Here is a 114,600-nt window from a genome sequence, read left to right as displayed (position 1 = left end):
AGGCAGAGAGACAGACAGAGAGACAGGCAGAGAGACAGGCAGAGAGACAGACAGAGATAGTTACACACACACTGGTTCATACATTTTTCTTATTTACTTTCTACCCTGATTTCTTGCTATAGCTGCTAACTATGTGTTTTAGCCAATTGGGACTTGAGCTACTTGTTGCCCAAAGGACGCTAGAACGAAAACAGAACTGTGACTTTGTCCCCAAACCCCATTCACAATGCAACAGGGCTTTGACACAGCAAGCGTAGGATTTGAGGCGACAGTCTCTATTTCTTCTTTTAGAGCCATCTTGATGTTCCTGCTTCGGCTCCTCCTCACTGCCATCTCCCCTGAACTGTTGCCACTGTTTGCGTCTTAAATGGCACCATATTCCTTAGAATGTGCACTACTTATGACCAGAGGCTTTGAGTCCTATTGGTCCTGGTCGAAAGTAGTGCACTATAAAGGGAATAGGATGCCATTTGGGACGAACCCACTGTCTTTCAGCTCTCTGAGCTAGAGCACTGAACAGACAATCTATTGAATTAATGGGACAATAGCATTAATTGATCTCCCACGCGTTATTACAGTGTGTTGTGTGTATTTTCCGAGGCTGTTGTCTTCGCTGATAAATTATGTTGTCAACCAGATAATTAAAAAGTGCTCAGAGGATGACATATAGGAGATTAAATGGCCTTTGACACAATGGGAGCTCTCTCAATTCTGAACAGCTCACATTGTCTTCAATGTCACCTCTGTGATGACCTCTGTGATGACTGTAGGTCTACATAGACTTTAGGGGATATGATGAGTTTCCTTTTTTAGACAGGCACGTGCAGAGGACTCCTATTTTACCAACCACTTTGACCTGGGCTGTATCTCGATACTCTAGCAATCAAATTTGATTGGTCACAAACACATATTTAGAAGATGTTATTAAGGGTGTAGCGAAATGCTTGTTAAAAGAAATGGCTAAGAAGCAGAACTGCTATCTTACAATAAAAAATAATAAAAAATATTTTTAAATTTTTTAAAAATAAATAAATAAAGCAATACGTTAAAAAAATAAAAATAAAACATGGCTCATAGCGTGGTGCCTCTCTTGTTTCCTTCATGCCACTGATAGGTGAAAGGACTGGACAGATGGATTTCCACCATGGGGCTTTCACCTGTCATGTCCCGTCAGATCACTGGAGGAAAAGAAAAGTGATGTTAGACTATTGAGACACGTCCCAGGCCTTGTGGAAGGGAAATGGCTTGAGCTATTGAGAGGGTGCGTCCTGATAACATCTCCTTTGTCCTGAAGTGTATACTCATTCACTGCTTCTTACAAATCTGAAACAAGTGCACACTTTGGGAGGAAGGGGAGATAATTGGGACAGCCATGCAGATAGAAGGTGCCTCTAGAATGTTCTGTGTACCTAGAACGTTCTGTGTATCTATAATGTTATGTGCTTCAAGAATGCTCTGTGTATCTACAATGTTATGTGCTTCTAGACGTTCTGTGCTTCTAGACGTTCTGTGTATCTAGAATGTTATGTTCTTCTAGAACGTTGTGTGCTTCTAGAATGTTGTGTGCTTCTAGAATGTTGTGTGTATCTACAATGTTATGTTCTTCTAGATGTTCTGTGTATCTAGAATGTTATGTTCTTCTAGAAAGTTCTATGCTTCTAGAATGTCATGTACTTCTAGAATGTCATGTGTTTGGGGGAAGAAAGAGCTGTACTAACTTCTATATTGCTCAGGCAGAGCAGGTAAGTGAGGGCTCAGTGGAGAGACAGAGACCGGGAGAGACACGGAGGCCAAGAATGTGCGGCGTGGCTCCTGAATACTAAACGCGGATGAGAAGGTAATTACCATTTCCCTAGCTTTAGCGGCTGAAGCTAAGGGCTAGCAGTGGAGGTCCACAGGGATTGCTCTCAAAGTTCTAATGAAGTCCGTGGCTGCATCCCGAATGGCACCCAGGTCAAAAGTAGTGCACTAAATCGTGACTCGGGTGCCATTTGGGATGCAGACCAAACACTTCAATGCCCAGATAACGGAAAAGACGAGAACAGCAGCGGGCCATGTAGTGATTAGCTTCTTCATTGGTACGTGGCTAACAATGTCTCAAGATTCTGTACAGATATAGTCTAAGAATGCTGCCGTAAGGTGAGTACATGGCAGTCATTGTCACGTTTGGTATATATATCCTTATGTAATACATGTATCACTAGCCACTTTAACTATGCCACTTTGTTTACATACTCACCTCATGTATATACTGTACTCGATAACATCTACTGTATCCTGCCTATGCTGCTCTGTACCATCACTCATTCATATATCCTTATGTACATATTCTTTATCCCCTTACACTGTGTATAAGACAGTAGTTTTGGTATTGTTAGTTAGATTACTTGTTGGTTATTACTGCATTGTCGGAACTAGAAGCACAAGCATTTCGCTATACTCGCATTAACATCTGCTAACCATGTGTATGTGACAAATAAAATTTGATTTGATTTGATTTATATGACCACAGAATTAGCACGCACAAACTGATCTGGGACCAGGGTAATGGCAAGTTTTAAGTGTGAGTCAGTCAGTTGATAATTCTTCACCTCAACACCAAAGTGATTTGGAACTGAATCATACTTTACACATGGACACCCAGCTCCATGAGCATCAGTGATGTCATTAGATAAGGCGAGGTAAAAAGGACCAGATCAGTTGTTCTGACTGGGTGCTCTGCTCGTCTCCCCTTCTCCCTTTTCCAGGGCTTGAAGCCACACCCCTGTGGAAGAAGATAACATTGCCGTAGAGTTAGAACAGTGTATTTAAGTGTTACTCCACCATGATACAGTAATATAAAATATCTATATTGTGGACCACTCACATTGAGTTTTGAGAAAACAATCATGGCCAAACATGGTACAGGCGTCAGCTATAATACATAACATCATCTATACTCCAGTGGAGGCTGCTGAGGGGAAGATGGCTCATAGTAATGGCTGGAATGGAGTCAATGGAATGGGATCAACCACATGGAAACCAGGTTTGATACCATTCCATTGACTCCATTCCAGCCATTATTATGAGCCGTCCTGCCCGCAACAGCCTCCACTGGTATACACACACGTATGCATAAATCAAAAAGTATTTATGTAATATGTATAATATGTATAATATATGCACAATAACAAAGACAGGCACATGACATCATAGCTCATCTCATACTTTACCATAGTTATGTCACAAATGGCGCCCTATTCCCTACATAGTGCCCTAATTTTGATCAGAAGCCTATGACCCCTGGTCAAAAGTAGTGCACTACATAGGCAAAAAGGGTGCCATTTGGGACGTATCCTGACAGTCTCCGTTCAATCCGTCGTCAGCCGCTGTTGCTGGTGAGCCGTGCTTGAGACGAGAGGGTTTGCTCATTCTCTCTCCCTCCACCCAGGGGACCTGCTCAAGTGTATTTCAAGTTTTTATTTTACACTAGACTTATTTCTCTTGACAAAATCTTCTATTATCCATGGTGATCAACTATTTAGGAGAGTTGTTGTTTTTACTCATGATGAAGATGACCTCACACAGTATGTCATGATAGGCTGACTGTCAATCATTACACCAGTTCCGGGGATTATTGTTTTACTGTCATTGTCATGACAACAGTTTTAGCCACTTACTTTCTTTCTCCCTCCCTCCCTCCCTCCCTCCCTCCCTCCCTCCCTCCCTCCCTCCCTCCCTCCCTCCCTCCCTCCCTCCCTCCCTCCCTCCCTCCCTCCCTCCCTATCATTTTTGTTTCATAATCAGCTCCAAAGTGGCCTTGTAATACCATGTCAGCTATAAAACCCTTAAGGGTTCCCCTTGTCAGACCATGCAAAAGCAACATGCTATAATGTAGCACCAACAGCTGCTGTATGTATGTCCTTCCCAATGTCTGTCCTGCTACCTGTCCCTAGCTTATCTGTCCTCTTGCCTCTTCATCCAGAAATCCAAAATGGCAGATAGCTTGTAAACAGCGACAGAGGAGAAATGAATGGGCGACTCATCGAAGGCTTTATCCCTGCACGCACCAAACGGACGATGCATGATGAGAATCGTACGAGAGCTTTGGGAGGTGGAAGGAGTGCACTGTATGAGGTGTTTGTTAATGGCTGCCTCATACAGTGCACTCCATCCACCTCCCAAAGCTCTCGTAGGATTCTCATGCATCGTCCGTTTGGTGCGTGCAGGGATAAAGCCTTCGATGAGTCACCCAATCATTTCTCCTCTGTCGCTGTTTACAAGCTATCTCCTTCACACCTAGTCCTAACAGGCCTGGGGTTTAGAGGACTGTCAGTTTCCCGCTGAGGTGTGTGTGTGTGTGTAGTGTGTATTATACAGTATATGTGTGTGTGTATAGAGTGTAGTGTGTCTGTGCGTACCCTCAGATGAAGCCTGAGAGTGAGTTGTATGAGGGTGTGTGTTTTTATATTTGATTGTGAGTTTGGGACTGGGGCTGACTCTTTAGGGGGTGTGTCTGTGTGTGTGTGCGCATGTTTGTATCTGTTTAGCGGGGGAAGAAAGGCGAGGAAGGAATCCATTTGGATGGGATCAGCATATTGATTGTGGATACAGGTTCTGGAGCACCGGACTGCCTCCACAGCACTCTGATCAACATGGAAATCCCTCCAACATCCCATGCATACCAATGACCTCCCCCTCACTGTGCTCTACCAGTGGGCTCCAGGAGATTGATGGACAACACTGTGGATACAGCAGATGACTCTGCAAAGAATTTGTTTAATGCTTTGTTAAATCCTTTAGATTTGATGTTGTTGATGGTTGTTGTTGGGTGGGCATTTGAGCAGAGATGTAATGTTGAGGGTCCACACTCATTTACACTGCGGTGTAAGGTCGAGGGTCCACACTCATTTACACAGAGGTGTAAGGTCGAGGGTCCACACTCATTTACACAGCGGTGTAAGGTCGAGGGTCCACACTCATTTACACAGAGGTGTAAGGTCGAGGGTCCACACTCATTTACACAGCGGTGTAAGGTCGAGGGTCCACACTCATTTACACAGCGGTGTAAGGTCGAGGGTCCACACTCATTTACACAGCGGTGTAAGGTCGAGGGTCCACACTCATTTACACAGCGGTGTAAGGTCGAGGGTCCACACTCATTTACACAGCGGTGTAAGGTCGAGGGTCCACACTCATTTACACAGCGGTGTAAGGTCGAGGGTCCACACTCATTTACCCAGCAGTGTAAGGTCGAGGGTCCACACTCATTTACACAGCGGTGTAAGGTCGAGGGTCCACACTCATTTACACAGCGGTGTAAGGTCGAGGGTCCACACTCATTTACACAGCGGTGTAAGGTCGAGGGTCCACACTCATTTACACAGCGGTGTAATGTTGAGGGTCCACACTCATTTACACAGCGGTGTAAGGTCGAGGGTCCACACTCATTTACACAGCGGTGTAAGGTCGAGGGTCCACACTCATTTACACAGCGGTGTAAGGTCGAGGGTCCACACTCATTTACACAGAGGTGTAAGGTCGAGGGTCCACACTCATTTACCCAGCAGTGTAAGGTCGAGGGTCCACACTCATTTACACTGCGGTGTAAGGTCGAGGGTCCACACTCATTTACACAGCGGTGTAAGGTCGAGGGTCCACACTCATTTACACAGAGATGTAAGGTCGAGGGTTCACACTCATTTACACAGCGGTGTAAGGTCGAGGGTCCACACTCATTTACACAGCGGTGTAATGTTGAGGGTCCACACTCATTTACACAGCGGTGTAAGGTCGAGGGTCCACACTCATTTACACAGCGGTGTAAGGTCGAGGGTCCACACTCATTTACACAGCGGTGTAAGGTCGAGGGTCCACACTCATTTACACAGAGGTGTAAGGTCGAGGGTCCACACTCATTTACCCAGCAGTGTAAGGTCGAGGGTCCACACTCATTTACACTGCGGTGTAAGGTCGAGGGTCCACACTCATTTACACAGCGGTGTAAGGTCGAGGGTCCACACTCATTTACACAGAGATGTAAGGTCGAGGGTTCACACTCATTTACACAAAGTCCAAACTGACAAAGTCATCTGATCATTTGACTCATGTCAGAATCTGTGAGGTCATCCATTTCTTGCATAATTTATCGTCTGCCCACTTTAATATTTTAGCTGGATTCAATTATTTCATTGCTGGGCAATTAAGAATGCTCTGACTGGTATGGGCTGCCTCCCAAATGGAACCCTTTTCCGTATATAGTGCACTTCTTTTGACTCAGCCAATGGGCTCTAAACAAAAGTAGTGCACTATGTAGGGAATAGGGTGTCGTTTGGGATGCCGACATGGCAAGGTGAGTTACGAATATAAAAACTGCTCCAGTTCATGATTTCCTGTTGATGCCCCAGAGATTACATTTTCAAATGAGGAATGTCAATATATGTCCCAGACGATTAGTGAAAAAGTGAGGATTGACGCTTGCTGTTCACCGTAGTGATGTTGGTACACAGGGCTGTAGCCTTGAAGATTCTTACTGTGTATGTGACAGATGGAGTCACAGATGTAGAATGTGTGTGTGTCTGTACGCTCACTTGTTCTCACATGCTAGTGTGTGTGTGCGCGTGAATGATCACCTCTACATACCCCCAACTGCATGGCTGGTTATATCCCTTCACACCCCCCCCACCCCCCACCCCAACACACACACACAACCTAATCCACCGGTTTCTCTTGTCGCTGCACATTTTTACATTAGCATTTTTAATCCACATCCACACGGCACCAGCTGCATCTGCAAACACAAATTCTCTGAACGGGTATCTTTTCAATCTTTTTTTCTCCACAGAGAGTTACATGCATCCAATCTGTTGTTTGTGTTGATAACTTCACTGCTGTTCCCAATTAGGCAGTGTTAGCTTGTGGCTAATGAATTAGCATTTCAACACCAAACAGGATCTTTCAGTTGTAATTGTTCGGGGTCCGCAGGATCCTCAGTTGCCTCAGATTGAGATCTGCAGCGTTTAACGGCGATAAATAATTGAGCTGGTGTGAACTGGGTTGTTTACATAGTCCCCAGACACCACAATTAATTGTTTTCCTTCTGTTTGTGTTTGGAATAACCTTCCAAACCTGCAGTATATTCAGCAGGAAATGCTGCTGGAGACAGAAATAGAATGAATAGTGTCGACATGATTCCCTATCTATTCCACACCATACATTTCTATTCTATATAAATGTTCTGTAATGTAATAGACCCCCGATTCATTTGCGTTTCATTTGGCAAGCAGGAAGCACTAAACTACAAAGGGGCCAAAACTGTCTGTATAGTGGTCATACTGCAGTCAGCAGCAAGGTCAAGCCCATTGCTGCTCTCCATAGGTGTGTGATACAGGGCCATTATTCCTGAGGTAGGGAACAAAGGGTACAGAGTCACATATTCCCTCTCAAATGTCCATGATTTAGTGGTTGTCCTCAGGCAGGCTAGTAATCATTTGAACAGATGGCTGCTGCTGGTCTCGCTACCTTTCCAGAGCCTGCTAGAGTACGACGACACCGCACTCCATCCAGCCACCAAGCCTCCATTTGCCACCACAGCTGCCACAGCCGGGCGTTCAACGGCAATAAGAGGCTCTTTGTACGGCAGTTTGTATCCAAGCTGCTCTGACACAGATATAATTCTCTTTCAGGGGTGGAAGTGGCTGCTTTTATGAGCAACTGGTTGCGGATGTCAGTTTTATGGTTCCAGTGTATAGGGTGGCGCGTCTTATGAAATCTTGCCGGTGCCGGCCTGAAAACCGGAAGGTTTGGCGTTAAGCTGGAAAGCGATCCATCAGATTCACTGAACGATGTACAATAGGTCCCCCCTTCGCTGAGCACAGAGGTCATACTGTAGCCCTGGGGGGGTGTTGTGGGTGTCACAGCGATGGTGATCCTGTGTGGACACGAGGGTGCTCTGTCCCCTTTCAGCAACATAGTTTTTCAAATGACTAGTTTGATCTCTTATACCTCTAGGTGCTATAATCGGGCACTATGCCGGTTTTGACGTCAGACTCTGGCATTTGTGACCCCAAGGACTGTGTGAGTTCAACACTACTGGATAATAACACTGCACGCCCTCAATAGGCCCTTGTTGAAAATGGCCTCGAGGTACCGAGAGCTTAGCAATCTACAGAACAGATTTAAGGCCTCTGTTGGCATATAAACAAGAGAACGTGTGCTACAGACGTGATCTACAGTAAATGTTAACAAGTCTAAGATTCACTTTTTTCCTGCATAGGGAACAAATGCTATATTAATAACTGAAAAGGAACATAATTAACTAATAATTCACTTGAAAGTCACTAGTTTTTTCCCTTCTTTTTGTTTCGCCCTTTGGATATCACAGATCTGTTTGATAATCTGAGCCAAAGTCGTGTGTTTTCTTGGAGAAATGGCAATAATCATAAGCACATCATGGGTAAGACTATTTAGCCCCGGGTGATAATTAAACAGAGCCAATGAAATACAGTTTGGCTCAGTCAGAGACACTACAGTATTTTGGAAAATATGACCCAATGAATTGACATTTTCTTACCACACTTGGTGAACAGAGCAGCCAATCACAGCAGAAATACGGTAACTCAATGATGAACCGAAATATTACAATAAACACATTTTTGTCCTCACATTTTGTGATTTATGATATGCAACTTCTCTTTGCTCATGCAGAGCAAGTAGACTGACTGAATCCCATGATGCTGGAGGAGTGTTGAGTGCCTTTATATAACAGAATGGGGGCCCGTGTACAGTATATGCAGTGCTCTTGATTCACTATAATTTCAGTGATCTCCATGCATCAGTATCTCAGGCATCATTATTTATTTACCATATACAATAAATACATTGGAAATCTTTGTATTGTCTAGTCATTTGCTATGAGGATAATGATGATAATTATAATAGTCATTTGTACAGTTATTTTCACACATTTCAACCCGCTTCACAACAAAAAATGTACAACAGACAGACCAGAGGTGAAGATATTATATAGTGAAAATGAAATCAATTAAAATCGACTAGATTACCAGCCATTCATATCTCTGTACTGTCTTTATCGAACTCTGTGCCAATTAATATGCTCGGGCTCTTCCTACAGATTGAAAGTCGGTTCATCGGCCCCTTTCCCCAGACATCCCGCCACTCTCGGTTTAATTATAACCTCTTTTGATGTCCACACAATAAAGTCAGGTAAAGCCTAGATCTCATTCATGCCTCTCTCAGGGGGAAAGCTTATCTTCTTTATTCCCTTCTCCTGATGCTCTGACATCCCTTTCAATTTGCATTTCTGCTGGGGATGGGAGGCGCGTTGCAGAGAGGTGTTACACTGGGGCTGTTCCCCGGACCCACAGTCCCTTTATGCAGGTGACGGCAGTTCCTTCACGGACCCCTGATCTCACCCACCCTCTGTTCACCGCCAGGCTTCCATACACGTGTCGCCTGCATCGGCGCGTGAAATTGTGAAATTTCTAATGACTTTTTTTATTTTGTATAATGGTTTCCCCTGGAAGAGAGCTTATAGCCGGAGCGTGTTTGATTGAGAGCTGGGGGAAAGGGAAGTGCAAAGAGCTGTGGCGGCCATTTTTCAATTTCCAAAACCCACACGTCCAAATTCGCTGAGCAAAGACTGTAAATCATGTTGGATATCCAGCAATACCTCTCCTGCGCTACCTAGTGTAGCAGGTCTTTGGGGATGGCTATGTTGACTTCCAACTAGAGAAGCTAGAGATTTTCATCAGTACAGTAATGTGAACCGTTAAAATAATTGTTTGGGATACTGGTTCATGCAGCACTTGTGAATTCACCGTCCCTATGAGAAGAATTCTAACCTATTTAGCCTTAGTATTCAGTATAAGCAGTGTCGTTTTAGTCTGGAACAACCCTTGCCCTGCAAATACAACATGTTGATGAAAGCAAAGACAGACAGGCATGCAACCTAGCACAGTATATTCATGCAACCTAGCACAGTATATTCATGCAACCTAGCACAGTATATTCATGCAACCTAGCACAGTATATTCATGCAACCTAGCACAGTATATTCATGCAACCTAGCACAGTATATTCATGCAACCTAGCACAGTATATTCATGCAACCTAGCACAGTATATTCATGCAACCTAGCACAGTATATTCATGCAACCTAGCACAGTATATTCATTGTATACAGAAAGCTATATAGTGCCGTCAAAAAGGGACTTGTTCCACATTTTGGTACGGTACAGCCTTATTCTGAAATGGATTTCTTTTTTAAAGTCCTCAGCAATCTACACACAATATCCCATAATTACAAATCGAAAACAGGTTTTTAGAAATGTTTGCAAATGTATTAAAGATAAAGAACAGTAATACCTTATTGACATAACTATTCAGACCCTTCACTATGAGACTCGAGCTCAGGTTCATCCTGTTTCCATTGATCATCCTTGAGATGTTTCTACAACTTGATTGGAGTCCACCTGTGGTGAATTCAGTTGATTGGACATGATTTGGAAAGGCACATAAATCAAATCAAATCAAATATTATTTGTCACATACACATGGTTAGCAGATGTTAATGCGAGTGTAGCAAAATGCTTGTGCTTCTAGTTCCGACCACTCAGTAATATCTAACAAGTAATCTAACAATTTCACAACAACTACCTTATACACACAAGTGTAAAGGAATGAATAAGAATATATACATCAAAATATATATGGATGAGCGATGGCCGAACGGCATAGGCAAGATGCAGTAGATGGTATAGAGTACAGTATATACATATGAGATGAGTAAACATTATATAAAGTGGCATAGTTTAAAGTGACTAGTGATACATTTATTACATACATTTTTCCATTATTAAAGTGGCCAGAGTTGGGTCAGTATGTTGGCAGCAGCCACTCAATGTTAGTGGTGGCTGTTTAACAGTCTGATGGCCTTGAGATAGAAGCTGTTTTTCAGTCTCTCGGCCCCTGCTTTGATGCACCTGTACTGACCTCGCCTTCTGGATGATAGCGGGGTGAACAGGCAGTGGCTCGGGTGGTTACTGTCCTTGATGATCTTTTTGGCCTTCCTGTGACATCGGGTGGTGTAGGTGTCCTGGAGGGCAGGTAGTTTGCCCCCGGTGATGCATTGTGCAGACCTCACTACCCTCTGGAGAGCCTTACGGTTGTGAGCGGAGCAGTTGCCTTACCTTACCAGGCGGTGATATAACAGGATGCTCTCGATTGTGCATCTGTAAAAGTTTGTGAGTGATTTTGGTGACAAGCTGAATTTCTTCAGCCTCCTGAGGTTGAAGAGGCGCTGTTGCGCCTTCTTCACCACGCTGTCTGTGTGGGTGGACCAATTCAGTTTGTCCGTGATGTGTACGCCGAGGAACTTAAAACTTTCCACCTTCTCCACTACTGTCCCGTCGATGTGGATAGGGGGGTGCTCCCTCTGCTGTTTCCTGAAGTCCACGATCATCTCCTTTGTTTTGTTGACGTTGAGTGTGAGGTTATTTTCCTGACAGCACACTCCAAGGGCCCTCACCTCCTCCCTGTAGGCCATCTCATCGTTCTTGGTAATCAAGCTGTAGTATCGTCTGCAAACTTGATGATTGAGTTGGAGGTGTGCATGGCCACGCAGTCATGGGTGAACAGGGAGTACAGGAGAGGGCTGAGAACACACCCTTGTGGGGCCCCAGTGTTGAGGATCAGCGGGGTAGGGATGTTGTGAAGTCCAGGACCCAGTTGCACAGGGCGGGGTCAGGACCCAGTGTTTCGAGCTTAATGACGAGTTTGGAGGGTACTATGGTGTTAAATGCTGAGCTGTAGTCGATGAACAGCATTCTTACTTAGGTATTCCTCTTGTCCAGATGGGTTAGGGCAGTGTGATTGCGTTGTCTGTGGACCTATTGGGGCGGTAAGCAAATTGGAGTCTATACCTGTCTATATAAGGTCCCATAGTTGACAGTGCATGTCAGCGCAAAACCCAAGCCATGAGGTCGAAGGAATTGTCCATAGAGGTCCGAGACAGGATTGTGTCGAGGCACAGATTGGGGAAGAGTACTAAAACATTTATGCAGCATTCAAGGTCCCCAAGAACACAGTGGCCTCCATCAATCTTAAATGGAAAAAGTTTGGAACCTCCAAGACTTTTCGTAGAGCTGGCCGCCCAGCCAAACTGAGCAATCTGGGGAGAAGGGCCTTCGGCAGGGAGGTTACCAAGAACCTGATAGTCACTCTGACAGAGCTCTGGAGTTCCTCTGTGGAGATGGGAGAACCTTCCAGAAGGACAACCATCTCTGCAGCACTCCACTAATCAGGCCTTTATGGTAGAGTGGCCAAACACAAAACAATATCTCACAAACACAGGTGGGAAAAATGGCTACCTAAATATGATCCCCAATTAGAGGCAACGATTACCAGCTGCCTCTAATTGGGAACCATACAAAACCACCAACATAGAAATACAATGACTAGAACACCCCACTAGTCACGCTCTGACCTAAACACCATAGAGAACCGAGGGCTCTCTATGGTCAGGCCGTGACAGAGATATACCTGCTGGAGCATGTGCTATGGGTGGGTGTTGCTATAGTGACCAGTGCGTTGAGATAAGGTGGAGTTTTACCTAGCAAATACTTATTTATAGATGACCTGGAACCAGTGGGTTTGGCAATGAATATGTAGCAAGGACCAGCCGACGAGAGCATACAGGTCGCAGTGGTGGATGGTATATGGGGCTTTGGTGACAAAACAGATGGCACTGTGATAGAGTGTTGGAGGCTATTTTGTAAATGACTTCGCCGAAGTTGAGGACCGGTAGGATAGTCAGTTTTACGAGGGTACGTTTGGCAACGTGAGTGAAGGAGGCTTTGTTGCGAAATAGGAAGCCGATTCTAGATTTAATTTTGGATTGAAGATGCTTAATTTGAGTCTGTAAGCAGAGTTAACAGTCTAGCCAGACACCTAGGTATTTGTAGTTGTCCACATATTCTAAGTCAGAACCGTCCAGAGTAGTGATGCTAGTCGGGCGGGTGCTGGCAGCGATCGGTTGAAGAGCATGCATTTAGTTTTGCTAGCATTTAAGAGCAGTTGGAGGCCACGGAAGGAGTGTTGTATGGCATTGAAGCGCGTTTGGAGGTTTGTTAACACAGTGTCCAAGAAGGGCCAGATGTATACAGAATGGTGTCGTCTGCGTAGAGGTGGATCAGGGAATCACCCGCAGCAAGAGCGACATCATTGACATATACAGAGAAAAGAGTCGGCCCGAGATTTGAACCCTGTGGTACCCCCATAGAGACTGCCATAGGACAACAGGCCCTCCGATTTGACACACTGAACTCTATCTGAGAAGTAGTTGGTGAACCAGGCGAGGCAGTCATTTGAGAAACCAAGGCTGTTTGAGTCTGCCGATAAGAATGCGGTGATTGACAGAGTCGAAAGCCTTGGCCAGGTTGATGAAGACAGCTGCACAGTACTGTCTTTTATCAATGGCGGTTATGATATCGTTTAGTACCTTGAGCGTGGCGGAGGTGCACCTGTGACCAGCTCGGAAACCGGATTGCACAGCAGAGAAGGTACGGTGGGATTCGAAATGGTCAGTGATGGTCAGTAACATGGCTTTTTTGTGTGTGTGTGTGGACTAAGAGGCATGGAGAGGCAGTCTTTAGTTATTATGCCCCCAGCCTCTGGAAAAGCCTGCCAGAGAGCCTGAGGAGGGCCGAAACTGTGGACATGGTATTTAAAAGAGATCTTAAATCACTTGCTTTTCCTTCGGGTGCCTTATAGTCTTTCAGTTTTTATTGTTATTCTATAGTTTTTTATCCTCTTATGTTTGTTGTATAGTAAATATTTATTTTTATTTTTAATCCTGTGAAGTGCTTTGCATTTCATCCATGTCTGAAATGTACTACATACATAAAGATTGATTTGATTTGTGTGTGTGGGGCAGGGGGGCTTGTGTGTGTGTGTGTTTGTGTGTGTGTGTGTGTGCATGCGTGTGTGTACGTGTTTGGGCCCCTTTGTGCTCAATGTCTCCATGTTGCTGTGTTGGACATGGCATAGTGTGGCCTTGCCTCAGGCTATGTCAGCCACAGAGATGTATTCAAAGACGAGTCTCTCTCCATATGCATAATAATTAGAATACTGACTGCCAGTTGACAGAGAGTTAGACCATCTGGTCAATGTCTGTACGATTTCATACAACCCCTACTGCCTCTGCTAGCGTACTAAATGTCACCCTATTCCCTATATAGTCCACTACTTTTGACCAAAGCCCTATAGGCCCTGGTCAAAAGTAGTGCATCACATAAGGAATAGACTGGCATTTTGGACTCCGCTTCCATGTATCTGATGTTATAGTCAACTGTGCAGAGAGCTCCATGAAGGCTTTTTATAGACAGTCACCCCAACTTTCCAGACTACAGTATATAGTATTCAGTTCTAGGCCTGGTAACTGATGCCCATTCTGTGTTTATAGAAAAGAGGACTTGGTAACAAAGCGATTCATTGTCCTAGCTATACACATTGGAGTTATAATTAGAATTCATTAGACTTCATGTGATTGTGAAGTCCATGTTTTGTGTTCCAGACCACCAATGCCTAGCCTGGTCCCAGATAAGTTTGTGCTATCATATCATGCCAAACATTCCTGCCATTTGGCAAACATTCTGTCATTAATGAGCTTGAGGAGAATGGAGGACTTTCGGCATGAGTGGCATGATGGCACAAACAGACTGGTACCCAGGCTAACCAATGGCTAGCAGACTAGATGGAAAGAGAAACCAGTTATTACATGAAAGGATTTCCAAATCAATACCCGCAGGGGGATCGAGATGCAATTACAGAGGTGACACATAGTGACACAACCCTCCCGTGTCTCCACTGGCTGACCTCATCAGGGATGCACTTCAAATTTGTGCCAGCGAGCGCCATCTAACCGCTATGCTGCCGTGTCTGCCTCATGTGCGTGGTCAAGTAATGGTAAAAGCAGGAGTGTTTTCTCTTAAAATATTTGATCGTCTGAAAATGGCGTTAAGTAGCACCATTACCCGGTGCCAGACAGGGCACATTATGATATCTTTGTAGGGTTTTGAGTTAAATACTTCTCAAATTAAGCCAGACCTCCCTTCCCTAGCAGTCTTAACATTCTCTGCCTGATATTATACTTTGCCATAAAGCCTGACTTTAAGCCCATCTCCATAAAGCCTGACTTTAAGCCCATCTCTATAAAGCCTGACTTTAAGCCCATCTCCATAACGTCTGACTTTAAGCTGATCTCCATAAAGCCTGACTTTAAGCCCATCTCCATAACGCCTGACTTTAAGCTCATCTCCATAAAGCTTGACTTTAAGCCCATCTCTATAAAGCCTGATTTTAAGCCCATCTCCATAACGCCTGACTTTAAGCTTATCTCCATAAAGCCTGACTTTAAGCCCATCTCTATAAAGCCTGACTTTAAGCCCATCTCCATAACGCCTGACTTTAAGCTCATCTCCATAAAGCCTGACTTTAAGCTCATCTCCATAAAGCCTGACTTTAAGCTGATCTCCATAAAGCCTGACTTTAAGCTCATCTCCATAAAGCCTGACTTTAAGCTTATCTCCATAAAGCCTGACTTGGAGCCCATATTCATAAAGCCTGACTTTAAGCTCATCTCCATAAAGCCTGACTTTAAGCCCATCTCTATAAAGCCTGACTTTAAGCCCACCTCCATAACGCCTGACTTTAATCCCATCTCCATAACGCCTGACTTTAAGCTTATCTCTATAAAGCCTGACTTGGAGCCCATATTCATAAAGCCTGACTTTAAGCTCATCTCCATAAAACCTGACTTGGAGCCTATATTCATAAAGCCTGACTTTAAGCCCATCTCCATAAAGCCTGACTTTAAGCCCATCTCCATAACGCCTAACTTTAAGCTCATCTCCATAAAGCCTGACTTGGAGCCCATCTCTATAAAGCCTGACTTTAAACCCATCTCCATAACGCCTGACTTTAAGCTCATCTCCATAAAGCCTGACTTGAAGCTCATCTCCATAAAGCCTGACTTTAAGCTTATCTCCATAAAGCCTGACTTGGAGCCCATATTCATAAAGCCTGACTTTAAGCTCATCTCCATAAAGCCTGACTTGGAGCCCATATTCATAAAGCCTGACTTTAAGCCCATCTCTATAAAGCCTGACTTTAAGCCCATCTCCATAACGCCTGACTTTAAGCTGATCTCCATAAAGCCTGACTTTAAGCCCATCTCCATAACGCCTGACTTTAAGCTCATCTCCATAAAGCCTGACTTTAAGCCCATCTCTATAAAGCCTGATTTTAAGCCCATCTCTATAAAGCCTGACTTTAAGCCCATCTCCATAACGCCTGACTTTAAGCTCATCTCCATAAAGCCTGACTTTAAGCTCATCTCCATAAAGCCTGACTTTAAGCTGATCTCCATAAAGACTGACTTTAAGCTCATCTCCATAAAGCCTGACTTTAAGCTTATCTCCATAAAGCCTGACTTGGAGCCCATATTCATAAAGCCTGACTTTAAGCCCATCTCTATAAAGCCTGACTTTAAGCCCATCTCCATAACGCCTGACTTTAAGCTGATCTCCATAAAGCCTGACTTTAAGCCCATCTCCATAACGCCTGACTTTAAGCTCTTCTCCATAAAGCCTGACTTTAAGCCCATCTCTATAAAGCCTGATTTTAAGCCCATCTCCATAAAGCCTGACTTTAAGCTTATCTCCATAAAGCCTGACTTGGAGCCCATATTCATAAAGCCTGACTTTAAGCTCATCTCCATAAAGCCTGACTTGGAGCCCATATTCATAAAGCCTGACTTTAAGCTGATCTCCACAAAGCCTGACTTTAAGCCCATCTCCATAACGCCTAACTTTAAGCTCATCTCCATAAAGCCTGACTTGGAGCCCATATTCATAAAGCCTGACTTTAAGCTGATCTCCATAAAGCCTGACTTTAAGCTTATCTCCATAAAGCCTGACTAAGCTCATCTCCATAAAGCCTGACTTGGAGCCCATATTCATAAAGCCTGACTTTAAGCTCATCTCCATAAAGCCTGACTTGGAGCCCATATTCATAAAGCCTGACTTTAAGCTTATCTCCATAAAGCCTGACTTGGAGCCCATATTCATAAAGCCTGACTTTAAGCTCATCTCCATAAAGACTGACTTTAAGCTTATCTCCATAACGCCTGACTTTAAGCTCATCTCCATAAAGCCTGACTTGGAGCCCATATTCATAAAGCCTGACTTTAAGCTCATCTCCATAAAGCTTGACTTTAAGCTCATCTCCATAAGGCCTGACTTTAAGCTGATCTCCATAAAGACGGACTTGGAGCCCATATTCATAAAGCCTGACTAAGTCCATTTTACATATTCACATTGAGTGCCAGTGACGGTAGCTAAGTACTCCTACTTTCCCTAGAACATTCCCTGCTGGAAATCCCACACTAAGAACAACTTCCAAAATGAACGACCATTACCAGAGGGTCTTGTCTAATTAACTCCTGCCAAATAAAAGGTTTTAATAAGACTTAAATTTCACTGAATTGTGATTCATTACGCCACACCAAACATTTAATCGCAAAGACATAAAAACATGTATTTTTTGACAGATGGCAACTCAGAAGCAACTAAAGTTGGAAACTCAAGGAGTCATTTTAACAGTGTGCAATGGGTGTTGGCAACTCAAGGAGTCATTTTAACAGTGTGCAGTGGGCGTTGGATGTGATTATCCCCCAAAGCTATAGTATCTAATTGGCTGGGGCTGCTGGCTGGCACAAAGGCACCTGGCAGTGGATAAAACACATCAAACGGACACTGCTACTGTTTATATTGCCAAGAAGCTGCTCCTCAAATGGCCTCTCCTCTCCCTGCTGTAAACTCCAAGGCTCAGTAATTGACATTGTGCTGCTTGTGAAGTGAGGCAGGCTGCCATTGGAATGAGGATGATATTAAGCTCCCGTTCACGTTTATGTCAGAAAGGTGTGGTGGAGGTGACATACTGTGAAGTTGCTGTGTGAAGTCTCATATTTTGAGTCCAAGTCTGTCCAATTCTGCTCCATTAGTCTCATTCTAGTGTTTGATTATGAGATAAATAATGGATTGCATTTAGATAGCATTTCTTCCTAGAAGATACCATCGCAGCTGTGTGTGTGTGTGTGCTTACATATGTGCATGTATATGAATTTGAGGGCTTGTACTCCAGCAAGAATCCGAAAACAAGCTTAGGATAACTCTCTGGTCTGGTCTCCTTCCCTCTGGCCACTTGTTTGTGAAAGGAGTCATTGAGCCCCACATGCACACCAGCCAAACATTAGCCCTCCAATAACATCCATTACGCTGCTGTGATGTCAAACACAGTGGGTACGTCCCAAACGGCACCCTAGTCCCTATATAGTGCACTACTCTTGACTTCGAGCCCTATGAGCCCTGGTCAAAAGTAGGGAATAGGGAATAGGGTGCCAGTATGGAACACATTCAGAGTGGACAGCCCTGTCTCCCTGTAGCACTCCAGTGTAAAAGGCAACCTGCCACACAAGACAAATGGCCCCCTGTAGACTCCTAATGAACCCTAGCGTTGAGGAAGTTGCTGTGGCGACGAGTCAGTGTAGAATAAGACATGTCTCTCTGTCATGGAGACTGTGGAGTTTTCCTTATTTCAAAAAATCACCTACAGAAAGAAAAAACATAAAGGGGCAATTTGGCATTCGGAAAACAACAAAACAGTCACCCCACCACTTGTTTTGGGAAAGAGCTGAGGGAGGGGAATTGGGATTAGGCTACTTGCCTAATCTTAACCAATCACATTTCTAGCCTAAACGTAACCAATCACATATGTTTCTGCCCTCGAGGTAGAGCTCGGAACAAGAAGGAAGAAAAACTCCAATCTGCATGAAGTAGTAGGAGCTTGTTTTCTTCCTCTCTGGTGCTTGAGGTTTTTCTTTCTTTAGATGTTTGAGTAGATCGTGTTGAGTTGTAACTACGATGTGCAGTGTCTGCTCAGCAACAATATTTTTCATTCATTCCTTTTGAAACACCAAAGTCTTGCTCCTCCAAAGGAATGGGCTGTCTCCCCACAGGCAACATGAAGTGTTGGGGAATCAGATATTCTCTTTACATGAAGGCTATGGCGTTAATAGTTTATAGCTTTATTGCACAGTGTGCTGTATATTACAGCATCTGTCTGTTCTCTCATCAACTTTTGATTAAGGCTGTCACACACACACACACGCACACACACACACACACACACACTCCACTGAGACACCAGTATGGCCACAACCCTTTCTTTAGATCAGTAGAGCATGTGCAATACATGTCATGAGGATGTAGTGATTTCAAAAGACACATCAATCACAGAGTGTCATCATTGCTCAAGAGAACCCTGGTTTGGCCTCAGAATACAATGTGTCCATTGTACCAGGAGACTACTAACACACAACGTAAACAGTTCTAGCATTCATTCAAATAAGCTCTGTGACACTGTCACGATCGTCGTATGAAGCGGACCAAAGCGCAGCGTGGTATGTGTTCATGATGATTTTTTAATAAAAGAAAGCACTGAACACTGAATACAAACTATACAAAACAATAAACGAAATAACGACCGTGAAGCTATAATGAGAACTGTGCTGACACAAGCAACTAACATAGACAATCACCCACAAACAAACAGTGAAACCCAGGCTACTTAAGTATGATTCTCAATCAGAGACAACTAATGACACCTGCCTCTGATTGAGAAACATACTAGGCGGAAACATAGAAATCCCAAAATCATAGAAAAACAAACATAGACTGCCCACCCCAACTCACGCCCTGACCATACTAAATAACGACAAAACAAAGGAAATAAAGGTCAGAACGTGACAGACACTGGCAAATTGGAAATACAGTACCAGTCAAAAATCTGGACACACCTACTCATTCAAGTGTTTTTCTTTATGTTTACTATAGAATAATAGCGAAGACATCAAAACTATGAAATAACACATATGGAATCATGTAGTAACCAAACAAGTGTTATATTTGAGATTCTTCAAAATAACCACCCTTTGCCTTGATGACAGCTTTGCACACTCTTGGCATTCTCTCAACCAGCTTCACCTGGAAATGCTTTTCCAACTGTCTTGAAGGAGTTCCCACATATGCTGAGCACTTGTTGGCTGCTTTTCCTTCACTCTGTGGTCCAACTCATCACAAACCATCTCGATTGGGTTGAGGTCGGGTGATTGTGAAGGCCAGGTCATCTGATGCAGATCTCCATCACTGTCCTTCTTGGTCAAATAGCCCTTACACAACCTGGAGGTGTGTTGGGTCATTGTCCTGTTAAAAGCTGTTATGATGACACCAAAAATGGGTTTGATGGATCGCGGGAAAAGAGCAGGAATAGGCTTTTGTAGGCTACAGTCCAAGCTATGTCTTCCAATGGTGCGACTGCTGTCGGCATTAAAGATTATCCAACTTGAATAAACATTTGGAGGTAAGGATGACAGCAGTGGTGTAGTCTACGGTGATACGGATATCACTCATTATTTGTATCTATATAGCGCATTGATGTGAATCACACTGCTGATATCTCATTTAGCTATTTGCACCATACGGATTGTGGTTGTTGTGGACGGCTGAGTGTGCATTTGAACCCAATAATGGTTGAATTCAAGATGTTTAAGCTGACTATCAATCATTTGTGAACAGCCATTGTTTTTGAAACCAGTGGACAGCCAGTCAAAATGCCCTCTTGCAACAGCTGCATAGTGCGGATCCCAGTCAAGGGGAAAGTCATCTAAAAGTAACGGAATGTAATCAGATTACGTTACTGAGTTTGGGTTATGCAAAAGTTACATTACTGATTACAATTTTGGACAGGTAACTAACTAGTAACTGAGACGGATTACATTTAGAAAGTAACCTACCCAACCCTGCCCCCACACCATCACACCCCCTCCTCCATGCTTCACGGTGGGAACCACACATGCAGAGATCATTCGTTCACCTACTCTGCGTCTCACAAAGACACACAGCAGTTGGAACCAAAAATCTCAAATTTGGACTCATCAGACCAAATTACAGATTTCCACCAGTTTAATGTCGATTGCTCATGTTTCTTGGCCGAAGCAAGTCTCTTCTTATTATTGGTGTCTTTTAGTAGTGGTTTCTTTGCAGCAATTTGACCATGAAGGCCTGATTCACGCAGTCTCCGCTGAACAGTTGATGTTGAGATGTGTCTGTTACTTGAACTATGTGAAGCATTTATTTGGGCTGCAATTTCTGAGGCTGGTAACTGTAATGAACTTATTCTCTGCAGCAGAGGTAACTGTAATGAACTTATCCTCTACAGCAGAAGTAACTCTAATGAACTTATCCTCTGTAGCAGAGGTAACTCTAATGAACTTATCCTCTGTAGCAGAGGTAACTCTAATGAACTTATCCTCTGTAGCAGAGGGAACTGTAATGAACTTATTCTCTGCAGCAGAGGTAACTCTAATGAACTTATTCTCTGCAGCAGAGGGAACTGTAATGAACTTATCCTCTGCAGCAGAGGTAACTCTAATGAACTTATTCTCTGCAGCAGAGGGAACTGTAATGAAATGATCCTCTGCAGCATAGGTAACTCTAATGAACTTATCCTCTGCAGCAGAGGGAACTGTAATGAAATGATCCTCTGCAGCATAGGTAACTCTAATGAACTTATCCTCTGTAGCAGAGGTAACTCTAATGAACTTATCCTCTGCAGCAGAGGTAACTGTAATGAACTTATCCTCTACAGCAGAGGTAACTCTAATGAACTTATCTTCTGCAGCAGAGGTAACTCTAATGAACTTATCCCCTGCCACAGAGGTAACTAATGAACTTATCCTCTGCAGCAGAAGTAACTGTAATGAACTTATCCTCTGCAGCAGAGGTAACTCTAATGAACTTATCCTCTGCAGCAGAGGTAACTCTAATGAACTTATCCTCTACAGCAGAGGTAACTCTAATGAACTTATCCTCTACAGCAGAGGTAACTATAATGAACTTATCCTCTACAGCAGAGGTAACTCTAATGAACTTATTCTCTGCAGCAGAGGTAACTGTAATGAACTTATCATCTGCAGCAGAGGTAACTCTAATGAACTTATCCTCTACAGCAGAGGTAACTCTAATGAACTTATCCTCTACAGCAGAGGTAACTCTAATGAACTTATCCCCTGCCACAGAGGTAACTAATTAACTTATCCTCTGCAGCAGAGGTAACTGTAATGAACTTATCCTCTGCAGCAGAGGTAACTCTAATGAACTTATCCTCTACAGCAGAGGTAACTCTAATGAACTTATTCTCTGCAGCAGAGGTAACTGTAATGAACTTATCCTCTGCAGCAGAGGTAACTCTAATTAACTTATCTTCTGCAGCAGAGGTAACTGTAATGAACTTATCCTCTGCAGCAGAGGTAACTCTAATGAACTTATCCTCTACAGCAGAGGTAACTCTAATGAACTTATTCTCTGCAGCATAGGGAACTGTAATGAAATGATCCTCTGCAGCAGAGGTAACTCTAATGAACTTATCTTCTGCAGCAGAGGTACCTCTGTGTCTTCCTTTTCTCTGGTGGTCCTCATGAGAGACAGTTTCATCATAGCGCCTGATGGTTTTTGCATCTGCACTTGAATAAACTTTAAAAATGTTCTGACCTTCATGTCTTAAAGTAATGATGGTCTGTCGTTTCTGTTTGCTTATTTAGGGTGGCAGGTAGCCTAGTGGTTAAAACATTGGGCCAGTAACCGAAAGGTTGCTGGATTGAATCCCCGAGCTGACAAGGTAAAAATCTGTTGTTCTGCCACTGAATAAGGCAGTAAACCTACCGTTCCCCAGTAGGCCATCATTGTAAATAAGAATTTGTTCTTAACTGGCATAGCCTAGCATAGCATTTTGTCCAGCTAGCAGCAGGTAACTTGGTCACAGAAATCAGAAAAGCAATCAAATTCAATTGTTTACCTATGATGAGCTTCGGATGTTTTCACTCACGAGACTCCCAGTTAGATAGCCAATGTTCCTTTTTTCCAAAAATATTATTTTTGTAGGCGAAATAGCTCCGTTTGTTCTTCACGTTTGGCTGAGAAATCGCCCGGAAATTGCAGTCACGAAAACGGCAAAAAATATTCCAAATTAGCTCAATAATATCGACAGAAACATGGCAAACGTTGTTTATAATCAATCCTCAAGGTGTTTTTCAAATATCTATTCGATAATATATCCACCGGGACAATTGGTTTTTCAGTAGGACCGATTGGAATAATGGCTACCTCTGTATTTTACGCGAGAATCACTCTGGGAGCATCAGGTGACCAGTTGCGCCAGTTTTTCAACATGAATGCGTAAACTACGTCACAATGCTGTAGACACCTTGGGGAATACGGAGAAAAGGTAATCTGGTTGATAGCTCATTCACTGCTCAATAGGGACTCATTGGAACGCAGCGCTTTCAAAACATGAGGCACTTCCGGAATGGATTTTTCTCAGGCTTTCGCCTGCAATATCAGTTCTGTTATACTCACAGACAATATCTTTACAGTTTTTGAAACTTTAGAGTGTTTTCTATCTTAAGCTGTCAATTATATGCATATTCTAGCATCTTGTCCTGACAAAATATCCCGTTTACTACGGGAACGTTATTTTTCCAAAAATTAAAATACTGCCCCCTAGTCAAAAGAATCTCAAATATAAGATATATTTTGATTTGTTTAACACTGTTTTGGTTACTACAGGATTCCATATGTGTTATTTCATAGTTTTGATGTCTTCACTATTATTCTACAATGTAGAAAATAGTAAAAATAAAGAAACCTTGAATGAGTAGGTGTGTCCAAACGTTTGACTGGTACTGTATGTCCACTGCGTCGAGCATGATCCTAACAATAATCCCCACTTTGTATTTCTGATCATTTGTTTTCAACCTACTGGTGGGAGTGTGTGTGTGTGTGTGTGTGTGTGTGTGTGTGTGTGTGTGTGTGTGTGTATGTGTGTGTGTGTGTGTGTGTGTGTGTGTGTGTGTGTGTGTGAGATAGAGGGTTTGTGTGTGTTACATACTGTACCCTCATTCAACCTTTCAAATGTAGCTATGACAACAGGGACACATGATATGGAGCTGCTAGTGTGCAAATATGTGTGATATTCTAGTGTGTGTGTGTGTGTGTGCGTGTATATGTGCGTGTGTGTGTTTTGATTCTGTTCAAATATATTCGGAGTGTGTGTACAAGTCTTTAGTCGCCAGATGATGACTCAACTGCCAGAGAAACCACTGGACCATTCATCTGCAGCTGGCTGCATTCATCACAGCCCTTCATGATCAGTGAGGATTACCACTCACTCTACTGGCAGAAGTCCTCTGTGTGTGTGTGTGTGTGTGTGTGTGTGTGTGTGTGTGTGTGTGTGCAGGCGCGTGTCCATTCTCCCATTCTGTGTCCTAGAAGGGAAGTGTAATCTCTCTTGGGGAAAGTGGATGGTGTCAGCACCATGCTCGGCTGTGCCTGTAACATAGTATTTATAGAGGATGAGGAACCAACACTCCTGCTGTACCTAATGGCTATATCCTATGGTGCCACACAGTAAGGTGCCACACCAAATGGCACCCTACTCTCTATATAGTGCACTACCTTTGACCAGGGCCCTATGGGCTCAAGGGCATGGTCATAAATTGTGCACTTTCTAGGGAATAGGGGCCATTTGGGAGGCAGCCCAGGAAGCAAGTGCTCCAATGGTAGGGGGGGGGGGGGTGTGAGATTCCCTGTGCCCCAGTGACTCAGATGCTGTTACTATAATTCTTGGGACCGAGGAAGAGAAAGTTGCAAAATAGTAGGGTACAGTTTAGACTTGTGGGTCTCTCTTCCTCCTTTGGCATGCGTTAGGTCAGTGTCTAAAATAAGTTCTGGACGTCAAAGTCTGCCAGAGACAGCAAGCAGGCCAAGGCAACTCGGTGGCTGTTTTCAGCTTGAGCAAATGAAGTTGATCTGCCCATGAGAACGAACCTGGGTTGACTATGTAATAGAATTATTGTTGTGGTCAAATTTTCATGGAATCGGAAATGTCTCCACTCTTTGTGCAACATGAGCCAATGCTAAGGATATAGGAGGACAGTCTTAGACCTGGGACAAAACAAATATAACATACTTTCAAATACTTGAGGTGTGCTTGATTTACTTTGCCCAGTACAATAGACCCAATGGAGTAGCCTCTAAAACAGTGCAAAGCTATATCAAGCACGTCCATTTGACTGATGTAGTTGAAGCATGCATGTCTGTTGTACAGCTACAACTGTTATTGTTGTGGTCAGATGTTTATGCCAGTGGATATGGCTCTAATCCATGCCAATGCTGAAGAGATATAATGAATTGTCAGGAGATGGAATGTATGGACAGACACATCAACTGACAATGTCCTAATATAGATGCCGTACCCATCAGAACAGGTCCGGGTGTTGTTATTCCCCTGTAATTATGGCTGCATACAGTTTCCTTTAGGCACTATTCTTTGTGTTCGGTTATAGAGCTGCATTGATTGCAAAGTCTGCTCCCTCAGGACATTTGATTCTGCTGCCCTTCAGAATATACCGTAGAAGGTTCCTTCGAGTTCAAAGAGGCCCTCTGCCATGCCAAATTACACACTATTATTTCTTCAAAGAGATTTCAGAAACAGATCCCACATCTTATTAACGTGGTAGAGTTATCTATGTTATGTGGAGCTTTCACTTTTACGTCTAATTTAGCTGTGAAGTGTCTTGGTCGATTCCCTCTAATTGTGGCTTTAGGTTTTTTTTCTAATACCCTGGGCAGTAAAAAATATACTTGGTTATGATGTTATTATTTGATGTTAGGAGACAGCTTTTTCACATGAGCAATGGAGATATTGACGATAAAAGAGTTTCACTGCTGGCACATAGAAGAGATGTTTTTAAGAATGTACAAGTCACATTGGAATATATATATATATATTGACCCTTTGCTAGACCACATGCCAGAGACGGACTGGCCATAGAGCAACTCTGGCAAATGTCAGATAGGCTGGTTGAAATTGTTTGTTTGTTTGGCTATTAATAGGGTCCTCAAGGGGAAAATGGTCTGGTGTGGGGACCTTAAGGGAAAAATGGTCTGGTGTGGGGACATCAAGGGGAAAAGTGGTCTGGTGTGGGGACCTCAAGGGGAAAAATGGTCTGGTGTGGGGACCTCCAGGGAACAAATGGTCTGGTGTGGGGACCTCAAGGGAACAAACGATCTGGTGTGGGGACCTCCAGGGAACAAATGGTCTGGTGTGGGGACCTCAAGGGAACAAACGATCTGGTGTGGGGACCTCCAGGGAACAAATGGTCTGGTGTGGGGACCTCAAGGGGAAAATGGTCTGGTGTGGGGACCTTAAGGGAAAAATGGTCTGGTGTGGGGACATCAAGGGAACACATGGTCTGGTGTGGGGACCTCAATGGAACAAATGGTCTGGTGTGGGGACCTCAAGGGGAAAATGGTCTGGTGTGTTAGACAGGCCACGGTTGTTTTCTGCTCCCAGTCCACCCCTGGAACATGAGTAATGATTCAACACTTTAAATGGCAGAATGCTTTTAGAATGTAGAGTCACGTGGCAAAACTGTCTCATGGACACATTACAAGAGAAAATAGGCCGAACCATGTAGAAAATACAGCAGTGCTGCCAGTCTAAACCCCTTCTGACCTTAATCTTCCATGTTCAATACTTCTCATCTCTAATAAAAATGAAATCGGATGACTTCACACAGCACTGATTGGCAGGTAATCCTGTTTGAAGGGGGAAATCAGAGTTTGGATACCGAACCATACTGTAATCCGTTTAGATACACAGCCCAGATATGGATTTCCGATTTCTTTTATTTTTTTTACATGTTATCTAGAGATTTAATTATGGAACAGAAGTGAAAGTGCTTCAGTTGGTGCTTCTGGTGCTTCTGGTGCTTCTGGTGCTGCTGGTGCTGCTGGTGCTTCTGGTGCTTCTGGTGCTTCTGGTGCTGCTGGTGCTGCTGGTGCTGCTGGTGCTTCTGGTGCTTCTGGTGCTTCTGGTGCTGCTGGTGCTTCTGGTGCTTCTGGTGCTTCTGGTGCTTCTGGTGCTTCTGGTGCTGCTGGTGCTGCTGGTACTGCTGGTGCTTCTGGTGCTTCTGGTGCTTCTGGTGCTGCTGGTGCTGCTGGTGCTTCTGGTGCTGCTGGTGCTTCTGGTGCGTCTGGTGCTTCTGGTGCTGCTGGTGCTTCTGGTGCTTCTGGTGCTGCTGGTGCTGCTGGTGCTGCTGGTGCTGCTGGTGCTTCTGGTGCTTCTGGTGCTGCTGGTGCTGCTGGTGCTGCTGGTGCTTCTGGCGCTGCTGGTGCTGCTGGTGCTTCTGGTGCTGCTGGTGCTTCTGGTGCTGCTGGTGCTTCTGGTGCTGCTGGTGCTGCTGGTGCTTCTGGTGCTGCTGGTGCTTCTGGCGCTGCTGGTGCTGCTGGTGCTTCTGGTGCTGCTGGTGCTTCTGGTGCTGCTGGTGCTTCTGGTGCATTGTAGAACTTTTGTGACACTGCATACGGGGAATTTTAGGCCTAGATGGTGAACGTCCTGCCTCAATTAATGTGTTGTGTGTTCACTGTGTTCTTGGGCTGAGCTCATAGTAGGCCTTCTTCATTTCTAACAAGCTCCTGAGATACAGGCATGCCTCGTAATAGAATGGTTGATGATACTGTACATCATCATACCTAATGGATTCTAGAAACATCCTCACTCTTTTGAGACAGCGGTTGATCTCTGCCAGGTATCCATGGTGACGGATTTTATCTTTTAATTGCTGGATTGCCTCCTTACCCGTTTGGTTGAGTTCCAAATGGTACCCTTTTCCCTTGGCATGTATAGTGCTTCACTTTGGACCAGGGTCCATAGGAGTCAAAAGTAGTAGACTACAATATGTAGTGAATAGAATGCCATTTGACATGCACCATTTGGAAACCACTCTCTGATGTAGAATGTAATATGCTAAGGGACCCTATTCATCAACTGAGATTCAAGGATAAATCAAATCCATCATTTCAAAAATGTACTTGACACAACAATGAATGCAGTGTTAAACGCAATTACATAATAACTCATATGTTTGGACTTAACCTGGTAACCAGTTATTGAATATAAGAATGTCTTGTTTTTATTTTGGACAAGAAAAATTCAATACAAAAAATTGAATTTTGTCCAAAAGACTAGTACCCACTGAAGCGGTCCTGGGCCCCCCCTTGGTGCACGTTTTAGTTGTGCCCTACTGTAGCACTACACAGCTGATTCAAATGATCAAAGCTTGATGATGAGTTGGTTATTTGAATCAGCTGTGGAGTGCTAAGGGGAAAACATAAAGTGTGCAACCTGGGGGGGGGGGGGGGGGGGGTTGTTTGACAGCTGTGAATGGCACCTAAAGTAGTGTCATTAATCAGGTCCTGTAATTCCTTTAGGTTTAAGTTCTACATAGAGATGCCAACAGACTGTAAAGCAGGGTCATTTTCCTTTCCTTCATCGACTAAACAGATCGCCTGGGCATAGAGTTGACTGTTAAAACCAGTCATTACTTGGCTCTTTAAATCATCCTCCAGCTAGACTTGAAATGTAAAAGCAATAGACCGATGGTCGGCAGCCTTGTCACGAGGCAAACCAACGTTTTGCTGAGCTACACTACTCATTGACTCAAACCCAATAAGGGTTATTTGTATCAACTTTCTATAGTGCTTATGGATATGAAATACTCCCATCTCGCTGCCTTTGCTTTTTAAATGACTACAATTTGAATAGTGGAAGTGCACAAAGATGGCCGGTCTACAGTTTGACCGTCATCTAGCACTCTGAACGCTGCCATTATTCTACCACACACCTTCACTCAATGCTTTGTTTGCTAACATCAGCAGTTGAATTTAATCCATGTATCTTAGCTTGGGATTTTGTGCCACAGAAAAAAACCGATAAAATGCACATTGTACAGATGTAGGATCTGAATTTGATCTATATTGTCACAGCAAAAATAATCCTGCAGCAACAGGATTTGAACATTTATTCCATAAGGTTGTTTGATCGGTGGTTATGCTATTAGCTGGCCAAAAGTAGGATACATGAAAGCGCAATACTGTTAACATAACCGTGTGTTAAACAGGTTTTCAGTAAATTTATGTAAATCACAAAGCTCATCTGCATTTCCTGCGAGGCAGAAAACTTCTCAGCAACAAAAGAGTGATCAAATTAAGACCCTACACCTGTATGTACATGATACATTGTGCTCCTCCCATTGTGCAAGACTTAGTATTCTTCAAGGCCAACTAAGCTTTGCCCCTCTTCATTAGGAAATATGGAATTCAGCGGTGCCACAATCCATGCAGTTGCCATGGAAATTGCAACACTCAAAGGTTGCTGAGAATCCTTTGTTTTATTAAATGTCTAGTAAAAAATGACAAAGAAACAAGTGGGCGTCTGGCAGGAAGGATGCTGGATTGGATTTAGATTTATTCACAGCGCATGTGTCAAGGCATTTAGTAATGAAAACAAATGGCTCCGAGTTGATGTTTGGTTAGAAGTTGTGGTTAAACACATTGGGTATGGTAGCTAGACGGGTAAAACATATTACTACTTTACCCACAAATCAGTGCTCTGTTTTCTATGGACAAAATCAACTCCATTCACAAGTTGACTTACATTGGCTGTGGTCAATTATCACTAGAAAATCTGTAGCAGTGCAAGTATGTAATTACAGATCCCAATTACCATGGAGTATTGTTTTACAAGTATTGTTGTTACAACACGTAATCACACTGTAAGGACAAAGTCATGTAAATTGTTACCTAAATGACCGTTTCTGAATTAGGCCAGTATGTTCACTGTACATTTGTTTGTGTATGATGTGTATGATGTCATCTATATGATGGATATGATGTCATCTATACTGTATGATGGATATGATGTCATCTATATAATGGATATAATGTCATCTATATGATGGATATGATGTCATTAACAGTGCATTCTGACGAGGAGGAGTAGTAGGAAGGATCGGAGGACCAATGTGCAGCGTGGTAAGTGTTCATGATATTTATTATAACTCAGAACACTAAAGAATAAAACAACAAAGAGAACGAAATGAAACCGAAACAGTTCTGTCTGGTGCAGACACAAAACAGAAAATAATCACCCACGAAACACAGGTGGGAAAAGGCTACCTAAGTATGATTCTCAATCAGAGACAAAGAACTACACCTGCCTCTGATTGAGAACCATACCAGGCCAAACACAGAAATACCAAATCATAGAAAACGCACACAGACTGCCCACCCCAACTCACGCCCTGACCATACTAAAACAAATACAAAACAAAGGAACTAAGGTCAGAACATGACACCCTCATAAATCTACACACAATACCCCATAATGACAAAGTGAATTTTTTTTTTTTTTAAATGGTAACAAATTTATTACAAATAAAAAACAGAAAATCCTTATTTACAAAAGTATTCAGACCCTTTGCTATGAGACTCGAAATTGAGCTCAGGTGCATCCTGTTCACATTGATCATCCTTGAGATGTTTCTACAACTTGGACAATCATCTCTGCAGCACTACACCAATCAGGCCTTTATGGTAGAGTGGCCAAACGGAAGCCACTCCTCAGGAAAAGGCACATGACAGCCCCCTTGGAGTTTGCCATCTAGGGAAAGGTACCAAAACATTTCTGCAGCATTGGAGGTCCCCAAGAACACAGTGGCCTCCATCATTCTTAAATGGAAGAAGTTTGGAACCACCAAGACTCCTAGATATGGCCGCCTGCCTTACTGTGCAATCTGGGGAGAAGGGCCCTCGTCAGGGAGATGACCAAGAACCCGATGTTCACTCTGACAGAGCTCCAGATTTCCTCTGTGGGGATGGGAGAACCTTCCAGAATGACAATAATCTTTGCAGTACTCCACCAATCAGGCGTTTATGGTAGAGTGGCCAGACCGAAGCTACTCCTCAGGAAAAGGCACATGACAGCCCACTTGGAGTTTGCCAAAAGGCACCTAAAGGACTCTCAAGCCATTAAAAACAAGATTCTCTGGTCTGATGAAACCAAGATTGAACTCTTTGGCTTGAATGACATCATGTCTGGAGGAAACCTGGCATGAACGGTGCAAAGTACAGAGAGATCCTTAATTAAAACCTGCTCCAGAGCACTCAGGATCTCAGACTGGGGCGAAGGTTAACCTTCCAACCGGACAACGACCCTAAGCACACAGCCAAGACAATGCAGGTGTGGCTTCGGGACAAGTCTCTGAATGTCCTTGAGTGGCCCAGCCAGAGCCCGGACTTGAAGCCCAATCGAACATCTCTGGAGAGACCTGAAAATATCTGTGCAGGGATGCTCCCCATCCAACCTGACAGAGCTTGAAAGGATCTGCAGAGAAGAATGGGAATAACTCCCCAAATACAGGTGTGCCAACCTTATAGCGTCATACCCAAGAAGACTTGAGGCTGTAATCCCTGCCAAAAGTGCTAAGTACTGAGTAAAGGGTCTGAATAGTTATCTGATGTGATATTTCCGTTTTTTATTTTGTAATTATGGGGTATTGTGTGTAGATTGATGTGGGGAAAAAATTATTTAATCAATTTTAGAAAAAGTCTGTAAAGTAACAAAATGTGGAAAAAGTCAAGGGGTCTGAATACTTTCCGAATGCACTGTATAGGATGTGTATGATGTCATCTATGTGTATGATGTCATCTATGTAATGTGTATGATGCCTTCTACAGTATATAATTTGTATGATGTCATCGGTGATGTGTATGATGTCATCTATGTAATGTGTATGATGTCATCTATGTGATGTGTATGATGCCTTCTATGTAATTTGTATGATGTCATCTATGCAGAGTTTGGGTATGAAGATCAAAACCACTCCTTATGGCGTAGAGTTACCGCCAACCAATCCAAATCAATATGAATTATTAAACATCCTATCATTCAAGCACATTTCTAAATATACATGCATGAATCTCTCACATAAATCATGAATGAATCTGATGTGCTCATTGGTGTAATAATAAAAACAATCCTGAGCCAAGAATGGCTGAGAACTGAATCCATGAAACTGTTTACGCCTCAGTCGGAGGATCATGCTAACGGAGAAAAGTTTATGAAAAAGGAGGTCCATATCTGTGGATATGTCCCAAATGGCACCTTATTCCCTTTATAGAGCACTACCCATAGGACTCTGTTCAAAAGCAGTGCACTATATAGGGTGTCATTTGGGACGCAGTCCCTGTCTCAGAGTCACCCATTAATAAAACATGCGAGGCAAGCTTGAGAATGAGAGTTCAGAGCTTCGCTGCGTGGGGCAAAGGAGGGACACCAGCTAACTCATTAGGCCTGCCCGACTCTCTGCATATCCTGAAAAGAAATGGAAAACACCAACTTGATACATTTAATATATATCCTAAATATACTGTATCTATAAATGGCTCACCCTGTATGGTCAATGACTAGAAATGCATTTATTTATATGCAGGCAAAATATAAATTTCAGTGGTTTACGTGGGATATAGACTCATTGATGTATAACTGGCTAACCCTGCATGCTTGGTAAATGACTAGTCATTGATGTATAACTGGCTAACCCTGCATGCTTGGTAAATGACTAGTCATTGATGTATAACTGGCTAACCCTGCATGCATGGTAAATGACTAGTCATTGATGTATAACTGGCTAACCCTGCATGCATGGTAAATGACTAGTCATTGATGTATAACTGGCTAACCCTGCATGCATGGTAAATGACTAGTCATTGATGTATAACTGGCTAACCCTGCATGCTTGGTAAATGACTAGTCATTGATGTATAACTGGCTAACCCTGCATGCATGGTAAATGACTAGTCATTGATGTATAACTGGCTAACCCTGCATGCATGGTAAATGACTAGTCATTGATGTATAACTGGCTAACCCTGCATGCATGGTAAATGACTAGTCATTGATTCATGTATAACTGGCTAACCCTGCATGCATGGTAAATGACTAGTCATTGATGTATAACTGGCTAACCCTGCATGCATGGTAAATGACTAGTCATTGATGTATAACTGGCTAACCCAGCATGCATGGTAAATGACTAGTCATTGATGTATAACTGGCTAACCCTGCATGCATGGTAAATGACTAGTCATTGATTCATGTATTTTTGTTGAAGAAAAACAAGGTTTTAGTAAAAGACATGTATGCTTTGTTTTGGATGGGTATCATTTGATAATCCACATAGTACCGCAATGAGCAGTAACAATACATCCTTATTGGTTGAAGTACGGTGAATTTGCCCCAAGGCGCTGATCCCCACTAATGATTAAGGTTAGGATTGGGGAAGGGGAAGCTGATCTTAGAGCTTTACAGTACGTACGGGAAGCTTCCTTCCGGAGAGTACTGATTGGATAAATATGACCATAATAATCAATGTCGTCCACTCCATGCCTGCTTGTTTTCAATGGTCCTGTGTGGTGTGGAATATATTTCCTTAGTCAGTTGAAATCCATCCTGCAGAGATGACTCCACTGTTGAACAAGTAAAGAAACACATTTACAGAAATGGTTCATTCTATTTTAGCTTTCCCTCTTCAAATAATCCTCAGAGTAAACCACCATAAACTTCGGGTGTGTCCACCTTATTTAAACAGATGAGAGCGTTGGTGATTAATGAGGTCTCACCAAGTGGGCGGGAGAGTAAGCATCCGTATCAAAACACCAAGCCTACGTTCTCAATGGTACCACATTCCCTAGGTAGTGCAGTACTTTCGACCAGGCCTGAAATCCTCCCTGCTCTCTCCTCTCTCGCCTGTGTCCAGTAGGGTTGATGCATCACAATGCCCTGTTGATTTTTAATTAACTCAGCCTGCAATGGAACGAGCCGCACATCCAAACCCGGAGCACAATGCATCTCTCCCCGCCTCATCATAGCAAGGATGATGCAATTCATGCAATTTTATGATCCACTGAATGCAATTACTGGGCTGTCCCCGTTACATGCTATATGTCTCTACTTGTGATGAATGCACTCTGCTGACTTTGATCTGGTATATTCCTCACAGGAAAACACATTATACAGGATGCCTGTGATGAATATGGAAATATACAGTATATTATGGCAGGGTTCCCCAACTGGCAGCTGAGGGTGTTTTTATTTGGCCTCCCCAAGTTTTCTGAGCCAAAAATACCAGGAAGTTAGGTTTGCCAGCCAATGCTCCCTAGCATTAGCACAGTTACTGGAAGTCTATGGGTATTTGCTAGCATGCTAGTAGATACCCATAGACTTCCAGTCATTGCGCTAACACTAGTTAACATCGGCTCAAGAAACTACCTCTAACTTCCTTCATACTGGACACAGAGACATGAAAATGGTATCCACATATTTATCTGACTGTGGGGAAGTAAATAAAGGGCCTCATTGCCAAAATCCCAAAGTATCCCTTTAATAATGCATTTGTAATGAAAAATGATCCATAGTATACAGCATTGGGGAAATCCATACTCCCTGCCATACAAATACACTGTGGCCATGCAGTCAGTATCCCTACTGTAAGGGTGTTGGCTGCTCATCAGTCCTGAGTTGTTGCCCCAGAAACACAGTTTGACAGTTAGGAGGTTGCCACCGCATTTATCTAGTCCTCCTACATTATCTAGTCCTCTAACATTATTTAGTCGTTCTACATGACCTAGTCCTCCTTCATTATCTAGTCCTCCTACATTATCTAGTCCTCTAACATTATTTAGTCGTTCTACATGACCTAGTCCTCCTTCATTATCTAGTCCTCCTACATTATCTAGTCCTCCTACATTATTTAGTCGTTCTACATGACCTAGTCCTCCTTCATTATCTAGTCCTCCTACATTATCTAGTCCCCCTACATTATCTAGTGTTCTACATGATCTAGTCCTCCTTCATGATCTAGTCCTCCTACATTATTTAGTCGTTCTACATGACCTAGTCCTCCTTCATTATCTAGTCCTCCTACATTATCTAGTCCTCCTACATTATCTAGTCCCCCTACATTATCTAGTCCTCCTTCATTATCTAGTCCTCCTGCATTATCTAGTCCTCTTACATTTTAGTCCTCCTACATTTTATAGTCCTCCTACATTATCCAGTCCTCCTAGGAGGAGGAGGAGGAGGAGGTACTTGGGTGTTTTTCTTTTCACTCTCTTTCACACAATTTGAGGTGTGACCCAATTTTAAATAGCAGGGTGAGGGAGGGAGGGCCACCTCCTCCCACTGTGTCCTTCCCCAACCTCCTCACTCTGGATAAATAAACACTGGAACTGAGCTACTGGCTGGGACCACGAAGAAGGGGGAGGAGGAATGAAGGGAGGGGGAGGAGGAGTGAAGGGAGGGAGAGGAGGAGGAGTGAGGAGAGGGGGAGGAGGAGTGAGAAGCGGGGAAGGAGGAGTAAAGGGAGGACAGGGATGAGGAGAGAGGAGAGGGGGAGGAGGAGTGAAGGGAGGTGGGGGAGGAGGAGTAAGGAGAGGAGGAGTGAGGAGAGGGGGAGGAGGAGTGAGAAGCGGGGAAGGAGGAGTAAGGGGAGGATAGGGATGAGGAGAGAGGAGAGGGGGAGGAGTGAAGGGAGGTGGGGGAGGAGGAGTAAGGAGAGAGGGAGGAGAGTGAGGAGAGGGGGAGGAGGAGTGAAGGGAGGAGGAGTGAGGGGGAGGAGTGAAGGGAGGAGGGGGAGGAGGAGTGAAGGGAGGAGGAGGAGTAAAGGGAGGAGGAGTGAGGGGAGGAGGGGGAGGAGGAGTGAAGGGAGGAGGAGTGAGGGGAGGAGTGAGGAGAGGAGGGGGAGGAGGAGTGAAGGGAGGAGTATAAGGAGGAGAGTGAAGAGAGGGTGGAGAGTGAGGAGCGGGAGGAGAGGAAGGTAGTAGTGAAGGAGTAATAGAGGAAGCTGACCCGTCCACCTGGGAAGCAGCAGGGTTCGAGAGAGGGGGAGGAAGAGAGGGGGGAGAGGACGGAGAAGGTGGAGAGGGGGGAGAGGATGGAGAGGGGGGAGGAAGAGAGGGGGGAGAGGACGGAGAGGGGGGAGGAAGAGAGGGGGGAGAGGGGGGAGAGGGGGGAGGAAGAGAGGGGGAGAGGACGGAGAAGGTGGAGAGGGGGGAGCGGAAGAGGAAAGGTAGAGTGAAAGACTTAAAGGAGTGGAAAGGTGAAAGAGCAGGATGCTACGGTGCAGTGGGGCAGCTGTCTCTACAGAAGCTGTCTCTACAGAAGCACTCTCTTGTTCCCACCCGTATAAGGTCTCAGTTCCTGGCAAGGCTGTTTGGTTGGCGTGGGTGGAGGGATCAGGTAACCAGGTGAGGTGAGTGGGTGCTGGTTTGTGTGTAGGGGCTCACAGTTGTTATCTACAGCCATTAGATTAGACCGCTTCCGAGTGGTGCAGTGGTCGAAGGCAATGCATGTCAGTGCAAGAGGCGTCACTCAAGCCTTGGTTCGAATCTGAATCACATCCGGCCGTGATTGGGAGTCAGATAGTGCGGCGCACAATTGGCCCATCGTCGCCGGGGTAGGCCATCATTTTAAATAAGAATTTGTTCTTAAATGACTTTCCTAGTTAAATAAAGGTTAAATATAAAAATACACCTGTGAGTATCTGTGGGTCAGGAGAGGGGAAAGAAGAGTCAGAGCATCAGGTTACAGCGGAGGCTGTATTCTTTACTTTAAGTCAGCTTTAAGAGGTTGGCGTGGGGGGCGTACTCGGGTTACCAGGTGAGGGGCTGTTAAAGGAGGTAGTGTGTGTCCGCAGGTGCTATCTCTCCCTAAGCAGCCCTACTGTGAGTCAGGGGAGGAAGGTAGGACACAGGAGTGTGCATCTCAAATGGCACGCTATGAGCACTGGTCAAAAGCAGTGCACTGTCGGGAATAGGATGCCATTTGGGACGTGCCCACAGAGAGGGGTAAAAGGAGGGCATTGAGTGAGAAGAGATTATGTTCATAAAAACAGAAGGGAAACTAGATAGCCAAAATGCCATTAAAGGGACATTGAGAGATTCCTGTAAACTGGAATTGGGTGACAGGGAAGGAAGTAGGTGACAGACATTAAGCTGAAGTCAGTTTATATTTGCCTCTTAAAGCTGTAATATGTAACTTTTTGGGTGACCCAACCAAATGTATAGATCTGTCATTCTCATTGAAAGCAAGTCTACGGAGATATGTTCTATGTGTGCTATTTCTATGCTTCCCATTCTTTTACTTTCAGTTTTGTAAACCAGCTTCAAACAGCTGAAAATACTATATTGTTGCTTACGAAAAATATATTTCACAGCGGTTTAGATGGTACAATGATTCTCTATGTTCCAAATGGCACCCTATTCCCCTCATTAGGGCTCTAGTAAAAAAAGTAGTGCACCGTATAGGGAATATGTTGGTGCCATGTCAGACACAGGCACTGTCTGAGCTGCAGCTCTCTGCTTCTTGTGTTTACACAGCAGCTGAACAGGAGACCACAGCAGCTGAACAGGAGACCACAGCAGATCAACAGGAGACCACAGCAGATCAACAGGAGACCACGGCAGATCAACAGGAGACCACAGCAGATCAACAGGAGACCACAGCAGATCAACAGGAGACCACAGCAGATCAACAGGAGACCACAGCAGATCAACAGGAGACCACAGCAGATCAACAGGAGACCACAGCAGCTGAACAGACCACAGCAGATCAACAGGAGACCACAGCAGCTGAACAGACCACAGCAGATCAGCAGGAGACCACAGCAGATCAACAGGAGACCACAGCAGCTGAACAGACCACAGCAGATCAACAGGAGAACACAGCAGATCAACAGGAGACCATAGCAGCTCAACAGGAGACCACAGCAGCTCAACAGGACACCACAGCAGCTGAACAGGAGACCACAGCAGCTGAACAGGAGACCACAGCAGCTCAACAGGAGACCACGGCAGCTCAACAGGAGACCACAGAATCTCAACAGGAGACCACAGCAGAACCAGGGGGTTCTGGCGATCAACATGGCTCCACCAAATACTCCACCAGCGTGTCTAAATGTGTGTGCGTGTGCCTGTGTGTGTCTGAGTCAGTCTGTGTGTGTGCCTGTGTGTGCCTGTGCCTGTGTGCCTGTCTATGTCTGTGCTGGGGGAGTAGGATAATGTGTTGTGTCAACACACACACACACACACACACACACACACACACACACACACACACACACACACACACACACACACACACACACACACACACACACACACACACACCAACCAGACAGCCGGGGTAGAAGAATAAACACAGACACACCCTCAGGAAAACCGCCCCCTCACATCCTCATCCTCCTCCCAGATCGTGTGTCACGCTCCCCGTTCGTTGCCCTGGGTGAGGACAGAATAACTAACAGACCAAGGGTTTTGTTGTAGCTAAGACTAGCTACTGTGAAATGTGTTTTGATAGGGCCTGTGGGCAATCTGGGCATCTACAGTTAAACGTAGCCGTGGGTGGGGGAGGCATTGGAATAACGTTGTTACCGCTGTCCGGTAACACTGGGAGTGCATCCCAAATGGCACTCTATTCCCATTTATACTGCATTATTTCGGGCGTTGGTCAAAAGTAGTGCACTTGATAGGAAGTAGGGTGCTATTTGGGGCGTAACACTGGATTAGGATACCGTTAAGAAGTAGGAAAGGTTATGCTGCTGCTACTGTTTATTTTGGTGAAAGGAGAAGTCTGAGGGGAATATGAGAAAGCAGGCAGAAAGGGTGTATTCTGTAGTACATGTGAAAACTACTATAAATCTTTCCTGCACCACTATATCAAAACATGCCATCAAATCTACTTGTCTCTTTAGTTTTTCCACTGCGTCTCTTTCATTTCGTTGTAGACAGACATCATGAAGTCACATGCTCTTTAACATCCTCAAGTAGAAGTGCGGAGGGGGAATGGGGGCCATGTATGAGACAGGGTCCCCCTGCACCCCCCCCGGGAGTGTAGACAGGACCTCCCCCCTCCATCCATTATGGACCTCCCCCACACCTTCATTGTGGCCTGGCAGACACCTGTCTCTCTCACACACACATAAAATGTTGCTGTCCAGAACTAATCTTAATCTGGGAAACTGTCTGTTGATGTTTGCTTTCCATTTGGTCTCTTTGAGGAGAAGCAGTCTGATGGGTTGAAGAATTTGGTCACTGTCTACAGGACGTTTAAATATTACACGTGAGCTGTAGCTCAGAGCATCAGAGGTTAATCTAACTCTGTAACTGCGGAGAGTAAGAGAAAGATTCAACACTCTTTTTAGCTGGTCATGCCAGAAAATGGACAGTATGTTGACAGTATGAGCTATGTCAAGAATCAAACCTTTGTACCTGAATACAGCAGCAACAAGCTACAAGTCTAACATGTAGTGCAGGCAAATTCAATCTGGACCTCGAAGCCAGTTCCACTGCTGATTTTCATTGTTCCCTTCTAATCAAGGACTCATTTAGACCTGGGACACCAGGTGGGTGCAATTCATTATCAGGTAGAACAGGTAAAACAACCAGGCTGGAAAACCAGCAGTACTCCAGACCTCCAGGCTCAGATTGGAATACGCCTGCTGAAGTGTATCGAGTTAATGCTAGAAATAGTTAGCATTAGTAATAGTTCCTGAGGGAAATAGCTAGCATTAGGAATAGTTCCTGAGGGAAATAGTTAGCATTAGGAATAGTTCCTGAGGGAAATAGTTAGCATTAGTAGTAGTTCCTGAGGGAAATAGTTAGTATTAGTAGTGGTACTGAGGGAAATATTTAGCATTAGTAGTGGTACCTGAGGGAAAAAGTTGGCATTAGTAGTAGTTCCTGAGGGAAATAGTTAGCATTAGTAGTGGTACCTGAGGGAAATAGTTGGCATTAGTAGTGGTACCTGAGGGAAATAGTTGGTATTAGTAGTGGTACTGAGGGAAATAGTTGGCAGACAAGCTGTGGGCTTTTTATGGTAGCTTCAACGCTTCAAAGCCAGACTATAAAGAATGGAAGGTGGCTGCAGTTCGGTCCAAAGTACAACGTGACTGGTATGTCTCTCAGGGTGTTCTCTCAGGGTGTTCGACATGAAGGCAAGGCGCTCATTCAGGATACATTGGCTGAGTCAGAGCTCATTTACTCACTGTATCCACACAGTTTGTAATTAACAACCTTGGTTACATCAATGTGACTGATAATTACTTAATTGAACCTGAACTGGCCGTTTAGGGTATGTCTAATTGCGTTTTGGGAAATGTAATGTGTGTTAGGGTCCACTACGCCTTACGGTAAGTGGCCCTGATGGGTTAAGATTATTTGCGTTTGGCTCGGTTACCAGTCTAAATAGGTGTTTTGTGTGGATGTAGATAGGAGAATAAAAAGAGGTTGCTCTCAGGCAGAGTGAAGGGAAATGAACACATTACAACAGTAATGTTAATGTTGATAGCAATAGTGTTGATAGTTAGTGTTATTGATGTTGATGATTTTCTTGTTCATAATGACTAGTCACTGATATTCTTAATCTCGTCTCTCCCATCATCCTATGTGTTCCTGAGGTTGATAATAGTCTGAACAGGCACACTATTCCCTAACTGGCACACTATTCCACACTATTCCCCTATAGGAAATAGGGTGCCACTTTGAATACAATTATAGTGTGTAAACCATTCTGTAGCTTGTCCTAGGGGCAAGGGTGGTCCCAACTAGCATGGTACAAACCATCCTGATCTCCTGAGCTTACATTCTGTAGCTTGTCCTAGGGGCAAGGGTGATCCCAACTAGCATGGTACAAACCATCCTGATCTCCTGAGTTTACATTCTGTAGCTTGTCCTAGGGGCAAGGGTGGTCCCAACTAGCATGGTACAAACCATCCTGATCTCCTGAGTTTACATTCTGTAGTTTGTCCTAGGGGCAAGGGTGGTCCCAACTAGCATGGTACAAACCATCCTGATCTCCTGAGTTTACATTCTGTAGCTTGTCCTAGGGGCAAGGGTGGTCCCAACTAGCATGGTACAAACCATCCTGATCTCCTGAGTTTACATTCTGTAGTTTGTCCTAGGGGCAAGGGTGGTCCCAACTAGCATGGTACAAACCATCCTGATCTCCTGAGCTTACATTCTGTAGCTTGTCCTAGGTGCAAGGGTGGTCCCAACTAGCATGGTACAAACCATCCTGATCTCCTGAGCTTACATTCTGTAGCTTGTCCTAGGGGCAAGGGTGGTCCCAACTAGCATGGTACAAACCATCCTGATCTCCTGAGCTTACATTCTGTAGCTTGTCCTAGGGGCAAGGGTGGTCCCAACTAGCATGGTACAAACCATCCTGATCTCCTGAGCTTACATTCTGTAGCGAAATAGAATGTAAGATCGAGAGATCAGGATGGTTCGTACGAGGCAAACAAATTCAAATTCACCTATGGATTTCATATAGGATTTGTTATTGGTCTCCTAATCTCAATTCTCAGCCACTAGTTAAGCAAATACATTCATGTTTGAGTCTGACCCCAAGTGCAAAACTTTACATTTTAGTCGACCCTTTCATCCAGAGCAATTTGGGCACATTGACAGATTTTTCACCCAGTCGGATTGAGGATTCGAACCAGCCAACTTTAGTTTACTGGCGCAACACTCTTAACTGCTAGGCTACCTGCCACCCTGTGTTTATGTAGGGTTTATGTTTCACTGATACACTCTCCTTTTGGGAGAATAACATGACTGTGGAGATGGAGCGCCGGAGGCTAATAATATGTGTTGACAGATTGTGCTGTCTATCGCTCCTGTGTCATTTTCATATCATCTGGAGGAAGATGCCTTAGTGGTTCGGAAGAGGGTGACCGGATTAGAATTCCATGCAGCTCCGAGAGTGTCTTCACATAATTATTCCACATAAAGGGAGAACAGCACTTTATTTGAAGGCCCATAAAAGCGACAGCCTGTGGGGCTGAGTCTGATAAGATACACAGTTAACTCAAGGAAGAGAGTAATGCCCCCCTGTGCCCTCTCTCTGTCAACGGCACGCAGGGCCTGACCACTGTTTCCCCCTCCAGGCCCATTAATATTCCCAACACAGCTGAACCTGTCCCCTATGTCCTGCCTTCCGCCCAGCGTGCCGGGCCGCTGGCCGTTAGCCTCTCTGCACTCTAGTTTAATTAGTCGCTAATGGCAGTTGACAGAACATCACTAATCAACGGTGATGGTAAAGCCCTGACAAAGAGATCTTTGTCCCGCCCCCCTCCCACACACACACACACACACACACACACACACACACACACACACACACACACACACACACACACACACTTCCTCCCCCCACCACCCTCCATTCTACCAGCGGTGTGACACGAGGGAAACTGTCATTAGCGTTAGCGCATGTCTCCCACGCGCTGGTGAAGAGGACCTTTGGGCCTCCCCTCTGGCTGAGAGCTTGTGCAGCGCATGCTAGCATCACAACATCAACACAAATCAATTACAGGGCCTAACAAATAATTGATCCACCCCCCCCTCTCCTCCAGGACGAGTATGCATAGCTACACTTTTATTTCCATGCTATGAAATCAATATGCCTGTACACAGAGTTATATGTTTGGGTTCATCTCTTTCACTATTCACATTACATTACTGCATTAGTGTAGCATTAGCATGGCGGACATTTTGTGGGCAGAGACCAGGGAGCTGTCAGCGCAGAGTCTAACAAACCCCAGCTTTGTTTCCAATGGCCACTGAGAAATCCCGCAAGCAAAACTTAAGAGTCATCGGATATATGTGTGTAATTCTGTATGTTTGCGCACAGCAAAAGAAAAGGTAGCTTCCCTCTTACAATACGGAAGGATCAGTGGCTTGGGATGAGGTTTAACTGACCTTGCTGAAATCCTGGTTGGGCAACAGATGTTTCTGTGTGTTTGTTTGCCGGTTGTATTTCACACACACAAACAAACTGAATGAACTGTGGTTTACAATGTCACAATAGCCCTGACATGATGCTATGTCACTGGAAGAGTTGACTGTACACAAAGCAATGTTAAACCATTTGAATCTACTGTTTTCCACATGTTCTATTTCCCTCCTAAATCTGCTGGATAGACAGAATTATGTGTTCTACAAATTGCTAATTGCACAATCACTATTGAAGTTGCACTCTGGAGCTCTGGAGACCAATGCAATTCTAGCACAAATCTCTCAACGCTTCTCTATTACATGGCAAAACCTTTGGAGAATAGGGTACAACTATGCGACTCAGCGGAACCTGGTCCTAGGGCCTTCCGAAAATAGCAATTCACGTTGTTTCCGTATTACAAAGTAATAAAAGCTGATCAACTGAATTTCTCAATTTTAATTGCCACTTGAATGGGAATTTATGCCTGCAGGACCTCTGAGCCAGTGTCCCTGTGGAGAGGGTGACATTGAGGGAGGCTGGAATAAGGACTACAGTATCCACTACAGTACCCACTACAGTACCCAATAGAGTACCCGCTACAGTATCAACCACAGTACCCAATAGAGTACATGCTACAGTACTCGCTAGAGTACCCACTACAGTACCCGCTACAGTACCCATTACAGTACCCGCTAGAGTACCCACTATAGTACCCGCTACAGTACCCAATAGAGTACCCACTACAATACCCAATAGAGTACCCACTACAGTACCCAATAGAGCACCCACTACAGTGCCCACTACAGTACCCAATAGAGTACCTGCTACAGTACTCAATAGAGTACCCGCTACAGTACCCACTACAGTACCCAATAGGTTACCCGCTACAGTACCCAATAGAGTGCCCGCTACAGTACCCAATAGAGTACCCGCTACAGCACCCACTACAGTACCCGCTACAGTACCCAACAGAGTACCCGCTACAGTACCCAATAGAGTACCCACTACAGTGCCTGCTACAGTATCCAATAGAGCACCCGCTACAGTACCCACCGCAGTACCTGCTACAGTACTCAATAGAGTACCCGCTGCAGTACCCACTACAGTGTCCACTACAGTGCCTACTACAGTACCCAATAGAGTACCCGCTACAGTACTCAATAGAGTACCCGCTACAGTACCCGCTACAGTACCCACTACAGTACCCAATAGGTTACCCGCTACAGTACCCAATAGAGTGCCCGCTACAGTACCCAATAGAGTACCCGCTACAGCACCCACTACAGTACCCGCTACAGTACCCGCTACAGTACCCAACAGAGTACCCGCTACAGTACCCAATAGAGTACCCGCTACAGTACCTGCTACAGTACCCGCTACAGTACCCACTACAGTACCCAATAGGTTACCCGCTACAGTACCCAATAGAGTACCCGCTACAGTACCCAATAGAGTACCCGCTACAGTACCCGCTACAGTACCCAACAGAGTACCCGCTATAGTACCCAATAGAGTACCCGCTACAGTACCCACTACAGTACCCGCTACAGTACCCAACAGAGTACCCGCTACAGTACCCGCTTCAGTACCCGCTACAGTACCCAATAGAGTACCCGCTATAGTACCCAATAGATTACCCGCTACAGTACCCGCTACAGTACCCACTACAGTACCCGCTACAGTACCCAACAGAGTACCCGCTATAGTACCCAATAGAGTACCTGCTACAGTACCCGCTTCAGTACCCGCTACAGTACCCAATAGATTACCCGCTACAGTACCCAATAGATTACCCGCTACCGTACCCACTACAGTACCCAATAGAGTACCTGCTACAGTACCCACTACAGTACCCACTACAGTACCCGCTGGCAGAATCATGTTGTGTGGGTGCTTTGCTGCAGTAGGGACTGCTGCACTTCACAAAATAGATGGTATCATGAGGATGGAAAATTATGTGGATATATTGAAGCAACATCTCAAGACATCAGTCAGGAAGTTAAAGCTTGGTTGCAAATGGGTCTTCCAAATGGACAATGACCCCAAGCATACTTCCAAAGTTGTGGCAAACTGGCTTAAGGACAACAAAGTCAAGGTATTGGAGTGGCCATCACAAAGCCATGACCTCAATCCTATAGAAAATGTATGGTCAGAACTGAAAAAGCTTGTGTGAGCAAGGAGGGCCTACAAACCTGACTCAGTTACACCAGCTCTGTCAGGAGGAATGGGCCTACAAACCTGACTCAGTTACACCAGCTCTGTCAGGAGGAATGGGCCAAAATTCACCCAACTTATTGTGGGAAGCTTGTGGAAGGCTACCTGAAACGTTTGACCCAAGTGAAACAATTTAAAGGCAATGCTACCAAATACTAATTGAGTGTATGTAAACTTCTGACCCACTGGGAATGTGATGAAAGAAATAAAAGCTGAAATAAATAATTCTCTCTACTATTATTCTGACATTTCACATTCTTAAAATAAAGTGGTTATCCTAACTGACCTAAGACAGGGAATTTTTACTAGGATTAAATGTCAGGAATTGTGAAAAACTGAGTTTAAATGTATTTGGCTGAGGTGTATGTAATCTTCCGACTTCAACTGTGCATGCAGACTCCATGGTGTTGTTGCAGTACCCCTCAATTCAACTCATAATAACACACATCTCTTACGTACTTATCTTATCTGCGTTCACAATGACCCATTGGTAGCTATTTTGTGTCCAAACGTCTTCAGAAATGAAATGTATCAAACTGTTATTTGAGTACCAAAGAGAGGAATAATATCTGCTCGTTTTCAGACAAGACAGGACTTTGTACTCCCTGGTACATGCCCCCAGCACACAAGACAAAACAATGTTCTCTTATTGAGATGTAAGACAACAGCTGGACATTAGCCAGAACACGAAAACAGCAACTCAAAGGATTACGTCCCAAATGGCACCCTATTCTCTATATAGTGCACTACTTTTGACCAGGACCCATAGGGCTTTGATCAAAAGTTGTGCACTATGTAGGGAATAGGGTGCCATTTGGAAAACAAGTAAACTTTTACACAGAGCTCTAGAGACAACTGCTAGGAGCTTTTCTGAGTCATTTTGAATTCACAACGACAAGAGGACTAATTTCATCTCCACTCACAGTTGCCCTTGAGACTTCAACACGTTGAGGCAATTTCAGAGGATGAATACTGGTTGGGTTGAGGCCTCTTATTCCATCAGTTGCCTCTGATGCCAAAGGAGTCAATCAGTCAAAATGTAATCTTCAAAAAAAATGTGATCCTCTGTATCCTTTTCCTCCCTATCTAATTGTAATAGCTTGTCTAATTGTCACACAGCCTGATGTAATCAGAAAAACTTTAAAATCACAGTATGTGTTTGTGGGATTTTACTTACAAGGGTTTTTCACGGCCAGAATGTTTAAAACTAATTTAGTCTCTCTTCCATGTGAAGGCTTCATTCAAAGTCTCCACCGTCAACAACAACAGCACTTCCCACTTCTGCATCCTGGCTGGCTGCATGGCCGATGTGCCGAGCGGAGCTGTCATCTGATTTTTAATTGCCGCCATCGTGGCCATAATCAGATATTTTTGGAATGCATCCATGCAAAGCCTCTGCTCGCAAAGAGTGCCAGAGATAATTTAGATCCTAGTGACAATCAGCCATTGACTCAGGCCATTCCCTCATTATAAGTGGATGAGGTGGATAGTCTCTCTGAGTTTTCTCGTGCTCGCTGATGATCATAAGATTTGGAAAGAGAGAGAGAGAGAACCCCAGTCAGGAACTAGCCATTAGTGTGGTGCTATGATTAGCTGCCATTGATTGTACATCCAGCCATCTTTGATCACTCAATCGATGGCATTGTAATGCAGTTCATGTTGGTATTGGACAACTGTGTAAGGGCAGGGGAACATCCAGTAGAGCTCAGTGTTAAAGAGGTTGATATGCAGTTCATGTTGGTATTGGACAACTGTGTAAGGGCAGGGGAACATCCAGTAGAGCTCAGTGTTAATGAGGTTGAGTTGGCACTCTCTTTTGGTGTCAGCACATCTCATAATCAGTGTGGGACTGTACAGGCAGTGTGTGTATGTGTATGTCTGTGCTTATGTGTGTGTGTGTCCTGGCGTGTGTGTGTTTACATGCACACATGCAAGTGGGTGTGTATGTGTGTGTGTGTTTGTGTGGCATGGGCTGGCACTGTAGAGGGAAAAGGTCAGAGACTGCAGTGAGTTTGGCATCTAGAAGAGAGGACACCATAAGAGAGAGGAAAATAGGGACACATCACAGTGGCCTCCGTTGACATTGAGAGCCATGTACTCCAGGACTTGATTCCCAAATGGCACCTGATTCCCTACATAGTGCACTACTTTTAACCAGGGCCCATGCACCGTAAAGGGAATAGGGCTCCATTTGGGACAGAACCATGTGCTCCAGATATGCAGTGTAAATACACTGAATCAATGTAGTGGCTGAATGCTAGCAACGCAGGGGGTAAACTCCACAACAGGGGGAAAGTGACATGTTGAAATACAGAACCACAACATCAGGCCTGAAAAAATGTATTGCATTTCCCCTCTGCTTATTTCCATATATATTACAATTCAATGATAGAATACCATATGTCCTCAGAGCTTTATACCCACCATCCGGGTGGTGGTGAATACAGGTCAAGATGACATATATTACAGGTGAATTAATCATTTTATGCCTGCTATCTGATAGTGGATTATGGTTAGGATAACATGAGTAGTCTGAGGCTCTGTGAAGTTTCCCCAAGGAACAGATCTAGGACCAGCTTCCCCTCCCTCAATCCTAACTTTAATTTGGGGTGGCAGGGTAGCCTAGTGGTTAGAGCGTTGGACTAGTAACTACTTGCAACTAAGGTTGCAAGTTCAAATCCCCAAGCTGACAAGGTACAAATCTGTCGTTCTGTCCCTGAACAGGCAGTTAAGAAAATAAGAATTTGTTCTTAACAGACTTGCCTAGTTAAATAAAGATTTAAAAAACAAAATCATTAGTGGGTGAAATGCAAAACTGACCCATGATCAGCATCTAGGGGCAAATTCACCCTACACCACTATTGCAAATGCATTTAGATCTGCCCTGCTGTTTAACAAGGAAGTAGAGGGCCCCTGAGGTCATGTTCCATTTTGAGATTCTAGATAACCTTTTCTATTGATCTGGACTTACTGCTGTGAAATCGATACTTTATGTTATGCCTCTGAGCATGTGGGTTGGTAGGAAGAGAAAGAGCTAGAGAGAAGAGGGGGGGTGGGGGGTGGAAAGAGAGAGCCAGAGAGAAGATGGGGGGTGGAAAGAGAGCCAGAGAGAAGAGGGGGGGATGGAAAGAGAGAGCTAGAGAGAGAAGAGGGGGGATGGAAAGAGAGCTAGAGAGAGAAGAGGGGGGATGGAAAGAGAGCTAGAGAGAGAAGAGGGGGGATGGAAAGAGAGAGCTAGAGGGGGATGGAAAGAGAGAGCTAGAGAGAGAAGAGGGGGGATGGAAAGAGAGCTAGAGAGAAGAGGGGGATGGAAAGAGAGCTAGAGAGGGGGGATGGAAAGAGAGCTAGAGAGGGGGGATGGAAAGAGAGCTAGAGAGGGGGGATGGAAAGAGAGCTAGAGAGAAGAGGGGGGAACGAGTAAGCTAGGGAGACCTACTAGATGTCAATCATCAGTATGTATGTTTTCAGGTCGTTCTGACCCAGCATGCATCTCAATGACCAATCTACCACTCTCTCTCTCCCCCAATGGCCATGCTTTTTTACGAAGATAACAGAGTATTTCTCACTGTGATTTATCATAGAAAAAACATTATCCAAACTGATTCACATGTACAGCGACAGTGGGGTATTCATGTAGGAGTTCTCAAGTACGTAGCCAACAAGTCACTGCACAAATCACATCAAATGAAGCAGCTGGGGATGAGAAATGGTTAGAAAACTAAAAACATGCAATCCTTCCAAAGTAGATACACAGATATGTTTCATACGTCAGGGGAGAGAAGGATGACTGCATCTTTTCATCCCCTCCTTCCCATCATCTTCTTCTCTTCCCCTCGTCTTCTTCTCTTCCCCTCCTTCCCCCACTCTATGTATGCATACATAACCAATACCAACACCATTGCCCGCCCCATGCCCACCCCTATGCCCTAATAGATGCCCAGCTTGTCCCAGAAGTCACAGATATGGTCCCTGGTGCCCACCTGGGCATGGGAGCGGACAGTGAAGTTCATGACCAACCAGGAGCTGGTGTCCGAGTAGCGGGGCCAGGCCGGCAGGCGCTGCTGTCTACAGAAGCCGCTCTGTTGCATCCGTAAGGCCGGGTCCCCGGTGTGGGCGAATGTCCCCCAGTAACACAACATCCGATTGGACAGCAGCCTCTCGGGTGGGGCCAGCGTGAAGTTAGCCATGGAGGCAGTGTTGAAGAGGAAGGGCAGCTCAGCGCCGTGACACACGTGCTCGTAGCAGAAGGACAGACCGGACCACACACTGTGGTCCGATATCACATGGTCGAAGACGTACATCCACACGGCGCTGCCCACTTTGGTGCCTGCCCGGGCTGCCTTGCGGGAGGGGCAAAGGAAGACGTAGTCTGTCACAATCTGGAGGGAAGTAGAGAGGTCATTGAGTTCAATACAATCTGGGCTAAAACAGAGAGATCATTGAGGTCAATAGAATCTGGGCTTAAACAGAGGTCAATACAATTTGTGGGCAAACAAAGAGGTCATTGAGTTCAATAGAATCTGGGAGTAAACAGAGAGGTCATTGAGTTCAACAAAGAGAAAAGAGTCCCTAGTGGCTAGTGTGTGTGCTACAGAACTGCCGCTCAAAGCATTTTGTCTCGCTTGTTACCTGGAAACTATACTCAGGAAAACACTCAGTGCAGCCGCCTACGCGGCACAGAATCATCTAGAACACCTGTAACCCTCAGTGTCCTCAAAGGATGTACACTGAACAAAAATATAAAACGCAACAATTTCAGAGATTTTACTGAGTAACAGTTCATATTAGGAAATCAGTCAATTGAAATAGATTCGTTAGGCCCTAATCTATGGATTTCACAGGAATGGGAATACAGATATGCATCTGTTGGTCACAGATACCTCCCCTTCGCTTGCTCAACAGCTCACTTCATCTCCCCCTCTCCTTCTCCCCAGTTCACTTTCTCTACCACTCTCTCTCTCCCCCCCGCTCTCTTCCCCTTTACCTCTCCTTCGCACCTCCCAGGCTGAGCCATGTGGCCTCAGTGCAATAGCTGACATTTGTCATGACCCTCCCCTCCCCTGGGACCTGTCCTTTAGGAAGGGGGGGGGGGGGGGGGTCCTTCCTCCTATTCTGCTCCTCTTCACTGGGCACACACAGACAGTGAACTGTATATGAATACTAAACAGGTATGGGAGTGTCACCTTCTGCCCCCTGCCTCTCTCAGCACACTCATCTCTCACTTTAGATTCAAAACCTCCAGAGAAAGTACCTGAGGCTATTTACCATCCGAGCTCTCTGTTTCACATTTTGGATGTGGACTTGGAAATGAGAGCGTTTCCCTCACTACAGTGAATGCATGTATTCTACTGATGCAGTTTATGTATTCATTGTCTGTTGTTGTCTCTAGTGTGGTTGGAGTCAGTTTATCCTGTAATCCACACTGAACATCATCTAGCCTGAGCTGGTAGTGAAATAGCCTGGGCTGCATACTGAATATGGCTCTATCTGATGTCAACTCTCTGGCTGAAGTTGCCCCTAGACACTGATCTTTGGTCAGTTTTGCATTTCCCCCAATACTGGTTAAGGTTAGGATGGGGGGAGGGGAAGCTGATCCTAGATCTGTAGCTTGGGGAAACTGTGATTGGGTAGTCTTCCTCTGTGTCTCTTATTTAATAAAGATCTGCTTCCACTGTGTGGTATACATCTCAAAGAGACAATGGCACTCTGCTCCAGACAGCACCACTAATGATTCTTTGAGGAGGATGGCCATGGGAGGAGCCTAAACAGAAATTAGTATTTTAGCACCCTCTGTTGGTAATCATGCGGAGTTGCACTATGAAGAACCAAACAATCAGAAGTAACCCATCTCTACACAGATTAAAATCAGAAAATATAAAGCGTTTACCTCTAAAATAATTCAGGCAGTTAGAAACCCAGCTCTCTGGGTTATTGTGATAGTTTGGTTAATCAAAAAAAGAATCGGAACCTAATACAAATTTGGTAGCCTGTAATTATAATGATTAAGTCCGTCCTGATTTTTTTGATGACTTGGACAGATCATTCCCACAGAGAATTGAGTAAGAGATTTTCAGCATGGGGAGTAGGGTGAAGGTACCGCTAGAGTAGACGCTTATCTTGGATCAGTTTATTATTTTTTGTAGGTTAGGATTGGGAGGAGGGGAAGCTGATCCTAGGTCTGTACCTACTGAAACCTTCTCCCCAGAGCTCAACAAGGCTCATCTAGATGCGGTGAGACGAAGCGAGGAGATGGGCAGATGTGTCCTCATCACGCTCCGAGGTCTCTCTCTACAGTCCACTGGCTGCAGACGTGACAGTCTAGCCCTACAACCACTGATCTGGAGCCTGACAATGAACATTGCCAAAACTTTTGTTGACTTTAATGTAAAACATTGCTTTTTGGATGATTAATCAATGTCCTTTTTACATTCGATTAGTCTTTTATCTAACATGTTTGCATGGACAACACCGAGTTTCTCCCTGGCTACGTCCCAATGATCTCATCTTCCTGATGTCTGGACCCGTTCACTACTCATTTAAAAGCATTGGATTGGTGTAGGCATAGGCTGGAGTTTCCATACCAGTCATTTCCTGCCAAATCCATTAAGGGAAGTGAACAAGTGCACACTTTGGGTGAAAGGAGAGAGTATTGGGACGCACCCTCTGTGAAAGTAATATTTTACCTGAGCCAGCATGTCCCGTCGGTCAATGTCCTTGTACAGGGGCAGGTACTTGTGTAGAATCCTGAGGGCGTGCTGTTTGAAGATGGCCGCGGTGTAGACGGTGCACTCCACCGCAGACACAGGCTTGGTGAAGACCCCGTACACAAATATCACCCCCTCCTCTGAAGTGGTTCCTGCAAGGTTGTTGTACGTCAACAGCATGCCTTCAAAATGTTGGTCCAAACGTTCTGGTATAATCTTGGTTGTGTTCATTAGGCACCAAACAGAAGAAATCGGGATGAAACAGGGAGAGAGGGACTATCTGGAATTATTTACATTTTCTATAGAATGTTTTAAACATTTGCGAGCCCTAATGAACACAACCCTGGTATGAATATAACCATGGATCCTGTAGAAGGGAAGGACACAGAACACATCAGGGATGAAGAATCTCTGTTATGTCGAGTGGCCAGCTGAGAGGGAACCAAATGCACTTCACCATCTAACATTCAACTACTCAATCTAATTAAGTCACACCCTTAGCCAGCTTAGCCAAAGCCCAGGCATTGACTTGGGGAGCCAATGCAACTCTTCAGGTCTCTGGCAATGGTTACTCGTCATCACACATGCACCGAACCATCTCTGTAACCTTAAGTGTGTAACAGATGTCTTCACTAGTACAGAGTACCTACTTTTAATATACTGTAAGTTGTTCTTAGAGTGTCCTGAAAGACATTTGCCAAATTAAATGTATTATTAAGTGTTATGGGGCCAGCCGTTAAAAGCTGTTCTGGTTAAATGTGAGTGTATTTCCTGTTTCAAATATTTTTTATTAAACACACACAGGAATGGTGTATAAGGTATACAAGACAGGTATAATGTGAGTGTATTTCAAGTGGTCCATACCAAGGAGGACTGGTTTCTCCTTCTGCCAGTGGCCCTTCTGGAAGGCAGTCACAGCCTGCTCCTTGATCAGCTCTCCATCCACGTAGGGCCCCCAGGTTTCAAAGATCTCCAGGAACCTGAAGGGATTCACCACTTTGGAACCTGAGACAGAGACAGAGACAGAGACAGAGAGAGAGAGAGAGAGATGAGGAAGGGTAAGAAAGAGAGAGTCAGAGAGAACAACAATTAGTTACTTACCAAAATACATCCTGCAAATATACATAAAATGACTCCACTCAAAATGCTAAACAACTAGCTCTGTAATGAAACACACTTAAGCAACTCTAAGATGTTGATTTTGTCATGAATAAGGGCCAACTGAGATAGGTCAACAGTAGATAGGTAGAGGGTCAACATTTGTTGTGTCCCAAATTGTTCCTTACTTTGACCCGAGCCCTATGGGGATAGGGGGCCATTTGGGTCACAACTCGGTCTAAAAACGGTCAGTCAGAGACAGACAGACAGAGACACAGAAGAAGACTGGTCTCCTACTTGACTTAATCTGGGCAGCGAGGACAGCCTGAGGACTGAGGGACAGCAGGCACACGATGTCGCTCACAGAGCAGTTGGCCTGTCTGGCAAAGTCCCTCCCCAGCTTCAGGGCATCATGTCTGGAACAAAGAAAACAGACCACAGGTAGTCTCTCTCTGCTCAATGGGAACATTAGGTAGTGCCACATCTCTTCCAGGAGAGTAACGACAGCTGGAGACGGAATGACTGTTTTACTAGGACATGGACTGGAACTTAAAGGTACCTCGTCTTCTTGGATGCATTAGCATGTCTAAACTGTAACCCCGAGGGGAGAAATAACATTGAATTTAATTGATTTAATTAAATGTTATTGAATTAATCCCATTTATTCCTTGTAGCTTGGCAGGCGTATAACAAAACACTTATCAGGAAGGTCGGCGATTCACTTTTGTAGTCAATTTCACATATGGCAAGGATTACTCATTCAAAATGTGGGAAGGATAAGTTGATCGATATAGATGAAGCAAAGTGAGGGTCTCCTTCTTAAACCTGAAATCCTGAATGGTGAAACCGCCACGTCTGTTTGGGATATTATAACAACGAAGAAGTTACTGGAAACAATGAAACACTATTTTTCCCTTTGCTATCATCGCACGCGCGATAGAACAGTAGAATACGTACTGACATTTATTTTGTTGCGTTGCACGACGCTCAGCTTCGTCAACAAAACAACAACAACAACAACAACAACAACGGCGGTGGGGCGGACAGTGGGACCGTTTCCACTACGGCGGATTTCATATTTTAAAGGAGTTAGCGATCAAGACCTCCAGCTGAGTCATGTGTACATTCGGCCAACGGAAGGAAACGGACTGAAACAGGAAGATAAATGTGGATCTGTCCAATGAGAAATGCTTGTTTTTGCTGCAGTGTGCCCTAATGAACACTACCCAGATGTTAGGAGTTAGAGGTCACCGACCTGGTCTTGAGAGGGATGGAGAAGGGTAGGCTCTGGAACACAGCCTGTTTGAACAGGGGCTTACTGCTCTGGACCATCAGATGGAGGCTCACTGACTGGGCTCCTGCACTCTCCCCAAACATGGTCACCTGTTTTGGATGTTAATGAGCCATAATCAGGGTTGTGTTGTATATCCACAGACAGAGAAAATAACAACGTACACAAACACATAATCCTGATGGTTTTATGCCTCATTTAGATATAACGCAGGATGATAAAGCTGTTTATCTTTGATTGATGGAGTTGGGATACAGAACTGAAAGGCTTTCAACATCACTTTTACTGAACCAACCAGCGTGTGGTACTAGCTGTTTGTATGAGATGCCAGCAATTTCTCTTTCTGCATGATCCAACGAATGTGTTTGTGTTGGGTCTGCAGTAGGGCACAACTAGGGCTTCTGGAAAACCAGAGAATTTATTGAAAGTTCCTGGGATTTTGCAACCCTACTCTGCAGCATCGCCCCATCTCTGGACAGCATCTTTCCCCACTCAATAACCACTCAGAGAAATGTCATTAGGGCTGGAGGAGCGCGTCGCTGTGCCTCACAGAGGCTGTTATTCTCCCAGTGGTGTGGCCTCACTACAAATCAGTCACGACAGCACCACGGGATATATAGAGGTCATTCAACAACAACCACTGCTGAAATAAAACCAACAAGGTATTTCTATACATGGTCAGAATGTGAATTTCTAGGTCAGTGTATCTGGAGTTTTTCCTGACCAGAGTTGGAATCAATTCCATTTCACTTCAGTCCATTCAGGAAGTAGACAGAAATTCCAATTCACTGTTCAATGACAACAATTGGAATATAAATGTATATTTACTTCCCGAATTGACTGAATTTAAATGGAATTGACCCCAACCCTTTCCCTGACCACCAACCTGGTACTTGATGCCCAACCCTGCACCTAACGCCCAACCCTGCACCTGAGCCCCAACCCTGCACCTGATCCCCAACCCTGCACCTGATCCCCAACCCTGCACCTGAGCCCCAACCCTGCACCTGAGCCCCAACCCTGCACCTGATCCCCAACCCTGCACCTGATCCCCAACCCTGCACAAAAAGAAGTGACCCCCAACTCTGCAACAAAACAAAAAGATCAGTTTGAGTCCATTGAGATCATCAAGGACTTGAGGTGGTGGAAGAAAATCAGATGTTGTCATTTTGTATGACTGTGTGACTGTGGATCATTAGGCGTTAAATAGATAAAAAAACAGACAAACAGGCAGGGACTACGTGGGCTAGTCTAAGAAACACTCATATTTGTTTTCCATTGCGAAACATTTGTAAATATTTTCCCTTGCCTGCTCTAATGAACACAACCCAGGATAATGTGTACGTGCTTGCCTTGCTGGGGTCGCCTCCGAACAGAGCAATGTTTTGTTGAACCCAGAGAAGAGCAACCTGCTGATCCAGGATCCCATAATTCCCGGTTGCTGAGGTTTTGGGGTCTTTTCCCGAGACGAGGAAACCAAACGCCCCTGCAATGATACAGCAAGTTCCTTGGACCATGAAAAACTATACACAAAACAATACACCTCTCAGAGGAGACTGGTGGGCAGAGATATAGGAGGACTGGCTAATCATAATGTCTGAAATGGAATTGATGGAACGGATTCAAACACATGGCGTTTTGGTATGGTTCTATTTATGCCATTCCAGCCATTACAATTAACCCATCCTCCCATCTCTGCCCACCAGCCTCTTCTGACACCCACACAGATAATGGCCTTTTCTCAATGGTCTCACATACCCATATTGATCAGGCCACCACAGGGTCGCAACTCGCTACACCCACCAAATGGTATTTATTGAGGAGAAGATGGTAGAAGTCTAAGTCCACTTGAGAAAAGTATATTATATATACAGCAAGTTGATATACCCAGGGTCTTCTGATAAATCAGACTCTCTGTTCAGAAATGTTTGAAATCACCATCCTAGTTTTGGGCTGTGTAAGATAATGTAATCAGCAAACACACTAATGAATCACACAAGGTCTCTGGACTGTCTCTGCCCTGTTCCAGGTCTCTTATGAAAGAAACCATTTGATCTCATGGAAACTAGCCTGGATAACTAGATAAAGGTTGTATAGTGAAGAGGTGTAGGGTGACGTTCCCTTGAAATATGGACCCTGGTCAGTTTGGCATTTCCCCCACTAATGGTTAAGGTTAGGTTTAGGGAAATGGATCCTAGATATGTACCTAGAGAAACTCCACCCCGGAGCTAAAGAACACCTGTCTTACCTAGCCGATACGCCATGCTCACCACCACAGTGTGAGTGAAGTTACTGATGAACCTCCCATCGTACAGGGGCTTGGAGGCTGAGCCAGCAATGAAATCTCCCCCGTGGATCCACACCATCACTGGCAGGGTTGTCAGTAAAGGGGAACTGAAGTTCACATCCAGAGGTACAAATATGTTGAGGTAGAGGCAGTTCTCACTCACCTATGGGAAGACACATTTCATTTCAGAAACCAAATATTCACATTTCACACGCCATTTCACACGCCAAATAAAATACTCACATTATTGATGAATCAAAGACATTCCTGGATGTTATCGGGAGATTATTCAGGACTTTGTTAATTTCATGTTTCACTGTCAACACGCTGCACATGACACACTGGTAGAACATTGTGCTAAATCATAACAACATAATTATCGAGCCCATCTGTGTTAGTCCCCTACCTTCTGAGGGCACCTGTCAGATATAGGGCCACTGCAGCCTTGCATACACGCGTCCCTCGGGTACGTGGCGTCGTGGACCCCCGGCCACGGGGTCACCGGTCTGGGGGGCTTCCAGCGGTACGTGGCCACAGGTGGGTCCGCGTACGGGATCCCATAAAATATGTGGGACTTTTCCACTGTGAGTCCCTTGATCAACCCATTGTTGGTCAACACTATGGGGCCATAGTCAGGAATATCAGGGATGGTAGTCCTGGGGTTGAGTGTATTCTGGATGACTGGTTCCTCATCAGTCCAGATGGGAATGGAATCCTCTGGATCTCCAAGCTCCTCCAGTGAGTTTGTTTCAAAGCGAAGGTCTCTGTTGATAGCCAGAGGCTGATCCCTGACCAGTAGTCCAGAGGAAGAAATCCTTCTAATAAACTCTGTAAGGTCGATCTCATTCTCAAACGTTGCCTCCTCTGCAAAAGACATCGCAAAGACCAGTGAGCAAAGCAGCAAGAAACAGTGACAGCTCTCCATCTTTCCTGAATGAATTATTAGAAAGTATTAGCCAGGGTCTCTCAGTCAGGTCAGATCAGATCATTCTCCAGTTGCGTCCTAGCTGGGGCAGAAAATTGAAGCCTAAACTCCTACACAGATGAGTAAGGGGGAAATGCTTCTTCCTTTTCAGGCTTTCCTTTTCATACCATATTTGGTAAGGACAGGAAGTCCAGCGGCAAGTCAGAGGGACTATATCAATCAAGACAAAGAGAGTAGGCGTTCCCTAACAGAAATATGCAAATTAACATTAATATGCACCAATAATATATTTATAGTTCGCGCTTGGCTCTGCCCACCTCCTTGATTGAGTCTTCACAGTGTGAAAATGATTCCCATGTAAAAGCCCCATGTGAACGATCTTGAGTTTAACAACAAGAATCTTTGGTTCTTACAGAGGCCTGTGTGGATACTCGTGACACTAATTTGGCCAATTGGACAGTTCTCAGACAGAACTTCCCTTGTCAGACAACTGTGGATTAGGACTCATGACTGATATACTTGGGATAGCCAGGACCCTGTGTTGCACTTCCAGTAATGGGAGGCAGGTGGTCTTTCGTTTACCTAACGAGATAATAGGTTCCCATGATGTGAAGCTCAGCTCATTCTTGGGTGGTCACAATATTGCTCTGTGTGACGTTTCCCCTAGATACAGATATAGGATCAGATTCCCCTCCCCCCAATCCATATCTGTAACATTAGTTAAACATCATAATATATGATATTGTGCAAATAATTTGTGATCAAACCTGCACCAAGACAGTGGGCCCTATCAGATTGACCTGCACCTGTTGGTCATTATTAGTCGATGACGTCAGGTCAGTCGTTTGTTTTCGTCAACTCAATCACGCTTACCCATACCTGAGCGCAAAATAACAGCCGCAAGAAACATGTAGGCTAAACATATACTTAATTTCGTTCTTGTTTTATTCATTTAATGGTGAATTAAGGTGGCCATGATTATTGATAAAGAACACCGACTTTGCTTTTGCAGGACCTGTTTCGCGTTTCCATTTATATTGTTCATTCTTGTACCTCACACGATATCTCTCGGTAAGTAGCCTGTGCGTGCTAAGTGTGTTATTGTCGTGTTTGTAATTGATACTGAGTGGCTATGCTGTTTCCACATCAATTATGAGTTACACACAAACATATATTTAGTTTAATTTCTTCCCGGGACGCGGGGTTTGGTTGATTTTCATGAGTTAATTGTGACATGTAACGTTAGCTTCTTACAATCTGCAGGAAGCTGCAGTAGTTTTACTTTCTCCATATGTTGGAAAATCAGCAACAACTCCTTGTTTGGGAGGTAAACAAGTCCAGTATTTCATAAACACATAATCATGCCAAACTTCTGAACCATGCACTTGGCACTAACTTACACCTATGTGTCTTGTTCACTTTGATTCTCTACAGTTGGCCAGAAGGACATTTATGGTTGAACACCACCAAATTGAAATCCATTTGGAGAGAGGACACATTTTCATCTTTGACAGTTGCCACTACTGTGGAACACAAATTGACACTTCATTATGGTGTCACGGTTCGGAAGTGGATATTCTCCATCTTCCCAGGTAAGTATAGGTCTTCCACCCTTCCACTCATTGACTTTATTTAAGTACAAACACTGTCCTGTATCCATTGATCTAAACAAATTACGCAATATTTTAGTTCTGTGATTCTGAGATTACCATTGGTGTTCATTAGATCAGGCTACAGTATAATATTTTTTTTATTCACTTGAAGGTTCACATTCCATTGAGTTCAGAAGTATACATAAACCTGACCAACAGCCCATCAATAGCACTCTGGTGGGTAGACCTGTAATATAAGTGATGACATTCTCCTCTTATCTGGTGTCACCATAATGTCCCTTTTGAATGAAAGATTAATGTTTGTCCATTCTCATGTTATCGCTCTTAGGAAGCCCTGGAGTTGTTCTCCACCAATGAGGTGTTTGCGTGTGAAAACAGCACTCTGTACCTCTATCAGGACCCAAACTTCATCCTCATGCTCGGTAACGTTGTTACGTCTTTGTCTTTGTTTGAGAGAGTGAGGGGGACCGAGAGAGCCACAAAGGGAGAGGGATAAATAAATGGAGGGAGGGAGATGGAAGGAGAGAGATGAAGGTAGTTAGATGGAAACATGGATCGACAGACATGAGACTCAAAAGGGAGTGAGAGCAAAAGTGAAATCAAGATGGAGACAGAATTCAGGTGATGATCTGGGAATATGCCCACTATACCACTGGTGTGCAGGTCATAAATGTAGTCATCACTCCCATCATCTCCTCTCCTAGGTCACACCGTGCGCTACCCTTTGAAGCTGGAGTCCAGGAGTACCTCCATGTTACTGGTGTCCTGGAAAGAGAAGATGCAGCCCCCGGCTGCCCCTGTCCCCGTCCACTCTGTGTCCCTATACCACTCTGAGATGAAGGCCTACGCTGCCCTTAGTGTGGACAGTACCCACTCCAACCACTACCGCTTCACAGCCCTGGAATCCTGCAGTTCCTATGCTGCCTGTGTGGGGGTGGCAGGCAGCCACTCGCTTACCTGTCTCTCCACTATCACAGGTACAGTTGGGGTGTATTCATTAGTGCATACTGTAGCAAAATTAATACACTAGTTCCTAGTGAATACACTCTTGGTAGCTCTAGTCGTTGTCACCCTGTGTAATCGCACCGATCTTTCTTAGAGGTTCAAACTGTTATTTACAGGCCTTTTTGATGATATAAAATAATAAAGTATAGATTTTTGAGGAATATAACTTATGTCCTGTCCCATGAGCTCGCTACTGATGAGTAGCACTGTGTTGTATTGATATTTATGGAGTAATTACTTTGTTACATATTGCTGCATAATTGCTATTCATATCCAGACCCAGAAGTCCCCAGACATTTCCAGGTGACGACGTGGAACAGCAGCAGTGTCACAGTGTCCTGGGACTGTCCTGACAACCGCAAGTTCTCCTTCTTCCTTGTCACGGTCCTCTACCTCAATGGCACCAACCATGTATTGGAGGAGAGGTCATTCAGGCACACACTGGACACCTTTGTGTTCTCTCAATCTGACCTGCCGCCCTGTAGCAGGGTGAAGTTTGGCCTGCAGACGGTGTGCCAGGCAGGCACGGAGGCTCGCCACAGCAGAATGGTCCTCATCAAAGGGAATACTGGTAAGATCCACCTAGTTGATGCTATGCTAGGCTGAGTGTCAATAGCCTTAAGTTTCATCCCCTCGTCTCCTTCCCTTTTATATGCGCAAATCTGAGGAGGGTAGGACCGGTGTTCTGAGGAGGGTAGGACCGGTGTTCTGAGGAGGGTAGGACGGGTGTTTTCACCTATTCTAACAGAGTTCTCTGATCACTGCAAATGAGGGGAAGGAGAAAAGAGGAAATTGCTTCTATTGACATGCAGCCAAAGTAAACCCATAACATCTGTTCATCCAAGGCACTGGTTTCACACAGTCTTGAATTGCCTTTCTCCTACTTTGCTTACGGTGAACACTTTTGGAAATGACTATCGGCCTTCTCTTTAGTCCACTCAGAAATTGAGAACCTGTGGCAGACCTCCTCGGGGCCGGACAACTACACCCTGAGCTGGGTGGTGAGGAACACTTCTTCTATCTCCATGTTCAGGATCTACCACCAGGGGGTGCTCCACTACACCACCCTGCTCACCAGCCACACGGTGGCCAGCCTTCTGCCGTGCAGCCAGTACTTGGCTAGAGTAGAGGCGCTGTGTGGAGACAGCGTGGTCATGAGCTCCAAGACCGTACTCGCTCGCACAGGTAAACTGGAGCCAAACTGGGCTCATGTTGAGCGGTTGCGTGATTGATGTTTGGGCAGCTCATGTCTATTTTTGACTAGGTTAGAGATTCATTTAGGGGGGATTGAATGGATAAAATGAATAACGATAACCTAATCATTTAATCAGCTTGATTGGTGATTAAATAAAGTGCGATCACATGCTTTTATGTACATGCTTTTGTTCCAATCCAACACCTGATTCAACTATTCGTGATTGATTGATTAGTTCAGTAGACAGTATGTATGGCAGCAGTACTGGGCTGGAACACAAACCTGCCCACCCTGTAGAGACTATAGGGCCAGTATTGAAGACCACTACAGTATTGCAGACCTGTATCTGCTATGTTGGGTGGGTATTTGCTTTCTCCTCTCTCTTTTCAGGGGTGATGTTTCCCCTAGGTACAGATCTAGGATCACATTCCCTTCCCCCAATCCTATTTTTATTTTTTTTGTGTGTGTGAATTTTTCTCCCCAATTTCGTGGTATCCAATTGTTTTTTAGTAGCTACTATCTTGGGTCAACTGCACCCTACTCCGTTCTTCTCTCTCCTAGGACCCAGAGGTGTTTCAGAACTGCGCTACCGTCCTGAGGACTCTACAGCGCTGTGGATTGGTGGGACCGGACAGGGCCTGGCCTTTCAGTACCAGCTGTCTTATGACAATGGCTCGACCATCCAGCAAGGCCGGCTGATGGAGCCTTTGCTCCCCCTCCTGGGGCTCATTGAGGGTGCGCGCTATGCCCTGGACGTGTGGGAAGAGTGTGACGGCGAGTGGAGCGCTGACCCGGCCCTGGTGTGTTTCGATGGAGTCAACGTTTCCGTCAACGCCCTCGTGCTGCCGGTGGCGTCCACCCTGAGGCCGAATGAAGACAAAGGTTGGTGTCATCTGGGCTGTGTTCAGTAGGGCACAATGTTGTGGAATTATCATATATACAGTACCAGTCAAAGGTTTGGACACACCTACTCATTCAAGGGTTTTTTTTTATTTTTACTATTTTCTACGTTGTAGAATAATAGTAAAGACATCAAAACTATGAAATAACACGCATGGAATCATGTATTAACCAAAAAGTGTTAAACAAAATATATTTTAGATTCTTCAATGTAGCCACCCTTTGCCTTAATGACAGCTTTGCGCACTCTTCGCATTCTCTCAACCAACTTCATGAGGTAGTCACATTGGAATACTTTTCCAACAGTCTTCATACATATGCTGAGCACTTGTTGGCTGCTTTTCCTTCACTCTGCGGTCCAACTCATCCCAAACCACCTAATTTGGGTTATGGTCAGTGATTGTGGACCCAGGTCATCTGATGCAGCACTCCACCACTCTCCTTCTTGGTCAAATAGCCCTTATGTAGGTGTTTTGGGTCATTGCCCTGTTGAAAAACAAATGATAGTCCCACTAAGCGCAAACCAGATGGGAAGGTGTATCACGGCAGAATGCTGTGGTAGCCATGCTGGTTAAGTGTGCCTTGAATTCTAAATAAATAGTGTCACCAGCAAAGCATCATCACACCACCTACATGCTTCACCTAGTCTGCCTCTCACAAAGACACGGCGGTTGGAACCAAAAATCTCGAATTTGGACTCATCAGAACCAAGGACAGATTTGCACCAGTTTAATGTCCATTGCTCTTGTTTCTTGGCCCAAGCAAGTCTCTTCTTATTTATGGTGTCCTTTAGTAGTGGTTTCTTTGTAGCAATTCAACCATGAAGGCCTGATTCACGCAATCTCCTCTGAACAGTTGATGTCTGTTACTTGAACTCTGAAGCATTTATTTGGGATGCAATTTCTGAGGCTGGTAACTATAATGAACTTATCCTCTGCAGCAGAGAACTCTAGGTATTCCTCTCCTGTGGCGGTCCTCGTGAGAGCTAGTTTCATCATAGCACTTGAAGGTTTTTGCGACTGCACTTGAAGAAACTTTCAAAGTTCTTGACATTTTCTGAAATGATTGACCTTCATGTCTTAAAGTAATGATATACTGTCATTTCTCTTTGCTTATTTGAGCTGTTCTTGCCATAATATGGACTTGGTCTTTTACCAAATAGGGCTGTCTATACCAACCCTACATTGTCACAACACAAATGATTGGCTCAAACGCATTAAGAAATTCCACTTAAGGCACACCTGTTAATTGATATGCATTCCAGGTGACAACCTCATGAAGCTGGTTAAGAGAATGCCAATAGTGTGTAATGCTGTCATCAAGGCAAAGGGTGGCTACTTTGAAGAATCTAAAATATATTTTGACATGTTTAACACTTGTTTGGTTACTACATGATTCCAGATGTGCTATTTCATAGTGTTGATGTCGTCACTATTATTCTACAATGTAGAAAATAGTAAAAATAAAGAAAAACCCTTGAATGAGTAGGTGTGTCCAAACCTTTGACTGGTATTGTATAGGCATGTGCAAATGTGCCTCTGATGCGTAGAGTAAGGAAGCACGTAATCTCTATTCACGTCATTTCGATCCCGTGTTCCATGACGTTTGTCTACTGAACCTACGCCAGATGTTTATATTGTTGGGTGGGTTTAGGAGGGGAATAAATTGATGTTTATATTGTTGGGTGGGTTTAGTAGAGGAAGAAATGGATGTTTATATTGTTGGGTGGGTTTAGGAGAGGAATAAATTGATGTTTATATTGTTGGGTGGGTTTAGGAGGGGAATAAATTGATGTTTATATTGTTGGGTGGGTTTAGGAGGGGAATAAATGGATGTTTATATTGTTGGGTGGGTTTAGTAGAGGAAGAAATGGATGTTTATATTGTTGGGTGGGTTTAGGAGAGGAATAAATTGATGTTTATATTGTTGGGTGGGTTTAGGAGAGGAATAAATTGATGTTTATATTGTTGGGTGGGTTTAGGAGAGGAAGACATGGATGTTTATATTGTTGGGTGGGTTTAGGAGAGGAAGAAATGGATGTTTATATTGGGTGGGTTTAGGAGAGGAAGACATGGATGTTTATATTGTTGGGTGGGTTTAGGAGGGGAATAAATGGATGTTTATATTGTTGGGTGGGTTTAGTAGAGGAAGAAATGGATGTTTATATTGTTGGGTGGGTTTAGGAGAGGAAGAAATGGATGTTTATATTGGGTGGGTTTAGGAGAGGAAGAAATGGATGTTTATATTGTTGGGTGGGTTTAGGAGAGGAAGAAATGGATGTTTATATTGGGTGGGTTTAGGAGAGGAATAAATGGATGTTTATATTGGGTGGGTTTAGGAGAGGAAGAAATGGATGTTCCAGGAACAGATGTTATTCTACATGCACTTGATATGATCAGTTAAAGCGTTTTCTTTAAACGAGTGCTTTGTTAATTGTCTTCTCGTGCATTTTTATGCTATTACTATAAATTAAACTGCTTTGGCTTATATACTCAGACTTTCCATGTACACAATGTTTATGGCTTTGTTTTGCTGTAGGGTTGATGTTTTGTTTTCTCAGTTCTAGCCTTTATTGTGCCTTGGTTAATGGTGTTGGACCCAAAGACTGAGCCCTGGGCTGAGCTGAAGCGCATCTACGAAAAACTAGTGAGTGTCTTTGGGCACCAAATGGAATAAAACTGACTGAAACCGAGAGGGACTACTTGGACTTGACAAGAAACGTTAACTTAAACATATTACAAAAAATAAAACATTTCTGTCATGTGGTCTTATGAACACAACCCTGGCCTCCCTCTCACTGACATTTATTCATGCCCATAGCTGGAGGAGCTTTTGAAAGAGTACCCAATTAAGACCCGGGTGGAGTTGGTTGCGTTCAAGGAGCTGGAAGGCGAATCCAAAACTAAGATTACCTTTCAAGGCTTTGACGCTTCCATAACCGACGTAGACTTACCGCTACCACCTGGCGAGCAGCTGGACCATATCCAGTCCCTCCAGCCGCCCAATATCACAGTCAAGGACGGGATCATCTACTGGGATGGTAAGAGAACCACTAACAGCATCGCATGGAGTATTGTCAGATTTCTTTTAACATTTCATGTCTTTTAAACTTGTGTGATGCGCTCAAACTATAATTCTTGCCTACCTAGGCGGTTACCTGTCCCAAATGTGGGGTTTGTATGTTGCTTGGCACACTATCACTGAAATAATGGAACTCTGTGCATTACACAGAATGCTGCTGCTGTTTTTTTATGCTCCATTGTAAAGTCAGCTTCCCCTCTCCCAATTCTAACCTTAACCATTAGTGGGGGAAATGAGAAACTGACCCAAAAGCAGCGCCTAGGGGTAACTTTACCCTCCCTTTTGGACAGACCCAGATGAGTGTGCGACGCCTGACCTGAACAGGTGTGATGCCAACTCTTTGTGCGTCAACACTCTGAACTCCTATACCTGTGTGTGTCAACATGGCTTCTATGACGTCGGGCCCGCCTTCGTTCCCCCTCCTACCCCTGCCTCACATCCTGTCTGTTATGGTCAGTTAGCTTCTTGTTATCGTGCAATATGTCTGTTGGTGTACCTTTTTTTTTTTTTTTTTTGTATTCAATACTTCACCACCCCTGTTTACTGATGGGTCATGTTCAATAGGGCACACAACGGAAAATGTTTTGTTTTAAACGTGTTGCAATGGAAAACAAGCATTTTTATTGGAGAAGTTCAGGCAGTCCCTCCTTGTTTCAGTCTGGTTTCTTCCGTTCTGTGCCTAATGAATACGACGCTGAATCCTTTTGAGGGTAAAGAAAGTTAATTAATTCCAACAGAAAAAGGGATGTTCACCCAGTGCCTGACGAGATCGATGGCCGGAGGTATCGCCAAAGCCTTCCTGATTGGCTACTTTGGTGGTGACGTGACGGTTGTCTTGAATGAAGGCCGTTGTACCATGGAGGAGAGCGAGACACTCTACCACTTCCACGTGTTGCGTAAACCCTCGCAGTGTGGAACGATACGGCTGGTGAGTGACCATGCATTCAGATATGCAAAGGGATTATAATGGAATCTATATAACCGGTCACACTGGATACCTGCCAAGCACTACTGTAATGTAATTATGCCATTGTGCACAGCACTGCGGATTAAATGGGATTGTATGTTTGTGCATGCTTGTGCGAATGTGTGTGTGTTTACATGCTTGTGTGTGTCCAGGTGAACAGAACACACATCGAGTTCCGGAATACTCTGACAGTGACCTTGAGCAGAGAGAGGACCATCACACGAAGAGATCTCAAGGTTATCTGGAAGTGCATCTACCCCCGGAACTATGTCCGCAACACCCAGATAAACGTAGATCTGGAGTGGTAAGAAAAGATAGATCGGAGTAATTCTGGGGCCAGGAGATGTTTCTGATTAGGTGACCTACAAGGGAAAAACTGGTCCTGTAGCCTGGCAAGGCTTGCAAATGGAGGGAATATTACCGGTACCTTTTGTATTGTACAAGTAATCTTTTGATTCATACAATGGATCAGAATCCCCTCTCTACCCCCTCCAGGATCACCTCCCACTCTGTGGTGGAGTACAACTCCTCCCATCAGCTGGGGCTGGCCATGACCATGTACAGCGACAACTCCTTCTCCTACGGCTACAGAGACTCCATCGCCCTCCACCTCAGCGACGTACTCTTCTTCGAGGTGGCCCTCCTGACAAACAACACGTTCGCCTCGGAGGTCCTGCTAGAAGTGATTTCCTGCTGGGCCACAGAGAGCCCGGATCCACAAGACGAAACCAAGGGCTTCTTTCTCCTAGATGGGTGGGTTACTGTACTGGGTAATATTAATTTGTGCACACAAAAAACAAGAGTTTGTTATTGGAGAAGTTCAGGTAGCCTCGCCTGTTTTAGTCCATTTTCTTCTGTTTTGATTTCTAGTGAATATGACCCTGGTGTGAAATATGGTATTCTAAACTCTGGGCTGCGTTCAATCGAGCAATATAAAATGTCATGTAGAGGCATTATGTGATGGGGGGATAGGTTATTAGAGTATAGGGTTCTTTTGTTGAGGTATAAAATATTATTTGTTTTTGGACAAGATGGTACCTCCATGTTTTCAAACATTATCTTCTGTTTCAAACCTACTGGGCATGACCCTGGATTTTCAAGACTTAAAAAAAAAGCAGTTTGGGATCATTCCCTATTCTCTTGTCCTCAGCTGCCCTGTTGACAGCACCTTTCATTGGCTGTCTGTGAACGGTGTGTCACAGAGGAGCAGATTCTCCATTCACATGTTCACTATGCCCAAGGAGTTACCCATCTACATGCACTGCCTGGCCCGGATATGCAGTCACGATGAGGACTGTACTACGGTAAATTTCTAACAAGTTCAAGTCTATTTGCCATTATAAATATATTGAAAATCTTAGTAGATAGTTGTTCAGTTTAAAAATGGTAAGAATGATTAGACCTTACAAATACACATAGAAATGTGTTAGAGCAGTCATTTTAATTGAAAGTAAGTCTAAGAAGCGGTAGATCTTTCTATATGAGCTATTTCTATGCTTTCTATTTCTAAGTTTAGTTTTTGTACACCAGCTTCCAACGGCTGAAAATATTTCACAGCGGTTTAGATGGTATAATGATTCTTACGCTATACTTGTTTTGTCACAAACTGAAATTAGGCAAACTATTAGCATTTTAGCAACCAGGTAATGGTTGAGATTTCTGCATAGTGCATCTTTTTAAAGCTGATATTCACCTTTGCTCAACAAACATCTGTATTGATCGGACAAACAGTTATGCACATTTATTAGTAATGACTTGGTCATTATTTTTTTTATACCTATTTTCCTATGATTCTCTGTAGAACTGTACCACCCACAGACTTTCAAAGAGATCAACAGCTAGATGGGATCCATACATCAATGTAGCTGTGGTCGTGTCTGCAGGACCACTGATGGTCACCCCCGAGGCGGCACCAGGGACCAAACTCTCCAACTGTGAGTTGGTGTGATGTGAAACGTTTTGAGCGTTGCCGATATCGTTTTAATCTATACATTTATTTCTGAAACTTCTGTAACATTCTTGAACAGGCCTGTGGTACCTGGGGATGCTCCAAATTATGTCTTGGATACTAATTCAGTTTGTAACAGTGATATGTGAATGCTTCCATGCAGTCGTTACACCTTAACTCGTGTAAAGCACCAGCAGCAATTTTTCAACAAACTGTTACATGCCGATACTTCCATAATTGGAACTTACCAGTGTCTTCTCAACTGCCGTCGTGGAGCATTGGAACTTAGAAAATGCTCAGTTTATAAAATGAAATACATTATTGCTCAATGAGGTGATCTTAACAATGTGTACTCCACCATATTGTCTGTTTCCGATATTCCGGATCGATCAAGACACTTAGGTGTCCACGCCAAAGTGTTTCATGTCATGACCAATTCAGAAATCCAGCGTCAATTCTTTTTTTTTTCTTCACATTTTATTTAACCAGGTAGGCCAGTTGAGAACAAGTTCTCATTTACAACTGCGACCTGGCCAAGATAAAGCAAATCAGTGCGACACAAACAAGTGTTTATTCCATGTGTAAAACATGGAGACATGTCTCCAACTTCAGCGATATTTGCAGTTCGTTCCAGTCATTGGCAGCAGAGAACTAGAAGGAAATGTGGCCAAAGGAGGTGTTGGCTTTGGGGATGGACCAGTGAGATATACCTGCTGGAGCGCGTGCTACGGGTGAGTGTTATGGTGACCAGTGCGCTGAGAAGGCGGAGCTTTACCTAGCAAAGACTTATAGATGACCTGGAGCCAGTGGGTCTAGCGACGGCCAGTGGTGGGTGGTATATGGAGCTTTGATGAAACAGATGGCACTGTGATAGACTGCATCCAGTTTGCTGAGTAGAGTGCTGGAGGCCATTTTGTAAATTACATCCCTTTGACACCCGCCTGTCCCAATCAATGAGAGATGACTAAGATGGTGGTGTATAATTGTTGGGTCGTTCCAGGAAATTTGTCCCTTTTGGGTGTTGTAACTTTTTTCTCACCTGATTTTAACATTCTGTCATAACCCCCCCCCCCCCCCCCCCCCCCCCCATCAAGGTTAAATAATAGGCACTGACTATAGTAATTGTAAGTGTCAATTAAAGTAACAGGGTTGACGATTTCATTTTAAATCACCCCTAAATCCTCTTGTGACGGGGGATGGAAGTTTGTTGTATGCAACAGGGAGGGACAATTGAATGCAAGCTTTACAAAAATAATTTAACTGTTAAAACATTTCTAGCCTGTGTATGGCACACGGGGTTATTAACATGTTATGCTCAACCTGCTCAGTTTTCCACCAGAAAGAGTAGAACCAGCTTTTACATTATGATTTGACTAAGATGTGTCTTTTGAAAAAAATATTTAAAATGGATTAGGTTCATCATATTAAAACGTGAGTTCAGTTCACGTAACAGGTTTGACCTTAAAATGAGGGACAAGTTTTTTTCTTAATGTATCTCTAATCGCATGAAATAAATAACTCTTCAGAAATGACTTTGTCAAAGCAGCAAAAATATCTAGGGCTTTACAATGATGGTGAAAACTTGGAGAAATGTTGGTCCCAAGTCGGGTAAAACTATTATTAGAAATCAGATTTAATTACATTTTCCATGTGGTCAATATTAATGGGAACTTCGTCTTTTAAAATCAAATATTGGTGGACAATTTCTACTTAAAATATCAGATGCTAAAGGTATCCTGTTCTATTACTTAATGAAGCAAAAATTTTATTTGATTACGGAGCATTTACTAAATTCCAATGTTTCACCTGCAACTAGAGATGGGAGTTGAGAAGACCCGGAAAGTTCAAGTGGAAAATGTATCAACATTTTTAAAGGTTATTTAAAAAATTGCTGCCTCTGCCTTAGGCTAGCTTAAGGCGTGACGGCTGTATGGAAGCATACACATCACCCTTACAGAATACAGCTATAATTCAATATGTGTCTGTTTCCTTGCAGGGGATGAGGCTTTGACAATGATCTACGTCGTGGGAGGAACCATGGGTGTCTTGATGTTGACGATGCTTGGTGTGAGCGCAACAAAGGCTATAATGAATTATTATGAGAGAGCAAGGCCTCAATAAAAACATGGAACCACATCTCTGTTTCCTTTTGTCCTGAGTATTATCAGGGATTCATTCAATATGTTTTGTACCGATGTCTTCACTAAGTAAATATTGCCAAAATGAACGATTAACATTAAATGGGGAACCACTACTTTCAAGGTCTCAGGGCAAGTGACGTCATGATTGAAACGCTATTTAGCGCGCACCACCGCTGACTTGCTAGCCGTTTCACATCCGTTACACAAAACTGTATTTAATAATGGAGCATTTTCTATAGGTATTTCAATGCAACTAGCTATAGGAGTTCTGAAGACACCACTGACTTCCGAAATGAGAACTAAGAAAGTATCGCCAGGTTGGTCCAAAATCTGCTGATTATGGCTAAACAGCAGCTAATTAGCTAACCTAGCGAAGTTACCACCTGAACATGAAATACACTGTCATAAATTGTTATTTATATAATATAGTGATAGGGGTGTTATTATAAATTGTTTTTAATTTAACTAAGCAAGTCAGTTAAGAACAAGTTATTTATAACGACGGCCTAGGAACAGTGGGTTAACTGCCTTGTACAGGGGCAGAACGACATGAGGGGCAGACGACCTTGTCAGCTCGGGGATTCGATCTTTCGGTTACTGGCCCAACGCTCTAGGCTACCTGCCGCTCCAATAATGTAGTGATAGGAACGACAAATCAATATAGCAAATATTGTAAGGATCGAAAAGGTTGTTGCACAATTTTGCAAAGACTCTTACACATTGGGATATAGTTTCAAGAACGCTCTTAGCACGTAATGCAACGCAGCCATTTTTGAATGCAACCCTTATCTTAGTTCCAAACGCAGTTCCGGTCTGTATTTCCGGCATAACAAAAATGGCGTCCTCCACTAACGAAGGAAGCGTGAATGAAACGCGGTCGGGGAAGAAGTCGAAAAAGAATACAAACCAAGGTATTACAACGGTATTGTCTAGTATCAGAAACAAATGTATTATTTCTTAATAGTCCACGTTTCTGGATACATGTATCTGAGCAGAAGCCTGATTTCCCTTGATTTGTGTAGCTCGCGCCCGGCCTCATGCTTATTTATTGTGCTAGTATGAGCACTGCTTGAAGACTGCTACCAATTTGTACTCAGTGAAAGAACGTTTGTTCTGTGGGAAAACGTGCATGCAATTTACCTACCTAGTTATGAAGCTAACTATAACGTTAGGTGTGTTATATCCTAGCTTCTAATCTTGTATTTTCAGTGGATGAATCTCAACTCTTCGCTGTTCCCGATGGATGGAAGGAGCCAGCATTCACAAAAGATGACAACCCCAAAGGTCTACTGGAGGAGAGCAGTTTCGCCACTCTCTTTCCGAAGTATAGAGAGGCATACCTGAAAGAATGCTGGCCACTGGTGCAAAAAGCATTAGGCGATTCAGTAAGTTAAGCCAATTGAAAGGGAAATATGCAGTTGAAATAATAACAACGCGTCCATTCTGATACGGGTTTGGTTAAAAGCTGAGGGAAGTTGCTGGAGAAATGTAGCCACTCAAATTCATATTCAGAGCTATGAATTCAAGGATTTAACCATCCATGAGATCAAAGTTATAGCTTTAACAATGTCTCGATGCTATAGTGTCTCCATTGTTTATTGGGATATAAAATGTATTTTGGACTCTGATGGGCAGTTGAACTAAACCCACGGGGCAGTTATATGGTCTATTCCAGAGTCAATGGCAATATATAATTAAAACGTTTAAAAAATGATGTAGGAATAGTAGAAAATTAGCAGAATGTCGGCCAAAATCCATCTCGCTCCATCATCTCACACTGCCGGGCAGTGGGCTTCCTCTGATCACCATCCTAGGTGGCAACACATACATTATAAGTGATTTCAATGAGTCTCCATTCTGATTGTTTTATACTGTTCAATTCAACTTCAACCAAAACAAATTTCAGCACTTATCATTTCTGCATTTCCTGCACTCAATTGCAGTGGTGGAAAAAGTACCCAATTGTCATACTTGAGTAAAAGTATAGATGCGTTAATAGAAAGTGACTCGAGTGAAAGTGTCACCCAGTAAAATATTACTTGAGTAAAAGTCTAAAAGTATTTGGTTTTAAATATACTTAAGTATCAAAAGGAAATGTAATTGATATAATGAACATAATTATCAAAACCAGATGGCACCATTTTCTTGTTTAAAAAAAATGTATGGATAGCCAGGGGCTCCAACACTCAGACATAATTTACAAACAAAGCATTTGTGTTTAGTGAGTCCTCAAGATCCGAGGCAGTGGATGACCAGGGATGTTCTCTTGAAAAGTGTGTGAATTGGACCATTTTTCTGTCCTGCTAAGCATTCAAAATGTAACGACTACTTTTAGGTGTCAGGGATAATGTATGGAGTAAAAAGTACAGTATTTTGTTTAGGAATGTATTAAAGTAAATGTTGTCAAATTAAAAATAGTAAAGGACAGATACCAAAAAACTACTCAAGTAGTACTTGAAAGTATGTTTTACTTAAGTAGTACTTGAAAGTATGTTTTACTTAAGTACTTTACACCACTGCTCAATTGATAATTTCCACACTGCCACATAGGGCTGCACGATATGGGCAAATAATCTAAGATGTATTTTTAACCAAATGTTGCAATTGCGATGTGACTTGCGAATTAGAGCAAAACTGTTGGAATCATGGAAATATAATGACTATTCTAATTCTATAGTTAGATTATAATAGTGGGCACTTTGAATACAGTGTTTGAGATGACAACTAATTAAAATGCCCGGGAGGAGTTATTGTGATCGGGTAGGAACTAAAGTGTTTCCTAGGGGACCCCAAAGCTTTGGCTACATTTCATGTGTTCTCTTAGCTACTTGATGTAGCTAACATTCTTGCTTTGCATATTCCTCTTTGATTTAGAAGATACTGTTGCACAAACAACATGCTGATTTAGGTCTACACCATCACTGGTATTATCAGGCTGTGTTAGGTAGCTACGTTTGCTCATACTCTTTATTAGCTAGCTATTAGCATTAGTGGCTAACAATTACTGTCTCAAGATTTAGGGCAACTTGCTAAGAAAAGACAGACTATCTGTTTGCTGATGTAAGAAACACAAAATAATAGTGTCATTATAGAACACTAGTGGATTATTATTAAGAAGCAAAGTGAAAAGCATTGTTGTCATCAACATTGATACATTGACCATGCAGACTGAAGGCAAGTGTCTCGTGGTTGAGGAACATCAAATGCGCTCCTTGTGTGGAAAATGGCACGGAGAGAAAGTGGAGCGAGATGACTCAAGTAGCGAAGTGAATTATAAAAATTGACATTACACATGGTGTATCACATTTAACAAACCAAACATTCAGTATAGAAGGTAAAGTAAAACCCCAAACCGGTCCCTGCATCAATACCAGTATATCATGAAATATGGTATACCGCCCAGCCCTTGTAGCAATGCCAACTGGATGCTTCACATTTACACATCCGGTGAAATATCTGGCTCATTAATCTGTCTGTGGTGTCACTGTCTGGACCAGCGCCTATGTTATTGTTTTTGTTTTGTGGATGAAACAGAGGAGAGGTGTGTCGAGCGGTGGTAAGAAATGGCAGTACGTATTCTGCTGTTCTATAGCGTGTGCAACACAGGAGGTTGGTGGCACCTTCATTGGGGAGAATGGGCTTGTGGTAATGGCTGGATTGGAGTAGTATCAAACACATGGTTTCCATGTGTGATGCCATTCCATTCACTCTGTTCCAGCCATTATTAACTGTCCTCCCATCAGCAGCCTCCCCTGGACTGTGCAATGATGTCTCAGGGGGACATTTTTGTTTGCAGTAAGATCACAATGTGTTGTAAGATCACAATGTGTTGTAAGATCACAATGTGACGAGGTAGTTTCACCATTAAGGGTTCCAGCTTTAAGAGTAATGTTACATGTTGACAAGAGTTGATCCATTCTTATCAGCCCGTGTATAGGTGTCTGTGAACATGCAGATATGTAGCCATGTGAGGATGAATGATCCTCTCCTAGATTTAGGCACACAGCCTTTAAATTGTCCAAAACATTGATGATCTTTTCTTCCTCATCAACAGCACATCAAGGCCACCCTGGATTTGATCGAGGGCAGCATCACTGTTTGCACCACCAAAAAGACCTTTGACCCATATGCCGTTGTGAGGGCACGGGACCTCATCAAGCTGTTGGCCAGAAGTGTGCCTTTTGAGCAGGTAGGCATGCTCTCTTGTTCATCAATTCATAGTTGAACTTCCAACAATGATCCTGATAATGTGGAAGAATAGTCAAAACTCTATACTTACCCCAAAGAAAGAAACCAGTACAAGCATCTTCATTTGGTTGATGTTTTCTTCTGTCTTCCACCTTTAGGCCGTGCGTATTTTGGAGGATGACATGGCGTGTGACATCATCAAAATTGGCACGCTGGTCAGAACCAGAGAACGGTTTGTGAAGAGGAGGCAGAGACTCATCGGACCTAAAGGATCTACACTCAAGGTGCGTCTTGTTCAACCATGCAGCCAGGGAGAGCGTTCAATGGGATACATAGTAGTTTTGTGTTTAGATGTTAGCATCACTAGGTGGCAGCATAGTGTTATTAACACCTCCCAACGTTTCAGAATCAGTCAGCTCATCAAATCAAAGTTTATTTGTCATATGCACAGGGTGTATACATTTACTTGCAAGCTCTCCTCTCAACAGTGCTACAACAAAAATATTGAATTCAAATAAGTAGAAGAAAAAATGAGGACAGTTTATAGCTGGAGAGAATGTGCAAAATAAATATAAAAGTAAAAGCACCTATTCAAAGTAAGTGTATTTACTCTTGTAGGGGATATGGAGAGGGAAATTATTCTGTGCAGTAAGAAGCACTGTGCAGTAAGAAGTTTAAAGTTTTATTGGTCTTCTGTACAGGATACACATGGTAAACAGCACAGGATACACATGGTAAACAGCACAGGATACACATGGTAAACAGCATCCAATGAAATGCTTACTTGCAGGTTCCTTCACGACAGTGCAACAACAACAATAATAAAAGATCAGAATACAAACAATGTAAATGGCTCAGTAGAATAGAATAAACAATTTAGCATAAGTATAATACAGGAAGGCCCAATTTATAGTCAAATATTTACACATGTATCAGAGAAGGGGGGGATTGGAGGGCAAGTGTTTCAATTGTGCAGTAGTAAAAAAGTCTGGTATCAGCAAGTATGTCTGTGCTAAGGTGCGGAGAGGCAGTGCAGGTGTTCAGTAGTAGCGGTACTGTCGGCGGTCGTAGCGGTACTCTCGGCGGATGGAGATTGCTCTCCGTGGAACACATTCAACCTCCCTCTTACAGGCATTTATCTAACCTGTTTCCCCCTCAGGCATTGGAGCTGCTCACCAATTGCTACGTCATGGTGCAGGGGAACACTGTGTCAGCCCTGGGACCCTTCAACGGCCTCAAAGAGGTAAGCGCTGATTTCCTCAATCAGGACCATGTTCAGTAGGGTACACCATAGCAAAACATTTTGTAAGGCAAATATGCGTTTTTAGGTAGTACCTCTCCATTTCATTACGTTTCTAAATGCTTTTTCCCTACTGAGCACTATGCTGCTCTCTCTCTTAACCACACACTGGAACCACTGAAATAAGCCTGTTGAATTCATCAGGTGCCCATTTCTGCTATGGCAACAAATAATTTATTGAATTGGCTTAGGCCCACCTCTCCATAGGGAGATTAGGCCGTACAAATGTTTCAATTGATGGTAATAAATCCCTTTCAGATGCATACTATCACTATAGCCTCGGAAGCTAAGCAGGGTTGTTCCTGGTCGGTCCCTGGATGGGAGACCAGATTCTGCTGGAAGTGGTGTTGGAAGGCCAGTAGGAGGCACTCGTTTCTCTGGTTTACATTTTTTTTATCCCAATGCCCCAGGGCAGTGATTGGGGACATTGCCCTGTGTAGGGTGCAGTCTTTTGGATTGGGACATAAAACGGGTGTCCTGACTCTCTGTGGACACTAAAGATCCCATGGCAGTTATCATAAGAGTAAGGGTGAACCCCGGTGTCCTGGCTAAATTCCCAATCTGGCACTCATACTATCATGGCCACCTAATCATCCCCAGCCTCCAATTGACTAATGTCTCTCCCCTGTTACTATTCTGCTGGTTGTTGCTGTATATGAGAATGTGGCCCAGCGTCGTCCGGGTTAGGGGAGGGTTTCCTTTTCCTGTCGCGCTCTAGCGACTCCTTGTGGCGGGCCAGGCGCTGCAAGCTGACCCCGGTCGCCAGCTGTACTGTGTTTCTTCTGACACATTGGTGCGGCAGGCTTCTGGGTTAAACGAGCAGTGTGTCAAGAAGCAGTGTGGCTTGGCAAGGTCGTGTTTCGTAGGATGCATGGCTCTTGACCTTCGCCTCTCCCGAGTCCATAGGGGAGTTGCAGCGATGGGACAAGACTAACTACCAATTTAATATCACGAAATTGGGGGGGGGGGAGTATATTAAACTTCCCTGGAGTGAGCAATAATTGTTTTTTGTGCTTTGAGTGACTCAATTATTATCTGCTAAAATATTATTTTTTCGTATGTAGGTACGGAAGGTGGTGTTGGATACCATGAAGAACATCCACCCCATCTACAACATCAAGGTAATTGATACCTTTCTCCTCCACATCCAATGAGGAGGAGAAAGGTGGTCTATGTGGTACTTTGTCATGGTTCGTGGTAAACTTAAAGCAACCGACACTGTTCTATGTAAGAGGATGTGGGGTTTTTGTTGACGCCACAGAGGAAGTCCAAAACAAACTGGAGTCCTTTAGAATAGATGACTTGAACTTACCATGATCCCAAAAGGGGAAGTTTGAAGTTCCTTGACAGCTGAGAACAACATGCTCCAGACCGACTTATTCTATCTGTCATAACTTATTTTCAAGTTTTTTATCGTGTTTGGACAGTTTACAAATTCCTTTATTCCGATTGGCTCTCGTACACGAGGTTGTCAACAAGAACCAAAATCTTTTTTTATATGGTCAGGGAGGAAGCCATACTTAAGCTATTTTAGGCGTTTCTAAGCAGTCAAAGAAATGAAAAATGTGAGGTGTTGCTTCTTTAATGCTGTGGCTCAAGGGATTTAAAGGAGCAATCCTTTAAATCCCATGAGGGATGGGCCTTTGAGAAATGTAACCACTCAAATTCATAGACGGCTATGGATGCAAGGACTGATCCAAGATGTCAAAATTATAGTTTAAAGATTTTTGTTGAAGCTACACCGTGTTTGTTTACAATGATGTTGTTTACAAACAATCTTATATTTTGGGTTCTGCCGAATTATACTCTTCACGAATCAATGGGTGTGTATGACAAGAAGAAAAAGAACAAGGGATATATATATATTTATATTTATTTAAAAGTACAAAAATGGATGTAGCAATTGCAGATTGCCCCTTTTTAATGAAGGAACTGGCTTGAACTACTGCATCATTTCTGGAGCTTTGCCATGTAGTTACCAGCATGTCGTCTGACTTCAACCGCCCTCCGTTTCAATAATCCAAGTTAATTCTTCCAACACGTTTCTCCCTCTTTCCTCTTGCGACCGTTCGATTGGGGTCGGCCGCAGACGCTCATGATCAAGCGCGAGCTGTCCAAGGACCCCGAGCTGCGGCTGCAGAGCTGGGAGCGATTCCTACCCAACTTCCGACACAAGAACCTGACCAAGCGCAAGGAGCCTAAGAAAAAGACAACAAAGAAGGAGTACACGCCTTTCCCCCCGCAGCAGCCTGAGAGCCAGGTTAGTGGGTCAGAACCGCCTCCCCCCCGCAGCAGCCTGAGAGCCAGGTTAGTGGGTCAGAACTGCCTCCCCCCGCAGCAGCTTGAGAGCCAGGTTAGTGGGTCAGAACCGCCTCCCCCCGCAGCAGCCTGAGAGCCAGGTTAGTGGGTCAGAACCGCCTCCCCCCGCAGCAGCCTGAGAGCCAGGTTAGTGGGTCAGAACCGCCTCCCCCCGCAGCAGCCTGAGAGCCAGGTTAGTGGGTCAGAACCGCCTCCCCCCGCAGCAGCCTGAGAGCCAGGTTAGTGGGTCAGAACCGCCTCCCCCCTCAGCAGCCTGAGAGCCAGGTTAGTGGGTCAGAACCGCCTCCCCCCTCAGCAGCCTGAGAGCCAGGTTAGTGGGTCAGAACCGCCTCCCCCCTCAGCAGCCTGAGAGCCAGGTTAGTGGGTCAGAACCGCCTCCCCCCTGCAGCAGCCTGAGAGACAGGTTAGTGGGTCAGAACCGCCTCCCCCCTGCAGCAGCCTGAGACAGGTTAGTGGGTCAGAACCGCCTCCCCCCGCAGCAGCCTGAGAGCCAGGTTAGTGGGTCAGAACCGCCTCCCCCCTCAGCAGCCTGAGAGCCAGGTTAGTGGGTCAGAACCGCCTCCCCCCTCAGCAGCCTGAGAGCCAGGTTAGTGGGTCAGAACCGCCTCCCCCCGCAGCAGCCTGAGAGCCAGGTTAGTGGGTCAGAACCGCCTCCCCCCGCAGCAGCCTGAGAGCCAGGTTAGTGGGTCAGAACCGCCTCCCCCCGCAGCAGCCTGAGAGCCAGGTTAGTGGGTCAGAACCGCCACACAGGCATGATATATTTATTTGTATCGGTTCCTGTGTCATACATGTCAGCCCAGTAGACTAATCTTCATGTAGATGGCACGTCAAACGTAGCATACAAAGTGCAAGCACAGTACAATAAAAAATATATATTTTTAAAGTTCAGTTTCAAGATAACACAGGACATTGACAAGTCCTCTTCCACATACTGTAACAGGGGTGTGTAATAACTTTGACTCCAGGCCCACATTGGGATTTCAAAATTCAGCGGAGGGCACAGATTTTTTTTAAACTGATTTGTAAGTCAAAAGCAATTTGCGAGCTGGAAAAAGGGCACTTAAAAAAAAAGAGTCCATTATTTCTGCGTAATTTCTATTTAGTTTTAGAAGTTCAAGAGTGGCCTGGAAATTATTACTCCAAGCCTGGAAATTATTACTCCAAGCCTGGAAATTATTACTCCAGACTACTCTTGAGCGTCTTATGAATATATTTTAAACTGCCCCTTTTCCGGCCCGCAAATTGCTTAGAAGTTCCCAATCTTTTTTAATCATCCTTGTACTATAACATACAATAGCCATAGAGCCTAACATCAACAGATGACTTGGTCTATAACTACTTGATATAACCCATCCATCACTAAACATATCACTAAGCTTGTTCATGCCCATGTTCCTGGATTCACTGTTTTGTTGTGTTTCCTGGTTGTCTAGATTGACAAGGAACTGGCAACGGGAGAGTTCTTTCTTCGAGAGAGTGTTAAGAAGAGGAAGAAGATGGAAGAGATAAAGGTAACCATGGATATCACTTGGCTGTTATCACGTAACTGTTACTTGACACAGCTTTGTCCTTAGGTGTCGCAACCATCACGGGACTTGATAGCTATGCACCAGTTACTGTTTGTATAGCATTGCATGAGAAACTAATGACCTTCAAAAGACACAACCATCACGGGACTTGATAGCTATGCACCAGTTACTGTTTGTATAGCATTGCATGAGAAACGAATGACCTTCAAAAGACACACAACAGGATTTACTGTGCCAAATCCATTTGTCCTATGCCTGATTGTGTCTGTGTTTCCAAGGTGAAACAAGCCGAGGTGTTGTCTAAGAGGCAAGAGGAGCGAAACAGGGCCTTTATTCCTCCTAAGGAGAAACCTGTTATGAAGAAGACCAACAAAGGTACAGTGAATCATTTGAATAATTATGTTCTTAACTACCTTCTCTCCACCTGACCTTTGCACCCACTTCCTTCAAGCCATGCCAGACTGCTTCATGTCCCACACCAGTTAGGCAACCAGGCCCTTTCCTCCCACTCACAGATCTTTTGAAACTCTCTTCCCCACATTCTTGGGGCTTTTTAAAGCCGGCCTTAAGACTCATCTTTATCAGCTGGCCTACCCTTCCTCCTAGACTTTGGTTGTTGCTTTCATGATATGGATAATGTGGACGCTACCGTGATTACGGATAGCCCTGAATGAATCGTGAATAGTAATGAGTGATGACGGATAACCCTGAATGAATCGTGAATAGTAATGAGTGATGACGGATAACCCTGAATGAATCGTGAATAGTAATGAGTGATGACGGATAACCCTGAATGAATCGTGAATAGTAATGAGTGCGAAAGTTAGGCACACAAATATTATACTCCATATGAATATAGAGGTGTTCAGAAACATTCTATTATAATAAAATGATTTGATGCACTTTGAAATGATTCTTCTAGATATCATTAACTGACTGGCTAAATGAAGCATTGCCTGACCACATACTCCCACACAGCCACACCTAGCTGTTTAATGTTATTTTTCTTTTACCATGTTTTTTCCTAGCTCCCTCAGAAGCCAAAATCAACATTGAGGCCATCAAGGCTAAGGTAAGGAAAGCCAAGACCAAGAAGCTAGGAGCCCCCTCTGTTAACCCTGTCCCACAGACCAAACCCGCCTATGACAAGAAGAAAAAGAACAAGGGCTAACCTTGGAAAAGCTCGGACAATGGACAATATTCACTATTGCTGCATTCAAATGAGGTATGCAGATCACTGGCGTGAAGGACGCCAGGTTTGTCAGGACATGGGTTTGTCTAAAGATGTATTTGGGATATTAATAGAATATCCCCAATTCCTCACAGAGATGAATCTTCCTCATAGTTTTGAGGAAATTAATATGGAATGCCTCTGTCCTCAGAGGAGACAGTATACAGTAAAGGTGTCTCCCTATATGTGACACCCAATGCCTCAGTGTTACCTAGTTAGCCTGTGACCGAGGCCCGTTCTTCAATATTGTTTAGCAACTGTTTGTAAGACGTGCACAGAATGTGGTTCACCACATCCCGACGCCACAGATTCCTCCTCTTGTCCTAATCCTCAGAACAACTTGTACTGCTTTCCACCAACACCTGTCCATGTTAATATTTACAGTAAGCACTCTACTTTATGAAGACTGCAAGTATAATGCATTGGAAGGCTAGTAATGTTTCACAACGATGCTGACTTAGTCTGTTAATATACTCATTAAAAAAAACATGCATACTATTAAAAGCTTTTAAAGCTTTTTTTTATAGTCCTTATTATAAATGATTAACAAGGGATTAAGCTATATACCTGCAGGCTTTGAGAAAAGGCACTGAAAGTTTTAGTTCATGATTAAATGAACATTGTTGTCGTGTGCTGCTACAGACGTCAAGTGTTGCAGAAATGGGCCTAGAGGACTGCTGAACAGTGACATAGCATTGTGATGTTTAGGAGAACTGTGTGTTGGGCTGCATTCTTTGTAATTTGGTGTTGCTACTTCTAAAGACTCAATAAAACAAGTATATGATAATCTCTTATTCTGTATTTGTAGAATTGATATTCCTGTTAGGCCAAATGAGATGATTTTAGACACCGCTCTTCAACCTTCATAAGCTCTTGCGTTATGAGTTCTGCTGTCAGTGGTTGGTGAGCCTGGTCCCAGACTTGTTTGTGCTTTTGCCAACACGATTGCTCATTGTTAAGCAAACATGATTTTTGGGGGAGAAACAGTTATTTTCAAAAATGTAACTTAACAGAAACAGATTGTGACATTTATGTGTGAGCTATTTGAGACCTATTTTTCCTGCTCTTATTTTAGGCATTGTTTACTTTAGAGGGCTTGCCGTATAGTTTGTATTAAAGACTGCTGCATAACTCCTTGAGGTCAGTAAATCAACTTTTGGTTACGTTTTGGGGTAAACTTTCCCTTTAACACATTAATGGAAGCAGCATATGCATTTTAGTAGTAGTTCACTTTATTGTACCACAATGGGAGTTTGGTTTGAGGCTCTGCGGGAATTTTAAAAAGACAGGACCACATTGAGAAAGGCATGACAACAATGAGAACAGTGCAGTTCAATCTATCTAAACCTCTCAGCTATTCGTAAAAAAATATGCTTGGGTACAGTCTGTGTACTCCAAATGCGGCGACAAAGGTGAGGAGAAGGGCCAGGGGTCGGATGGCCAATATGGCCATGCAGCAGGGGCCACAGGTGGCCAGGGTGGGGTCCCAGTCGGGGGTCCATCTGTAACCTGTACACAGGTGAGAAAAGTAAAGGCTAATGTTGGTCACAAAGAACACATTCTGCCATTGTGGTTTAGGAAGTTCATTTAAATGAAGGGTTGCGTATTCAAAACATACTTTTCTGTTCATCTCGTTTTGGATCGTCTGTAAAGAGAGAAGACAAGGCGGCTTTATTATGTCACGAATAGAACATGGTATTTGGTGTTGAACGTGCATGTACAAGGGAAAGAGTATTGGGGGTGTTGTGGAGGAATATGTTGAAGATTCAGACCATCACAGGGTTGTCCTGCATCTTGTTATTTTATTGGTTGTGGGAAATGGTAGCTGACAGACTCACGGCAGAGCTTGGCCTGGCATTGATTGTTTGCACCCTCACAAGAGCTGCATTCTTCCAACCCGTTCTGGTATGGTAGCATCTCAACCACGTTTCCCCTGGAGAAAGCAATGCACATCCTTTTAATTTATCTCAAATGTTTCCATATTTCTAAAATCAGAGCATCTTAGATAAAAACATTTTGCCGAAGGGAAAGTACAATGTGTGCAAGGTTGCATAAGTCCAATAACCTTTCAAAAAATCCCCAGGTGTTCCAGAAATTATTCATTTTGCATCATATGATGCACAACGCAGAATCTTATGATGCAAAATGCATCATACCGGCTGCATTTCTGTATTTTGAAAGTTATATACAGTTGATGTCGGATGTTTAAATACACTTAGGTTGTAGTCATTAACTTGTTTTTCAACCACTCCACAAATTTCTTGTTAACAAACTATAGTTTTGGCAAGTCGGCTAGGACATCTACTTTGTGCATGACACAAGTGATTTTTCCAAAAATTGTTTACAGACAGATTATTTCACTTATAATTCACTGTATCACAATTCCAGTGGGTCAGACGTTTACATACAATAAGTTGACTGTGCCTTTAAACAGCTTGGAAAATTACATACAATTATGTCATGGCTTTAAAAGCTTCTGATAGGCTAATTGACATAATTTGAGTCAATTGTAGGTGTACCTGTGGATGTGTTTCAAGGCCTACCTTCAAACTCAGTGCCTGTTTGCTTGACATCATGGGAAAATCAAAAGAAATCAGCCAAGACCTCAGAAAAAAATTGTAGACCTCCACAAGTTTGGTTAATCCTTGGGAGAAATTTCCAAATGCCTGAAGGTACCACGTTCATCTGTACAAACAATAGTACGCAAGTATAAACACCATGGGACCACACAGCCGCCATACCGTTCAGGAAGGGGATGCGTTCTGTCTCCTAGAGACGAGCATACTTTGGTGCGAAAAGTGCAAATCAATCTCAGAACAAAAGCAAAGGACCTTGTGAAGATGCTGGAGTGAATAGGTACAAAAGTATCTATATCCACAGTAAAACGAGTCCTATGTCGACATAACCTCAATGGCCGCTCAGCAGGGAAGAAGCCACTGCTCCAAAACCGCCATGAAAAAGCCAGACTATGGTTTGCAACTGCACATGGGGACAAAAATCGTACTTTTTGGAGAAATGTCCTCTGGTCTGATGGAACAAAAATAGAGCTGTTTGGCCATAATGACCATCGTTGTGTTTGGAGGAAAAGGGGGGACGCTTGCAAGCCGAAAAACACCATCCCAACCGTGAAGCACGGGGGTGGCAGCAGCATGTTCTGGTGGTGCTTTGCTGCAGGAGGGACTGGTGCACTTCACAAAATACATGGCATCATGAGGTAAGAAAATTATGTGAATATATTGAAGCGACATCAGACAGGAAGTTAAAGCTTGGTCGCAAATGGGTCTTCCAAATGGACAATGACCCCAAGCATACTTCCAAAGTTGTGGCAAAATGGCTTAAGGACAACAATGTCAAGGTATTGGGAGTGGCCATCACAAAGCCCTGACCTCATTCCCAGAGGAAATGTGTGGGCAGAACTGAAAAAGCGTGTGCGAGCAAGGAGGCCTACAAACCTGCCTCAGTTACACCAGCTCTGTCGGGAGGAATGGGCCAAAATTCACCGAACTTATTGTGGGAAGCTTGTGGGAGGCTATCTGAAACGTTTGACCCAAGTGAATCAATTTAAAGGCAATGCTTCCAAATACTAATTGAGTGTATGTAAACTTCTGACCCACCGGGAATGTGATGAAATAAATAAAAGCTTAAATAAATCATTCTCTCTACTATTATTCTGACATTTCAAATTCTTAAAATAAAGTGGTGATCCTAACTGACCTAAGACAGGGTATTTTTACTAGGATTAAATGTCAGGAATTGTGAAAAACTAGATTTAAATGTATTTGGCTAAGGTGTATGTAAACTTCTGACTGTATCTTGAAATTGCTGACATGTAACACTTTTTGGGACTATATATACAATGGACTAATGAAACAAATACCAAAATAGTTTTGGGGTGGAATTTTCCTTTCAGTGTACATGAATTGTTAGATATTACTGCACTGTTGGAGCTAGGAACACATGCATTTCTTTACACCTGCAATAACATCTTTAAATATGTGTATGTGACCAATACAATTTGATTTCATTTGGTATATGTGTATTCAGTCTGCCTTACGCTTTGTGAATGTAATATGTGTATTCAGTCTGCCTTTGTGAATGTAATATGTGTATTCAGTCTGCCTTTGTGAATGTAATATGTGTATTCAGTCTGCCTTTGTGAATGTAATATGTGTATTCAGTCTGCCTTTGTGAATGTAATATGTGTATTCAGTCTGCCTTTGTGAATGTACTATGTGTATTCAGTCTGCCTTTGTGAATGTACTATGTGTATTCAGTCTGCCTTTGTGAATGTACTATGTGTATTCAGTCTGCCTTTGTGAATGTAATATGTGTAGTCAGTCTGCCTTATACTTTGTGAATGTAATATGTGTATTCAGTCTGCCTTATACTTTGTGAATGTACTATGTGTATTCAGTCTGCCTTTGTGAATGTAATGTGTATTCAGTCTGCCTTACGCTTTGTGAATGTAATATGTGTATTCAGTCTGCCTTACGCTTTGTGAATGTACTATGTGTATTCAGTCTGCCTTTGTGAATGTAATATGTGTATTCAGTCTGCCTTTGTGAATGTAATATGTGTATTCAGTCTGCCTTTGTGAATGTACTATGTGTATTCAGTCTGCCTTTGTGAATGTAATATGTGTATTCAGTCTGCCTTACGCTTTGTGAATGTAATATGTGTATTCAGTCTGCCTTACGCTTTGTGAATGTAATATGTGTATTCAGTCTGCCTTACGCTTTGTGAATGTAATATGTGTATTCAGTCTGCCTTTGTGAATGTAATATGTGATTCAGTCTGCCTTATGCTTTGTGAATGTAATATGTGTATTCAGTCTGCCTTACGCTTTGTGAATGTAATATGTGTATTCAGTCTGCCTTTGTGAATGTAATATGTGTATTCAGTCTGCCTTACGCTTTGTGAATGTACTATGTGTATTCAGTCTGCCTTTGTGAATGTAATATGTGTATTCAGTCTGCCTTATGCTTTGTGAATGTAATATGTGTATTCAGTCTGCCTTATGCTTTGTGAATGTAATATGTGTATTCAGTCTGCCTTACGCTTTGTGAATGTAATGTGTGATTCAGTCTGCCTTTGTGAATGTAATATGTGTATTCAGTCTGCCTTTGTGAATGTAATATGTGTATTCAGTCTGCCTTACGCTTTGTGAATGTAATATGTGTATTCAGTCTGACTTATGCTTTGTGAATGTACTATGTGTATTCAGTCTGCCTTTGTGAATGTAATATGTGTATTCAGTCTGCCTTACGCTTTGTGAATGTAATATGTGTATTCAGTCTGCCTTACGCTTTGTGAATGTAATATGTGTATTCAGTCTGACTTATGCTTTGTGAATGTACTATGTGTATTCAGTCTGCCTTTGTGATTGTAATATGTGTATTCAGTCTGCCTTTGTGAATGTAATATGTGATTCAGTCTGCCTTTGTGAATGTAATATGTGATTCAGTCTGCCTTATGCTTTGTGAATGTAATATGTGTATTCAGTCTGCCTTACGCTTTGTGAATGTAATATGTGTATTCAGTCTGCCTTTGTGAATGTAATATGTGTATTCAGTCTGCCTTATGCTTTGTGAATGTAATGTGTATTCAGTCTGCCTTATGCTTTGTGAATGTAATGTGTATTCAGTCTGCCTTACGCTTTGTGAATGTACTATGTGTATTCAGTCTGCCTTACGCTTTGTGAATGTAATGTGTATTCAGTCTGCCTTTGTGAATGTAATATGTGTATTCAGTCTGCCTTACGCTTTGTGAATGTAATATGTGTATTCAGTCTGCCTTTGTGAATGTAATATGTGTATTCAGTCTGCCTTACGCTTTGTGAATGTAATATGTGTATTCAGTCTGCCTTACGCTTTGTGAATGTACTATGTGTATTCAGTCTGCCTTACGCTTTGTGAATGTAATATGTGTATTCAGTCTGCCTTACGCTTTGTGAATGTAATATGTGTATTCAGTCTGCCTTACGCTTTGTGAATGTAATATGTGTATTCAGTCTGCCTTTGTGAATGTAATATGTGTATTCAGTCTGCCTTATGCTTTGTGAATGTAATATGTGTATTCAGTCTGCCTTACGCTTTGTGAATGTAATATGTGTATTCAGTCTGCCTTACGCTTTGTGAATGTAATATGTGTATTCAGTCTGCCTTACGCTTTGTGAATGTACTATGTGTATTCAGTCTGCCTTATGCTTTGTGAATGTAATATGTGATTCAGTCTGCCTTTGTGAATGTAATATGTGTATTCAGTCTGCCTTATGCTTTGTGAATGTAATATGTGTATTCAGTCTGCCTTACGCTTTGTGAATGTAATATGTGATTCAGTCTGCCTTTGTGAATGTAATATGTGTATTCAGTCTGCCTTACGCTTTGTGAATGTAATGTGTATTCAGTCTGCCTTACGCTTTGTGAATGTAATATGTGTATTCAGTCTGCCTTACGCTTTGTGAATGTAATATGTGTATTCAGTCTGCCTTTGTGAATGTACTATGTGTATTCAGTCTGCCTTATGCTTTGTGAATGTAATATGTGATTCAGTCTGCCTTATGCTTTGTGAATGTAATATGTGTATTCAGTCTGCCTTTGTGAATGTAATATGTGTATTCAGTCTGCCTTACGCTTTGTGAATGTAATATGTGATTCAGTCTGCCTTTGTGAATGTAATATGTGTATTCAGTCTGCCTTACGCTTTGTGAATGTAATATGTATATTCAGTCTGCCTTATGCTTTGTGAATGTAATGTGTATTCAGTCTGCCTTATGCTTTGTGAATGTAATATGTGTATTCAGTCTGCCTTACGCTTTGTGAATGTAATATGTGTATTCAGTCTGCCTTTGTGAATGTAATGTGTATTCAGTCTGCCTTATGCTTTGTGAATGTAATGTGTGTATTCAGTCTGCCTTACGCTTTGTGAATGTAATATGTGTATTCAGTCTGCCTTACGCTTTGTGAATGTAATATGTGTATTCAGTCTGCCTTTGTGAATGTAATATGTGTATTCAGTCTGCCTTTTTGAATGTAATGTGTGTATTCAGTCTGCCTTACGCTTTGTGAATGTAATATGTGTATTCAGTCTGCCTTATGCTTTGTGAATGTAATGTGTGTATTCAGTCTGCCTTACGCTTTGTGAATGTAATATGTGTATTCAGTCTGCCTTTGTGAATGTAATATGTGTATTCAGTCTGCCTTACGCTTTGTGAATGTAATATGTGTATTCAGTCTGCCTTATGCTTTGTGAATGTAATGTGTGTATTCAGTCTGCCTTTTTGAATGTAATGTGTGTATTCAGTCTGCCTTACGCTTTGTGAATGTAATATGTGTATTCAGTCTGCCTTATGCTTTGTGAATGTAATGTGTGTATTCAGTCTGCCTTACGCTTTGTGAATGTAATATGTGTATTCAGTCTGCCTTTGTGAATGTAATATGTGTATTCAGTCTGCCTTACGCTTTGTGAATGTAATATGTGTATTCAGTCTGCCTTACGCTTTGTGAATGTAATATGTGTATTCAGTCTGACTTTGTGAATGTAATATGTGATTCAGTCTGCCTTTGTGAATGTAATATGTATATTCAGTCTGCCTTATGCTTTGTGAATGTAATGTGTGTATTCAGTCTGCCTTACGCTTTGTGAATGTAATATGTGTATTCAGTCTGCCTTTGTGAATGTAATGTGTGTATTCAGTCTGCCTTACGCTTTGTGAATGTAATATGTGTATTCAGTCTGCCTTATGCTTTGTGAATGTAATATGTGATTCAGTCTGCCTTATGCTTTGTGAATGTAATGTGTATTCAGTCTGCCTTTGTGAATGTAATATGTGTATTCAGTCTGCCTTTGTGAATGTACTATGTGTATTCAGTCTGCCTTTGTGAATGTAATATGTGTATTCAGTCTGCCTTTGTGAATGTACTATGTGTATTCAGTCTGCCTTTGTGAATGTAATATGTGTATTCAGTCTGCCTTATGCTTTGTGAATGTAATATGTGTATTCAGTCTGCCTTACGCTTTGTGAATGTAATATGTGTATTCAGTCTGCCTTATGCTTTGTGAATGTAATGTGTGTATTCAGTCTGCCTTACGCTTTGTGAATGTAATATGTGATTCAGTCTGCCTTTGTGAATGTAATATGTATATTCAGTCTGCCTTATGCTTTGTGAATGTAATGTGTATTCAGTCTGCCTTATGCTTTGTGAATGTAATATGTGTATTCAGTCTGCCTTACGCTTTGTGAATGTAATGTGTATTCAGTCTGCCTTATGCTTTGTGAATGTAATATGTGATTCAGTCTGCCTTTGTGAATGTAATATGTGTATTCAGTCTGCCTTACGCTTTGTGAATGTAATATGTGATTCAGTCTGCCTTACGCTTTGTGAATGTAATATGTGTATTCAGTCTGCCTTTGTGAATGTACTATGTGTATTCAGTCTGCCTTACGCTTTGTGATTGTAATATGTGTATTCAGTCTGCCTTACGCTTTGTGAATGTAATATGTGTATTCAGTCTGCCTTTGTGAATGTAATGTGTGTATTCAGTCTGCCTTTGTGATTGTAATATGTGTATTCAGTCTGCCTTTGTGAATGTAATATGTGTATTCAGTCTGCCTTTGTGATTGTAATATGTGTATTCAGTCTGCCTTTGTGAATGTAATATGTGTATTCAGTCTGCCTTTGTGAATGTAATATGTGTATTCAGTCTGCCTTTGTGATTGTAATATGTGTATTCAGTCTGCCTTACGCTTTGTGAATGTAATATGTGTATTCAGTCTGCCTTTGTGAATGTAATATGTGTATTCAGTCTGCCTTTGTGATTGTAATATGTGTATTCAGTCTGCCTTTGTGATTGTAATATGTGTATTCAGTCTGCCTTTGTGAATGTAATGTGTGATTCAGTCTGACTTACGCTTCGGCATAGTTACAAACAAATATGGCTCCCTCTTTATCAGAAAACGAAGTCCTGTCGACGCCATTTGGGCATATTTGGACGGCGCAACCAACCTTGTAGCTCGTCGCCCAAACAACCTGGGAATGCAAGCAAGCATACAGTCGGCAAAGATGATGAAATATTGAGTTTCCCCTTTTATAGCAATGTTTTTACAATAGGTCAAATAGTGGGTGCTTATATTTGTTCTGTTTCACACATGTGCAAGTGTGCAACCTGTGTGTTGTGAAACAGGTGTTTTTTGCATATCCCATGCTCCCTGAGACAGCTTCAGAGAGTGTGGTCAAGGCCAGGGATCAGCTGTTATTGACGGTGCCCCTGGTGCAATTAGGGTTAAGTGCCGTGCTCAAGGACAGATCGGTAAATGTTTCACCTAGTTGGCTCGGGGATTTGAACAAGCAACCTTTTGGTTATTGGCCCAACGCTAAAACTGCATTTTGTCGTTTTGATGGTTTTTAGCAGTGATGCTGTTTTATTCAGTAGAGGACACGTACCTGTGTGTAGTGGCCACACATTTTCCCTGGTCTACACGCATTGCTTTGGTATGAGTAATCGTTCACTTCTTTGACCCATAAATCCATGGCCCGCATGACGGAGAACGTGGAGGGCGGGTATCCTGCCCAGATGTTCTCTCCCACAGAGGAGAAGACAGGGTGGACTCGTCTGACCTCTTTCAGGTAGATGTTGTGCTGGAAATCACAGTGTCTTGCCCAGGCCCTTGCAGTGATGGCCAAGCCCTCATCCCACGTCTTGAAGGAAAAAAATACAACCAAATTAGTGAGTGTCTAAAAAAATGACAGTATCTGTGATATGAAACTGATTACACGCCTCTATGGATCTGATTGGCTTGTCCTCATTTCATTCTAACATTGTTTTACAGGGCTCTACAGTGCGACCATTAACTTGCCTATGCGGCTACATATTTTGTCTTTGACCTGGAAAATGTAGGATTCTAGCTTTATTACTTTACCTCAAATGTTTCATTGTGCTCCTACATTTCTTTGTGTGCGCCTACAGTTTTCAACTTAGGCGTTACACGTTCTTGTAAAAAAGGACAGTGTAGAGCCCTGTCTTATTCAACTATAGCTTACTCACAAGGCAATGTTTATATGCATTGTTGTTGCTTTAGGAAGCGTTTAAGCACTATTCACGTATTGCATATTCGTAATTGTCACTTTTCCAACTGCAAAAGCAAATCCAATTCTGAATCATTTACATGGAAGCAGTATTAGCTATATTATGGTATTACTGAGTTTTGACTTGGGAATACAGTGTTGCATGCTCTCATTTTTTAAACCTTTATTTAACTAGGCAAGTCAGTTAAGAACAAATTCTTATTTTCTATGACGGCCTAGGAACAGTGGGTTAACTGCCTGTTCAGGGGCAGAGCGACAGATTTGTACCTTGTCAGTTCCGGTTACTAGTCCAACGCTCTAACCAGTAGGCTACCCTGCCGCCCCGTCTCATCGCCTTACTGCTTACCATGTAGAGCATATTTCTGGCCGGTGGATTCACAGAGGATCGGTTGGCGTTGTGTATCCTCACGCAGTCGTTGATGAACTTCTTATCGGTGATGCCAGGAAATGGGTTGTACTCTGAGGACTCGATATTAGGGACAGATGAGCCCAGGAAAATCACAGCCCACAGCAATCCTTGCAGCAGTAGCTGCCCCATGCTTCAGGTACAGAGGATTGAACCAAGACAGGTCACAAACGTCTCACATCACATCTCCTTTCTCGGTAAAGCAGCTTGTTTCAAACAGGAACTGAGACGTCTGCATATTTTACTGCTGGATGGTGAGGAGGAAGGAAGTCGATGTGAAATTCTGTGTACTAGTGAGTCCATGTAGTAGTGTAATAAACTGGCAAAAGATGGAGGTAACCTACTAGGCAGAAAATGTTTGAATAAACGTTGTTTCCACGTCATTTAAACCGGAAAGAAATCCATGTGATGTCGTTGAATCAACCTGAAAAACTGATAGGATTTGCAAGAAGTCAACATAAGCACATTTCATCTTTTTCCCACCCAACTTTTAACCTAAATCCAATGAAATGGTGACATTTGTTGATTTCGCGTTGAATTGACAGTTGACAACTCAAACAAATGTAAATCAAAACTAGACGTTGAATTGACGTCTGTGGACAGTGGGAAAGCCTTGGTGATGGTGGCATCCAACTCATAAAGGAGATTAGGGTCATTTCATGTCATTGTTGAAAAGTGAGAGACAGAGAGGAAGATACAGGGAGAGACTTATCTAGAGCGATAGCTAGAGAGAGTTACTGTCTCTCTAGGATCCTGTAAGGCTAGGAAAAAGTGTGGTATTGTGCTTAGCTTAACTTCCCTTATTCATGTGTGTGAACGAGAGAATTCAGCAGTTCTGTTTGAATCTACTGGAGTGTGTGTGTGCGTGACTTCAACAAGGCTGTGGTTTTCTGAACTTCTATTGAGTCAGTTCTGTGAACTTCTCATCACTCTTCAGGCAGACAGTAACTCTGGGTAGCTTTGTCACAGTATCTTACATGTCTGTCAATCAATGCAACAGATAAAGTATTTTTGTTTTTTAAAATCATTTCTAGAGGATTGAGTTACTTCTGAGAAGCTATATATTCCATGTATCGGGCCCTACTCATAACTTAGAATAACTAGATTTCTCCCAGAGGAACTTCATTGGTTGTCAGGTACATTGAAATCACACAACAGTTCATAACATTTTAAGTTGACAAATTCTAGTTGACCCACAGTGTACAGCAGCTTAATACAATAGATTTATATCTGTACATTCATAAATGACTAAGCTGATTTCTCTGACCAGCATCCTATTCACAGCCTTACTAGCCAAAATCTAAAACTGGCTTTACCTTAACCAAACCCTTAACCCTAACATTAACCCTAACATTAACTTAACCCTAACCTATTTTTATTTTTGTTATGAAAAAATAAAAACTAAGTTATGTTCAATGAATAGATATTGGACGAGTAACAAATGCATTGTCAGCACACGTCCAAAATCATATAATCAATAATACACATAATAATCAATGATACAAGGTTTATTCATATTCACATGTTAGTCATTTAGCAGATGCTCTTACCAGAGGGACATAGTAGTGAGTGCATATATTTTCCTACTTTTTGTTACTAGTCCCCTACATACAGACCTGCCAAGCAACAATAGACGCTATGTTAATTGATTTCACCATTACATGAAAAAACGAATTAGAAAATGAACCCTAAATGAAGCTATTATTTGAACCAATTTAGAAATTAAATCTTGCCAGCCACGTCCCTGTTTCAGTTGCACAGGGAGGTTGGTGGTGCCTACAGTGACAGGGAGAGCAGCTCTTCTTATTCATTACTATTCATTAATAGATACAGGCACAAAGCTTGGTTCTCGTGAGACAGTACAGTCTGCTTTTTCTAAGACAATGTAGAAGCAGAGACACTTTCTGTTTGGATTCCCTGGGGTTCAGCAGACCTCTGGTATGATGGCACCTGCTGCAGGAACAAGTCCCAGTCCGGCCCAGTGACTGGCAACTCTGTCTGGAAGTGGTTCCAGAACCTGGACAAATAACCAAGACAGGTACAATATTAGGGTCCCGACACACCAGTTAAGAATCGTTGCTCTAGTATACAGCAATGCAATAGACTGGTAGTGGTAGATGCCTGGGTCTGGTAAGGGAGGAAGGAAGCAAAGGAGGGAAGGTGAGGAGACGAGGGCTTACCGGTGGTGGTAGACGTCTGGCTCTCTGCTCAGACGGTTCTGGAAGCCGATATACAGGTCGTCCCAAAGAAGGCCATTCTTCACCACGTGCCTCATGACTCCGATCCTGTTCTTGATCTTTACAGAAGAGAAAGTAGTACACCGTCTATCTCTCAGTCCAATCAAGTTACATGAAATGGAAAACAAACGATCGACTTGGAGATAAATGGCGGTTTGTTTAAAAGCATGTTGGCATTTAAGCAGGGCAAGGCTGCCACATTTACCACCAACTAACTTCCTGAAATTCTACACTTTTCTCCATGGAGCAAAGAGAAAAATGTGCTGTTTTATAGTTTGTTTTGCCATGTTAAATCTAATTTCCTGCTATTCTACACATTTTGCCATGGGGCAAAGATAAATGTGCCGTTTTATAGCTCATCTCATGCTATTCTACACATTTTGCCCTGCGTGCCTGTTCGGTAATCCTGCCTTACACTTGAGTGAGAACTGAGCCAGCAACAATGATCTTCAACTGAAAACAGCTTTGCATCTGCCACCTACAACACATTTGAAATTATGCATAGTAGCCTGCCATCTCTGTGTGTCTGTGTCTCGTACAGCATTCACCTCTTATGAGAAAGACATGAGTCCAGGGAAATGTTATTCTTCCTCTCCGGAAGACAGATTTGTAACATGGTATGTTTCTGCCCCGTAATGTTTGACCCCTAGAAGCAGTTTTTTGTTGTATTGATCCTTCTCATAAATGGAGTGCAGTGTAAAGTGCCTTCAGAAAGTATTCACACCCCTGGACTTTTCCACATTTTGTTGTTACAGCCTGAATTACAAATGGATTACATTTAGCTTTTGTGTCACTGATATACACACAATACCCCATAATGTCAAAGTGGAATTATGTTTTTAGAAATGTTTACAAATTATAATAAAAAAAAATGGACATCTGAAATGTCTTGAGTCAAGTATTCAACCCCTTTGTTATGGAAAGCCTAAATAAGTTCAGGAGTAAAAATGTGCTTAACAAGTCACATAATAAGTTGCAATGAAACCTCATTGAGAAGATTGACCTCAAAAAATAAGAAAATCTGAATGGTTTGTCCTTGGGGTTTCGCCTGCTACATAAGTTCTGTTATACTCACAGACATGATTCAAACAGTTTTAGAAACTTCAGAGTTTTCTATCCACATCTAATGATATGCATATCTTATCTTCTGGGGATGAGTAGCAGGCAGTTGAATTTGGGCATGCTTTTCATCCAAAATTCCAAATGCTGCCCCCCTATCCTAGAGAAGTTAACTCAGAAACGTGGGTTTTCAAGCATGAACTGCTCGTTTCAAGTCCTGCTGCAACATTTCAATTGGGATTAGGTCTGGACTTTGACTAGGCCATTCCAAAACTTCAAATTTGTTGCTTTTTAGCCATTTTCATGTAGACTTGATTGTGTGTTTTGTATCATTGTCTTGCTGTATGACCCAGCTGCACTTCAACTACAGCTCACAGACGGATGTCCTGACTTTCTACTGTAGAATTCTCTGATAAAGAGCAGAATTCATGGTTCCTTCTATTAAGGCAAGTTGTCCAGGTCCTGAGCCAGCAAAGCATCCCCAAACCAATACTGAAGGCACTGTACTTATCAAGCACTGCATTTAATCCAGCAAACAATTATCTTAAACTGAAAACAGCTTTGCATCAGATTTGCATCTGCCAACAACAACACATTCAAACCCCTGAAGTTAGGCATAGCAGCCTGCCATCTCTTTGTGTCTGAACAGCGTTCACCTCATGAGAATGACATGAATAAAGGGAAAAGTTTATTCTTATTTAAAAATTGGAAAGTATTCAAACCCATTGACATTTTCCACATTTTGTTACGTTACAGCTTTATTCTAATATTGATTTTTTTTTAAACTCATCTACACACAATACCCCATAATGACAAAGCAAAAACAGCTTTAGAAATTTTTGTAAATGTATTGCATTTGAAAATTATATATATATATCACATTTACATAAGTATTCAGACCCTTTACTTTATTGAAACACCTTTGGCAGCGATTACAGCCTTGAGTCTTCTTGGACATGATACTACAAGCTTGGCACACCTGTATTTGGGGGGGGGGGGGTTTCTCCCATTCTTCTCTGCAGATCCTCTCAAGCTATGTCAGGTTGGAAGGGGAGCGAAGCTGCACAGCTGTTTTCAGGTCTCTCCAGAGATCGTGTTCAAATCCGGGCTCTGGCTGGGCCACTCAAGGACATTCAGACTTGTCCCAAAGCCAGGTTCTCTCCAGATGTGACGCTTGGCATTCAGGCCAAAGAGTTCAATCTTGGTTTCATCAGACCAGAGAATCCTGTTTGTCCTTTAGGTGCCTTTTGGCATGTGCGTTTTACTGAGGAGTGGCTTCTGTCTGGCCACTTTACAATAAAGGCCTGATTTGTGGAGTGCTGCCGAGATGGGAGAACCTTCCAGAAGGACAACCATCTCCACAGAGGAACTCTGGAGTTCTGTCAGAGTGACCATCGGGTTCTTGGTCACCTCCCTGACCAAGGCCCTTCTCCCCCAAATCCTCAGTTTAGCCCACCGGCCAGCTCTAGGAAGAGTCTAGGTGGTTCCAAATGTCTTCCATTTAAGAATGAGGGAGGCCACTGTGTTCTAGGAGAACTTCAATGGTGCAGATCATTTTTGGTACCCTTCTCCAGATCTGTACCTTGACAAAATCCTGTCTCGGAGCTCTATGGGCAATTCCTTCGACCTCATGGCTTGGTTTTGGTTTGACATGTACTGTCAACTGTGGGACCTTATATAGACAGGTCTGTGACTTTCCAAATCATGTCCAATCAATTGAATTTACAACCGGTGGACTCCAGTCAAGTTGGAGAAACATCTCAAGGATGATGAATGGAAACAGGATGATGCACCTGAGCTCAATTTCGAGTCTCATAGCAAATGGTCTGAATATTTATGTAAAAAAGGTATTTTATAATTTCTTGACATTTGCTAAAATAATTCTAAAACCTTTTTTCGCTTTGTCAAAATGGGGTATTGTGTAGACTGATGAGGATTTATTTTATTTAATCCATTTTAGAATAAGGCTGTAATATAACAAAATGTGGAAAAGTAAAGGGGTCTGAATACTTTCCGAATGCACTGTAAGTGCCTTGCTCAAGGGAACATCAAAATATTTTTCACATAGTAAGCTCAGGGATTTGAACCAGCAACCTTTCGGTAACTGGCCCAGTGCTCTTAACTGTTAGGCTACCTGCCACCCTTATGACAGATTTGTAACATGCTATGTTCCTGCTCCACAATGATTGTTTTGATTCTTCTCAAGTTGAGTGCAGTGTACTTAATTGTATATAGGTGAGCAGGTGTTGTAGCCATGCTCACCTCCTCATAAGGGTGCTCTCTAGTGGGCCTCTGAGTAGGGAAGGACAGATCCATGAAGTCCACCAGATAGTTGTAGCCATTGGCTATCGGAATGAAGTCCTCATCTGTCTCTATGACCTTAAATACATATTACAAACAGTTAGGCTATGTTTAGTTGGAATTCAAACAATTTGCGTTATTCACTGACCTGCAGTTATGATAAATATCAGATAAGAATATGAATAACCAGAATAATCGGAATCAATACACAGATCTAAAGAATTACCAGAATCTTAAAAGTAGCAAAAGAATGAGAAGAATTGGAAAATCTTTGTTCTAAGTTCGACCCTCAAACCCACTAGATTTGGGTTAAAAATGTATTTTTATTTTTCAAATTGATTGAACATGCCTGGCACAATGGAACCAAGGGTCATAGTCCCTAAAGTGTCAAGCCTGCCCATCTGGCAATCCAAGCAGACAAAATCAGCTGTTCCAAGGGCAGTTTCCTGGACATAAATTAAGCCTAGTCCTGGAACCCCCCAAAAATTCGATAGAGATTCTCCATTGAGCTTTTCATTTTTTTAAATTCAGGAATAGGCTTAGTCTGTGTCCGTGAGAGCGTCCGTACATGTTTTAAACATTCCAGAAATCTACAGAGAGAGGAAGTGAATGGAAGGGGTCGCGTTCAGTTGGTACAAAACCTAGAAACGTTTTAAAATTGAGATTGTCCAATAATATTTACAATTTTCCTTGCATGTTTTACTGCCTACTGAATGCGAGTCAGGAGTAACCAGGAGTGTAATTCCTAAATTGCAGACTGTTGCAAAAAAAGTTTAATCCAAACGAAAAACATTTTGCAATGAAAACAAGTTTCTATTGGACAAATTCAGGCTTCCGTTTGGTTCCAAGAGTAAACAGTAATCGGTTTCTGTTGAAAAAACGTTTTGCAACAGTCTGCGACTAATGAATCCACCCCAGGAGTCAGCTTGTAGATGTGCAGTAGAGCACTAAGAGCTGTGAGGACTTTTATATGGACTGCAATATTTACCCGGACAACTAGATTGTAGTTTTTAAACCCTGCCCAGATGTAATAAAATTGGATCCAGCTTTTATGTTTAAATATCTCAGCGGTGATGGCCCTGTTCAGTTCATCCACGTACAAATCAAAGTCCCAACTGTCCTTATAGATGTTTGTCCCGGATGGAGGGTCGGTGATGGCTTTCCTGTGGTTATAGTCAAATCATACATGATTTACAGTGCATTTTACCTGGGTTACAACATTAAAAAGGAATTCAATGATGTAGGAAAAAACATAATGTAGAAAGAGAACATAATGGTAGACAATGTAGGGAAGTGAGATAATAATGGCAGACAATGTAGGGAAGTGAGGTAAAAATGGTTGACAATGTAAGGAAGTGATGCAATAATGGTAGATAATGTAGGAAAGTGATGTAATAATGGTAGACAATGTAGGGAAGTGATGTAATAGAGGTTAACAATGTAGGGAAGTTGAGGTAATAATGGTATTGACAACAGAGGGAAACATCAAACACTAAAATGTGATTTGTGATTATTGATGATTGTTGGCATTTCTATGGAGTATGGACTGATATGACAGACATGGACACACACACGATTTGCTGATTGATGAGCAATCCTACCGGCTGGGGCTCATCAGAGCCAGTGCCAGATCGAGCACAGCGCCTGGCTTGGGTGTCCATGTTGTTATGCCTGGAGCGCTCTTCTTGATCAGGGCATTGAGCTCCTCCGCTTTGTTTTTCGTGTTAGTTTCCTTAATGTACCTGTCAGTTAACTTATGTCAGTTGTCAATGTCAAATTGGGATGCAAGTTATATTGAGTGACTGCAATTGAAGCAATAAGAGGGGTCAAAACCTAACCTCAACCTAGAACGGAATTTGTACACAAAAGAGTAAACGTTTTGTAATACCTGTCTGAGGGATGTGCTTCGACAAAGTAACCGGCAAACGGGCAGTAGATCTTGGGCTGCAAGGATTTTACCAGCTGGGTCTTGTAGTTCATGAGCTTCTTCCTTTCATTCTTGATGAAATCAGCTTTCCAGCTCTCTGCAGGGTGAAATCGACACTAGTCAATGAGTGAATCTCAGTTGTGTTTCCTTGATTCCTCGCTTCCTCTCCCCTTGCCTCCTCCTCAAAATGCATTGGAGGAGAACATCCGAGGGAAGTAACCTCATATCTGTTCCGATGTGCTTTGAGGAGGAGATAAGGAGAGAGGAAATACAATTGACATTCACTCCATCTGCAGTCAATAGCCAGGAAAACCCAAGGGAGCAATTCATTTCTCTGTTGTTATTTGTCCGGCTATACATTTGGATGCTGTATACCTGTCCACCTCACCTGTGTATTTTCCTCCACTGAAGGTCATGGGGAAGCCAGACGCCCCTCCAGCAAAGTCGCTCATCATCAGGTCTACATTGTGGGGCAGTCGGCCGTAGTTTGGCCTGGTGCAGTCCACCGTGTTGAGGATCATATGACCTGGGTGGGAGAACCAGAATCAGATGCACCCGTCAAATGAGATAAGGTTGAGATAAGGCTTTAAGGTGCATCGTATTTCTACCAGGTGGCGCTGACATATACTTTTACTACTGAACTGACAAGGACCTGAATCAGACAGGATGTGCATGTTCAATACAATAATTAGTCTTAATTATCCTGATGGAGCCCATCTTTATATGGATGTATAATCTGTTGGTAGATAAAGTGGGATGAAAGTCAGAATGTGTGATCTGCACTTGTACACTGACTGGACAAAACATTAGGAACACATGCTCTTTCTGTGAAATAGACTAACCAGGTGAATCCAGGTGAAGGGTATGATCACTTATTTAAATCCACTCCAATCAGTGTAGATGAAGGGGAGGAGACAGGTTAAAGAAGGATGTTTAACCCTTGAGACATGGGTTGTGTATGCGTGTCATTCAGAGGGTAAATGGGCAAGACAAAATATTTCAGTTCCTTTGAAGGGGGTATGGTAGTAGGTACCAGGCACACCGGTTTGAGTGTGTCAAGAACTGCAGCCCTGCTGGGTTTTTCATGTTCAACAGTTTCCCGTGTGTATCAAGAATGGTTCACCACCCAAAAGAAATCCATATAACTTGACACAACTGTGGGAAGCTTTGGAGTCAACATGGGCCAGCATCCCTGTGGAACACTTTCAATACCTTGTAGAGTCCATGCCAATAGAGTCCAATTGAGGTTGTTCTGATGGCAAAGGGGGGTGCAATTCAATATTAGGAAGGTGTTCCTAATGTTTCGTACACTCGGTGTATATACCACTTAGCAGACCCTTTTATGAAAAGTGACTTCCTGTGACTGCAGGAATTGAACCCAGGGCTCTGGAGAAGCTAGCACCACGTGCTCTTACAAAGGACATGATGACTACCTTTATATTCAACAATGATACAGGTGTCCAATTCAGGGTGCACTTCATCCTTCAGAATCATGAATCTGAGGTGCTCATCAATCTGACGGAGACAACAGGAGAAGGGCATTAAAGAAGAGCCTTTTGACAGAGGTTCCTTTATCGTATAAACTGTTCATGCAAAGTGAGCTGTTTATGCTTACGTTTTGCCAAATGCCAAAGGGAACGACGTTGATATTTGTCAGCTGCACCTGCCTTTTCTCCAGCATCCTGTAACATGATTCAAATGAGGACAGCATAAACCCATAAAGGTGACACTCATTTGTTTTATGGTTGTAAAACCATGTTAATGATTGACATATACAGTTGAAGTTGGAAGTTTACATACACCTTAGCCAAATACATTTAAACTCAGTTTTTCCACAATTCCTGACATTTAATCCCAGTAAAAATTCCCTGTCTTAGGTCAGTTAGGATCACCACTTTATTTTAATAATGTGAAATGTCAGAATAATAGTAGAGAGAATGATTTATTTCAGCTTTTATTTCTTTCGTCACATTCCCAGTGGGTCAGAAGTTTACATACTAATTGAGTGTATTTGGTAGCACTGCCTTCAAATTGTTTAATAACTTGGGTCTGTCACGATCGTTGTCTAAATAAGTGGACCAAGGCGCAGCGTGAGTAGAGTTCCACATTTTATTAATAGTGAAACTTCCAAAAAAAAACAAAGATAAAACGAACGTGAAATGTGTAGCTCACAATGGCACTCAAACACAAAACAATATCCCCCAACGCAGGTGGGAAAAGGGACACACTAAGTATGATCCCCAATTAGAGGCAATGATATTCAGCTGCCTCCAATTGGGAACCATACTCACACACCAACATAGAACTATAATAACTAGAAAACCCCCCTAGTCATGCTGTGACCTATTACACCATAGAGAACCCCGATGGCTCTCTATGGTCAGGGTGTGACAGGGTCAAACATTTCAGGTAGCCTTCCACAAGCTTCCCACAATAAGTTGGGTGAATTTTGGTCCAATCCTCCTGACAGAGATGGTGTAACTGAGTCAGGTTTGTAGGCCTCCTTGCTCGCACACGCTTTTTCAGTTCTGCCCTCACATTTCCTATAGGATTGAGGTCAGGGCTTTGTGATGGCCACTCCAATACCTTGACTTTGTTGTCCTTAAGCCATTTTGCCACAACATTGGAAGTATGCTTGGGGTCATTGTCCATTTGGAAGACCGATTTGCGACCAAGCTTTAACATCCTGACTGATGTCTTGAGATGCCGCTTCAAAATAAGTTCCCCTCTCATGATGCCATCTATTTTGTAAAGTGCACCAGTCCCTCCTGCAGCAAAGTACCCTCTTCCCCCCCACAACATGCTGCTGCCACCCCCATTCATCACGGTTGGGATGGTGCTCTTCAGCTTGCAAGCCTCCACCTTTTTCCTCCAAAAATAACAAATGGTCATTATGGCCAAACAGTTCTATTTTTGTTCCATCAGATCAGAGGACATTTCACCAAAAAGTACTACCTTTGTCCCAATGTGCAGTTAGTGATTTATACGTGAAATAATCTGTCTGTAAACAATTGTTGGAAAAATTACTTCTGTCATGCACGAAGTAGATGTCCTACCCGATGTGCCAAAACTATAGTTTGTTAACAAGATATTTGTGGGGTGGTTGAAAAACAAGTTTTAATGACTCCAACCTAAGTGCATGTAAACTTCAGAGTTCAACTGTATATAGATAACCCTTACCAGAACACTGGCCTTGATGTGTCGCCAACATAAATAGGAACATCGGGTCTCGTCGCAGAGAGGGATTTTAAGGTTGGGTAGCTGAAAATACATTTTTCAGGAATCATCTTAAAACGTCCTGCCTTCTGTGTGCTCATCCTCATAAGGAAAATTGGAATCAACATTTCTGCTTACTTCCGTAATTGAAATTAGGGTCCCACTTTAAACTAAGTACAACTTATAAAGGCTCAATATAGCTTACATAGATGATATGTGAAGCATTTATCTCATACTCAAACATACATAGTTTATACACCATTTATACACCACCCTTTATACACCATTTATAGAATATGACACACGCTTATAGATTATCTGTGAAGCTTTTGCGTAGTGCTTCAGAAACTTCATGCATGCTATAAAATGCCTTTATACTTCGTTAAAGTGGGGCCAAAATGATAAATACATTGAAATCAGTCGTGGCTGGTGGGTGGAGATTGCAGAGGACGGGCTCATTATAATGTTTGGAATAGTATGTGTTTGATACGTTCAGTCCATTCCCTTCCAGTTTCACTGAGCCCATCCTCCCATATCAATCCATTTCATTCTGCCATACAGGTACCATCTCTACATGCCTGTACCATACTCCATACAGGTACCATCTCTACATGCCTGTACCATACTCCATATAGGTAACATCTCTACATACCTGTACCATACTCCATACAGGTACCATCTCTACATGCCTGTACCATACTCCATACAGATACCATCTCTACATGCCTGTACCATACTCCATACAGGTACCATCTCTACATGCCTGTACCATACAGGTACCATCTCTACATGCCTGTACCATACAGGTACCATCTCTACATGCCTGTACCATACAGGTACCATCTCTACATGCCTGTACCATACAGGTACCATCTCTACATGCCTGTACCATACTGGTACCATCTCTACATGCCTGTACCATACTACGTACAGGTACCATCTCTACATACCTGTACCACATTCCATACAGGTACCATCTCTGAATACCTGAGGTGGTCGGAGTGCATGTGGCTGATGTAGATGAGGTCGGCCATGCACAGCCTTTCCATGGAGTCAGCAGGGGGCTCATGGAGCAGCCACCAGCCCCTGGCGAAGGCCGGACCCGTCAGCCAGGGGTCGAATATCATCTTCTTCCCCCCTAGCTGGAGCTCCATGCATGCATGGGTGAGGTAGGTCACCTGGAGGAACATGAAGGTTGAGTTTGGAGCGGAGAATCTTGTCGCCCGACGTGCTATCTTTTTAGATTTGCGTGCGGCGCTGTTGACCATCAATCACATTGATATAAATAGCCTGTCGGCCATATGGGGAAAATCTCAGAGGTGTCGGTGTTGGGACTGTCGTTTCTGTGTCTCTGGAATTTAAATGAACACAGGGGAGATGGTCAAAAAGTCATCTGTGACCAACTGTCACTCAGAGTCCCAGCAATGTGTCCTGCACTGTTGTTGGGCACGGCTGTGATCGGAGATCTATCCCGATACGTAATCTAGAATCTTGGATGGCGGTTGGTGATATCTTTCAACCTTTGCCCATCTCCCTTATGTGTCCCAGGCTTAAGTTTGGCACTGCAGCCTTTCAGGTGAGAACACACCCTCAGATTTCACATTATAAAAGTGGTGATGAGATCAAAGATGAGTAGAAGATTGTGTAGACACACAACTCTCGGTTATCATTTTAAGGCTCATATTTGATTCACTCCGGGTAATTACTAACTAGCCTTGGATCATAGCTAGTGTTTGTGTTCTTGTCACAAATTTGTGACTAAACAACATTATAATGTGTTCCACATTAGTTTCAACCAGCCTGGTGAAGACATCTTTTTCATGACGAGACCAAGATCACAACCAGATCAAGACATGTTTTTCTGACCTTAACAAAACGTCTTTATACAACCAGTATACATCCTGACCATGACGTCATGTAAGATGTCATAATGTAATTGCAACCAGTTTTGCCCACTGGGAAAGGCCTCAGATCTGTCCAGCCGTGGGTGTGTGTGACGAGCTGTACTCACAGTCACCTCTCCCTCCTGCAGTTCCTGTGGATCCTGGGGGTCTGCCAACCAGGGGTCCCAGACGATCACCTCCACGAGCTGAAGACCACCCTCGTCTGTCATCACGACGTCTGCGTTAGCAAAATCAAGCCAAAGTCAAAACTCTTCCGATTAATAATCTAATGAATTACTTTTATTTGATTATCTTAAGTTGAAGTCGGAAGTTTACATACACTTTAGCCAAATACATTTAAACTCAGTTTTTCACAATTCCATTTAATCCTAGTAAATATTCTCTGTTTTAGGTCAGTTAGGATCACCACTTTATTTTAAGAATGTGAAATGTCAGAATAATAGTAGAGAGAATTATTTATTTTGGCTTTTATTTCTTTCATCACATTCCCAGTGGGTCAGAGGTTTACATACACTGTCACACCCTGACCATAGAGAGCCTTTTTATTCTCTATGTTGGTTAGGTCGGGGTGTGACTAGGGTGGGTAATCTAGGTCGTTTATTTCTACCATGTTGGCCTGGTATGGTTCCCAATCAGAGGCAGCTGTTTATCGTTGTCTCTGATTGGGGATCATATTTAGGCAGCCATTTCCCCACTGTGTTTTGTGGGATCTTGTTTCTGTGTAGTTGCCTGTGAGCACTGCTTGAGCTTCACGTGTCGTTTATTCTTCATTGTTTTTTTGTTCGGTTCTCTGATAATTAAAAGATGTCGAACCGATTCCACGCTGCGCTTTGGTCTGAGTATGATTAGAACGACGATCGAGATAATACACTCAATTAGTATTTTGTAGCATTGCCTTTAAATGGTTTAACTTGGGTCAAACGTGTCGGGATAGCCTTCCACAAGCTTCCCACAATAAGTTGGGTGAATTGTCCCATTTCTCCTGACACAGTTGGTGTAACTGAGTCAGGTTTGTAGGCCTCCTTGCTCGCACACGCATTTTCAGTTCTGTCCACACATTTTCTATAGGATTGAGGTCAGGGCTTTGTGAGGGCCACTCAAATAACTTGACTTTGTCCTTAAGCCATTTTGCCACAACTTTGGAAGTATGCTTGGGGTCACTGTCCATTTGCAAGACCCATTTGCGACCATGCTTTAACTTCCTGACTGATGTCTTGAGATGTAGCTTCAATATATCCACATAATTGTCCTCCCTCATGATGCCATCTATTTGTGAAGTGCACCAGTCTCTCCTGCAGCAACACACCCACACAACTTGATGCTGCCACCCGTGCGTCACGGTTGGGATGGTGTTCTTCGGCTTGCAAGCCTCCCCCTTTTTCCTCCAAACATAACGATGGTCATTATGGCCATACAGTTCTATTTTTGTTTCATCAGACAAGAGGACATGTCTCCAAAAAGTACGATATTTTGTCCCCATGTGCAGTTGCAAACCGTAGTCTGGCTTTTTTATGGCAGTTTTGGAGCAGTGGCTTCTTCCTTGGCGAGCAGCCTTTCAGGTTATGTTGATATAGGACTTGTTTTACTGTGGATATAGATAATTTTCCTGAGCAGTATGACGGCTGCATGGTCCCATGGTGTTTATACTTGCGTACTATTATTTGTACAGATGAACGTGGTACCTTCAGGCGTTAGGAAATTGCTCCCAAGGATGAACCAGACTTGTGGAGGTCTATAAAAAACATTTTGAGTTCTTGGCTGATTTCTTTTGATTTTCCCATGATGTCAAGCAACAAGGCACTGAGTTTGAAGGTAGGCCTTGAAATACATCCACAGGTGCACCTCCAATTGACTCAAATGATGTCAATTAGCCTATCAGTAGCTTCTAAAGCCATGACATCATTTTCTGGAATTTTCCAAGCTGTTTAAAGGCACAGTCAAGTTAGTGTATGTAAACTTCTTACCCACTGAAATTGGGATACAGTGAATTATAAGTGAAATAATCTGTCTGTAAACAATTGTTGGAAAGATTACATGTGTCATGCGCAAGGTAGATGTTCTAATTGACTTGCCAAAACTATAGTTTGTTAACAAGAAATTTGTGGAGTGGTTGAAAAACAAGTTCTAATGACTCCAACCTAAGTATATGTAAACCTCACACTTCAACTGTATATATAGACATATGGGCACTCAACCCACGGGACGCTGAACAGCGTCTACCTCCTAGTCATAAGACTGCTAAACAGTTAGTCCAGGTTGGCTAACTATCTGCATTGACCCTTTTTGGACTAAGTCTTTTGACTCATCACATACGCTGCTGTTACTGTTTATTATCTATCCTGTTATCTGGTCACTTTATCTCACCTATATGAACATATCTACCTCAATTACATCATACCCCTGCACATCTACTCGATACTGGTACCTCGTGTAACGTTCTATAGTCAAGTTATCGTTACTCTGTGGATTTATTCCTTGTGTTATTATTTGTTTCTCTCAGCATTGTTGGGAAGGTCCGTAAGTAAGCATTTCACTGTTAGTCTACATCTGTTGTTTACGAAGCATGTGACATAACATTTGATTTAATGATCAGTATCACACAATGTGTACAAATATACACAAGTTGTCAGAGAACACAAAAGATTAGACACACCGTTTCATATGACCCAAAATGGCAAATAGACTTAAAATGCCATTCGATAACCTTTCAGGTTGAGAAAATGGCAGCTCAACTTACCCAGCTCATCCTGTGTGAAGCTGTCAGGAGGGTTCACATACTGCATAGTTGAGACGTTCAGCTTCCAGTAGTGTTTTGTACATCGGACCGTCCTGCATCAGAAAAACCTTTCAGTCCCATGGAATAGATATGTTTTATCTAAGCCTCGGTATTAAAGAAGAAGTTCAGGATTTTACCACTTGATGTTAAATGGTTCCTCAGCCTGAAAGTAGTCTATGGGCCAGGAGAAACTGTAATCCAAGGTTCGGTATTCTCTAAACAGCCGCTACTAACTCCAACTATCTTTAGTTGTAAAGTCCTGAACTTCCCCTTTAAGTCTACTTACCTTCCATCTAAGTCCTCTATGTCTTTGATGAACAGGCCTCCTTGGTGTTTGCATTGGTTCTTGCAGGCCTTCAGCTCTCCATTTTCTTTGTAAATGATGTAGCACTTGCCATCATCTGGGCTCTTCTTAAAGTTGATGCCATCTTTGAGTGAGAACACCGCCTCAGAGTCCAGGGACAGCACTGTCTTTGAAGACTGGGCTGTCATTTGAGTGGTGGAATTGAAGTGCTGATGAGAAAAGTAGAGGAGTATAAGTGGATGGTACTCGTAAGAAGAATTTACAGGTGAACTGAACAGAAGTCATCAATAAAGGCAATAAAACAATCTATTCAGTTTATTACAAGTTGCAACAGGGAGATACTTCCAGCACAGAACCAGAGAAAATGTCTAACTGGCCTTATATCCTAATCAGCAGACAACTGTTCTGTAAACATCAGTCCCAGAGGCAAGTGGGAAGTCCAAACAAGTAAGTGACATTGCTACAGAATCACAGTGTTCAGACAATACAATAATAATCAGTGTGTCCTCGGTCCTTGTATCTCCAGTCTGGCATCAAACACTATCAACAGATGTGAGTTTAATCCATAACATACCGCGTCGAGGCTAGTGACCATCAACTCAAATATCACAAACAAAACACTGGAAATCGTGTATTACAGAAAGGGGAAATATATGAATATAACACTTTACTTCACACTTAGTGTCATAACACATTATGACACGGTCATATCCATGTCATAGCAGCTGACAACCTGTCATAACCTGTCATAATATGCTCATAATATTGTTACATATGTTTAGACCTGTTGTGACATATATTATGATATTTTATGGGTGGTTATGACACATACGAGTTTCAAAACCCACAAAACCTACCACACAAGGCAAAACAATCCATTCCATTACACCATAGCCTACGTGTCAACAGTATTTTTTATTTTTTTATTTACCATATTAAATTATCATTGTAATTGCGCACAAAATGATGTCAGACATGCACTTACCCCAATGCTCTGTTTCTGATGACTGGGATGAATGCAAGAGCAGAAGCAGGACAAGACACCCTCTTTTTGACAGATGACTGATATAAGGGCACGTATGTGATTGGCCTATCTGACTTATGTGATTATGATGGTCATAATGCTTCTTGAGTGTCAAAGTGTATTTTCTTAGTCCAAGTAAAGTGACACAGAATGGTCATAATTCTTTATGACAGTGTCATAAAGTGTATTTTCTACAAGTTGTTTAAAATATGATAGAGAGAGAGAGAAAGAGCGAGAGACCTGAACCTACATTTTAGACAATAGCACAGATTCAAAGAATTAAACATTATACCATTATATTTACATGTTCATGGTTAGTTCAAATGAGTAATATCTAAATTCAAACAAATGTCAGTTCCTCATAGAGTACTGTGACACTTTGGGAACTAAATATTACATTGAAATGTATGGAATTGTCAGGAGCAGACCTGGGTACAAATACATGAGTATTTATATTTGAAATACTGATCTTGTGTGAATGAGTATTATGTGGTCAAAATCCGCTACCTCTTTTAACATTTCCTACAAATAGCCTACTATCTGAAAACAATATTCAAATATAGTTTCCAAACACATTCTTCCAAATACCTTCGGGAACAAACAGAACGTGGGTTCAAATGCATAGAGTATTTCAGTATTTTTACATTTCAATATTTTCAAATGCAGAAAAATGTGTTTCCAAGTGTATTTCCAAATACATTCCAATATTCAACTACTTGTATTTTCAAGTAAATACTTTCTTCGAAATGTCTTTGAAAGTGATTGAAATACCCCAAATTTGAACATGGGTCTGATTAGAAGACTGTTTTTTTGGTTGTAAGAGCAATCACCCTCAATTCATTGTTTTTTTAAATTTCAGCTCATATGACTGAAATTCATCCAAAGTTAACTTGTGAACTTGAAATTCAATTAACAGTTTCACAGAGTTCACAGAGCTTAATTTATGTCAATTACCATGAGAAAAATATATAAATTAGCTAAATGTTTTAATGCCATTAAGTGCTCTCCTCTGGGAATACAATGTACATCTCACTGTATATGTTTGTAGTGAAATAAATGAAATTCAATATTATAATGTATTTATCTGTTAAACAACTTTTGTCTGTCACCTTTAAACAATGTACATTTCTTAGTCACAACATAGCAAATATTAAGAGAGAAGCATAAATAATAAAGAGCATTACCTTGTGCAGACTTATGTTGACTTGACACTTTGGAATTTGAAGTTTAGACCCAGATGAGTCTTTCTTTGTGCATTTGCATTGAGCAGTGAACTAATTGTTGGTGCTTAACAAGAAATAAGTGTTTGCCTCAGGAAATCCACCGCAAGAAAAGAGGTACAGAGGGAGAGATGAAGAAAGAGATTAAAAAGGTGAGATGCCTGTACAAGGACAAGGTGCAACAGATAATGTCACAGGGAGACTCTCCAGTACAAGGATAAGGTGCAACAGATAATGTCACAGGGAGACTGCAAGTATGGGCATTAAGAATATGGCAAATGCCCCCTTCAAAGGGAGGCAACATATCGATCCCACCCGGATGAGAGGGTGTGACTCTCTACAGCCAATGAACTCAACAAGTTCTTCACCCGCTTTGAAGCGGGGAGCGGCCCCGCTCCCCCTGCCTGTGTGAAGGAGGATGTCATGGCAACCGAGAGCGCCCTTGTCATCAATGAGGAAGTCATACCAGTGTTCAAAAGCACTGGAACATGAAAGAGCCCGGGCCTGATAACATAATCTATTGTTAGACCTATTTCAAAAACCTCTCATCCATCTGCATCAAATGACTACAGACCTTAGTAATGACTCCAGACCTCTTACCTCTCTCTTGATTAAATCTCTTGAAAAGATTAAGGCATACATCATCAACACCACCAGACACCTTCTTGACACCCTCCAATTTGCATGCTGGTCAGAGAGAGGAACAGAGGATGCCAACCTCTAGCTCTTTCATCTGGTGTACGTGCATTTGGAGGGCAGTGAAACCCATGTGCGTATCATGTTCACAGATTTCTCCTCAGCATTTAACACAATCAATCCATTGGTTTCTCGCAGACAGACTGAGAGGAGACATCAGATTTGATGCTATGCTATTCAGATGGATTACCAAATTCCTAAATGATAGGTCTCAGCAGGTAGGAGTTGGCAACACACTCTCTGAGGTGTGCACTACTTCAGTTGGAACCCCCCAGGGCAGTGTTCTTTCACCAGTACTATTCATACTGTACACAGACAGCTGACGGAGCCGGTTCCCAGGGCGCCACCTGATCAAATATGCTGACGACACTTTGGTCGGTCTACTTGAAAGGGATAAGACAGAGCACGGACCGGCTCTGAATGATTTTAATGTTTGGTGTGAGTCATCCCATCTAAAATTAAATACATAAAAAAACAAAGGACTTGGTGATTGACTTTTGAAGGAACACGACTATTCACACACCATCGCTGACAAATGTGAGCCCATTGAAATAGTGGAGGAGTACAAATACCTTGGGCTAGTCACTGACAACAAGCTGTCCTGGGATCAGTGTACTGACGTTATTTTGAAGAAAGGCCAACAGAGACTGTATTTCCTATGGAAATTGTAATTTTCTAATGTTGATCTAACCATCATGGTTCTCTTTTATAAAGCATTCATTGAGAGCATTCTGTCCTACTACTTGACCTGCTGGTTTGGGAATATCAATGTTGCACAGAAAAATAGGTTCTGAAAGATAGTCAGGACTTGTGGGAAAATCATGGGGCAGCAACAGCAACATCTGTGTCACGCCCTGACCATAGTTTGTATGTTATAGGTTTTGTTTGGTCAGGGTGTGATCTGAGTGGGCATTCTATGTTGTATGTCTAGTTTGTCTGTTTCTGTGTTTGGCCTGATATGGTTCTCAATCAGAGGCAGGTGTTAGTCGTTGTCTCTGATTGGGAACCATATTTAGGTAGCCTGTTTTGTCATTGTGGGTTGTGGGTGATTGTCTATGTTAGTTGCTTGTGTCAGCACAGTTCGTATTATAGCGTCACGGTCGGTGGTCATTTATTGTTTACGGTGTGTTTTCGTCATCCATTAAAATGATGCATTCACACCACGCTGCGCTTTGGTCCGCTTCTCACGACGATCGTGACAATCTGTCATCTCTCTACCTGGGCAGAGCCCTCCAGAAGGCCAATAAAATAGCGGATGACTCTTCCCATCCAGAAAGTGAACAAACATGTTCTTTGTTTTTTTAAATGAACAGAAACAAGAGCATCTTTTAACACCAAGTATTTTAAGAGAAACATTTTGTTCAATAATTAAATAACCTGTTTATAATTACTGTGACACAAAGTATAAGGAAATAGATGAAGACAAAAAGGTCAATAGGGGTGTTAGTTATGCATTAGTACTAGCTGTGTGTGTGTGTGTGATATGCTCATGGAACAGGTGTTTTGACCTAGGGTTGTGTGTGTGCTCATGGGATAGGTTTTGTGACTTGCCTCAAGCTATTTTATGTTTTCCACATGACTGGTTGGTGTCATGAAGCAGTGCCTGACACACAGTGAAGTATTGAAGGTTGTGAATTAAAAGTAGTAGTGGCATTAATAGGGTTGTCATTGGCTATGGGTTAGTTAAATTGAGTTGTTTTGGGGTGGTTTGTAGGTGTGGAGTTATAACGGGTTATAGTGGAGTAGTATTTATTGTAGGCTAGAGTGAGTACTATAACATTATAAGCCATAAAATGTGTTTTAAGCTCTCAAAATGTTTTAGTTTCAGCAACCTGTAAGTACTGTGGCAACGATTTCTGGTAAGAATGTTGAAGCCTGCATTGTCATGTACTGTCATGTTGTGTCTTGTCTCTGTCCTTTCCCTTCACCCTGTCTCCCTCTGCTGGTCGTATTAGGTTACCTTTTCTCCCCCGCTTTCCCCCAGCTGTTCCTTGTCTCCTCCTAACTACCCATTCACCCCGTTTCCCACCTGTTCCCTTTTTCCCTCTGATTAGGTCCCTATATCTCTCTCTGTTTCTGCTCCTGTCTTTGTCGGATTCTTGTTTGTTGTGTTTCATGCCTGAGCCAGACTATCGTCATGTTTGCTGTAACCTTGTCCTGTCCTGTCGGAATCTGCCGGTCTATCTGAGCCTACCTATGTTTGGTTATTAAAGAAGCTCTGTTTAAGTTAGTTCGCTTTTGGGTCCTCATTCACTCACCGTAACAGAAGAATCCGACCAAGAATGGACCCAGCGACTCCGGATCCTCTCCACTCAGCCGTCGAGATCCAGGGAGCGATGCTAGGCAGACACGAGCAGGAATTGTCTGCTGCTCGACATGCCGTTGAGACCCTGGCCACCCAAGTCTCCAACCTCACAGAACAGGTTCACCATCTCCGCCTCGATCCACCGGCCACTTCCAGGGCTTTCGAATCTCCGGAGCCCAGAATCAATAACCCGCCGTGTTACTCTGGGGAGCCCACTGAATGCCGCTCGTTCCTCACCCAGTGTGATATTGTGTTTTCTCTCCAGCCCAACACTTACTCCAGGAGCACTGCTCGTGTCGCCTACGTCATATCTCTCCTTATTGGACGGGCTCGTGAGTGGGGCACGGCAATCTGGGAGGCAAGGGCTGAGTGTACTAACCAGTATCAGGACTTTAAGGAGGAGATGATACGGGTTTTTGATCGATCTGTTTTTGGGGAGGAGGCTTCCAGGGCCCTGTCTTCCCTATGTCAAGGTAATCGATCCATAACAGACTACTCTATTGAGTTTCGCACTCTTGCTGCCTCCAGTGGCTGGAACGAGCCGGCTTTGCTCGCTCGTTTTCTGGAGGGTCTCCGCGCAGAGGTAAAGGATGAGATTCTCTCCCGGGAGGTCCCTTCCAGCGTGGATTCCCTGATTGAACTCGCTATTCGCATTGAGCGACGGGTTGATCTTCGTCACCGAGCTCGTGGAAAGGAGCTCGCGTTCTCCGTTGCCCCCCTCTCCGCATCACTACCATCTTCCTCTGCCGGCTCGGGAGCTGAGCCTATGCAGCTGGGAGGTATCCGCGTCTCGACTAAGGAGAGGGAACGGAGAATCACCAACCGCCTGTCTCTATTGCGGTTCTGCTGGTCATTTTGTCACTTCATGTCCAGTAAAAGCCAGAGCTCATCAGTAAGCGGAGGGCTACTGGTGAGCGCTACTACTCCTGTCTCTCCTTCAAGATCCTGCACTACCTTGTCGGTCCATCTACGCTGGACCGGTTCGTCAGCTTCCTGCAGTGCCTTAATAGACTCTGGGGCGGAGGGCTGTTTTATGGACGAGACCTGGGCTCGGGAACATGACATTCCTCTCAGACAGTTAAGGGAGTCCACGGCCTTGTTCGCCCTGGATGGTAGTCCTCTCCCCAGGATTCAGCGTGAGACGCTACCTTTAACCCTCACTGTTTCTGGTAATCATAGCGAAACCATTTCTTTTTTGATTTTTCGTTCACCTTTTACACCTGTTGTTTTGGGCCATCCCTGGCTAGTTTGTCATAATCCTTCCATTAATTGGTCTAGTAATTCTATCCTCTCCTGGAACGTCTCTTGTCATGTGAAATGTTTAATGTCTGCTATCCCTCCTGTTTCCTCTGTCTCTTCTTCACAGGAGGAGCCTGGTGATTTGACAGGGGTGCCGGAGGAATATCACGATCTGCGCACGGTGTTCAGTCGGTCCAGGGCCACCTCTCTTCCTCCACACCGGTGGTATGATTGTAGTATTGATCTCCTTCCGGGAACCACTCCCCCCCGGGGTAGACTATACTCTCTGTCGGCTCCCGAACGTAAGGCTCTCGAGGATTATTTGTCTGTAGCTCTTGACGCCGGTACCATAGTCCCCTCCTCCTCTCCCGCCGGAGCGGGGGTTTTTTTTGTCAAGAAGAAGGACGGGTCTCTGCGCCCCTGCATAGATTATCGAGGGCTGAATGACATAACAGTTAAGAATCGTTATCCGCTTCCTCTTATGTCTTCAGCCTTCGAGATCCTGCAGGGAGCCAGGTTTTTCACTAAGTTGGACCTTCGTAACGCTTACCATCTCGTGCGCATCAGGGAGGGGGACGAGTGGAAGACGGCGTTTAACACTCCGTTAGGGCACTTTGAATACCGGGTTCTTCCTTTCGGCCTCGCTAACGCTCCAGCTGTCTTTCAGGCATTAGTCAATGATGTCCTGAGAGACATGCTGAACATCTTTGTTTTCGTTTACCTTGACGATATCCTGATTTTTTCACCGTCACTCCAGATTCATCTTCAGCACGTTCGACGTGTCCTCCAGCGCCTTTTAGAGAATTGTCTTTTTGTGAAGGCTGAGAAGTGCACTTTTCATGCCTCCTCCGTCACATTTCTCGGTTCTGTTATTTCCGCTGAAGGCATTAAGATGGATCCCGCTAAGGTCCAAGCTGTCATTGATTGGCCCGCCCCTAAGTCACGCGTCGAGCTGCAGCGCTTTCTCGGCTTCGCGAACTTCTATCGTCGTTTCATCCGTAATTTCGGTCAGGTGGCAGCTCCTCTCACAGCCCTTACTTCTGTCAAGACGTGCTTTAAGTGGTCCGTTTCCGCCCAGGGAGCTTTTGATCTCATCAAGAATCGTTTTACATC

At 43.2% G+C, this 114,600-nt stretch overlaps 5 protein-coding genes across 8 annotated transcripts; 2 read left to right on the top strand and 3 right to left on the bottom strand.

The window, feature by feature from the left end:
• Positions 1-48,622: 48,622 nt before the first annotated feature.
• Positions 48,623-57,472, bottom strand: LOC118938836 (crystal protein-like). Its single transcript, XM_036945117.1, has 8 exons — positions 56,853-57,472; positions 56,408-56,609; positions 55,512-55,645; positions 54,124-54,251; positions 53,166-53,284; positions 52,635-52,775; positions 51,750-51,922; positions 48,623-49,445 (listed from the first exon to the last, which is right to left on the bottom strand). Exons 1-8 carry the CDS (start codon positions 57,369-57,371, stop codon positions 48,993-48,995), a joined length of 1,869 nt encoding a protein of 622 aa, XP_036801012.1. The 5' UTR covers positions 57,372-57,472; the 3' UTR covers positions 48,623-48,992.
• A 518-nt stretch (positions 57,473-57,990) lies between these two features.
• LOC110511775 lies at positions 57,991-70,216 on the top strand. Of its 2 annotated transcripts, XM_036945116.1 has the most exons (19): positions 57,991-58,281; positions 58,384-58,442; positions 58,635-58,698; positions 58,806-58,963; positions 59,136-59,200; positions 59,313-59,406; positions 59,689-59,961; positions 60,267-60,560; positions 60,923-61,174; positions 61,746-62,066; positions 64,645-64,730; positions 64,905-65,124; positions 65,456-65,617; positions 65,903-66,093; positions 66,285-66,436; positions 66,628-66,885; positions 67,283-67,436; positions 67,934-68,066; positions 70,077-70,216. In XM_036945116.1, coding segments are annotated over exons 1-19 (3,063 nt in total). In that variant the 5' UTR covers positions 57,991-58,279; the 3' UTR covers positions 70,202-70,216. The 2 variants fall into 2 exon arrangements, with proteins under 2 accessions (XP_036801011.1, XP_036801010.1); XM_036945115.1 differs by having other exon boundaries at positions 58,021-58,442.
• A 499-nt stretch (positions 70,217-70,715) lies between these two features.
• Positions 70,716-81,582, top strand: LOC110500968 (KRR1 small subunit processome component homolog). The gene is made up of 10 exons (XM_036945122.1): positions 70,716-71,132; positions 71,431-71,606; positions 74,276-74,410; positions 74,568-74,693; positions 75,569-75,652; positions 76,774-76,830; positions 77,799-77,969; positions 79,462-79,539; positions 79,836-79,932; positions 80,586-81,582. The coding sequence occupies exons 1-10, from the start codon at positions 71,057-71,059 to the stop codon at positions 80,726-80,728; spliced, it is 1,143 nt and encodes a 380-aa protein (XP_036801017.1). The 5' UTR covers positions 70,716-71,056; the 3' UTR covers positions 80,729-81,582.
• A 416-nt stretch (positions 81,583-81,998) lies between these two features.
• glipr1a (GLI pathogenesis-related 1a) lies at positions 81,999-91,621 on the bottom strand. 2 transcript variants are annotated; one of them, XR_005036199.1, is made up of 6 exons: positions 91,220-91,621; positions 90,232-90,486; positions 89,699-89,817; positions 82,561-82,721; positions 82,407-82,433; positions 81,999-82,297 (listed from the first exon to the last, which is right to left on the bottom strand). XR_005036199.1 is itself a non-coding variant. In XM_036945123.1 (6 exons), exons 1-6 carry the CDS (start codon positions 91,409-91,411, stop codon positions 82,143-82,145), a joined length of 843 nt encoding a protein of 280 aa, XP_036801018.1. In that variant the 5' UTR covers positions 91,412-91,621; the 3' UTR covers positions 81,999-82,142. The 2 variants fall into 2 exon arrangements, 1 of the variants encoding a protein (XP_036801018.1); XM_036945123.1 differs by having other exon boundaries at positions 82,627-82,721.
• Positions 91,622-92,772: 1,151 nt separating this feature from the next.
• LOC110500972 (cytidine monophosphate-N-acetylneuraminic acid hydroxylase-like) lies at positions 92,773-109,513 on the bottom strand. 2 transcript variants are annotated; one of them, XM_036945120.1, is made up of 15 exons: positions 109,212-109,513; positions 106,986-107,212; positions 106,661-106,752; positions 104,031-104,140; positions 103,007-103,197; positions 101,984-102,064; positions 100,419-100,485; positions 100,237-100,318; positions 99,192-99,329; positions 98,765-98,900; positions 98,478-98,618; positions 97,865-98,039; positions 96,838-96,954; positions 93,460-93,575; positions 92,773-93,296 (listed from the first exon to the last, which is right to left on the bottom strand). In XM_036945120.1, the coding sequence occupies exons 2-15, from the start codon at positions 107,189-107,191 to the stop codon at positions 93,155-93,157; spliced, it is 1,794 nt and encodes a 597-aa protein (XP_036801015.1). In that variant the 5' UTR covers positions 107,192-107,212; positions 109,212-109,513; the 3' UTR covers positions 92,773-93,154. The 2 variants fall into 2 exon arrangements, with proteins under 2 accessions (XP_036801015.1, XP_036801016.1); XM_036945121.1 differs by lacking the exon at positions 109,212-109,513 and adding an exon at positions 107,989-108,153.
• Between the last annotated feature and the right edge of the window lie 5,087 nt (positions 109,514-114,600).

This window comes from Oncorhynchus mykiss, chromosome 15 (assembly GCF_013265735.2).
Source record: "Oncorhynchus mykiss isolate Arlee chromosome 15, USDA_OmykA_1.1, whole genome shotgun sequence".
Lineage (NCBI taxonomy): Eukaryota > Metazoa > Chordata > Actinopteri > Salmoniformes > Salmonidae > Oncorhynchus > Oncorhynchus mykiss.
Note: the sequence above shows the minus strand (reverse complement) of the source record. Positions and strands in the feature narration are given on the sequence as shown.

Coding starts and splice junctions, on each gene's coding strand:
- LOC110500968 (XM_036945122.1), top strand. CDS start 71,057: ATGGCGTCCTCCACTAACGAAGGAAGCGTGAATGAAACGCGGTCGGGG. Junction 71,133..71,430: donor GAAAAAGAATACAAACCAAG/GTATTACAACGG, acceptor TTGTATTTTCAG/TGGATGAATCTCAACTCTTC. Junction 79,540..79,835: donor AGAAGATGGAAGAGATAAAG/GTAACCATGGAT, acceptor TGTGTTTCCAAG/GTGAAACAAGCCGAGGTGTT.
- LOC110511775 (XM_036945115.1), top strand. CDS start 58,346: ATGATTATTGATAAAGAACACCGACTTTGCTTTTGCAGGACCTGTTTC. Junction 59,407..59,688: donor AAACTTCATCCTCATGCTCG/GTAACGTTGTTA, acceptor CTCCTCTCCTAG/GTCACACCGTGCGCTACCCT. Junction 67,437..67,933: donor ACGATGAGGACTGTACTACG/GTAAATTTCTAA, acceptor GATTCTCTGTAG/AACTGTACCACCCACAGACT.
- glipr1a (XM_036945123.1), bottom strand. CDS start 91,411: ATGGGGCAGCTACTGCTGCAAGGATTGCTGTGGGCTGTGATTTTCCTG. Junction 82,722..89,698: donor GTTTGTAACTATGCCGAAGC/GTAAGTCAGACT, acceptor TGCTTTCTCCAG/GGGAAACGTGGTTGAGATGC. Junction 82,298..82,406: donor AAAACGAGATGAACAGAAAA/GTATGTTTTGAA, acceptor ACCTGTGTACAG/GTTACAGATGGACCCCCGAC.
- LOC118938836 (XM_036945117.1), bottom strand. CDS start 57,371: ATGGAGAGCTGTCACTGTTTCTTGCTGCTTTGCTCACTGGTCTTTGCG. Junction 54,252..55,511: donor TCGGAGGCGACCCCAGCAAG/GCAAGCACGTAC, acceptor CATCCAAAACAG/GTGACCATGTTTGGGGAGAG. Junction 51,923..52,634: donor GGAGAAACCAGTCCTCCTTG/GTATGGACCACT, acceptor ACAACCTTGCAG/GAACCACTTCAGAGGAGGGG.
- LOC110500972 (XM_036945120.1), bottom strand. CDS start 107,191: ATGACAGCCCAGTCTTCAAAGACAGTGCTGTCCCTGGACTCTGAGGCG. Junction 98,901..99,191: donor CAGTGGAGGAAAATACACAG/GTGAGGTGGACA, acceptor TTCACCCTGCAG/AGAGCTGGAAAGCTGATTTC. Junction 93,297..93,459: donor CCAGACGTCTACCACCACCG/GTAAGCCCTCGT, acceptor TTATTTGTCCAG/GTTCTGGAACCACTTCCAGA.